Below are 144,179 nucleotides of genomic sequence, written 5' to 3'. Positions count from 1 at the left end.
TGATTAGTAAGTGGTTCTAATTTTATCTAACTGCATTTTATTGATTTTCAGATAGTTTTTTGAAGCTTAATCTTCAAGTGCTAAGCAAGTTGTTCATAAGATCATATTCCCAGTGATTCCACTGAAACCAATCCAGACAAAAATACTTTTATTTAACTTTGAACATTTTGGAAGGCTATTTCCACACTAAATTAGCAATCATTAAGATTTGTTGTAAAAATACAATGATTTTTGATCCATGCTGCTATTTGGAAACTCTTTATTTTACAAACTTGCCCATCAAAACTTAAGAACGGTTTTCAAAAATACTGTAGCTCAAACAAGATTTTTTGAATAGTTAATCTCTTAAAGTATTTTGTTTTGCTTGAATCTACACACCTGCCTAATGTTTGCTATGTAATAATTTTGTTTTCTTCTCTAGTGGCATAGACCTGATCCATTAAATGAAAATTATTAGACAGCATCCACTCTGTTAGAAATAGAGCAAAGAATTTTTGTACAAGTATTAATTTGGGACAAGAGTATGTATAGAAGTGCTAAAGCCAGAAACTAAAGTTCTTCAAAACCATAATCATATAGACACCTGATTTACTTACATACAGTGCTTTATAAATAGTTTTTAATAGAGATCCTATTGGTTTTCCTGTGTAAATTAATGGCAACATATCTGTTGATTTATGGAATTTCAGGATTAGATCTAAGTACTAAGGTAATTATAACAAAGACTTGCAGGCTTACAGTAAAACAAAGAAAATTCTAATCTGTTGATTGATACATTATGTCAAGTGTTTAACCAGCTTGCCTATTAATGGCTGTCAGCTAACAAACACCACTTTAATTAGTTTAATCAAGAACCTTATTCAGAGAAGTGATAGCTGAAATTGTCAAATGCTGTACAAGCTGAATATGCCAGAGTTCTCCTGGTCACCCAGAGGGTGAGTGAGGCCAGGCCAAGCAAATCTCTGCTGTATAAAGTATATTGTTATTTATTTGTTTGTTTGTTACCCCTCACACCTCATCCTCTCAGAGAATTGAACCTGGCACAACTTGCTCTTAAACTTTCCCATTAACTTCTTAATAGAAAAAATGTCCTACATCTGTATTGAACTGTCTTTTTGAATACCTCTTTGGAGAGGCAGACATGCTTCAGGTACCGGAGTGCTAAGGAATGATCAATTTTTGTACGATAGAAATGGTGTTTATGTGCATACACAGCAGTGTATGTGTGTAGGTAGGGCAGATATTTTCAGGGGGGCTACAGGAGAGATGGAAATGCATGTGCTGCAGTCCTGGCCTATTTAATGGTGCAGGAAGCAAGGAAGGAGGGATAATCTGTGCTTAAAACAATGTGACAGGGACAAAAGAGAATAACGTTTGGGATCACCAGTGCAGGATGAATTTCAGAAGCTTTTATCTTTGATGAAATGTTGCTTTAATTGTTTCTCTTTGAAATGTGTCTCATTTCTGATAGCTGTTTGTGAGGAGAAGTAGCAATGTTCAGCGCTTAATGCATTGGATGGAGAGATCTGGGATTTATCTGTCTCTGATTCCCTGTGTGATCTCCAGTTAATCATTTCCTCTCCCTGTCTCAGTTACCTTATCTGTAAAGTGGAGTTAATAATCCTTTCTATCACCCAGTGCAGAGTGAAGTTAGACAATTCAATTAATAGTTGTAAAACTAATTTAGCTGCTGGGGCAGAAAATGATAAAAAATGTAAGGAATTATTCATAAATGTGGTAAGCTATCACTGTACAAATCTGAGGAACAAATGTTCTGCTTCATATTTTTACCAAATTCTGCTAACTTACTTGCATCACCATTTGTCTTTCTCTTAGTTAACATATTTAAATTAATGTAAGCAAAATCTTTTCATATGGAGTATTATATTAGCTAACTGCTAATATCAATCAAGATTAAAGGTATGGGCCATATGCTACCTCAGTAGAACACCAGTGATTGTAAATGTGAAGTTGAGACCCACGGAGGTATTGGGTGAATTTGGCTTAGTCTTTGGTGTGGGTTTTTTTTTTTTTTTTAGCCAAATAAAATATTATCAGACAATGAACTACGAACAGTATTTCACACTGGTACTAATTCAGTATATTTTGATTTTCTATTGTAACAACCATACATCCTGAAGACTGTGAGAGACATTAATATAGCTTAAAGCTTTCTGTTTACTAGCTAGCTGTACAGGCTTCCATAGAAGTAAACAAAAATCCATAGTGACCTTAGATGATTGTTCCTCTACATGCAATTGTGTATATAGGAGGAAGGCTAAAAGCAAGTGCAGTGTTCTATTAGCTGCCTGGCTTCGATATGCATGTTGCAATAAACAGCAATAAGGGGTATACTTGTGGAAGTAGACCTGGTTGAAATTATAAGGCTTTACAAAAAGATTAAGATATTGCAGGGATGTGAGGGATCAGAACGAAGATTCATAGAACCACAGAATCATAGTGATTATATGAATATGCTGAGTTGGAAGAGACCCATTAGGATTATTGAGTCCAACTGCTGGCCCTTCGCAGGGCACTCCAAGAATAACACCATGCTGCTGACAGCATTGCCCAAACACTTCTTGAACTCTGTCAGGCTGGTGCTGTGAACACTTCCCTGGGGAGCTGCTCCAGTGCTCAGCCACCCTCTGGGTGAAGAACTTTTCCAGATATCCAACCTAAACCTCCCCTGACTCAGCTTTAGGCCACTCCCTCAGGTCCTGTCACTGGTCACAAGAGTGAAGAGATCTGTGTCTGCCCCTCCTCTTTTCCTTGTGAGGATGTTGAAGACCACAGGGAGGTCTCCCCTCAGTCTCCTCCAGGCTGAACAGACTAAGTAACCTCAGCCACTCCTTAAAAGGCTTCCCCTACAGACCCTTCACCATGGCTCTCCTTTGGACACTCTCTAACAGCTTTATATTGCGGTGCCCAAAAATAGCTCTTCCAAATGTTATTTGAAGAACAGATTGCAAAAGCTGTGATAAAATCCATTATTGAAACTCCCCCCCTTCCCCCCAAAAATGTATCAGTTATTATCTGTGATACTTCTCCTGAATATTATGCTGCTTCATGACATCAGCATCAACACCAGCGGTCCCTGTCCTTGTCTACCTCTCTGGTTCTACACTGGCGGTACATAAAGTGTCTCCTGATGGAGATGAGGATTGCTGGACCAGCTCCTCCTTGCTTTCAAGGCTGATTTCATATTAGCCCCAGGCTCAGCAAATGATACTTTGTAGGAATACAAAGTGAGATGCAGCCTCTCATGCATGAAACATTAACGGAAGTGGCCAAGATAAAAAAACTGCTATGACCAGATCTAAGACTTGAGTGTGCCTCCCACATTTCAAGCTGAAGATGAACTTGAGGCAAGAGCTTGAAGTCTCTGGTGAACGAGACTTGCATCATTCCTGAGCTTTGAGTGACATGGGCAGAAAGATCAGAGATCACGGGGGATGGCAGGGAAAGTCAAGCTGTTGCATATATCCAACACTTACAGTGTTAAGAGAAGGAAGCAGGGTAATATGTGTTCCTAGTATGCTGGTATGATGTTGGTTTTGTCTATAGCAAATGGCTAAAGAACATTTCAAGTACCTAATTCACTGTGCTAAGAGTGTTGTGCCCTGCAGGTCAGCAGATGACTGTGAAGCAAGGCAGAGATCAGCACAGTTGCCGTGGTCAGCTGATACTTTCTGTTATAGATATTTTTTCCTGTTATAGATTTTTTTCTCTTGTGTTACTTGTAGCTTTGCACATCCCCAGCGTTTGTGGCTGAAAAGGTCCATCTTGCATGGAAAAAAAAAAAAATCAGACAGTCAATTTTCCCTTCTTATAAGATTTGTATATTCTTATAAACTCACAGATTGCTCATGTTCAGTAGGGAAATTTGCATTTTGAAACTAAAAAATATGCAAATTCCACCTTCCTTAGGGTAGTCACATGTCTGACAGCTTCCAGGATTGCCAAGACTTCACAAGACCATCTTTGCAACCTAAGGACTCAGAGACAAAGCTGAACTTTCTTTATGTTGAGCTATACTTCGGAAGAGGTGAAGCTGAACTTGAAACTAATCCTGTCCTATGTGAAATCCATTGATACACACAATAAATAACAAAACACATGCAGTTCGGGCTTAAGAACACATGCAGTACTGAGAGCTGAGAATATTTTACTAGGGAAGTTGTAGAGTGACTGCAAGCTTGCCCTGTTCTTGTACAATTTCCCAAGCATGTATCCCATCAGTGGACAAAGATAGTGAGCCGGAAAAGCACAGCTGAATAGGAAAGTATGAACCAAAAAAACCCAACAGGACAATCAAGAGGCAAGTGGGAGGCTGGCAGTCTAACCATTACAAAAGTGGTGCAAACATGCCTGCAAATGTTTTTTCTTTAATTAAATAAATATTTCTTGACAAAACAGTATGTTCAGAAAATCTCCACTCAGTCCTATGAATAACATTCCAAGTCAGGATGATTTCTGAGCCTCTTCTCTCTACCCAGGGGCTTCTTTCTCTCAGATTGTTTCTGGTTAGTTGAGGCAGCTACTGCACCTTTGAGATAGACTTAGATACAGGAAGATTGAGGGTGGCTACATAAAAGCAGCTGCATTCCAGTATAATCATGCAAGTTGGGTTGGGGTGATGCCCTAGAAGTTCTGTACCAATAGAGACTATTCCATATAATGCTTATATGACCCAAAATACTGATTAAACTATAGGTTCTCCAAAATGCTGTGAGGTCTGGGGGATTTTTCACCCTTGAAAAAAACACTCTAAATAACACTCTGGTTTCCCATCTAAAAAGGTGCGTGATCACCCACTGAAGTATAAAAATAAAGTGCACATTTTCAAAGTCATAAAATAGAAGCATTTGGAACAGAAGTAATTAAAAAGACAGCCAGTACACTTCCTGTGAAGAAATTAATTTATATTGTTTGTATCATTGACCTGTCCTTACTGTTCCCCGTAATAGGAGCCAAATGCCAGATGCCTAATAGTGTTACTCTTTCTAGGTTGCCTCATCAGAAACAAATATTTCCCCACATGTTGTTTATTGTGGTTTGTTTTTTTTTTTAAGCAGGCTGATCTTTCTTCATAGCCAGAACTGACAGTTTCCAGTGGCTCTTTTATAGCTGATATACAGGTAGGGCTTTGGCAGAGCTTCATCTCTAACTTTGTGTGGCAACAGCAAGATGTCTCTGTCAGACCAAGTCATCCTAACCTCCTTGCATATTCCACTGAGAGGAAACAGAAACTTTCCAAGCATGGTCCAACTGTCTTGCTGTAATGATAATTAGATCTTCAGTGCTTAGACTGGAGTCCAGATGACTAGTTCAGATGAAGAAGTTTTCTGAGTTGAAAAAAAACACCCTCTATTGAAATTAAACTCTCCCTGTCCTTTGCTATTCAATAGGTTTTAGTATCGATGTGCTTCTAAGCATAAAAGCAAAGCTTTTAGAGAATTACAGCCGAGAGGAGAGGAGAGAGGAGAGGAGAGGAGAGGAGAGGAGAGGAGAGGAGAGGAGAGGAGAACTTGAGGGAAGTGATGAAAAGATAACAGGTTTCTTTGACTTATTAAAAGCAACTGCATTTCTTTAGAAATTATAATAATAAGGAATACATTTAGCTTCCAACACTTCCAAAGAAAAAAAGAAAATAGATACTTCTGAATAAACATATTTAAAGAATAGATGTAATGTCTTGCAATGTTGATGTTAGCCATGCTGTAACAAGAGAAAGAATGAGTGACAGCAGCTCATTACGGTGACATCCAGATCCAGATATTCTTAAAAGAATACTTGCAGAGTAAGTACTAGGTGAACTCAGAACACTAACAGAAAATATATATGAAATTATGCATTTCAGTGTATGAAAAATAAAGTATCATATGCTTCCCTGAGCATTATTTTCTATATCCAAAAAACCCATAATAAAGCAGGAAAATTGGCATCATTTTCTGAATATAATGGAAACTCTGAAATTGCTTCAAAAATTCATTAAATGAGACTTTAAATAATTGCTTTGACAAGTAAAGAAAAAAGTTGAAGTTACTTTTTTGGCATTTCTCTTTGGTACAGCTACTGTTTCCATTTCAATTAATGTCTGGAAAGTTGCAATTCCCTGCAATAATCTAATCTCAAAAAGGCACAATTTAACCTGGGACCAGAAAAACTATTAAGCATTATTATAAGCTATAAAAAAATGTCTGTGATATGAGGAATAAAATATTCTGTTCTGTGTGAAGTGAATGGTGAGCCCAGGTATACAAATTTAACAATGATTTGAGATTAATCTTCCTTTACATTTTTTTTTTGCTTTTGCCATATTCATTATCCAACCAAGATTTAAAGAGACCACTAAAATATTTAGATTAGTCAAAATTTCATAGCAATTTGTGACATAAATGTAAGTTGAAGATGTGCTTCAGATGCTTGGATTTTATCTCAGCTATCATGTCTTGATTATTCAGGTTCATTAATTAGTTGAATTACAGAAATGTCATTGAAGTCACCTTGTAAATGTCAAGCTGAATGTCAGCTGACAGCTGAAATGGTGGCATTACTGGAATGCTTCATATGAGGGTACTTTTTGTCACAATAAAAATGTTTTCTGTCCACTGAGACAGCTGTGACTCAATTGTACCTAATTTTACACATATAGAAGAACAGAAAGGATGGTTTCTGCTTTCGAAGGCTGTGGGGAAACAATTTCATGATCTCAGTATGAAAATCTATTGTAGAACCTCTTCAACATTTCAAGTTGCACACTTCAAAATAATGAATTCGTATGTTATTTAATATTATGTTGGTGACTTTTGATGAAATGAAATCAATAGGTTTATGTTCCAACCTCAGTGTTTCTTTTTATATATTAGTACAACCCCTAATTTGAGGATGAGGGGGTTAATTCCACCCTATTTATCTAATTGTCTACCCATGCTGAAACAAGCAGAGCAGCAGCACTGCACTTGACTGTAAAGTGGTGGAGTTTTTGATTCTGCTGGCACACTGGAAGGCTTTTGGACCATTGTGCAAATTACAGTATAATGCAATACTCTAGAAGAAATAATTATACCCAGCCTCTGTGAGCCAGAAATCACACACAAAAAATTTGAGCCTTTTAATTTGGTTACATATAATGTATAAAATGCAGTTCTTCCAAAGCTATTGGAGCCAGGGGGAGCAATATGATTATGGCTCTATTAATACATTTTTCCATTTAAAAACTGGGATCAGACCTGAACAGAACAAAAGGATGAGCTACAATTTCAATGCTAGAGACTGGTGTGTGGGATAATATGAAGGGAAAAACACAGCATATGAGTAACTGCTCAGTGCCTTTGCATGTCCTGAATATCTACTCCCTTAGCTGCCCTACAACAGCAATTTATACATTACAGGTATGACAGGTAATACTTAATCATTCCCCATTTTTGTCCCCCAAATCTTTAAAAAGGGTAAGAAATAATATTACTCTATGTGTGGTAGAGGAAGGTGGTCTTTGTGGTTCTTTTTACTATTCTTTTAAAATAAGACATGAAAAGCTACTTTGCTTTGTTATGGCCAAGGCAGATTCAGATTAGTTATATACCAATGTGGTTCTCATATTTTTTTTAGTATATTTTCTTTTGACAAAATTGTAGCCAGCACTGTAGCAGGTTCCTATATTGCAAAAGATGAAGGGTATATTCTCATTAATTTAGCAATATTGAGTTGCACCTTATTTAGCCATTAGTTGACTGTTGGCAAGCAAAGGATGCATCCAAGCCTCTGAAAGTGCAAAAAAGCAGTAAGTTTCAAAGGGTACCAATGGGACACAGAGGCAATGTGCCACACTGGCCTCTGAAATCAAAACTGCAGTATCATCACTGTGTGCATGATATTTGTAAGATGCCACTAATCTCAAAAGGCTGAAACTTCCATATAGTAACAACATTTTAATTACATGTGATTCTCAAAGTTAGTGAAACTACGGTGAAATATGTCTAAATTTCTATTCCTAAAACAAAAGAGTGGAAGAAACAGAACTTTGCACATCACAGGAGGTCTCAAGCAAATTTCAGGTTATTCCATTTAATTCTTACAGATGCTGAGCAATTAATCCACACCTTTAATCACAGTATAATGAAAGAGATACAGAGATAGAGAAATACAGTGTCTGTAGAGAAACAGAAGGGTCTTAAAAAAAATTTGTTGACTCTTTCTGCGTATCCAATGGCAAACAGAAAACCTCCAAGTTTACTGTTTGAGAAACAGTATGTTTACTGAAAGAGAACATGCTCCTAAAGATGGTGTTTCAGAAGTGTAGTGCTGATGATGGCTCCTGGCTATTGTGGCCAAAACACACCTCAGAGTATGCCTAAGGCTGTGATTACCTGATAAATTACCCTGCCTACCTCCTTGCTCTCTCTTGTGCTGGTGTTGGTACTCATCTGATCCACAGTGCACCAGCTCAGGGACTTACTCAAGCACAAAAAGTGCTGTTTTTGTGAACTGGATCTGCCCAGGCTGAGCCATGCAGCAGAAGGGGAGGGAAGGGGAACAGGGTGGGAGAGGTGAGGGGTGAAGTGTCGCTGAGTTGTAATGGAACTGCGTAAGTGAAAGACAAAAGATCAGTTAGTGATGTGTTTATACTGGTTGAGGTTAGAAGGGACCTCTGAAGGTCATCTGGTCTAACCTCTCTGCTCAAGCAGGGACACCAAAAGCCAGTTGCCCAGGAACACATCCAGAACGCTTCTGAATATTTACAAGAGGGAAGTTCTTTTTCAATTATGCCAAAAACAACGTTTTTTGTTTCATAATAAGTTTTCTAGGAGTAAAATTAATTCATGTGAAGGTGACAGATAGATGATATGTTGCTTCCCTGAAAGGAATGAGTACATGGCCAAATGGTTTTATGAGAAATGCTTTGAATAGCTGCAGAAATTTTCAGATTTGGGATTCGCAGAAGCTGGACTTCTCCTCACATGGAAATTTAAGAATTGAGTAGTCCAGTTTTAGCTTGGGAAAACTGTTCCCAAAGATCTAGATTTTAATCCAGACAACAATGCTTTGGAACCCCAAATCAAGTCCTTCTCTAACATCAACAATTGTCCCACTAGGTACAATTAGATCTGCTGCTGGTTTGGCAGAAATCAAGCCTAAGGGCTTGATGGCAACGTGACATCTCTCCTGGTAGTAGGGTAAGTGTTGGTGTTGGTGTCTCCACATGGGAATGAAGTGAGCGTTCTCTACAGAAAAAAGGGAGGGAATCAGAAGGGTGTTTTAAAATGGTCTTTGAAGGTTGTGTGTCATCCAGAGAGACATACAAAACAGATTCCAGCCTGAAAGGGGAAAACTTAACAGATTTTTAACAGAGCAAACCAAGCCATAAGTCGTAGACTGTTTAAGATTATTGTATTGTACAGTTGTCCATGGTGGCTGAAATTCAGAGATCTTAAAAAATTAAGAAATTGAACCATGTAAATCGTCTGATAAACAATGTAACTTTTTAGAATATTACTAAAAGGGTCGAGGATTAAAAGGCATTAGTAAACCTTTGGATCAGGTCTCGAAGGGTTTTGACAGTGGTGTGAAGAAAGAAACTTGAACTTAAGGTGTTTTTGTAGATGAACAATAAAGTCCTTCACTGGGTAAAGAGGATTGGGGTAGAGCAGTGGCTGTGGTGAGACCATCCCACATCCCAGGCTGAGGGGCCTCTGGGCAAGCATAAAGCACTGCCTCTTGGCAGGAGGCAAACAGGAGCAAGCAAGCACAGGATACCAGATTCACCCATATTGTCACAGACTGGCAAAGACTTGTGCCCTGCTTGCCAGAAGATACTGATTCATGCTCCTGACTTGTATGGCAAATTTATTCTAACCTCTCAATGTCTGTTTTCCCCATCTGCTAAGAAACAGTTAATTAAGAAATCAACTGTAATTTGTTCCATGTTTTAAAAAGCCAATATAATACATAAATAATACTAGTAACTTCCTTTGGGATACATTATAAACTTTTCCTAAGATAGCGACAGGTCTTATATGTCCTGTCAGCTAAATCTTCAGGTTTCTCTCAGCAGGCAAAATGTCCATTCTGGAAATATCCACAATGTTGGAGATTTCTCCCTATCAGGAAGCTAACAATGCCCAAACTGTTTGTTTCTAGCCTTAGAGATGGGAGGTGCACAGTTTCATTTAATTTCAGACATTAAGTCTGCCTGCTCCCTCTTTTTTCATTGCAGCAGCTTCCCATGCTGTGGTCACTTGCTATGCACTGAGACCCTGCTGTATCTGACTTCATGGTGGCTCAAGGGCTTACCTCCTTTTGGAATAGGCCCTTTCCTTTAAGCCATCAATTTTTATTTTCAAGGCAAAAATGGTTTTGCCAAGACCAGTGTAAGTAAACCCCAAGGCACCCAATGGATCTCAATGGATCTCATGCTTTGGGTAAAATTCTCCTCAATCAGAGTGATTTTCCTGAGTAAAAATCAAAAGAACCAGTCCTCAGATGCTGTTATTCACATTTTCTTCACTTTAGGTACCAGCTTGAAGTAGTTTTAGCATAAGATAGCTCTTTTTCAGGTAGTTCTTTTTATCAGAATGTTTTTCAAGTGCACTTCTGCTCAGGTGAGAAATGTGTAATCAGTGATACTTTCCTACTCCTCAGATCCCTCCTTTGTATATATTTGGTGAGATGACTCTTTACTGAAGTGGTTCTAATATTGTTACAGTGCTTCACTACCTTCTGCAGCCCAGAGCTCATCTTTCTGAAAGGACTTTGGGCATGACCAAAAGTCTTTACTGAGGTCCAGCCCAGTCAGTTCACCAGGTGAAGTCAACGGGGGCACCATTTATGCTGCTGAACTCTGAGAGTGAGAAATAAGTGGAGAAAAAGAGAAAAGGAATCTCCAAATGGAAGGCTGATTTTTGAGATTGATCATTGCTTTTAAGCTTGAAAAATTTTACCTGGACATCATTGAAAATATGCCTGCATGTTAATGGACAGTATTCAGGAATGAGATTTTAAATCTTAAAATTTTCTATTCATGTGAAACTCTTGTGAAATTTTCTATTCAGTTATGAAACTCTCCAGGACAGTCGTGACACCTTTAGAAACTGAAGCTTTTAACTGGTTCAGCCATCGACTTTAATCCCTTATGCTCATGTTATTTACATGGCTGTAAATTTCCACATATATTCTAAACTCATTTTATATTTAATGTATCTATCTGCTTTGTTAGACTGTAGCCTACAGTTGTTAAAGCGTTGTTATTGAAACACTTGGGAATAATCTCAGGGCTGCAGTGTAGAGAAATTACTTTCTCTGTAAGATTCATAGGAGAATATTTTTATCTTTTCAATGTTTACTATTGCTATATTCATAATTACTACTTAGGTATTACTGCTATTATTATCTAACTAGTGGTGTGGTATTTGGAAGAATGGTAGGAACTTAGTGTACAATTTCTGTGGGTACCAGCTGAGATACACTGAAGCTAGACAGGGAATACTGTCAGGGAAAGGTGCCTGTGGCACTCCTGCAAAGCAGGGAAGAGCTGACCCGTGTATCTCTCCCTGCATGGCACAGAGGGGCTCACATTCCCCCCTCCTGTTAGGGTTAACCACAGCACCGACAGCTCCTGGACCATACACTCTGCTCCCTGACATGCAAACACTGCCCTCTTCATAGAAACCAAATTAACATACAAAAGACTACATCTATTTTTTAATAGTTTCTCATCCAACAGATACTCTGACTTGGTTTTTTTCCTACTTTTCCTTAGAAATTGTTGGAAGCAACAATATTTCAGGCTTATTGGAATGCTTAGAGAAATACGTCTTTCTCCTTGAAAGATGTGTTTCAAACTAATACTACTTTCTGCAAGTGAACATAATGAAGGACAGAGCCAAGAGGAACCTAGTAACTGACAGAAAACATCCCAGTAATGGATAAGAAAGCAAATTAATAAAATACTGGTATGATAAGCCATACAAATTGTTTCTTTTCTCTGAGCAAAAGGGGAAACACAACTTGCTATCTGACAGTGGGTCACTTTGATGACATACTTCATGACACCTGCTGTCTGAGTAGAAGATATTTAATTTCATTTATAAGGTAATTCTTGTTTCAAAAGAACAGTCTCGTTCATAGTTTCTCTTCTACTTTTTTTTTTTTTTTTACTTATCTGATGCCTAAATTTCCAAAGTATTTTTCTTGTCACAAAGAGTGTACAGAAGAGGAAAGAAAACACCCACTGCTTTCTCCCTCCCTCTTCATTATATTATGTACTTGTGTCTCCTCCATTTCCCTTGTTTTTTTTTTTTTTTGAGCTCTTCACTGTAACAGTGTTTCTGACTTATGTATTTGTATGTATGTTTCTGCCTAGTTGTGCAAGCACAAAATTACAAGAAATAATATTTTCTTGTAATTTTGTAATGATGTTTTAACACTATTCTTTGGTACTCAGATAATGATCTTGAAAAATAGATTCTGCCCTCTACGGTTAGGGAAGAGCTGACTTGTTTGCTGTGTATAAGGATGGCTAAAGCCTCTCCTTTGCAATCTTCAGCAGCCAAAATAATACAGAAAAGGACACAAAAATATTAGATTACATAGTTATATTTACTGGTGTTTTTTCTCTGCTTTGGAAATAGAAGGGACTCCACAATCTGCCCCAGGTTTTCTTTCTTCCCCTTTCTTTCCCAGCAGGACCTGAACAGAAACCATGAGGTCTGCAAACAGTGAGTAAAATGGAAAAGGTTTCTTGCCCCATTATGAATATTTAAGCCTGTCTGATTTTTTTTTTTTTTTTTTTTGGACAATTTCTGTGAGTAAGTATTGGTTCTATAAGTGTCTGCAACAGTAAATGTAGTGCTGGTCCAGTGTCACCAATACCTTGATCCTGTCCTCAGCACAGCCTTTAGGCCTTGGAGCCTTTTCCTTCCATGGAGTGGGAGTTTAAAACATTTCTTACACTTGAGCTCAAACCAAACTATAGTTATTCAAGGAACTGAAAACCACACTGGAATATGTGAATATTTCATTTGTAGACAGCCTCTGTTTATCTTTGCTTCAAAGCAAAAACAAAGCTTCTTGGCTTCCTTGTTGTCTTCTTCAACACAGGATGGGAACTCTGCCTTACTTTCTGCAGGACTGTGCAGTACCTAACATCAAAGAGCTGCCATTTTCATCAGTATGAGAACTCCTGCAGTGCTGCACTTAACTCTGCAGTTTGCAAGTGTCTCAGCTACCCTTTCTGCTTGCCTTGCAGAGGAAATGTGGCTGCAGCTTCATCTCCAAATGCAGACACAGCGACAGCAAAAGAAAGCGGAGGGCCAAATTAGCTGTGGTTTGTGGTATTTCTTCTTCTGCTTCCATTTTCTGCCCTCTAATCCTCCCCACCTCACACATGTAAACCCATTTACTTTAGAGAGCAAGCTTTGGGCATATATATTTGATCATCTGTGATTTCAGTCCTCCCCCCACCCAACATCCCCCACCTCCACAATGAATCCATCACCAAGTCTACTTTAATCACAGATAAGACGCTGTCCTGGTACTAATCATTGTAGCTTCTTTGATTTTAAAGGAGCTATGCTCTTTTTTTTTGTTTTGTGAGAAAAGGAATTAGCTGGGGTTGAAGTATGTTCTGTGCTTAGAAAATACATTCTTTTTTGCTTATATTAACTCACATAGATAATTCTATACCCTCACTTCCCCTGTGCTATGTCAATTGTCATCCCACTCTGCTAGATTTTGCTCTCATGCAAAATAAATACAAACTGGATTCTTGAACATCAAAAGGAAAAAAAAAAGTAAGGAAGGTAGTTAAAAACAATACTCAGAATACACTCAGAACCAATTTTAAACTATTATTAATCTCATGCTTATATTGTGTCACTTTAAAATAAAACACAACTCATAGTATTTGGCCATATATTTACAATTTTTAAAACTTGCCCCCAGTGAAAAATGGGGCAAGTCTACTTTCATTTACTTCTCAAAACAATATCTGCAATGTAGATGGTGCTTGTCCTAGCCCTGGCCATATCTAGTTTCCCAGGTCCTCTACTACAGATTGGTAGTGATGTACATAATCAATTTGGAGCAAACAAACTGATTCAGCTCCTACCTACATGGCTCCTTTTTCATTATAGGACCACTGGCTTTCTCCAAAGCTGAATTTCTGGAAATTGTCATGCTCAGTGGAACTGAGAGAACCTAAAACCTATTAGCTCTGATAACAACCTGGGAGATGTGCTGCTGAAGACTGCTATGAAGTTTTCTATGACGTATAATGATCAAAGCTTTGTCTGCACACAGGTCTCAGTGCTTGAACAACACTGATTAATCTCATTCCTGCTAATTAATCTCACACCATGACTCTGGTTACTGACACCAAACCACACATGCAGACTGAGCATTGTCTTATCATTCCCCATGATCACCAGGAAGTGCCACCTCCACTGCTAAAGCTTACCAAGGAAGAAAGATTGGGCAAAGAGGCACCTCCTCAGCTCTAGAATAGCTGTAATGATTCTGTTCAGCGTGCTCTTTTAAACCAGAACAGGCAAAGCACTACAATATCTGAGGGTAGAATATGTCATACATGTACAAAGGTACTCTTACAGCGTAGCAACTTCTCCTAAGAACAGGAAATAACTTACCTTTGCTAGTAAATTGTTTAGTGTAAACAGTTGCAGTTACCTCTGCACCTGGATAACTATTTACATTAAACATTACACTTCTCATCCAATGACAAAACATTAGCAAAAAAGAAATGTGTAGGTCAGGCCTCATACATGTGTGCTTTCAAACACGTACAAGAGCAAAAAGTTTTAGTAAACTGAACAAAACCATTGCCATGGCCTCATGTAGAGCAGTGGTGGCCTTGTGGCTTGCAGCTGCACAGACCTTTCAAAGACGAGTCCAAGGACATTACTGTGCACTCAAACACCTTTCTCTTCTGGTCTACAGCATTTTGTGCAGTTTCTTGGAGATGTCACTAGAATCTCTTTTGATCTTGTGCCTAAGCAGCTCTTACAGCAGTCTTCCTTCTGGTCTCATGAGAAATCAGTTTGTTCTTCTCTGAAATTCTTTGAGTTTTATGTAGTAATTACCAAGTAGTTAGATGGACAAGCATATAATTTGTTTTCTTTCTGTTTGTATTCTGGTATTTACAAAGCTGATTTGTTTGCATTTATTTTATAAAAAAATATTCTAAATATCTTCTGGCATCACGGAAATTTTTTAAGTAATGGAAAGTGATTTAAGGTGATTAATATGTGTAGTTTTCATTTTCTTATAGAATACTTCTTGGAAAATGTGTATTTTTCATGTAAAGCAAAAGAATTTGAGACAAGATTGTTATCTAGGGTAAAAGTTTCTCTAGCAGAACCACATCACAATTTCCTGAAACCTAAATTTTGCAAGTTTCTTACATTAGTATAAAAAATTTCCATAAAAACAAAACCTGATAGATTTTAACCCTCTAATAGCATATATGGGTCCATTGCAGATTTTTTTTAATTGACTAAAATAATAATATATTACAAAGAAGCCACAAAGAAAGAAGGCAAACACACATCCGTCTTTGAGAAGGACAAGGAGAATTTGAGGCAGTACAGGCCACTCATTTGAGCTGCACTCCCTGGGAATGTTACATACTGAGTCTCCTACAAGCACTTCCAAGCACAGGAAAGATAAGAAGGTAATTGGGAACAGCCAGCACAGAATTATCAAGGGTAAATTATACCTGAACAACCCGATTGCCTTCTGTGATGAGATGACTTGCTCTGGGATGAAGGGAAGAGCAGTGAATGCTGGGTACTTTGATTCTAGCAAGGCCTTTGATATGGTTTCCCATTGCCTCCTTAGAGCCAAATTAGTGGCCTATGGATTCTGTAAGTGGATGATAGCTGGGGTAGAAAATCAGCTGGACCACCATGCTGAAAGAGTTGCAATCAACAATATGAAGCAGAACTGGTGACTGGTTGTACAAGTGGCATCCCTCAGGGATTCATAGTGGGCATAACACTGTTCAATATCTTTATTCATGACCTGGGTGGTGGGATGGAGTGCACTCTCAGCAAGTCTGTAGGCAACATGACACTGGAGGGAGCAGCCGTGGTTCAAAGAATCTGGGCAGACTGGACAATGATCTGAGAGAAACTCATGAAGTTCAAGGACAAATGAGCTCTGGGCTCTTGCTTCTGGGAGAGATTAAATAGGTTGCTACAACAACAATGTAGCCACTTGTCTGGAAAGCATTTATTGCCCTGCGTTCAGTACTTCTGAGGCTGTGTCTGAGGTGTCTTTTTGGGAGGACGCAGGACAAGAAAGGCATTGACATACTGGGGCAGGTGCAGTAGAAAGCCACCAGGACAGCTGGGATGCAGGACAAGAAAAAGAAAGGCATTGACATACTGGGGCAGTAGAAAGCCACCAGGACAGCTATGGAGCTGCATGATGTGCTTGTGAGAGCAGACTGAGACACCTGGGTGTGTTCAGCTGTGAGAAATTAAGGCAAAGAGAAGGTCCTACTGCTGGTTCCAAACACCTAATGGGAAGACAGAGAAGACAGAACCAGGCTCTTTGCTGAGGAGCCCAGTGACAGGACAAGCAGCAGCAGCCACAGGTTGGACCATTTAAAATTCTTACTAGATATACTGAAAAATGTTTCCCCTGTGCAGATGGCCAGATACTGGAAAGGTTGCAGGATCTGAACCTTCTTTGAAGATTTCAGAACTGGAATGGATCAAACTGATAGATGGTGCCATGGTGACCATGGGATTTCTTTCAAAGTTGGGCAGATGTTTACCTGTTACTTTGTTTAGATACTGTACAGATACTGTTTAGATACATGGGAGACGTGATTTTCACAAGGTCTACTGGAGCTTCAGAGTTTAGTTATTGTTGTCAGCACTCAGGGTCTTGGTATCTGAGGTTTTGAATGGAAGCATTCAAAATAAAAGGATGTTTCTGTAAACTGAGCTTTGAAAACTCTGTATCTTACTTTCCAGTGACTCAGGAGAATTTCCAGGGCTAACCTAATTGTTATCAGTGGAGCATTTCAAGGTCTCCAGCAGATGAATGCTAGAAAGTTCTAAAGCAGCACTGAAAGAAGGCACAAGCATAACCATTTCTTAAAACAAACCCTGCAGTTCCAGGGACAACTGTCCAAATTAGAATACGTGGGAACAACTGTAATTCTGTGACAGCTCTTCAGCTATTGTAGTTCCTGTGATTAACCACAGTAAGCACAAAATGCTAAAATGGCAGATGCTAAGGAACCTGTATTTCTGCACTATGAATTGAAAATTCTTGTGAAATTTTGAAAATTATAAATATAACAGCTAGGGGGAAATGGAACCTACAGTGTTTGGAGTTTTCTACAAAATCAGATAAACTCTGCACGAAGCATTTTTTATTAAAGGGTGTGCAATTAAACACTACATCTTATTTCTCAATCTATTATTCAGTTGTGTGTCCTTTCATGTTTTAAGGGTTATTAAAAGAAGATAGAGGAAGCTTAAAGTCTTTTCAATATGATAAAGAGCCTATTTGGAAAAAAAAAAAAAAAAGCTTATATTCTGGCATGAGAACAATAGATTATTCAAAATGACATTTATTACCTGATGTTGATCAAAACCCCTTTCAAGTTAAAGAGGAAACAAGAAAATGTATATACAGAATGTCCTTATTAAGCTTGTATTTGATGCCTTTTGTAAAATATCATTATTTTAATAGTGAAATCTAATAACTTTGAGGAATTTTCTGGGGGAAAAAAAGGTTTATATATTGTATATACTGTCCTCTAACCCCCTGGCTGGAGTAACAATGTACAGGAACAGTTCTGCAATTTCCCAGCTGATAAGACTTGATACCACAGGAGTTGAATCTCCAGAGAGACACTGGAAAATCTCAGTTACTCTAGAAAGCTGCACACAAACAACTCACAAGGTTGAACTGTAGGCCCTGCAAACCTAAAAAAGGGTTAAAAGACTTCTCTACAGAAAAAGGAAGAGGTTAGCCCTTAAAGAGCATATAAGCTGCAAAACCTGGCAGTTGTGGCTTGTTAAACTGCTGGGAGGTGGAACTGGCAGCTGTGCTGCCGAAGTGGGGAAGTCATAAAAGGGAAGCAGAGGGCCCCAGAGGGAGCAGGACAGTTGGGTTTTGCATTTCTCTGCCTTGGAGAATTGACTTTATTTGAATGAAAATGGACACTGCTACTGTGGGATGCTGATCGTGGGGACTCTTAGTTGGCTTATTTATGGAGAGCCAAACAAGGTAAAAATCAGCTGTCCTGGGTTCCGCTGTTTTTAGGGTTGTGACTACAGGAGCTGCACCTGGCTGTACTAATTTCCCAAGCCTAGACTGAAGTGGGATGCTATTTTTTTCACCCTTAAAAAAAACCCATCCAAACCAAAAAAAAGAAATCATCACTTATGTTAGTTGCCTGATCTCAAATTGGAGCTGATAATCTCTTTGCAGGGCTTCGGTTTTGTACTGTGCTTCCTGTTAAGGAACAAAAATAAACTGGTAGTGCTTAAAATGAAATGTCAGAATCCTTTTGGCTTAAGAAATTATTACGTTTGTTTTTGCAAATTAATTTTAACAAATTTGAATTTGAATTTTAAATTTTATTCCACAGACCACTTGGAATCTTCTGTAATACTGTGAAATTATGTGAATCCTATAGCTCTTAATGGCACATCTGAAAAGTACAGGCCATGCTTTCTGCCTGTAAACATATGTATCCAGTAATCATTCCCCCATATAGACTGACTTGTTCTTCTGAATATGGAGCAATTAAGGAGTCTGCAATTTTATTTATCCTTTTCTGTTTTATAAATGAAGGAAAGTATTTATCTAAAAATATTTGGTCTGGTCTTTTTGTATTTCCAAAAAAAATGGTAACGGTTAAGAATTTGACATCCTTGTAGGTTTTGTGCTCTTGTAGCACATTAACTGATTTCAGACATTATTTATTTTCATTGTGTCTTTAAGACATGTTCTTTTAAAAAAGTGGCAGCATTTCAGAACTACAGGGTAGATTTAAAGTAACCCAGCTTGGCTTGAAGTGACATGTGCCCAGACCAATTTATGGAGTAATGGAACAATTTATGAGTCTGCCTTAGCTGAAATTAGTTTCTATGGCAGTTGGCCCAGGGAAACTCTGTGAGCCTTCTGTTCTTTACAGCTGCAGAAAATAATTGTAAAGGGGAATATTACCTTTCAGTAGCTAGGCAAAGCCTCACAAACTATGTGATATCCCTGTCCTTCAAATTGGAGACCCTAACTCACCAGCGGAAATGCTTTGGGAGACCAGTGAGAGAAAAAGCAAGTGATTCATATACTTTTTCATACTGAAATAAAGTAACAAATGAGTTTTATGCTTAAACAATCGTGCTAAACAAAACTCTGTGACAAGCACCAAAAAGAGCACATAGGTTTTATAAGTAAGCTTGCTAAATCCTGGTTAATCCCTGGCCTTTTTTAAAATTGAAGGTGAGAGCTCATACTCCTGTTTTAGTTTATTCTAACAGTTGATGAAGTCAGTCAAGAACAGCCATTCATTAGCGCAGTCTTGCTAGTTTGTTTATGATACTTCTCTCTCCCTTGTTCACCAGCTTCCAGTTGGGAGTATCTTGCACCAAAAAATGGGACAAAGCAGGAATTTTAGTACTAACGGTAGAACTAATGGAGACAATGCAAAATAAATAGTTTACCCCGAGCCTACTTTTTTACATTTTACAAGCCTAGAGGCCCTTTCTTTTGGTCTCCATTGATGCTTCTACATACACACTGGTCTATTAAAGATAGTAAACTACTTCATGAGAAGCAGAGTACATTCTGTGCTTGCAAAAAGATCAGCTTAGTCCACTGGTGGCATCACACCTCTTTAATAAGGTTTCGAAGCAATGTGAATTTGTTCTGGTTGTGCACTTTTATTCAGTCCTTGCAGAGTGCAAAAGCTTTACATTCAGTTATCAAAAAATTGGACATTGTCTCAAACTGGATGAAGTCTCAAACACTAGTATATATTGAGGAGTGGATTTCTTTAAAGTTGAGTAGGAACTGCCAGTCAGGATTTGAAATGCGCAGTAACCAGAGAAATCATCTCCTCCTCCATTTTCCGAAGTGCTTTACATGGGAACGAGATCCTGACTAGATTTCTAAGATGCAGCTAAGGACTCACTGAAAATTCAAAAGAGGTTTTACTGTCACACCTTGGCCCTTCATTTTTTTGTTACTGTCATCACAACATTTAAGTTAATTTGTTCACTAGTTATCTGTGAAGTGAAACAAGCAGTGTTGCCTGCAATGCAGCATGAATGCAGTTGTTGAGATAGGTGTTCCAAGAGATAGAATTATAGAGTCATTTAGGTTGAAAAATACCTCTAAGAACCAGTCCAACTATTAACCTAGCACTCCCAAGTCCATTACGAAACCAGGTTCCTAATGGAGATGTCTCTCCACAGGCATTACAGGCAACATGGTAACAGGTTTAGTCCTAGCTCTGAAGTGTTTAAATACTGACCCCGAAGGTCTTTCATCTCCCATTTCTGCAGAGGCACCATGAATGCTGACTGCAACATATACTCCCAGTGTCATGCTATTAAAAAATCTGTTAATGCACTGAAATACAACTTCCACGTCATGACAAGCTATATGAATAAAACTTCCCTCACACCTGTACAAAACTGTCCCCAAGGCATAAGGGAACAAAGAAAAGAGCTGGATTGTGTGCTCACTCTCTCTGTAGAGAGCCTGTCTCCAAGACTTAGCTTACAGCAAGGATTAGGGTACAGTTAGAATTAGGGTTGAGGGAAAGACAGCCTGCTGCTTCAGTTGGAATGGGCTTACAAAGGAGCTTCAGAGAAAAACAGGGCAAAGAGAATTTGGAAGGGAAAGTGTTTTGGTGTGGGCATTGATGGGGTATCATAGTCTAAGGCTCACCCAGTGGTCATGGTTAGGGCTGAGAAAAAGAGAAAGCCTAGGGGAAAGCTAGACAGTTGGAAGAGGCTAGAAGAGGGCTCTCAAAGTGAAGGGTGGGCTGCAAAGAGAAATTGGCTTCAAGAACTTGTTCTGGGCAGTGGCTGAGGGTGATGTCTGAAGCTCAGCCTCTGAGATTAAAGTCTTGAGGCTTGAGAGGGGGAGCCACAATGAGCTTCTGCTGAAGTGGGAATGTGAAAGAATGGATAACTGGAAGTGTTAGCTACAGGGAGAATTTCATTCCCAGAAGTTTTCTGTTTGACCTAGCCCAAGGTAAATTTTAGCCCAAGACTGAGCCTTGGGTTGGGTTTATTGATATGGCTGAGATGGGTTGACCTTGGCTGGATATCAGGTGCCCATCAAGTTACGCTCTCACTCCCCTCCTCAACTGGACAGGGAGAGCCTCCTAGCCAGGTTCAATTTCACTGCCAATTTTATCTATCTTTTCCCTGCAGTGGGGGAATGGGTGCCTGTGGTCAGGCCATCACACACTGTCTTGCTGCTCCGTTCTCCTTCTTCCTCCCATGTTCCAATGTGAGGTCCCTCCTACAGGAGACAGTTCTCCATGAACTTCTCCAACAAGAGTCCTTCCCATAACTGCTTTAGCATGGGCCATTTCCGCAGGATGCAAGTCCTTCAGGAGGAGACTGCTCCAGTGTGGGTTGGCATCTTCTCACAGAAGCCACCCCTATAGCCTCCTGCACAACCAAAACCTTGCCATGCAAATCCAATAGAGGCTACAGTTAAAATTAGGGTTAAAAGAATGAGCTGCACTGAGAGTTGAGTAAGAAAGGAGGTGGGCTGCAAAGAGAACTTGGCTGGGAGACTATTTTGGCTTGGGAATTAAAAGGGGACTGACAGCATTTTATTATGTTTGCATCAGGATTAGAGTTAAGGCTGGGAGAAAGAGACAGCCTAGAATTTCAGCAAGAGGAGAGTTAGAGAAGGGCTTTTAAGGGGAAGTCTAAGTTCAAGGAACTTGGCAAGGCTGCCGGGTCTGAGGCCCAGCCTACTCTTATGGTTGAAGTTACATCTGAGGTTATTTTTGACAAGAGAGTGTAGCGCTGCAGTTAGAACAGGCCTAGCACACCTGGGGTGCAGGAAGAACTTTGTTGCAAGAACTTTTTGTTGTGACTGGTGCTCTGCAGTCCTGGTCTGAAGTCCACCATACAGCTTGTGTGAGAGTTAGGGCTGGTGCTAGGAGCCAAAGAGAGCCTAGAGCTGCAGATGGAGGGAAGATTGAGAGCAGCTGATAGTGAAAAGATTGGGCCACAGGGATAGGTTGCCTGCAAAAACTTGGTGGAAGCAATGGCTGAGGAGCCTGGTCCAAGGCTCAACATAACTTCTCGGTGTAGGGAGAGGTTTGAGGTTATGTTTAACAGAAGGAAGGAGAAAACAGCTGCAGCTGGCTCAGAGCTAGAAAGTGACTGTCCCAGGAAAGTCTAAGCTGCCAGAAGAACTTGGCAGCAAGAACTTCCTGGTGTGGGCATTGGCACCACATCCAAAGCCCAGCATATGGTTTGTTTGAGGCTTAAGGTTAGAGCTATGAGACACAGAGGACCTGGAGCTGCAGCTGGAATGGAGCTAGAAAGGAGATCTCAAAAAATAAAAGGTGTGGGGTAGAGCAAATGTGGCAGGGAGAATATTTTATTGGGGGCACTGGCTGGGGATCCTGGTCTAAAGATCTGTTTTAGTGTTAAGGTGGGCATGGTGGGTATTTGGACAGCTAGCCTGGAGCTGCAGGTGGAGGGAGCTTAAAAAGGGAACATGTCAAAGGAAAGGGTGGACTGTGAGAAGAATGTGGCTGTGACAATGTTTTGGTGTGGGCAATGGCTGGGGACCCTGCATTGTGACTCAGCATAAAATTACATTTTCCCTCAGGGTCAGTGCTAGAACTGGAGGAGAGAGAGCCCTGGAGCTCCAGCTGAAGGTGAGTTAAATGAAAGGGAAGTCTAGGCTGCAAGAAGTGGACTGTGAAAATTTTTACTGTGGGCACTAGCTAGAGGGCCTTAGCCTCTGTTCTATTTTAAGGGATAGGATTAAAATTGAGGGAAAGACATCCCAAGAGGAGCGTAGACTGCAAATGTAATCAAGTTTTGTCTCTTCAAGTGATCCATGAGTCCAGCTGCATCTGTATCGTGGATTCAGTGGAAAACCTGTGCCCACAGTGGTTCCTACAGGAAAGGCAAATACAGGCAACCATCTTTTTTTGTGGCATTTAAAACTGAAGAGGACAAATCTTTGCTTCAGACCTTGTCATGTAGATAGCCCAGGCCCTTGAATTTTTTTTAAAATTTTGCTGTAATTGTAATGGTCAACATCTTTTGTTCTTCTGATAAAACAACCTTCTTTAGTGAGAATTTATATCTGCAGGGAAAAGCTCTTTAGAATCTATGCCAAGATGACAAGAAAGTCTTCTGGAAAAAAGAGCAACTTCTTTCTTCAGCCTTCCCCATAAAAAAAAAAAAAAACCTACTAAAATGTTTGGTGTTTTTATTATTTATAAACCAAAATGCTTCACTATATGGATTTACTCTGGAAGGATGATGAAAGACACATATGTGGCAGATGTTAGTCATGTTGATGTGTGCAGCATTGCACAATGCTCAGATGTCATGTTCTAAGTTTAATGTAAGGGATAAAATGGGTACTGAACTCTTCCGAAAGTCTGACTTCAAACCTATATTTAGGCATCTAAGTGACCTGCTTTTATTCAAAGGTGCTGACGACTCAGCTGCTTCCATTGACTGCAGCAGAATATAAAGGATTTTTTTGTTGTTGAATCTATTTTCAAGAACAAAAATTACAGTTTAGTATCTCTGTAACTCCTAAGTAATTCTGCTGAAAAACAAAAGGGAAAAAAAGGACAGAAAATTAAATACATCTCTATTTTGTCCTACTCTCCATAAGATGAAGGCAAGGGATCATATAATAAATCCCAGTAATTGTTTCTATGCAGGAGGGAGATTAAACATTACTGCTTTGGATTCCAGCATAATAGATAACTTTGCTGTAGAGATTACAATGGCAAAAGAGAAATGGAGATGTGCAACACATTTTTAAATTTATGTAAGCCTGTGTTGGGGTCCCAGACTCATGTATTCACCTTAGTTGCCCTGAACAGCCACACCTGGGAACAAGTTCTGTCCAGGACCTCCACTTAAGCTCAGGTAGGGCACAGTTTAGGTCTGAGCTACGACCTATCTCCAGCTCTGTGTTCTGGTTATACCTTGGCCTCTCTCATTGGCAGCCTGCCTGCACCTCTGCTTCTGGCTCTGGATAGACCCTGTGCCTACATTGTGGCTTCCTGGATGGACCTGGTTCATCACTTCAGCTTCTCTGGGACTGCTGGTGTGATGTGTGCTCTTGCCAGCACCCTGCCCACTGAGTGTGGGCCTGTGCCGTGTCACGGAGGGCACTGGTTGCAGTGGGATGACCCTCACTTGCGGTTTGTCCGCCTCATGGAACCGCCCTGCTCTTGCTTCTCCCTAGGCATCTGGTCACCTTGCTGAAGCAATGAACAGCAAGATCTACAGCAGGCAGGTCAGTTTGTATTATTCAGAAGCTGATGTATGACTTCTTGTAAAGGCACCGGAGATGTATGTTACTGTGTTACCCGTGGGTACTGACCCCGAACAGTGACGGCAGATGTCATTGAGTTCCTCCTCATCATGCCGTGGAGCAAAGCGTATGTAGCGTTCGATATTTCTGAGCTGGGCAGATTGTGCCTTTGTTGGATGTCGCCTGTCACTGACCACATTCTCTGTGGCCATGGAGGCAATCAAGAGATATTCTGCTGGTGGTGTTACAGCATAGTGAGGTCACAGGGGTGCAATACTCTGGCAGGGGACCGAGCTTTCCGTATTTGCTGCATGCCCGCTGTAAGGAGTCGCTCTGCTCAGGAAGCCGAGCTGGGGCAGGAGCAGCTGGCAAAGCTCTGCCGCAGAGATCCCTCTCATTCCTACAGATCCCTTTACAGAGAGGGAACTGGAACCAGAGTAACACTCAAACTGTAGAAAGTTACGGTGTGAGCGACCAGCTAGCTAAAGAGTAGGGCGACGGGAGGTTTGGTTTCTCAGAGGACTGGCGACGGGCGCGAGGGCCGGAGGGCAGCGGACGAGAAGCATCGTGTCCCCGGGCGGGGCCGAGACAGCCCCTGCCTCCGCAGGCCCCTCTCCCTGAGGCGAGGGAGGCGCGGCTGCCCGCGGCCGCGCAGGCGCCGCGCGCGGGGAGCATGCGCAGTGGGACGGCAGAGCCGGCGCTCCGCGGGGGCCATTTCAGCCGCCAGGCCGGGATGCGCCCGGCGTCCCGCGGCTGCCCGCCCGCCGCCCGCTCGCCCGCGGGGCTGCGGCGCTGATCGCCCCTGCCCTTCTCGCCTGCCCGCCCACCGCTCTGCCCCACACCATCCCCTTCCACCTCTGCCGCCGGCAGCGCCATGGCGGCCCCCAGCAGCATCGTGCCCGTCATGGCGAGTAAAACCAAGACCAAGAAAAAGCACTTCGTGGCGCAAAAAGTGAAGTTGTTCCGGGCTAGCGACCCGCTGCTCAGCGTCCTCATGTGGGGGGTCAACCACTCGGTAAGCGCCGCCGTTCGACCCACACAAGCCCGCCCGCCTCGCTGGGGGCATCGCACCCGGGGGCTGCGGGGGCACGGGCGGGACCGGGGCAGGCAAGTGCCGCCGGGAGCCCCCGCCGGCTGTCGCCCCTCGCCCCGCGGGGCCGGGAGCGCGCTGCCGGGCGTGGGGTGTGCGGCGCGGAGCGGCTGCGGCGCCCTGCCCGGGCGCGGGTGATGCGCGGGGGCCGTGCGGGGTGCCTGCTGCGGTAGCCCGTGTCCGCCCTTTGGCCCCGCGGCTGCGCTCGGTGGCAGCGGGAGGGGACGGTGCTGCTAGCGGAGCCCGAGTAGCTCCGCTCCTGCCGCCGGCCGCGCGCGGGCGTCGCATGGATGTGCTGCAGTTGGGAAAAATCCCGGCTATCAGTGGGAACTGGCCAAGTTCGTCCCGTGTCCGTGCAGTTCGCTTCGGCAAGTGTCCGCTGCCGGTGTGTGCGGGGGAGGGGAAGAGGAAGGGCTTGGTGTGGTAAGGCGGCAGAACTGCACCATTTGCGAAGTGCTCCATCACCCTGCGGGGACGGGCGGCCCGAGCTCCGGGAGAACCCCCGGCCCAGCCCCCGCCGAGCGCTGGTCTGCGTTAAAATTAGGAGCCTGGTAAAGATGTCACATGGTTTGGGCATTACGAGGTTCAGGTCGCAGCTTTGCATCTTTAAATAGCCACCATGGCAGGTTAAAAGTGTAGAGCCCAAAGATTGCCAAAAATCGGGTATCAGGGTAGTTAAGCAAAGAGCGTATACCTTTCTGCTGGCGGAGCGAAGCCTGTACGCCTGTGTCGGGTTTGCATGGGTTACATCTGCTGCTGAGTAACGAGCCTGTAAGAATGTCAGTGTGCAATTTGAGATCAGACTACAAATTTTGAAACGGCCACATGAAACCGACAGAGCAGCCTGTAGTATTACTCATTATTCCTTTTGTTTCCTACATATCCATATCCCATGAGTTTTTTACCTCTGTGGATATTGCAGTAGTTTTTGCCCAAAGCCTGGAGTCTGTGCATCAAGACTGAGGTCTGTTAAACCTGTGTTAAACAACACAGTGCCTGAAGTGAGGATCATGGGGAAATGCTTTGGCTGTATGTACCAGACAGAGGAGAAGCTTCAGTGAAGTTGTATAGTCTGCTTAAGGTAGCACTGTGAGTCGGTAGGAAATGGTGACAAAGGATTTCAAGTTTTCTGTAGGTCAGTTGTGAGCAATGATGTCCTGAACTGATAAGACAGTAATTTATCTACAAAGCAGAAATATCTTTAATTGTGGAAGTGTGTGATATTCTGTTTGCCTGATTTGGGCTTATATAGACACATTTCTTCTGCTCAGTTTGTAGTGGCTAGTGTTACAGAAAATTCCCAAACAGGCCTCTTTAATGAAAGAAAGCACGCTGGTAATTACAGGGTGAGAGACTTGTACCGAATGGCAGCATGTGCTAGCTGTTCACTGTCTCCCTGAGGAGAGAGGGAGAGGATCACTGATGAAGGCAGAGATCTTCCTGTTGCAACAGCTCGTTGCTATGTGAGTTCACAGTGGAAATACCACTACTTTTAGAGGAAAGACCTCTTCACTACAAGTAATAACCAAGTGTATAGTGACAAATGCAGCACCGTGTGTGATCCTCACCATCCTGCAGTCATGTGCTGTAGTGTGCATAGCTGTTCCCAGTAGAAAATGTAATCAAGTGTGTTGGTTCATGCACAGAAGATGCGAAATTGTGAACTGAAATCCTCTCATTGGAGAGGCTCAAAAAAACAACACCAGCAACACCACAGGCTCAGAGAAAAGAGGCTTCACATTCACATGAAGGTGATGGTTGTAGGTGTGAATGTCTGTTGTGTTATGCAGATGGCATTCGCTTTCCTTACCCCACTGCAAAATGTAGTCATGAGTAATGCTTGGCGGCCCTGTGGAAGTGAAATCCCGCGGAATGAGAGAGCATGGAAAAAAAGTTAATTTGATGCGTCCAAATTAAACATCTCTTCTTGGCCAAGAATGCAGCACTGAAGTGTTGCAGGCTCCTCTGTTAGATGCTTTTCCTGTCATTTTGTAATGCTTCGTGTGGCAATGTCCAGCAAATGAAAATAAGTGTTCAGCATGGTTTAACTCTTATCACAAATAAGAGTTTCTCATGGGAGAAATACAAACAATGTGTGTGGATTAATTAAGAACAGGAATTAGGAATCCTTAGGTTTCTTAGCAGAATAAACAGAAATCCCTAAGCAAAGGCTAGACTAAGAACAGAGCATAGGTCATAGTTCATGATGGGAGTAATTAAACTTAGAACACAGTAATCATCTGAAAAATTATATTTAAGACTGCCTGTAGTGCCTCAGTTAATGAGACAATAGAAGTCTCGGAGTCTTACTGTCTTGGGGAATGGAGTATATGTATTGAAACAGTGAAGCTGAGGTGGAGTTCCTATCTCGCTGTCATTGCTGCATGTTTTTGAAGGAAACACTTGGTGAAGATAAAAAAGGACAAAGATTATTTTTTTCTGCATGTTTATTAGCTTTTTAATCTTGGGACTACACTTGATTGTTGAGTTTTGGAGGATTTTCAGAGTTTCAAATTGAATGTGAAGAAGTTAAGAAAAAAAAAAACCAACAAACTGTTGTCTTAACCCTTCTGTCCTGGAAGGAGACATGACTCTAAAGGGAAAACCTAAAAATTGGTGTCACAAAGCTGAGGGCTGACAGTAGAGGTGTGAATTCTTAATGGGGGAAAACAATTGCAGAAGCATGTCTGTTACCCAAGGTTCTTATCAATTACCCACACATTCAAGAAACGGTAAGCATATTGCTGTGGCTGTTTAGGTAGAAGAGAGATACCTAATGCAAAATCCTGCTTGGTAGTACAGTCAAATTCAGTAATAACTTCAAAGGGCATGTGAGAGGAGAATATACGAACATTACCCAGTGTCTTACGAAGCAAGAGAAAATGTGTTCACATTCAGAGCTGTAAATTAATTTCTCAGTGTTCTGACATATGCTGTAGAATGAAGCTTGCTGCGAAGTGAAAGGGAAAGCAACTGTGTCCCATTTTGTAGATCTGATTATACTACTGATGACTTGTAGCAGCAAAGACTAATTGTCAGTGCTTGGATCTTGCAGGCATCTGCATCATGAACAGTTGATTTTATCTTGGTCTTTTATCCTGTGTCAAAGATAATCTGCCTGTGCTACTGAAATAAATATTTAAGCTCAGTGGTTAGTATGACTTAAAGCTGTATTTTTAGCTAGTGCTATAATTGTATTTCATTTACAACTGATGTGGTAAATAACATCTATATTACCTCTATATTGTTGCTGCTGCGGGATTTCCAATAACAGCAGGAAGGAGGAGAGGGAAGAAAGGTGGCATGTAACTTGTTTTCTGTGCCTAAAATGAAAGCCACAGATTCAGTGTTTTCTGCATCCTATGATAATCATCCCAGGCACAATGATGCTGCACTCTCACTAGAATTGGTCGCCTGCTTCTGTTAGGAGCTTGTTAGGAAAGCTGGGAATTTATAGGTTTACGTCCTTCAAAACATCACCCTCAAAGATGGCAGAAAACTAATACAAGTGGGGTTTTTTTGTAACTAATTTTGAGGTAAAACAGACTGCTGAAGAGCTTGCCTACTGTGTCAACCATTAAAGTAAATGTATTTAGGAGAAGATCATGAATGCCTAATGAAGTTTTTGAGCATACTGTACAAGTTAAAAAAAACCCAAAACAACAACCAAAAAAAAAAACAACCCCCCCCCCCCCCCCCCCCCCCCCAGCCCCTGAAATCTGTAATCACCATCTGTTTCTTGGATGATTACAAGCTGATCCAAAAATTTAACAGTGCCTGACTTTTCAATGGCACTTGCTGCCTAATAAGCAAGTGTGGAGAAACAAGAATACATGGATAAAATTACCTTTTTTCCCCCCCCCAGCACTTTGTGGAATCAGGAGTGTACTTTCTGTGGCTAAAGAATTGAACACACAGTGAACTCCATGACCACCTTCAACTGCTCACATCCCTCTGTGAGCTTGATGCTACTGTTGCACTGTTCCTTGTATTCTTGTTTGATATTTTTTAACAGGAGTGGAACAACACCAGGACAGAACAATGAAAAGAGAGCTGTGGGTCTCCAGTCTGTCAGTGTACCTCTTGGATTCCTTCACCTTAGAGTTAGAAACTGGGTGGGGGGTGGGAAGCATGGCAAGTAAGTGCATCTTTCTTTCCCTCTCATGCAGTAACATATATTTGATCACATTAAGAATGCTTCTGTATCTGCAGAAAGCTGTGAAATGTCTGCTCTAGTCAGTTTTCACTTTGGGGGTTTTCTTAGCTAGTATACTGGTCTTACCTGTTACAAACTTTCATCCAGACAAATAGACAAGTAGCTCACTTATTAATACCTGTCCTTGTATTTTAACATGCCACTGGAGAGCTTGTTAGGTAAAGTGGAGCCTTGTGGTTTGGCATAAATCACTTTTCTTAGTCCTGACTTACCTAGCATCTCTCCTAGAACTTTGTCCTGACACATGGTACATGTAGGAAAATGACACTGAAAAAGTGTTACTGAATTGTTCTGTAGGAAGATGAAACCTAAATAAATTAAAACTAGGTGATGCCCTCTGGAATACAAACTCCATGTTTATGATTAGGTTTCATTAAAGAAAGGGTGAGATTGGTTGACCAAAACAAGCCCACAGCACTTAGTACTAATGGTGCCTTCAAAAGCTACAGGAATTGATAACTTCTGCGTCCATATTTTTAGTATAGTCTTAAATGATGATGTGACTGGTGGCACCCTGAGGATATGGAGCCATAATATTGACTCATGGCACTGGCTGTCAGTACAACAGGTTGGTTGGAAAACTGTCTTGGGGTGGGGAGGGCTACTCATCACTTGTCAGCTGTGTTCTTACTGTTTGTGTTTAATGCAAAACACCACTGCTGCAGTTGTGTTATAAGTGGCTTTTCAAAACTAAGGCAAAGTAAAACTAAAGGTATTAATCAAGATTTTAACAGTGAGTTTGGAAAAAAAAAACCATCTTTTGAATTGTTTAATGAAAGTGGTGTTAGACTGTTGGGAGAAGGCTCTTTCTAAGAAGCCGGAAGAAACAATGTATTAAAAAGCATTGATTACATCAGAGCAGATAATAAAGCAATTAAAACTATTTTAAAGTCGTCAGTTGGGCACTCAGCCCAGATGTTTGCATATAGAAGGAAGCAGAACAGGAAGAGCTGTTTATTGAAAACTTGTTTCTTTTTTGGATGTCAGGCTCTGTGTACTGCAGAAATTAATTTGATACTGCTTTTGCTTCAGAGTGGATGGACTAATAAAAATAAATAGTAAATATTATGGTTAGGTTAAGAGTAGTAAACATGCCTCCATGAAATACAAATGGAAGTGATATTTCATGTCCCTCTGTAAACTATTGAAAGGGACACATACAATAGCTTCTGTTGGGGATGGGAGTGGGAGAGCTATGAAAGAGCTCTGACAGCAGTTTCAAAACTACTTTCTGTAGTTTCTTCCAGTCTACAAGATAAGGTGCTGCAAAGGCTAGAGTAATTTTTTTTTTTCCTGTGGGTTTTTGAAACTGAATTTCATTAACCCCAGCAGCAAGGGCTGGACAATGTTCCATGAAGCAAATAGGCAGCATGAATTGGTTTTGTTGGCTCAACTTAATTGTCTTGAGTATCCTGCACCAGATGCCTTAAGAGTCTCTAGGGTATTATTTTTGAATTCCTTGCTCATTAAAGCAGACACTTGCATTATGCCCATTGGCAGGGCCTGGTAGATGTTTGTTTTTCTCCTGTAGTTTCAGGGTGGCAAACTTTGTTTACAATAACTGACTCACCCCATTATTCACTTCCTGTTCTACAATCCTGTTTTCTGTTCTTCCTTGAAAACATCTTGTGCCTTAGGGATCTGTACACTAGCTGTACATTGTGCAACCTCATGACAACTTTAGAGTAAGGTGAAACTACCCACTATTTACAGGTCTTCAGTGTATTCTTGCCAAAACTAAGCACTTGGGAGTTGTAGTCATTTTGGCTTATGGATATCTTGATTTGAGAGATTAGTCATCTTGGTTGTTAACAATGAGGTTTTAAAGGTTTGAAAGTAGCACATATTCATTTCCATACTCCAGTATGAATTTATTATTTTATGTTTACTTCCAAGGCATATTTCCAGGTGTTTCCATTTCTTTTACTTGGTACTTACTATGCAATATCTAACACAAATTCTGATTTCCTTTCCTCATTTTCACTGTTGGTAACTCATGTGTTTGCACTTAGCAAAATAGTTGAAGCAGTCTAAGAAATGGTTGCCTTGCTATGGATGGTAATGAATGACAAACCTTTTTAGTTTTCCTAATCTGCATCCTGGTGCGTGATGAAATGGGTTAGTTTTGAATTGTTGAAATAGTGACTTCTTGCATGTGTTTTGCTACGTGATCATCTGTCTTATGATCTTCCTGTTAAACCTCTATAATAAGTTAATTAGTTTTGTGTTGAGAGATTGCTTAATAAGGGTGTTGTGAAAATTGTTTGAAGTAACTGAATGCTGTAGTGATGGATCTCAAACTGAAAAGAAAACGTTAGCTTTAACTTCAAAGGATGGGTTTGAATAGTTTGCAGTAGAAGTACTTAATGGCCATAGACCTTTTAGAGTACTTTATTTTCATCAGGCTTGGTGAACAGCTACCTTGTGTACTGAAGCAAGGTAATTAGTCTAATCCAGCTCTTTTGTGTGCATTGTAAGTTCTCAAGACAATCCTAATATTCTTAACACAACTGTAAGTATATGCATGATCCTTTTAGATTGTAAGACAAAACTGAAAAAAAATCACATTTCCTTGTATGCCATTGTTAGAAAGCCTGTGGAGCTCCTTGGTGAGACTGAGACTTAAAGAACCACCTTTCAGCTGCTTGAGCTAGCTGGTTTAGTCTCACTTTTCCTCATCTCCTTCCTGATGTCTTAGTCATATGCTGTCTCACAACTCAGCTATACCTGTCTTTGCATTTTATCATTCTCTGCCATTATGGTCTTCCTGGTTAACAAGTTGAGCTGTATCTGTTTTCCTTATTAGTTATTGCTCAGCTTCGAAGGAATAATCCAGTAAAAATAATACATTTTGAGGAGTTTTTTAGATGGACCATAATTCATTGAAGTTCATGGTCCAGCTATGCAAACAGCTGTGCCAGCACAAAGAATGTGGAGTTGATGCAAAAACAGAAGAGACAGAGGACAATAACTTCCTTGTAAGGAATTGCCAGTTTAAGCCAGCCTAAGGTTAGACAAACTACAACCTCCATAATACTGAAGCTCACTAAAGCTGGGGCTGCTGGACTAGTTCCATTCTCTCTGGTACTGGTCTGATTCTATGGCAAGTTCATTTGGGGAGATACACTAACAGAAAAACAAATGCATAAAAGTGAATGGGGTAAGAGTTGTGTACTACAAAAGGCCATATTTGTAAGGGTCAGTCCCAGTTTAAAAGAGGAATTGCAAACACTGCAGGGAGCATAAAAGGAAGAGTCTGAGGTGTGTCTACTTAGAGGTGAGTTTTTATAGTAGCTTAAGGACAGTTGGAGGCACTTGTATAGCTGTAGAGTGGGCTTCAACCACTTCTCTCCTGTCTATAGCTCAGTTTCATGTGCAGTAACCTGTTAAACTAAAAGTAAGTTAAACTGTCGTCCACAGTAAAAAAACCCACTTGAGTAGAGAACTCTCACTGGATTCTGCACTTGTAATGAGGAGACCTTTCTCAACTGTTTTAGTCTCTTGAAATAATATGTGTTTTGGAAAAGACAAAACTGTCTATATGGCACCCATTGCCTTCTGATCATTTCTACAGTCTTGGTTTTTGGAACACAGTAAACCCTCTAACTTCATAACTTGCATATCCAGAGACTGAATGTCTTCAGAAAAGTTGTAATGGTTTCCTAGGGGCTGGAGTTCGAGGTTGCTTTTAGAGGTAACTGCCAACATCTGGAAGAACTTCTAAACAATAACAATTATTGTGAATCTTACCTTTGAAGTCTTCTGCATCCTATCAGGTATGTGGCTGTTGCAGTCACTGACTTTTTTGGGGTGGGGGTGGTGTGTGGTATTTTGGGGAGGGAGGAAAATACCCAACTTGGTTAGCCAAAGACCAGTTAAAAGAAAGTGGCTTACTAATAGTTTAACTGTACTGAACTGAAATTGAGAAATATCTGATGAACTTGTGGAGCCAAGCCTCAATAAACATGTTGTTCAGTGTTTTGTAGGCCCTTGCTAGGTCATGTGGGTAACAAAAGCATTTTTGGTACACCAGGTTATGATGTCAGTGTTGCTGGCTGTGCTTTTTATTCGTTCTATGTGCTTTTCTCTCTCAGAAATGTAAGTTTTCTGTAGTTAGTGTTTATTGGTGTTATGATGTGGTGTGACCCTTGTGGGTTGGGTTCTGGGTGATTATAACAAAACTTTCTAGAGGAGTTAAGAGAGAAATAGTTGTTAAAGTTTGTGGTTGTTGGGGCCCTTTACAATGTGCAAATCTCTTGTATTATGGTTTCCTGGAGCTGAGCAAAGTTGGAAGATTGACATAACAAAAGCAAGGTTGCTAATCTCTGAACTCCCAGCTTGGTCTTTCTGACTTTTTTGTATTTTGAGCTGAGCCTAAAGCTAGTTTTGGGAGACCAAGTTGCAAAATACCAAAAATTGAGAAAGCAGTTGAGTTGAGGAATGGGATATCTATTTTTATTTCTGGAAGAGGAAGGACTTAGCAACACATGCTGTCTCAGCTGGCTGTTCAAAAGAGCTGCTTTTCTCTCTGGAAAAGACAGCAGTCTCAGACAAGCTGACCATTCCAAACCTCCTCAGTCCATTCCAAACCTCCTCAGTCACTGCAAACTTGCAGGTAGAGGGCTTAGAAATGACTCACTCAAGCTGAAATGTGGTGTCAGATGCTTGACACCAGCTTCCTGTGCAGTGCCTTGGGGTTGATGCTAATTAGTGTGTCCCTGCTGCTCTCAGTGTGTGTTCCCCCTGCCCTTAGTAGCAGAGGAGAATTGAAATTTTCTCGTTTAATAATTCTTTTAGGTCTTAAGCAGAATTGTCAGATTAATGTGCTTTCAGTCTGACTCATGATTTGCTTTGCAGTGTGTGGTATGTTAACCAGCCTTCTCCTGTGATGACACAGTGGACAGGACCAAACAAGAAAAGCTTTCTGGATATTCCTCAGGCTTACAGAAGACAAGTGGTAAAAGTCATTTACAGAAACAAAACCTTAGTGCTTGTTAACAAACCTGTGTACCTGCTTGCAGGCGAAAAGCACTGCAACCCCTGATTTTGTAACCTCTTGCCCATTCTGTTCCTGATATAGCAGCTTTTCCAGCTGTTATTTTGGGCTTCAGCTGATTCAACAATGCTGCTTTCTCTTTCTACCTATAGCTGCAGGCAGTTGTGGCTGGTTATTTCATTTGAGTGAGCAATGTCCTTCAGGCTATGTTGGCTCAGGGATGTTAATAGGGTTCAGATGTCTGTGAGCTCGCAGAATCCTGCCCCCCCCCCCCCCCCCCATCACTCTTCTGCTTGTTCTGTTGCAGTACATCAAAGCAAAACAGTATTGAAATATTGCGTATTTTGGCTACTGCTAGTGCAGTGTGCCTTTTTCTTGGTGTGAGTGTGGTGGATTTCTCTTCTCCACAATCTTTTCCACCTGTTGAGGTTTTTTCCCCATGTTACCACAGTTGCCTGGTGTTGGTACTGGTGCTTTTAGTTCACTTTACTCTTCAGACATTATTTTTGTACTCAATGACCGTATCAGAGAAGTATATTGCAGGTTTCTCCTTGGAAGATGCCATTCCATAGGATATTTTTAGTATTCCTGTCTTGTTGAGGAAATGTCCCAGACTTTTAATATTAAAAGTCAAGTTTTTCATTTTCCGGTGAATGACTTGCTGAGGTTCCTGGCTGAACGTGACTTGCTTCACAATAAAAAGTGAAGCACCTAAGAAGTTACTGGAAGAGCCTGGAAGTAGTGGTTGCTCCTGCATGATGTGCTGGTCACCTGAAAGATGAAGATTTATTGGGTTCTCATGCGTGATGACTCTATTACAATGGGCTGCTTCTTGCTCACTACGGAGCAATGTGCCTGAGGTCTTCTTCACCCCATTATAAATGCCCTTCAAAATGTAGAGACTCTTTCCTGAAAAGCCATGATTCTAACTGTTGTACAGGAGAATGTGTGTAATGATTGGTTGTTTGGGGAGTGTGTTTGTATTGCTGAAGTTGCTAAGCCATCCTTATAGTATTTGACATGTAAAAAATGCTTGTTTTATCCATGTGCCTTAAGACTTAGTAGTGTCATGAAGACATTGTTTGATTTTTGTCACAAGAGAGAATATTGTTATTGTGGCAGCACAATGCTGAAAAGTTCAGAAATGAAAAACAGATGAGGGATAGAAATAGGTCTAGCTGGCAGACAGTAATTCATGCTGTTACTATGAGCATATGATTATCTCAATAGCAAGGCTAAAATTCACTTTAAAACTGCATTCACAGTTTAAGAGGTCCTGTGGCTTTTTTTATTTACAAGGTGAAATTGATTTAAACCATCATATTTTAATGGGTGTAACTTTATGTAGTTGAGTTGGCCAAGATGTCAGGTGGAAATGGACACAAGGGCATAGACATCTGTGTATTCAGGTGGTGGAAAGTAACACCTGAAGTAACTGGCTTGGTTTAGTTGTGTTGCCATGGGACCCCTTTTGAATTGAAGGCATAATCCAGGAGATCTGTGTCATATATAAGCACACAACTGAGATTTCAGGATTGCTTGTTTTTCAGTCAGACTTGTATTCTGACCAATAGTGACCTTTTGATAAGCAAAACTGAAAGGAACCTGAATAGTCTGTGTCTTGGTGATAGTCTTGAAATATATATATAGCCTATTCAAAAAAAGGAATTAAAAATTGGGGGAGTTTGAAATGTTCTATGGACATTTGACTTGCTGGTGAAGTGCTTCGAAATGAGATAATTTGGGACATACTGATTTCTGACATGGGAAGCACTGTATTTAAATAATAAAAAAAACCTAGGCCTTCATTAAAGGAAGAACATAGATTTGGTTGTGTGGACTTCTCAAGATCAAGCTGTATAGCTACTTGTAAAGACAAGTAGTTTTGCTGTAAAGGTTTCCCTGATTTTTGTCACCTGCTGTTGCAAACAGACTCAAATAGTGGTGTGAGCTGGCATGGATCATTTGGATGATGAAATTTAATACTATGGCTTCAAGTAGGTGGAAGAAACAACTGAGATCCAAGATAGTAAAGCATGATCCTTGAGCTACATTTTCTCTACTACTTACTTACCTTTGCTTCACTAGCTAGCAAGTCTGAGCTCAGAATTGGTTTGTCAGGATCGTGCTTGCTATGTTTTTCCCCTTACTTGAATATAAGTTTTTCACAGAAGTTACTGTGTCACCTCCCATGCCAGGTAGCTCTGCTGAGGGATACAAAGACTCATCTTTCTGGGTACTGTGGAGTGTACCACACTTTCGATGCATCCTGCTTTTCCATACCATGCAATATGGACTAATAGTAGTTGTCTAGGTAGTTGTGGTTTTCTCTCTCCTCAAGTGAGAAATACTCCTCGTGTATGTCACTTACTTGAAATACAATTCTGTTGGCTGTAACCATATAGGGTACTTAGTTTATGGAAATTATCTCTCAGTTGTTGAAGTTTGTTTTGTCCAGGAATGCTAAACTTTGTTACAGCATAGTTGTTGATGTAGTTGTGCCATACAGCAATCTCTACAATTTGTGCTAGACTTTTTGACCACTCTTTTAAAAAATGCAGTTTTATTTGAGTTTTTAGATATATCTGATGTCTCAGAGCTTGAAGCAGGGTGGATAAAAGGGACCAGACATACCAGGAGTGAAAATGCTCAGCTTTTGGACTCTTTGAACATAAAATAAACAGTGTGCAGTGAGTCACATCACTGCCGCTAAATAACTGAGGGGAGCTTGCAAGTTTTAATTATGTTCTATGGACTGTCCAAAGGACTGGTATTGTTGAGTTTTACTGTATCTTCCAGGACAGATAAGCTGATTTCCTGCCTAATTAGTTTATTGCTTTCTGAAATGTTTCCTAAAGCTTTGAGATCCTGTGCATTTACATGTATTTGCATAAGTAATACACAAAGGAAAGTGCTCAGGGGAATCTGACTGGGGCTTCTGGTGGAGTTGGCAGTGCTCACTGTTGCACAAGGTAGCTGTTTCACAGCTCCCCCAGTGAGGAGACAGCTTTGCAGCCACCTTGGAGGGGCATGGTAAATGGAACAGTGATAGAAGTGCAGCCAAACAAATCCAGCCTGCAGCTCTGCCTTTGGGCCAGTCAGGCTGGCACAGGTCATGGGCAGGTCGTTGAAATCTGCTCTTAAAGCATCCAGGGTGACTGATCAGAGAGAGGTGCCCAGGCTGTGAATGTCTTAAGTTTTGGAATGGATATTGCCACCAAAAATTAGAATTAATTAAAAAATCGTGCATGATTACTTCAAAGCCAAGTTAAGCTAACACCAATGGAAACTCCACAACAGTGTTAGTCATCTTCAATTATCCAGGCTATGACTGCAAAATTGTTGCATGACTATTATAGATATAAAATACATCCTGTGTTAGTGTAAACATCTTCTATATGTGACACTTTCCTTGTCACTTAGCTCCAGCAGTATGAAACCAAAGACATTTAATCATGTTAATTTTCCATGGTGATTTACTAATGAACTATTTGAATTATTTATTGGCTTCCCCTGCCTCCCTCCCCGTGCCCCCCCCCCCCCAGGTGTACTTAAGGTCAGGAAGTATGAAATAACTTAACCTGACACCGGTTATACTGCAGTGTAGTACCTTCATTCCTAAAGATTTCCAAAGCTCTAAAGCTGGCATTGTACCTTCACTCTCCACATGTGGAAGAGGAACGGTGTTTTGCAGACTAGAGGGGAATTTTGTTTGGGGATTTACATGGTTTTCAGTTGTCTTTCTCTGATTTGTGGCCAAGTTGTTATATAAAAGCATGGCTTCATCGTGAGTGTGGGCCTCCCTAAAACCTGTCCTCTCCACGGGTGGGCTCAGCTGCTAGCAGTGTGTGTGTCTGGTCAGCTGGGTCAGCTGCTTGCCTGCTGAAAACTAACACTGTGTCAAGGCAGGCAGGGGAGAGCAGAAAGGACAGGAATGGGATGCAAGCACTGCTGGGAGCAGTGGGCAGGAGAGCACGCTGGGAGTTGAGCTGTGTGATGCCGTGCTGCAGGGATAAGGCTAAGCCTTGATCTATGCCAGCTGTGAACTGGCATAGTTCACGTAGTTCTTTTTTGGGACTCTGTTGGTTTCTCTTCCTGCATGGAGGGTAGTGATTTTGAAACTTGGAAGGTTGTAATGGTGATCCTCAAGAGGAGGAGCAATAGATGAGAAAGTGAAATCTGTCAGCTGCTGCTTGAAGTTACTGCTCCTATAGGTTTCACCAGCAGCCTTATTCTAATAAGCCTCTTTATTCTTGAGCTTGTTGTCCTCTAACAGATACCAAGTCTCTTAACACTTAATCAATTTTGTGCTTTCTGTGTCAAGAAAAGAAGCAGTAAAATCTGATAACTTTGATATTGCCATTTTCAATATCAGTGTTTTAGGGGAGATGTTTTTAGATGTATATACAACAAATGCTAGGCAACTGAAATGCAAAGGAAATGAAAGCGTAGTCTCTGGTATGTGATTCTGTAAAAATCCCTTTGGAATACAGGTAGACCATATCCATGGTAGCTTTTGGTATCTTGGAAGTGCTTCTGCTTGTCCCAGTAGGAGATACTGACACCAGTTTTAGTGTATAGCTGAACCTAAAAATGAATGTGTTGGACTTAGTCCATCATGAAGACAGTTTTCTGTCTTTAATGTTGTGGGTTTTGGAGTAAGTGATAAGGAAACTTGAACGAACCGTTCTCCTGCTTCTTTGCCAAGAAATGGGAAAGTCATTCTACTTCTTTCGGTTAGTGCTCTGATGAGACTCGTTCCTGGCATTATATGAGACTATTGAATATCTTCACAGAATCTATATCCTTTTTCCATGCCTAGAGTCTCTTCCCTTCTATTTTTGAATGTACATCACTTACACCTCCATTGCTATGTCCCCTTCCAGTTTAGGGTTGTGTCTCTAGTAAATCATTCCTCTGAGAAACAATTTATGCTTACTCTGAGTAACAATTTCCCAGACAGGTAAAGCTGTATTAATTAGCTTGCTTGCATCTATATGTCTTTAGGGACTCTGACTCTATGCTCCTAGTAGGAGTCTTGGAAGTGATAGCTTGTGGTTCATTTTCAGGTGTTGCTTTGCTTTTACTTTCTTTCAGCAACAGTTGTTGTTGGTTTGGTCCTATTTCCCACTCCCCCCCCGCCCCATATTGTACCTTTGGTACCTTTGGCCAAATGGTTTTCTAGAGAGGAGAAAATATTTATAAGAAATAGAGTACTTAGTTTCTGGTGAGATCTGACAAGTACTGCAGTCACTGGAAAAGGGACAGGCAGAGCTGCCTGGTGGGATGCAGGATCAATGAGTCTGTCCCCTTGTGATGGGAGCAAACTGTTGGCTTTTGTATCCTGCATTCCAGTTTTAACTTCACATATTGGGGACACATGTAGACTCTCACAGCAGTCCTACTCCATAGGTGCCTTGGGCAAGCAGGTATAATATCTACATGGGCAAAAAATTAAGAGAACTCTAATTGAAATGACATATGTTTGTGCAATCACTGTGCACTGCCATATGTTTTACATGATCCATCCAATAGTTAACTGGCTTACTAAAAAAGACCTTCAGCATCTGCTGTTGGTCCAACATACCATTTAAATTTGCCTTTGTTCAGAGACTGACATGTCCTCTCTCTACTGCTTCAATCAGAGACATGCTTCAGATTCAAGTGCTTTCTCTCCTGAGTGACCTATTTGTATTTTCTCATGTGGTCTTTCTATTAGGCTGTCCCAGCAGTATGAATTGCAGCAGAGCAGCAGTGCTACCTGTGGCTTAAGGTACAGGGATAAATAACTGTGATCAAGCCCTTCTCAGCCGTGTCTGTGCCTTCAATAAAAGGAAGCTGAGTTCCTACTGCTTAGTTTATGCTGGCTCTAGTATTTGTCTGATGATCCAGTAAATCAATTCAGCTTGCTAAAAGACCAGAGACTAATCTGGCAAAAAGTCTGTGTTTTGGGCTTTTAGTTTGTTCTCATTTTTACTGGGTTCATAGGCTGAATCAGCTTGCTTTCTGGTTGAAGGGGTTGTTGGTAGAAAGGGGGAAAGGAGGCAGGACTATTCCCACTTGCCAAGCGGCAAATAATGTAATTCAGCTTAGCTGGGAAGCAAAAGGCTGGAAAAACCACAGCCTGAGTTGGTCTTGCTGCTGGCTACTGTCTGGGTAGGTCACCAGCTGAGCTCAACAAAAGGCACGTTGAATGCCAGGGGGTGGGAGGCTGGATCTGGCTGACAAGCTGGGTCACTCTGCTGTGGAGCTACACTGGAGAAGGCAATGAGCAAAGTTAGCGCTCTAGTGCTGCACTGTATTGTACAAGAGTCTTCTGAGTTTGAAAGAGTTCTTCTGACAGTGACTGTTTTCCCTTTCTTATGCTGTTAGGCTTCCATGCATCAAAACTGATACCTGGCAGTACTTGCACTGATGTGCTTTCAAGAGCAGCTTCTAGTCTGTGTGATTTGTAATGCACATACTTTGTGCAAATATTCTAGCTCTTCCTTTAATGATGGCAGGTCTTGGTGTGGGCTTGAGGAATTCACAGTTGAGTTGACTCCACATACAACATGTGCATCAAATACTTCCAGAGTATTCTGGACCTGCAACTGAACAAGTATGTGTTTGTGGGGTGTTTTCTGCTTTCCTTTCTGTCACTGTTTCTGCAAGAGCTTTTAGTCATCACTACCTGCTTTGTTTTTTGTCTGTTTTCATATCTGGATGTTCTGGTATCTTATCTAAGTAAAATACTGTATCATATGAATGTCTCTAAAGAGATTTGTGACTGCATGGCGGATGTTCTTAGGAGATATATTCACCAGATTTATTGGATTGTGGCCAAACTGACCTCTCATTTTGGTATTAAAGACTTTCAGGTATTGTGATTAGTTTTAACGCTTCCTCCTCCTTTCAGGATTCTCTGCACAACACTATTGTAAGAGCTATGTATTAGTGCATGCCATGACTAATGAGCAGTACACTTGAATGAAGCTTTGGAGACAAGCATTCTGATGCCTGTCTCTAACATATTTGTAGACAGCTCTGGTAAATGCTCAAAAGCCTTCATTTTTTGTCTCAATAGATTAAATGTCATACTTGAATTCAAATCTTAGATGCTACTTATTGTTTGTTGATGTTAGGTGTCTCTAGTGCCTTTTCTACAGTTCATTTGCAAAATGTATCAAACGGAGTTGCAATTTAGGTGGCATTAAGTACGTCTGACTGTGTACATCTGTAGCATGCAAGTGTACTGGTGGTGAGGTAGACAGCTACTTTTTATATGTGCCACAAAAGAAAATTGTAAATACTGCACCAAGAGTGGAGAATGGCATATTCAAGTAAATCCTTGTAATTTCAGGGGACTTAAAACACAATCAGTGGTCTTGGCAGATGGCCAAGGGCACAAGCGGCTTCTGGAACTCTTCCAGCTGTTAATGGAGTGTGGGTTCTGATTAAATTTACTGTGGCCACTGAGTCTTGGTCTGCTTGTCTCTCTATGTGTTAATGTACGCTTTTCTAACAATTAATATTTAATTTTAAAATCTGTTTTAATACTCAAAAGCAGCTTTACAGTATCCTCATGACATAGGTCTCTCCTTTATGTTAAGCACAATGAAGACTGAAACACCAGCAGCATGAGAGAAGCCCTACCATAAAAAACTAGCTGTTGTAAAAGCCTTGAAATATTTGTGCTGGCAGCCTTGCAGCTTCCCAAGGAACATTGCTGCATTAGTTATGTGAAATCCATTCTATAGTTGACATAATTAACTGATTACAAAAAATAAAATCTAATATAGCAGAATTGTGGCATGGTCAATGGGGTCTTTGACAAGACTTCAGGGTGGTAGTTTGGACATGAGCCTGCTGGATTGGCTGCTTTTCCATTTTACTATAGCTGAAAATGTTGCAAAGAAATGGACTCGTAGGGCAATCCCTTGTACTTCCAGATACATCAGTGAAAGGAAGAATATATTAAAGTAAGACGACTTTAGGATGAGGTTATTCTTTTAATTTGGAAGAAATGGGAAGTATCGTAAACTTAAATCCCAAAGAGTAAATTCCTAAGAATTGCCAGGCTCATGCCAAAGGCAAGTTCTGCAAAAGCACTCCTGTTAAAAGGCTACAGATGCTTTTTACATCAATACCACCAATAGTTTGAGACAAGGGGAAAGCAGATTACTGTAGCATTTGTATGGTGTGATCCTACAGAGTAGGTGGCTATATATTGGATTAGTTCAGCCGTCTACATAGAAATATGTTAGTTTTTTTTTTTACCTTATGAATTTTTCATGTCAAGGTGTCAATCTAATTGAAGTCAGCAGTAAAAGGTGAAGTAATACATTTCATGGAAAATATCTTAATGCAAGAACATAACTGCGTTACAGTCTACAAAAATAAATGGCTATGCTTCAATAAAATTATTTATAAGAATTGTTGATGAGGAACTTTCAAGGAAGACTATATCTGTAAGAGAAGTCACCCATTTGAATTACTTGAGAAACTGTTTAGGTTCTTGATTAAGTGATTTTTCTTGCTAATTAATAATATATCATACTACTGTGATGTAACTGCAGTGGTGCCAGATAAGTTTTAGTATATTTGAAATGCCTTTTTATACCTTCAGTTGTGTTAAATTCTGTAATATTTGCAATGTTTTAGGGTGCCATTGCATGTGATATAGAGGTATATGAATTTTAAATAACTTTCTGGTTATGAAAAAAAAATTGATTTATTGCTGCATTTCTTTCTCCAGTCTTACTTTTGTTACTTATGCTGGTTAGCTTGCAAATTGTTGAAAGTGAACAGAGGAAAGTCTGTGTAGCAAGGCTTCAGAGCTCCTTACACTTCCCAGAATTTGATGAGACTCTGGCAATATTTAACTGTGTGACATCTTTAAGCAAGACTCCTTTGTCTTCACTATACTTTTTTTCATGCTGAAGAGGTGAACCAAGACTCTGTAGTGAGGGGAGGCATTATATGCAGGGTAGTACCTTGCTTCTTACAAAAATGGGAATGTTTATTGTGTAGAAGAGCTAGAAAAAATTATTTTGAGACTAAGGGTAAATCTAAGGGAGGTGAAACTAGGAAGATATGTTTTATCCCTCACTGAAAAAATGTAGCTAATTGACTTGTTAGTTGCTATGATGTGGTGAGCATTAGATACACCTCTTTCAGTGTGTTCTAAACCAAGTGTTCTACTCTGAAGGAATACTGAATATTGGGAAGTGAAATGTGACTGTCAGTTGGATGTAAAATATGCCAAGTACTGAAGTGTTGTTTTAAACACTGAGGTTTTAGAGAAAGATGGAAGAAATAATATTTCTGAACCTGCACCTTGTCTTGTGAGTAGATCAAGGTCCTGCCTTTGCAGTCTTGAACTATAAGGTAAACTGTTTTGAAATGCATTACTCTCATTCTGAGCACCATTATTCTGGAAACTGATGAGAACTGATTCTATAGCTAAAGCAAATTTAATGTTGTGGTGTAAATTATAGCTATTCATATCTCTTTTCTATAAGAAGTGATGCACAGTCTGCAGTCTGTGGGTGGGAAAATGAACAAAATCAAGTCTGAATAATACTGTTCAGTCTTTGTAGATCTTGCAGACTTTTAACTGTTGTTGTTTGGCGCAAATTTGGTTTTATAATTTGAATGTAACATTAGAGGTGCATATTAATTACTTATGTGGAAACTGGATTTATTCCAGTGCTATATTGTGGATTAAGAGAGTAAGTTGGTGAGCAAATAAAGTTCAGCTACCGCTTGGTGTTGTAAACCAAACAAAAACCAATCTGGCAGAGATCTAGGAGAGTCATAAATCTAACTTTATCAGATCCATGCTTCTGTGGGTATGGGTTTGGTTTTTTTTTTTTATTTTGTATTGTCCTTCCTGCCCTGGTTTGGTTTTGGCTTTTTAAGGCTGTTGGAGCCTAACCTGAGTCAATGGAAGTGTCTGCTTTTGTAACGTGCAGACCACATGTGATATGGCCCAGCTGTTCTTATTACACACTTATCACCACACAGCATGTTTCAAACAAATGGTAGGTGAGAACAGACTAATTTGCATTTTTAAAGGAAGACTTAAGTCATTCTAGTCTTTTGTACACCATCAAATACATGTATCAAAGTCCATCTCATTCAAAGAGATGGTAAAAAAATAGGAAAAAAAAACCTTAAAAGGAAAGTAACCAGACAGCTCTTAAAATCTCGATCCCTTAAGGTTATCTAGAGCACAGTGAAGCAGGTGTAGGTACAGTATAATGATGGACTGTGAAACAGAGTGCCAGTGTGTGCCATCTAGCAGATTTATAGGAGAGCAGAAGAAACTTGGGTAGCATGGAGACAGCTGCCTTCAAAACAAACAAACATAAGAGCAGAAGCAATGTTCAAATGTGTTAAAATCATGAATCCAGTAATCTAATGTAGAAATGCACTGAGAAGTTTGTGGTTAACAAAAGGCATCAAAACTGATAATTGATACTTTCTTCTTACAGATCAGAGGGGTTCCACTGCCTGCAGGACTTGAGGATGAGGATTTAAACAAAGCATATATAGTAGTTACAGCTTTTGCAGGGAAATAAATTACTTGTGTCTTTGTTCAGTGGGGAGGAAACAGAAAGTTTCAGTTTTGGAACTTTTCTTCGTGAGGGATTGCTCAGCTGGTGGGTGTAACAAGGTGGAGGCCGGAGACGAGTTTGTTGATGTAGCTGATAGCACTATCAGCAACAAAGTACAAGGACAGGGTGGTATTCACTCTGATTCTAAATACTGAGATGAAATAGCAGAATGCTGATGTGTAAGTTCTTGTATAAATCTATTGTGTAGCCAGTGCTATAGAGATAGCAGGTGGGGTGCCAAAATTTAGGTAAGGGAGACTGTAGCACTTGTAAGGCTCTGGTGGAAATGTCTGACACAGTTCAGTTAATGGTGTTATTTAAGCAGCTATCCGCTACTTGTGTCCTTGTCTCTGTCTTCTCCCTTACAGTCAATGTGCCTTTTGTAAGGAAACCTGTCTTCCAACTTCATGGAGGCTGATGGGGGGGTGGTCATTAACCAGTGGATAAAAGTGATTTAGGTGTCTCTAGTTTCTAAGTGAATTTTGAAAGGGTCACTCACTAGCTTTAAAGGGAGTTAATAGGCCATAGCATAAGAAGGGATGGTCTTTGTGCTGATAAATAATTCCTTAATTTGTAAAGAAAATAACGTGGAAATAAATGCTTGGCTGTATCAGCAAATTGCTGTAGGAATATGAGACTTTGCTAAATTACCTAAAAGCCCTGGTGACCAGTGGGGAAGAAAGCTTGCTGCTGGTAGCAAATTAATTGGGATAGGTAGGGTGAGGTACAGCTGAAAAGAATCGCAGAAAAAAGTAGTATGGCTGAATTTCCAGTGCTGTTGTTTGTCAGGAGAACAGGTAGCTGCATTGAAGAGAACAGCCCCACTTTTACATGTAGTGATGGATGCTAAACTGGCCATAACTGTGCAGGAGCAAGGTCTTAGTACTGTTATTATTTAGTAGGTGTCAAACAAGCAATTGTCCTTACCAGAAGAGGAATACAGAGTAAAGTAGAAAAGGTTGCTGTGTTACTGTGTAAATCCAGTTGGTAAATCAGCATTTAGAATACTTTGTATCATCTCCTGCTAAAAGGTATAGTAGAGCTTAAAGGTCAGTTGAGGGCGTGAAGGATGATGAAAAATACAGAACAGCTTTGGTGTAGATACTTGTCTAAGCATCAAGAGTTGTCAGGAAGGATATTTGAAGTCTCAAAAGTTATGAGTTAAAGTGAGGACTTTGCAGGAAGCGATTTCTACCTTTTTCCATGAAAGATGTAGAAGTTGGGTTCAAAACCACCAAGTGGTTCTTCATTGAGCAAATTTAAGACATTAGAAGATAAAACCTAACAATCTTTCTTTCATCTTTGAGCACAAATTGTGATGTACAATAGACTTGCTGTCTACATTGTAGGAGAAGGACTGAATTTTAAACTGTCAAGGTCATAGATGTCTGCTTTGTCAATGACAAGGTATTGCTGCTCCTCCAGTTCAAAAATAATGTGTATTTTCTATGCTCTTTCTTAACATAGCACACTAGAAACTTAACTGGATTCTAATGATTCTACTGTAGTGAATTTGAAACCAATCCAAAATAATGCTGCCTTTGTTTTTAATGTTTATTTTGCTTACTGTAAAGCCTTTCTTAGCTGTCTAGTTGCATTTTGGTTATGTGTTTCATATTTGTTATTAAAATCCAAAGAAAAAGACTACTGTTTGAGAAGTGTTGTGATTTGTAGTTGCTTGTGCAAGTTTACATGGGAATGCTCTTCTGATCAAGCCTAATGTTCTCTTCCTCAGTTTAAGCTGTAGGTGTTCAATGAATTTTATGTTAGACACTATACAAAAAGCTCATAACTGGGAGCAAGGTAGCTGATAATCAAAACCTGTGTTTAGTCTTTGCTTCACCATCTACTCCTGGTGCTTTCAGTTGCACATCTGAATAATTGAACAGATGACCCTTCTAAAGGGACAGATGGAGGGAAAGCTCTGCTGAAGAGTTCATTATAAGAAGTAAATCTTGCCCTTGTCCTCAACACACCATATCCGCTAAAATTAAAGATTGCTTCATTAAAGATTGCTTTCTTTATTTAAATCATGTAGCTGGCAGCTTGGTTAAATAGCTTTTTTCAACACAGGATTTTTCAGTTGATGTGTTTCAAAACTTCACCTCACTGCTGCATCATGCAGGAGCAGCAGTGCCAGCCTCCTTGACCACTGGCTTCCTTTGGCATATATGTATTTGTGCTGTGTTAGTTTCACCAAGTACCATTTTTTGTAAAGATAACTAAAATCTGGTCTTGCATGGAGCGATATCATTATTTTCTGTTGAAATATAAGAATATTTTAATTTTTCGTACAGCTTTTAGGAGATGAATAAAATACAAAATTATGAGAAGTGACCTTTTATCAAAGTCTGAGGTGCCGCTTGTTCTGTTTGAGTTTTAATGAAAAAATGTAATGATGAAGTGAAAGAAAGGAACTACAATGAGTGGTCAGAGGTGAAAACTATGCAATCTCTTTACAGTGTCTAACAAGAACAGTAAAATTGCTTTGATGTTTTTACTTTGGCTTTAACAGGATCTAAGCAGTTACTAACGTGACTTTATGACAAAACATCAAAGCATTAAAGGAAATCAATTAATGACTACTTACCTACTTCTCTACATGATGTGTAGTTAAAGGTTTTCTGTTCAGTGTCCTCTTTTTAATTTGATAGGGGTTTTTTTATTGTTCAGATGAATATTGTAATAAAAAAAGGCTTTCATATGACAACATGAAATTTAAATGCCTTGCGTTCATTATGTTCTGGTGGACTTGTAGTTTCTGGATAGTTTGTGATCAGATTCACTTGCCCACTTAGAAAGCAGATCTCATGTGTTCTCTAAGATTATAATTTAAATTGCTTAGACTGAGCTTACAGGAAAAGATGACTTGAAAAAATTAGTAATTAATATAGCTGAAAGTTAGACATAATTTGATATAAAACCTCTTAAGTCTTGTTGATATGACTGTATGCAGTCTTGGTTATAAATAAGCTTCCATGTATTCTCAATAGCCTGTCAATCTAATTGTTGTGCCTGATAGAGGGTAAAAATGTACTTAAGTTTTTCTCTGTGTGATATCATCTCCCTTTTTTGTGCTTCTCACTTATTTTATTTGGAATTTGAACAGGTGAATCTGCAAGCTCCTCAGCATCAGGCTTTGGGGATGTGGACAGCATTGGTTCTGTTCCCTGATGAAAAGCATCACAATGTGTTATTGAAACATGCAAAACTGTTCCATTTCATGGTCCTGAAAAAAATACTGTCTGCATTGTTGGCCTGTAATCTGTAGTTTGATTTAAAGATTGATTATTTAGAGTGTGTTTTAGAGTCATTTGAGGATATTTAGTGTGTCTTAGGGTCATCAGAGTCTCATCCTTTTGTCTTGGACCTTAATGAATATTCCAAGGCAGTTCTGGTTGTACCTTTGCCTGACACAGGTCTGATGTGTTATACCTGATAATGTTTCTGCTCTTTGATGTAAATTGCTGTAAGGCTTCAAAGTATATAAAAACTTGGACTACAGTTCTAACTCCTGTAGTTTACTTATGTGTTGATGCATCTTGTTAGATCCAGTAACATTAAATCTTTATAATCATTTCCACATGTAGAAGGTTGTTTTATTTTCTGTTTGCCTCTATCTCTTGCATCTATGCAGAAAGAAAGAAAGAAAAAGAAGGTAGGGTAGTCTTTAAAAATAGAGGTCTGGTCTCAGATTCTAGGAATACCTTTAGAAGCTGTTAAACTCGTAAAAATCCATAAGGTTAACAATATCTGGTAGAAGTGGTACCGGCTCTGTTTTTCTGGTTAGGGACTCCTGTCTTGGCAAAGTTGGTCCAGTCATTACTATCATCCCTGAAAAGTGTATTGAACTTCTGTGTTTGTTCTTCCCTCAATGCAGCAGGATTAAGTCAATCTAGTGCACATTTATTTATCATAATCAAGAGAAGGGAGTAATTTGTGTGTATGGTCTCATCTGATGACTTCTCTAGAAGGAAGAAGGAGCACAAACTGAACTTTATTTAACAGTGCTGGATTGAGTAGAATACACTCACTGGGTGGTGGCTAAAGCACATGGGAGAATATACTGCAAGACTGATTCCCCAGCAGAACTGACCTCAATATGGAGCAAGTATTTTTGTACTAAGGAAAAATGTTGAGCTTAAATGTGTAAATGTGTTTTAGTTTAAGAAAAAAGAAGGCTGTTCTTGCATTCTTCGGGATTCCATGTATGTCTTCAGCTATTAGTTACTGATAACTGTGTGCAGGGGCCAGAGGGGATGTGGAGAAATACACCTGTTTCAAACTGTTGTGTGCTGAAAACATCTGTTGCAGTGAGTGAGAGAAGTCAAATAAGTCCTATATTTAATCACACCACAAATTTTTAGAAAAAACTTCAAAACTAAGTTCCTGATACTAAAGCAAGTTATGTTCCTGTCTTTTGAGTCCCTGACACAAGTAGAAAGACACGTGCAATTACAATGTTTAAGCCTGATGTTATGTCTGCAAATCCTTTCAGAAATGTTTTGATAAGTATCAAAATTGAGATTTTGTTGAATTACTACTTCGCTGTAACGTTTTGCAGACAGAATTCATCAGTAACAGCTGTCAGTGCCCCCCCAAAATGAAAAATAACTCTGCCCTGTCTAGAGGGGAAAAGCAAACAATAGAAACATCAAAAATAAAAGGAAAATTAAGAGATTTGTAATGTCTTGAAACTTTCTTAAAGTGCACAGGGTCAGAACCAGGTGAGCTGAGGTGCTGATGTAAAGGAGAACCTCTTCTCTCCATGCCACAGACGTGTCAGCAGTGTGCCCATTCCATTTTGCAGATGGATGAAGCACTCATATGGTTTCTTTCAGTTTTTAGAGAGTGCATTAAATATATTTATAAACATCTAGATTCCGGTGTTCATAATGTTGGGATTTTAAACATATGTCATGAGAAAATACATTAAAAGGTCTCGTCTAATCCACCCAGCAGAATGGTTGGGCCGCTCTTTTTAAAGGAGACAAGCAATAAACCACCCACTGCTGCTGTTCTCCTGCCTTTCATTTCCTCCTCCCCCTTTTTACAAAAAAAACCCCAACTGTCCCCAATACCATAGTTCTAAAGGGTGATTTGGAGAAATCTGATACCAGATGAAGCTGGAGAGCAGATGAGATGGGACTTTTTTTTTCTTCCTGACATGCTTTCCTCTAAAACTACAACACAGTAGTGTTATTTTGAGGGTCAGAATAAATCCTGCTATATCCAGCTGATTATTGAATGCACCAGGCAAAGATGGGCTCAGGCTTTTTCCTTGTGGAGAGACTGAGTTGTAAAAGATAAAGGATGCTGTTTGAAAATTAAAATGCTGGTTTTTAAATAAGTGCTCCTTCAAAACTTAGAAGGAGATTGTCCCAGGGTGTAAATCCAGTTCATGTCTCTACTACCTACAAAGCAGTGTCAACTGGTTACCACTGTCTGGAAAATATGAAATGGGAAAAAACTACGAAAATTAAAACTCATTCAGTGATTGTTTTTAGCTTCAAACTTCTGTGGGTTATATACACGGGCTTCTTTCTGCAAGCATGTGGACTAGACATTTTAACTTGCTCTTATATAAAAACAGCCAGCAATGATCCTAGAAATGGGAACTTTCTGATAATATTTTTATGAATTAGCAGGAGTTACTAACTTCAAACTAATGTTGTTGCACCATAACATTCAGTAGTAATGGTTTTTTGTATGTAACTGGAGCAAGTAAGGATTTTATTTATAGTATATGAAGCTACTATGTTTTTTTTCTTTAGATCTTTGGAGTAGTAAACACATTTTTTTCTTGCTGGGAAAGAAAAGACTATCTTACTTTTTGAAGATAGTAACCCTTTTAACCTCTTGTAACTGTACCATTTAGATACCTATCAAGAGATGAATTCACAAAACCAATGGTAGGGCTAACTGCTCATGGTAAAACAACAGTGGAATAAACTGCAGCAAACAATGGTTTTTGGTTTGCCCTGGATCTGCCATGGGTGTGTTTTGGCACAAGGTGTATGTTCACTTGGTTGCCAGCTCTCCCGGGTCTTCTTCCTAGCAGTGGTCACCATCAGCTTTAAAGTGTAGCAGTGGAGTCTGAGCTTTTAATATTAATGTTCTTGAACATATAAATAATCTCATAAAATAATTTTTGAGTAGGAGAAGGAAGAGTGTGGTAAGAGCATAAATATGGCTTTTTTTCTCTTGCATTTATAGTCTTATTTGACATGCATTGACTGTTACGGGAGATAAATACGGTAAGAACTGAAATGACAGAAAAATAGTGATTCCTCTGAGAAGGTGTACCATGGCTTCCCAGTGGGACAACCCATGGTTTGACTGAGGCACAGTAGAAAAGCACTGTTACAAAATCAGACATCTAAAGCTTTATGTAGTTTACAGTTAAATCAATAAGACTAACTGATCCTAATGGAGTTCTGATTCTCACTCTGTCCATTTGCTGATGGCTTTGGGGACACAAGGGACTTGATTCTCCTCCCAACTCAATGTAAAAATTATTTCTGGCACTCCCTTCTCATCCCAGGTCTGACTCTGCTGCCAAATGGATTATCAGCAGCTTTGTCTGGACACAGCATTTGGACTCAAAAGCAAAGTGTGGTTTGGGTGTGTGTTGGCTTTAATTAAAGCAGAGATGTGAAGGTACATCCCCTGTGGCTCCCTTCTCCCTTGGAGAGGTGGGCTCTCCTTAAGCCTAGTGCTCACCAGATCTCCCCACCTAGGCACAGGAATTTGTTCTAGCACTTCAGGAGGTGAAAGGTACAGTTGAAGAATAACAATAATAAAAAAGAGCTGTTGTCTAGGGGTTTAAAAATAACTTTATGAGGCGGTGCCAATGAAGGCATCACCTTAATGCCTTTGCACCAATAAGTTACTCAGGCAGTCATCTCTTACACAGTATGGTCAAAGCTACATTTTAAAGAGGGTTTTTTTGTGTTTAATTGGTTCAATAGGCAACAGTGTCAGTCTTTTTCTAAAGCTGAAAGTAGTAGTGCCAGTAGTGCTACAGTAGTTGAAATTTTGAAGTATTGTATGTTTTTTGTTTGTTTTTTTGGTTTTTTTTCAGAGTTTAAAGATCAGAATGCTCAACTGGAATAAAAGCTCATATACAGCAAGTACCTTGATTCAAACTTCAGACTGCTAAAATTAGCTTTGTCTGGCAGTGGGCTATATGTAGGTGTTAAAAGGGGTTTTTATTTAAACTTATTTAGCTTCGTAATTTAAAATTTCAAGATTTTTCTTTTCTTGCTCCACATGTGAATAAAACTGAGGTATAAGAGAGTGAAATATGCTGCCTCCAAGGTCTTGAAAAAAAGTGATTAAAAGTAACCAGGTTGGGTAGAAAAGCACAGACAACTTGTAAAAAGCAGCTTTGCTAACAGGTTAAGACTGTTCAGGCAGTTATCATGAGCTGGTTTCCATTTTAAAGCTATTTTTCAGTAAGCTATAAAAATTCTGAATTAAAAAGCTACTTTATGACAAACAATTATCAACTGCTGTTTTCTAATGTTCTAAAAAGCCAAGGACATCTTTACTTTTTCTATGTTCTACAAATTTACATGTGTGCTTGCACATACCTTACTACTCAGCAAAACATAAAAAAATATAATTAATACAGTGCAAAGTGTATGTAGTCACTGGTAAATGAAAATAATAGTTAAAGCTCAAGCATTAAGATGAATATGTATTATATAAATCAAGAGGGTTTTGGTGTTGGTGATGCATCCCTTCATGTTATGCCCATTCTATTTTATGTAACAGTAGTCTTCTGTTCTGAAACAAGCTTTTCCTTTGACCTCTTACTGTTTTATTACTGAACAACAAGCTTCAAGGCTACTCGTGGTTAGTTGTGACATCCCAACCATGTTTTTCAGCTTGAAATAGTGCTAATATACGATTGGGCATTTGCGTGCAGAGTCAAAATGAGAAAGAACAAGATGTGTTGTGTTTTCTGTGTCTTTTTCTATAGCAAAACTGGACCACAGAAAACCCTGAAGATGTCTTAGGAACTTAATCCTTTGAGCGTACGTAGGCATGAACTCTGGTGGTCATTTGAAAAAATTGTGGGATTGAAGTTCTGGAAAAGAGACATTAAGATTGATCCAAATGCAGTATGAATAGAAGTGTGCATAGTAAGGGTCTTAGAAAACTGCAGAAAAAAGGGTTAAAAATGTGGCCCGTGTTGATAACCAAGGTCACTATTCCTAGCTATAAAATGTGAGGAATGTGCTGGTTTTGTCAAGACCAAAAGGCTACAAAGAAGGCCCTGAGGATGCTGCATCCTAGTACCAGGAGAACAGTTATGAAGGAGCAGCGTGCCCCATGTGCTCTCCATTCGTCTTAACTGGGAAGGAAAACCTGATAATGGGCAGACAACCTGCCCTAATGCTCACTGAGACTGAAGTTTGTGATTTTGAGACAAAGGACTACCTGATGTTAATCAGTGACTCTTAAAGAGCACAGGAAAAAAAAGGCCTAAAATTATTTTCATTATCACCTGTTGGGGACCCTAAACATTTCAGGAGGACAGGACTAGTTGTTTTCCTTCTGCCAAAACTTGTGGTGGAAACAACATCTTTGTACTTTGGATTGTGTGGATGTGAGAGCGAGTGACATCTGAAAGTGCGAACGTGTAAAATCAACTTGCTTTTTTTTCCTTTTATTTTATCCTTCCTGTAGTCCTGTACTGGGCTGCATGATGTGAATTCCCCTGCAGTAGCTTTCTGGAAGATAAATATTTAACTTGCTGCTGTTTTACTTTACTATTTTTGACCTCTGAAGTTGTTAGGGAGCTTTAAGTTTGTTAAAAATGGGTTGAAAGATCCCTGGACTTGGAGAAGCAATGCAATATCAGGTATCTTTACTTACAATCCAGCTTTCTGCAGGGAGGTAGGTAAATATACAGGAGGTTAGCTAAGAACTCTGTAACCTTTATTATACAAAAAAAGGAAATAATCTTAAATTTGGGATTCCTTGTCATGCTGATAGTATTTACCATAGAGAAGTAGCACCTGCTCTGCCATCCTTATTTAGGAATGGACTATCCTAGTGCTCCTGGTGAAAGGAGCATTTGTCTTGACAGCACTTCTGACGAAAAACTCTGAGGATAAGACTGCAGTTAAGAGCACTGAAGTTGTTGCCCGAGCATGTTTGCTCTAAAAGATTTCTGGAGAACAATTTGCAGTAAAACATTGGAGGGCTCTGTGAGTTCTTGAAGTGGTTGGTGTCCTTCTGCCCTCATAGTTACAGCATTACATGAGGCTGCTGAAAGCAATGAGGAATGCCAAGGGGCATCACAGAGATATGCCACATGTACTGGCATGTGAAGCTACCACATTAAACTGTGAACTAATTAAAGTGGATACAGGAACTTGCGAAACCTCCAACTCCAGAGGAAAAAAAATGCTCTGACTTGCAGAGGAGAAGAGATGGCTCTTGATAGACAGTGAGCAAACACTATCTGTGGATCTGCATTTGCAAGACACTCTGGCCAAATGTGAGGGCAGGGAGAAAGGAAAGCTGCACCTCATTCTAGGTGAAAGCAAAGACTTAGGAGTGTTCAATACTTTTGTGAAACCAAAGATATTCCTATTACTATGTAAGTATGTCAAGATGGTTTATGAATGTAGCTAATTATTAATGGTTGATGAACATAGAGAATTCTTACTGCTTATCACCACCATGACAGAGCAATGAGAAGAAAAAGGTAATCCAAAATTCTCAAACAAGACTGTCAGCCATTGTTCTCTACAACCCAGTGAAAGTTTTACTTTTTGTTTCCTCATATTAATAATGCATTTTTACTAAAAAGTCTGAAAGACACAGGGCTGGTTTATCAACCTGCATCCCTCAGTTGAAGGAGAATTCCCACTCTTGCAATGGTTACCAGTTCCAGGTGTTTGGTCTGCAGGTGAAGCAGGTTTGTGCTTGTGCTGCAGGACTGCTGCAGCTCAGGTCCCATGCTGCTGCTCAAGCCAGAGTTTAGCCACTCAGTCTCAGGGAAGGATCTGGTACAAACTGCTTAGTCTGGGCTGGGTCTGGTATCTTCACTTGCCATCAGCTGTACATCTTAATCCACAAGCATTAGAACCCACAAAGGTGTTTCTGAATAGAAATTTTACATCTTGACACCAGCAGCACAGTCTCTCTTACTTTATTAGCCAAGTTTTACTGCAAGTTCTTGTCCCTGCAGGGTAGTTCTTATGATGGCATCTGACTCCAAACTGACAAGACTGGATTGTGGGGCTGGGGGTGTTCTCTGTCAGTAGAAAAAGTCAGACTGTAGTATGGCTCTACTAAGGATTATAATCACTTTACTCTGGGATTTGCCATTTTGAACTGGAGGATTACAGTTCTGTATAGTTGCCATTCAAACATTTCAATCTGATTTTGTTACTGACTGTTCATAATGCATGCCTTTGAGCTATTAAAAGGAATTTGATCTTCACATTTTTCTTACTATTTCAATTAAAATACTATTGCTAGACTTTTAAATGCATCATAAATAGCAGCTGTAACAACTTTATAATGCCTCTCTTTTTAAATGCTTTTTGCTTTTTGCAAAAACATCTTTTTTGTGACAGGAAAATTAGAAAAAATACAGCTTACAGAGCAACACTAAAATATTTTCACATATAAATTAGTCTAGATCTTTCAGTTGCCTCCATATTGACTGAGAAAAGAGCAAAAACTGGCCAAGCCTGGCAGTGTTTATGCAGCCTCAGAGCACTGTGTGGCAATTAATGACACCATGTTCCTCCCGAGATGGGAATGGCTAGTACAGATCCTCCTACAATGAAAAAAACATCCTTGCATAAAGAGGCAATTGATGATTTAATGAAATAAATCAAACTGACAGTTTCCATTGAAGTCTCATTTTAAATCCTAAATATTGTGGCCCCAGAGGAAGCAATAGTGAGCCAGCTGTAGCATAACCTTTATCACTAAGTTATTTGGTTTTTAGAATATAGTGCTATGTTCACAAGTTTCTCTGGGAACTTAAAAACATAGGGAATATGAAATTCAGAGTTAAATAACTTGTAGAGACTTGAAGTCTGATGGAAATTGAATGAAATATCAGTTACTGCTTGCTCGGAGAATTGGATACTGTCTTCAGGATAACATGTTTTTGAAGTAAATAGCAGGTGCTCCTGTAGTAGGAGTTGATGCAACAGTGACAACGTGCAGGGGATTTCAGTGGAAGATTCCAGGTTTGTGCTACAGGGGATCTCACTCGCTCCTTGCTTCTTCAAACACCTCCAGAAAGAAAAGAATGAGCTGTTATCAGCCGAGGAACTTGCTGTCAAGACTTTGCTTAATCAAATAATCTTTACTCATATGATGTACCCTAGTGAGCAGGTCAGATTGCTGTCTTAGTAATGGGTTGCATTTATGCTGTCTATCCTAAATATGTTATGATTTTTAAAAAGCAATTAAGGGAATGTTAATTGCTCTGTTATCTGATTGTGACTACTTCTGAATTAGAAAAATTATAAGGTGCTTTTTAATTGTTTTTTTAAGCATCTTGGAGATACAGATTGGTTAGTGAGCACCTAAGAAAAATTGCTGCCTAGCTCCCTTGTGCTAGAAACAGCACTCAATTTCCACTTTTACTGTTTCTTTAGGGTTTTAAAAACATTAGTTAAGTAAGTGGCATGTCTCAGTAATGATGTTATTTTTGCTGCTTTCTCCTTACTTATGAAGTTTTGTCAGTGAAGCATTTAATAGTTTTTCTTTTTGTGTGAAATCAGGGGGAAAAAAATCAGTATGTTCATCTCTTTTTTCTGAAGTTTTGCTGCCAGAAAATAGTGCATGTCAAAAAAGAGGGCATAAATGACGAAGGATATCATTCCCATTACCAACACTGGATGTTTTAGGAGTGAATTTGCTTTCTGGAGATGAAACTCACTCAGTAGTGGTAGTCTCTGTTTCAGCAGGAGGTGTTCATTGGTTGAGAGTCGATTACTTACACCTTCCCCACATTTTAAGATACAGCTGAGATAACGTGGTATTTATAATTCACTGCAGCTAATTAGACCTGAGGAGTTTCTAGCCTCTTGGTTTCTTGTTGCTACTGCTACTCTTCGGTACACTTGTATCGCAGTCTGTAAAAGTTGGTTTCTTCATATGATACAAATAACCAGTAAAGAGATTTCTTTAGTTTCTGGTTGCAGAATGTAAATGGAGATTCTAATGACAAAAGGAATACTGGAGCATGTGGATGCTGCTATAAGCTGCTCCTGAGCTATAAACTTTCAAAGAAAAATAGGCAAGGTTCCTGTAACATTCTGCATTTTTCCATGGAAGTGTTTGGAATGTGTGATGGTTTCATGAAGCACCAGAGCAAACAAAATAGACCTCTGTTTTTATAGGCAGAAGGATGTATCAAAATTAACAAATTCAGTAGTATCAATGAAAAAATTGTACACAAGCACCATCATCTTCCTAAGAAAAGTTATTCCTGTGGTGTTATCTTTCTCTTTTAAATTACATGCACCCTTGTCAGAGAAGCATCTACAGCTGATCTGACAACAAGTGGTTAGCAATTAAATGGATCCTTTGATTTCTGCCGTGCTGTCAGCTGATGATAGTTGGCTTGAAACAGAACAGAGATTCTTGTAGTACTGTGTGATCTCTACAGCTCAGGATTGTGCAGAAGGGAAGAAGAATACTTCTTTTTATTCTGGCGTCGTACAGTAGCTGATCAGAGTGGCATAGTCTGCTTCTCTTAGCCTATGCTCATCTCTGATGCTTTAAAAAATAGTCACTGCATCCTTAAGGTAATTTCTGGATACTGTCACTGTCCTTGTCATGATTCACTTTCTTGTTGTATCGAGACAAGCTGTAAGACAGTGGCAAGGCAGGTGGCAGTGGTCCTGGTCCTGACTGTTCCAAAATAATTCCAGCAGTTTGCAGTGCTCGGTGGTGTGGGAGTTTATCTCCCAAAACTGACCTCATCCACAGCCTCACAGGAACTGCACAGGCCCTGCATTTTCCTTGTCGTTGCTACTGTAGGAGGAAAGGGAATCTTGTCTGTAGTCAGCCTAGTGGTTTGGAAAGCAGTGCTTTCTCCTCTGAAATAAAAACAGATCAGTCAGACCAATAGCCCGTAACAGGAATGGCAACTGCTGCCCTGAGCTGTTGTGCTCGCTGGGAACTCTACCAAAGAGGAGGGACTGGGGAGAGCTCTGCAAAGCCTGGTATACCAAACTGCAGTGGTGATGGGCTTCAGGAAGGAATAAAGGAATTTCCTCCCTGTAGAAGAAATGATTCATGTAATGAACAGTCAGCTTCTTACGTTTGGTGTGTCTAATTTCCTTACCAAACAAAGTGTGTGAGGGAGTTATAGAAGCTCTCTTTATTATATTTAACACTTACTTGGTAAGACGGGACAGAAACCAGATCTGCAGTATTTTGTTACATTGCCTGCTCAAAATTTTGTCAACTGCACTTCAAAATCAATGTATTAAAATGTATAAGATGCAGATTTTCTGGGTGTTTGGTTTCCTGTTTATCAGGCACTGGTTTGAAAGTGTGCACTGAGTAAAATATAGCCAGAGTACAGACCTGCACTGCTTCTCTAATCCTAACCTCTGCAAGGACAGAGGAAGAGTGGTTTGTGGTGTGACTTTACTATTCCTATTTCAGATATATCTTTGTTGCTTTGGAGTCTTTGGGATAATTAGCAAGGCTTGGAATTTTTTTCCTTTTTATGGAAAAGTCCTTAAACCTTTAGTTCAATCAGAGTACGTGTTTTGCTGCAGCACCGTGTAGTTCTCAAAAAGTACCATAGGGATGTGTAGAAGTCAGGAGTTGGCAGTGTGTGCCAGTGTGCTCCAGTAGACTTGCACAAGTGAGCTTGTTATCTTCTCTGGCAATTCTGGGGAAAATATGCTGGTCTTTTTATTAATGCTAGCTTATTCATTGATCTTAAGGTAATGTAATGTGATTTGTATACATAAGAAACCCTTGTTGAAAAGTCAAAACAAGACTGAATTAAGTGAGACTAGGAGGACTTGTTAGAATAGTCCACTCTAAAGTTCTTACATCTGTACTGATAAATATTTATCATGAGAACAAAATTGTGGTGTAGTTTCAAGTGCTTGAGTTGGAGGAGTGTTACTGGTTTTTTAATGCGCTAAAATAATGAAATAACAATAGTTGAAGGCAGGCTCAATGCTTCTGTTTCTGTCCTAGTTCTTTTTGCTTTGAGGTTTAACCATCAGTGTAAATTGCATCCAACTCCGAGACCTCTCCTTGCTTGGTTAGGGACTTGTAATGCTGTTACAGATACTCAGAGTGGTGTTACTTGGACTCATCTGTTGCTACTGCAGGAGCAGCACAGAGTTCTGTGCTTCCCAGAAGTGCAAGCTTTATAGCTTCAGGGATGGGTTTTGTGGCCTGGGTGAGGCTCTAAGTGGGCAGGGTTTCACTGTTGTGCAGGTGGGGCCTATTTAAATATATACCAGTGTGGGTTCCTATTGCCCCTGTGTAGACCTAGGTAAAACTTCAGGTCTGATAAGGTTGAAATTACTTTCATGTATGTTCTCAGCTTTACTGCTTGCTTCCTTAAGTGCTGCTGGAGGAAACTTGAAAAATTTGCCTTGTGTTTCCAAATTTTAAAGATGTGCTTTGGATTGATCTATTGGATCTGAACCACCTGTGGGGCTTTCATTGCATATTTATGTTTTCAAGTTGGGGTACGGTGTTTTTAAACCTATTTTTAAACTTCCAGAAAGATGAGTGCTGTAATCAAATACATAATTTCTCATGAGAATCCCTGATTTCATTGTTTTTTTTCAGGGAAATAGTGGTAGCTTACTACAGGGGAGTGCAGTTTCACACTGTTTGGTGTTAAAGCTGTCTCCAAACAGGCAGTAAGACATAACAGTTCAAAAAAATGTGATTTTCTTAATACTAATAATTTATTATGGCTGTATGTATGTAGTACAGTGGGAGTTACTACATGAGTCAATATCAACCAACAAATATGGTGGCTCATAAGGATTTTTGTCATTCAAGTAAGCAGAAATTATCTAAAGCAGTAAAGTAAAAATCAAATGAACCATAGACTCCATGTGAGCACTAAATACCCCTATTTAAGCAGGCTATAGGTTACTATGAACACCATTTTTTATTGGTGGCTTGAATGGTTTTTTTGTGGAGTTTTTTTTATCATTGAAAAGCATCTCTGGATTTCTTGGTTAACTGAAAATACCTTGGAATAATCAGATGCTAGAAACTACTGCTAGCTTAGCAATATAGAATAACATGAGAACAATTAGTTTTGTTAATTCAGTCTTTGAAAGCTTGGAAAGCTCAGAAGACTCCTGGAGCTTCAGAATATATGCTGTCATTTGCTTATTTATATCTGTGGTCCAGCAATTCAGACTGCCACAGTCATGTCCCATTGATCTCCTGGCAATGTCCTTTTCAGTCTGAGGCAAGACACCAGTTGCTTAGATCCAGTTGATAACTTGACACAAATGAACAGAAGGACTGTCATGGGGTCGTGCTGGGCACTGCTCAGGATGAAATACTGTACAACAGGATAATATTTTGCTTAATTTGCTGCTTGCCATCGTGCTGTGTCAGCCCATCCCGCTGTCTCACACTGGCTGTGGCACTGATGTGGTGCAGTGATGATCCATCTCAGCCAGTTAACCACTGCAGGGAGAAAGAGGAATCCCAGCAGCTGTTCCTGTGGCTCTGCAAGGGGAGAGGCACGGGGGTGGGATGCACTAGGGTGTCAGGCTCTTTGTAGCTCTCCACCAAAAAACTGCTTTGACATTAGGATTTGTATGAAAAGTGGTTTTCAGGAAAACAGGAAATACCATTTTGAGGGCTTTTTGCCATTTCTTCTTACTGATGCTTTACAATTTTTGTTGTTCAGCTTATAGAAAAGCAGTTAAATTTAATTCAGGAAGCAGCTGACTTAGCTGTTTGACTGACTTAGCTCTTCCTTGCAATAACAAGATCTGGGTCAGAAAAGACTGGAACAAGAATAACACTGATGAACTTGCAGTGCTTTACTTACAGTGCAGAATTACCATTTTACCCATATTATTGTTCTTTTGTTTCCCTTCCAAATCACTGTGTATGAAAGGCCAGGTAACCGTCTGTTGGTCTTATTTTAGAAACATGCACAACTACAAAAATGGTTGGGCAGGTGATGTGCCCAGAACAACTTGTAATTCCAAAAATAGCTGGTTTAGGTTGAGCATCATGCTGATACCTTGAGAGTTGCCTGGGTTCTCTTCTTTGTTTCTTCCTTCCTACCAGAGTTTCTTTCTCCATTTAGGAGAGAGATTCCTTCTACACAGCCCTTGGCTTTTCTTCCTCTTAACCTGTCAGTATCAGTGGGTATTTCCAAAAAGTTTTCTAGTTCCAATTCTGCAGCCTAGCCCTCATTCTCTTGGATATAGGGAAGACAGACACTGAGTGTGTGATTCACCTTTTTTTTCAGTAGTTTTAGGAGGCCGCTCCACAGACATGATTGTAGATGATTTTGATCCACAGCCTTTGGGATAAAAAGTCAAGCAGCAGCTTCTAACATGTTTGTGCATAATGTTTGGTGTCAGGAGACGCCAGTCTGCTATGTACTGGCTGAGACACGGCTGTGGTTATGTCAAAGTCAGAAACACTGAAGGTCTCTTTAGCACTGCTTATCTGTCTAAACACTTAAAACTCCAGTCAAAGGCACTTCAGATGTCTTGTCTTTAAGGCATCTGTCCTACCTTGGAGGTTCCATACAGTATTAGTTTGTCTTGAAACTGAATATTGCCATCAGCATTCATTCTGTCATGCAAACAATGGTGGGGGTTTTTCCCCTCTTCTAGGTAAAATAATTGTTTTGTTCTTTCTGTTTTAAAGGCTCTGGCTTGTTTTATCACGAATTCAATGTCTTGGTGTGGCATTTCAGAGAGAAAGGAAGGCTACCCACAAAAAACCTGCTGTGAAACTAGTTTAATCTGTTATGAGGGTTTTTGTTTTGGTGGTTTTTTTCTTTTTTGATTACTGATGATTTAGCAGAAAACAAAGATATTATTTTGGAGGAGGCTCTGACATTGACTTATGAAAGACACCATTGAGATGAGTCTCTGTTCCTGAGTGCTGAAAGCGTTTGCAAGGAATCTTGTGACTGCAAACTTTTATGCACTTTCCATAATAACTGCTCACTTGACTTGATTATGTCTGCAGCCACAGATTTGTCACACCTGGTCTAAGGCTTCTTGTAAAGCACAGTTTGAGGGAGGGGGAGAAGGAAATCGAGATGCTTGAATTTAAATGTTGCTTTACCCAAAGGCAGAGATTTTCACTGGAGCTGTAACACTGGGAAGTGAACGGCTACTGTGAACTGAGTATCCCCCTGGGATTATTCTGGTCCTCTCAAAAAGCAACTCGATCCTGTAATCAGTTAATTATTTGTGTTGCATGTAGAAACTGTATTTATGACTTTTATTGTTGTTGCAGTCTTCCTTTCTGACCAGGCAGATTACTGCTTCTGGAGGTTGAGCATGTTTTGGTTTTTCCAGAAAAAGAAAAAGTGGATATTTTTAGCACAAGCTTTCCAGGGTGCTGTACGTCACCACATTGCTAAATAGCTCCTCACCAATGTGGCAGCAGGTTTTTCCCTCTGTGCTCTTGGGATAAAGGTGTGTTGCTTTTTGTAAGAGCTGGTCTACGATCTGTCAGTTCTTTCCTGAAGTATAGTTAAGCACCTCCAGTTCATTAACCATTTCTCAATGCTTTGGCTGTAACTAAATGTCGTTATTTGGGTAATGACTGATGAGAGCATAATTTGTCCTTGAATTGCAACACTCTTGCTTTTTAGTAACTTAGATTTCCTAACTAAAAATCTCACAAAATCAAAGTTGATGTGATTATAGGTTAAATAGTACACCCAGGATTTTATATTTAAAGTGTTTAGGAGTCTTTCTACAGTTGAAAGTATGGGCAAATTGGTGCATGAAATAGAAAGATTCCACATGGAAATTACGTATGCTAATGGTTATATACTAATCAAAAAATTAGACTCACTCCACATGAGGTGGAAAGTCTGGCATGGTTAAGATTTCAGAAAAGAGTAAATAATTTTTGGTGGTATAAAGGTGTTTTCTAGTTGCTCTTTCTAGTCTAGGATTATTTTAACTAATGACTTCCTCTTTTTTTCCCCCTTTTCCTACCTGTACTTTTATGAAAACACAGTTAATAATCTGTGGCTAATTGCAAAATACAACTTAGAAACATCATAAAAATATTCAGGAAGCATAATATACTTATTTAAAAAGAGAACAGATCTCAAACTAGTTACAGTGTGAATGATGGATAATTCAGACTTGGAGCCAGAAAAATATTTTCTGTCAATAACACTGCATATTTCATGTTGAAATGTGTTGACAAGACACATGCTTATTTAAAAGTCTCATCAAATCAAGTTTAAAAAACCAAAACTAAGGCTTTGTATTTTTTTTCTTCCCTCCTTCTCTTCCCCCTCCTCAGCCTGCGGTGAGCATTACTGGTAGTTCAGAGCACTTACAGAGGTCTGGTTCTTGCAAAAAGAGCAGCTCCTCACAGGCCTTCTGCTTGTTGTGTGTGTGCTTTGGGCTTTTTCTCCTAGCACCTTTGCATGTCCCCTTGGCTGTTTGCTGGTGTTTATATTCTCTGTGAGGTAAAATGTATTTTGCATGAAAGTCAACAGTCTTTATCCTTGGTCTCCGAAAGTTGTTCATACTGTATAATAGTTCCCAGTAAGTAGGTGCTTTGCAAATATTTGAATAGCAGAGCAGCAAAGGAATGATAAATGAAATCAATCCTCCATGCGTCTGCAGTAGCAGATGTCTAGAGCTGAACTAGTCACCCTCGACTCCATTGGGAATTAAAGCACCTCTTTCTCTGCACTAAGGTCATGATATCTTATTTCCTGTTTTAAATACTTGACCATAGCAAGATCATTCTGGACCCAGTTTGTTGTTGACTAGGTCACCATCATGATAAGGCCCAGCTGCACTTAGCAACTTGTGCTTCATCTCTTGTTATTTCCATTGTCAGTTGAATTCTGCTTAATTAATACTTGCAGAATTAATTACTTACAACTTAAAAGAGTGCACTGAATCTTTAAGCAGCCTACAGTTAAATCCTTCAATCAATCTAATTTCTATCTGAGGAAGAACAAAGTTTTTGAAGGAGGGTAGAGGAAGAAAGTGAAGCAAGTGAGAAATTATGTAGGTGTTTGCTGTATTTCCTGTATATCAAGAGTAACTGTTAAAAGATGATTTTGGTTGGATGGGATGAAGAAGAGGGGAGGTTAAGAGGCTGTTAACAACTTGGTATGAGCACATGAGGTCCTCTTGGTCACTGCATAGCTGTGAGCTGGTAACAGGCTCTGGTAGGCTGGATCTTGGATTTGATTTACATTTGTGCATGGGAAGTGTGTCATAGCAACTGAATCAGCAACCAATCTGACAGGTAAGTAGATGCTAGTGAAGTGTCTTGGGGGTTGTTTTGGGAGCAGAATGTTTGTTTGGGTTTTTTTTAGTAAAAGCACACAACTAAATTACTTTGGAAGTGCCTACACCTCAGCTAGTGAAAACCAGATTTGCTTTTGGCTTTGCTGCTTGCCCAAAGGCATTAATGTAAGCAGAGCACTTAAGCATACTGTTAAAAAGCACTTTGTGGCCAAATTCAGCCTGTTATTCAAATACATTAGTAGCACAAGGAATGAAAGCAATCTGTAATTCTTATTAAGGTAAAAAGCAAGTTGCATAAACTTCTTTATTGAAACAATTTATTTAATGTTTTGAATATTATTTTTCTCTTTATTGCTTGAAATGCTTTCCATATACTTTTAAAGTGTTAACAATGAAGTGGATGTTTTAAGGATAAATTATACTTGTATTCTCCCCTAGGTTCTATAAAACAACAAATTTGCAGTAATTTGTGACCTCAGGAACATCTTCCCTTTAAACACCTTCTTCTCAAAGAATCTACTATGAAAAAAATTGAAGTGACTAATTGTATAAAGATGGGATACGTGCTGTTAAAGAGCCATATAAGCATTTCAATAATTTTACTACAAATGCATTTCTTATCTCTGAGTGGAGCCTTAAGTCCTCTGGATGTTTTGCTTCCCCCAGAGCACTCGTTAAAATAGAGCTGAAATGTCTGGTGTGTGAGATGGTGTCAGGAACTGAAAGAGGGGTTATTGCAGTGATACTGGTTTTAAAAATTGTTCCTGTTTTCTTCAAAAAAAAAAAAAAAGTAGCTGGTGACCGTTTGTGAGTTAGCACTTCTGAAAGGGAAATAGGACAATAGTTGTTTTCATATTGCATTCTCTCCAGCATTTATCAGGAGATTCTTTAAATAGCAAAATCCATACTTTCTGAAGTTAAAGTAGTTCCTGTTTTATGTCACTGACCTTTTATTACTTTTAGGCTGTAAGATCCATATATATTACAGAAAACATGGCTTGTGTACTACCAATACCCAGTAGTAAACTCATCATTTAATGCTAACTTATGTCGATAGTGGATTTTTATTTTGACTGCAATTTAGAGACATTTCAACAACAATTAATGCTACCTCAGTTTGAAAGCTCTGACTTAAACCATATCTGCAGAGTTTAATTTTTCATGTTCAAACCTCAATTAGAAACATTGTTGAGCTAATTCTTGGAAGCACAGACTTTCCAAAATGGAACATGAGTCAGTGGGGGGTGTTTCTGTTGTGCTCTCCTGAAAACCAGATGAAAAGTACTCTAAAGTGAGCACCAAAAATCCATGTCAGGATGCAAAAGACCCAGGTACACCAGCCATCCTTTCAAAGGGAGTTGGTTTCTGTCAATCATAGCTGGTAGACAAGAGCTGTTTTGTGTTTTCAATTTGTTTGTGAAACTGCCCTCCTTCCAAAACAGCTTGTACCGATGTCTCCGGCTCCCGTGAGGTGAAGTAAACTATGCTGGCAGAGGTGCAATTTTCTGCTGGCATAAATTAGGTCTATTTTGTGGTTTACGAGTGAAACTGTCAAGTGCAGAGCTAGCTATAACTGCATTACAACCTGAATAAAACTTAATTTCCAGATGGTAAACCAAAATGGAATATGAGAATACAGTATTCTGTATATATGCTTCGTGTGTACTAACACTTCAAAAGAAGTAACTCACATGCCTTCCTGGTTAGTACTAGTCCTTAATTCCACCTTACTGTTGAGGAAATTGGGCTGCTTTCCTCGTGGGGTTCATCTGAGCTAGTTGTATTCTTTGACATGTTTTGTTTCATTAAGACAACACTGAGAAACAAAACCTCTGTTTCTTCAGAGAGATAAATTACCTTGATTGTTTGTGAATACCTATAAATTGATTCCTATGGAGCCCATTTGCCCTGCAGGTGATTCTCAGGAGCTGTGTTGGAGGAAATGGAGGACCTTTTCTCTTAGGCAGTGGGAAGGCATGCACAAAATACTTGTGCTTGCTTTTAGGTCTTTCAGTCCTGGGTCGGGTAAGCACAACCACTGTGTGGTTAGAGAGATCACAGTACGACAGCATCTGTTTATCCATCATTCAGTATTTGAAAAGATTAGTACAAGGCTATTCTTAGCATTGGCAGATAGATGGTATGTTATTTTAGAATGTGTATTTATTTCGTGTTTTCTTTAATCGTATCTGTGTTAGTATTTGAGGTCACTTGAACTAGCCAGGCTGCATGAGTCATTTTTATCCCACTGAATTTACACATTGTAGTCAAAAACATTATTTTGCCTTTTTTTTTTTTTTATTCTTTTTCTGGTATTTTTTTTCCCCTGGATTATGACCTTATAAAAACATATTCCTCATGTTGTGCCAAGTACAGCTCTGAAAATTGGCTTTACTTGATCTGTCTTGCCTTCTGGGCTTATCTACTGCTAGACAGTAGAGGTGGGAGGGAGACAATCCAGGGAGCCTGAAGACAGGAAGATGTCCTTACAGTGCTGGCAGCCTTCCTGTGTTTGAAGCCTGCAAAGATGTCTTCAGTCTAAGGGAAACAGAGACGAGAATTGGAACGATAATCTTCCTAGCCAAAATTAAAGCAGAGCTTTTGGCTTCACTGCTGTTTGAATTCAAGTTCTAGAGTTTGTGGCATGAAGTTTGTTGGCTGATAAAGATTTTATTGACATAACTGCTTCTGCAAGCCTAGGCAGAGATAGTGTGTATCACTATTTGTTGTTTCCAACTTTAAAAAGAAATATTTAACACTGTTTGTAGAACTTCACAATCATTAGAGTAAATGGAGTTTTTTTCCAATATCTGGCTGTCCAAAAAGGATATGTTTGTCTTGCATTTGACAAATATGCAAAGTTTTTTACAAGTCTTTTTATATTGAGACAGTAAATTTACCTGGGAAAGATGTGTAAATATTGAAAACTTATCATACAGACTTGAATTAAAGAAGAACAATATTTTAAGACAAAAAGAAACCTTTTTTCTTTTAAATGATGTATACTTTTTCAGTCTTGTTGATACTTAGGCATGGCAGTTCTTAGCCAAAAACTGAGATTTACTCAATTTTCTTGATGACTGCTTAGCAATTGTACATTTTCTTGCTGTGAAGAGATGAAATTCTGTCTACTTGGGCATTAGATAAATCTCATCCATTCAGGTTCCAAAAGGTAGCATGAGACAAAAACATGTCAAACAAGGCTCTGCTTAAGTGACACTGAGGCAGCAGACTGTAGAGAATTCTAAGGCAGAAGTTTAAATTAAGCATAAATTGATAAGCAGCTGATTGGTATTGATATGTAACTGATTTTAATTCTGTTTTGTATTTGTATTTAATGAAGTCAGTACCATCTAAGTAGGAAGGTCCACTGAATGCCAGTCTCCTCCAAAGATTCTTGACAGTGGGCTGGCAGGCAAGAGTTTGTTTTTTAAGAGAGATCCTTTTTTAAATCCCTTTTGTCAAGCTCCATCTGATAAATTGCAAAGCGATGCACTAAACCAGCATTCTTTTTCCTAAGTTAAATAAAGCAGCCTTAAATATGCTGGGTACACAAACTGGAAAATGAGTTAATCAAACCAAGTTTTATACTTGACACTGTAATATTTTTTTAAACAAAGGAAGTATTATCTGAAGACTCTAATCAGTTTAACTCACAAACATGCTTTAAGATTTCAAAACTAGATCTCATCTTCCATAACATTTTTTAATTAGGGGACCAGAAAAGGAAAACAAGTCTTTTTTTTGCTTTTTTTGAGTTCCAATTGGTTTCTCAACTCTGAATGACCTATCTGTTCAACTTTGTTAGCAGAAGTGAAGAAAATACTGTCTGCACCTGAAAAACAAGTTTGTTACCCAAAGTTAGTTTTGCAGTTCAGCAAACTCAGGGTTTTTTAAGTACTTAAATGTTGGCAGCAAAATCAAATGTCAAAATAGGTTTATGTGCAGGAGGTTCAGTCATTAGTTCTGGTTACTGTTATTTTTCATTTTGTCATATGTTGTACAAGGTATTGAAGTTAAAATTTCATTTAACTTTTAAAGTACATTTTTGGATTAATTTTTCTCACTTTGTAATAATCACATCTCAGACTGCAAGCAGTGTTTCCATCTTGAGGGGCTTTAGCTCATAGTCCAAACACTTTAAGGTAAGGAATTGCAGAAGGAAACATTTCTCTGCTGCCTCCACTTCCCTGCAGCCTCGCAGTGAGCAGGTTTGGCAAGTCATCCAAATGAACAGAAATCCTTTCTTGGCAGGTTTAGCTTGGGTTCTAGCTCTGCTTTGTCGCGCAACTGACCACACACCCAGGCATGTCAGAAGGGGAAAAATCTTGGTGCAAAAGCAGAAAAAAAAATGGGGCAGATCTGAAGCGTTACTTTTGCGACAATGGTGGCAACGCTGACTTGTCTGAACCGTAGGCCTTTGTACGTTTTTCTGAGAACTCCTGTGGCTCACTGAGCCTGTTTTCTTCTCAAAAGCTTTCTTGTAACTAGACAGAGGTGTTTCTTCTAGATTTCCTGTGAAGTGCCCCAGTATTAACTATGCATTTTCAGTCAAATCTGTGCAAAATCAAACATTTTTGTACAATTTGTACAAAATCAACATTGTATTTGTTTCCATAAATAATGGTGGGGCATCAAATACCAGAAATAAAAGCCTGAGCTTACAAGCTTGAAGCAGATCGTTTTAATCCATCCTGGGTTTTGTATGTTACCTGATGGATTAAAAGTGAAAAGCAGAATCCTTAACTTGCTGCATGTGAACTTCCCTCTGGCTCCTTATGGTTTGGAGGGCCAACACATCACACCTGACCCTGCAGCCTCTTCACTTTTCTGTTGTTGTAGAAATCAGTGTCTGTGTTGTCATTAGTGCATATTAATGTTACTTCTCATTTTATGAGGTGTTTTACGAAGTTTGGCAGCTTGTGGTCTCAGTCGTGAGAGAAATGGCAGTGGCTCTTACTGTGAGTTTCTCTTTCAAAAAAAAAAAATTCAAGTGTGTTTTTCAGATCTTTAAATGAAAACTAAGGGCAGTATTTCCATTTTAACACTGTTTTTCAGAAAATATTTCTTAGACTGAAAATGGGAAAATGAGTATGTGTGCACAGAGGAACGTGGAGGGCATGAGGGTGCGCATTCCAGATGGCCTGTGCTGGTGCAGTGATGCAAAGCAGCTGTGGGTTGAGCTAACTGGCCCTTGTGCTGTGCAGACAGCCTGCTCCTGCCTCTGGTCCCAGAAATATTGCTTGGTTTGATACCGTGTGGCTTCAGCTCTTCAAAACGCAGTGTTGTGCTCACTGTGGGTGCATTATTCAGAACTCTTGATTTTGGGTTTTTTGTGGTGTGTTTTTTTTTTTTTTTTTTTTTTTAATTTGCATTTGAGAATTTGTTGTGTTCAGATTAGCATTAATGGGTGAAAATGCATGTTGGCAGCTCAGGGCTTTTTGTTAAAATTATTTGTGTGTATATGTAAAATATGTATGTATGTATATGAAATTCTTGCTTAAGGAATAAATTAAATCATTAAATGTTTTTAATTTTGTTTTTCACATATGGAAATAATCAAAAAGCTAGATTTTCTTTCTCATACTATTCATTAACAATACATAACCTGAGTCAAATGTCAGTGGTGAGAGAGAGTTTCTGTGGGGTGGTTCTGCTCTCTGAGTCGTGGAAATGTGATTCCTGGGTTTGGGAGAGGAAATGAGTGGCAGCTGATCAAATACTGTCACCAACCACCTCCTCACGGGAAATGCTTTTTGACTGGATTTGGAGCAGTGTTACCGTGGCTAGCATGATAGAAACTTCTGCAGAAAACTTTGTGTCATTACAGTTTGGTTTTGTCTTCACAGTGATGTTGAAGTGATGTTTTGTTGTTGTTGTGCTTGCTGAATGACGAAGTTTGGTAATTTCTGTTTGATCTTTCAGAGGCACTGTGGTACTGGGGCATGTTGAGATTAACAGCACTAAAACCACTGGGGTTGCTTTTTATTTATGGGCTGTAAAAAGTATAAATAGAAAGCGGATTTATGTCATCTTTGCGTATTGAACGTGTCCTATTGTCCCCTTAAGCTTATGGAAATCCTCTGGTAGCAAAATTCTGACCTGTAAACAGAGGAAAAATGTTGCACAATTATATTATGTTGCTTTTAACAAATTGTATTTTATTTCATATCAAGGGATAAAGAAGATGCTTACCTTGAGTTGTATAATTATCTCAACACCCAATTTAATTGAACTAGGAGGGTGACAGGACTTGGGAGACAATGAGCCCCTGGTGGCTCTGCTGCACCCTCCCCTTACACCCCTCTTCTGCAGGGCTGGGAAGGCTTTCTGGGGTTTTGAAATAATGTGCAGTAATTTAAATAATTGGCCTTCAGCAAAATGAACATTACAGCTGTTATATCTGGGCAGTTAATATCTCATAAGTAATGAAATTTTGTATGTAATATTACACTAATTAATGAAATTAATGAAATTTTGTGTGTAATATTACTGCCAAAATAAATTGAGATTCCGTGAGGAAAAAGGATATCCTGAGCAGTAGCAAAACCCAGCTCATTATAACCATGCCTGGATACTGGTCTCTCCCAAACACTGAAGGGGCAGCATGTCAACTCATTGCTTTAGTAGCCAGAAGCTGCAGAGTATACATCCAAACAAGTGTGAATTTTAATGTCTGTGAGAAGGAGAGACTAATGCATATTTAGAAGCTATATACAGGAGAAGTCAGTCACCATGAGGTGGACAGGAAAGTGCTAAAACAACCTTTAAACCACCCCAGATGTCTGTTCTGAGCTTGCTACTCAGCTTGGGCTCTCTTTGAGTTTCCTTGGGACTTTAAGGCCTTTCATGTCTTCTTCCAGATGTCATGGTGTCTTGACCAGCAAGAGGTTCTGCTATTGCTCTGAGAGCATTTTCTGAAATGAAGCCCATACAATGGCTTCATGCAGCAAAAACTGTCTGGGTAGCATCCTGTTATGAAGAAGTGTTTGAGATCCCTTAAAAAATCATTAGCAAGGGTATCAGCAAAAGCCAGATTTAATATTAAGTGACAGCATGACAAAGTTCATTGGCAAGAATCACTCTACTACTTACAGGACAGTTAAGGGACAGCAAGGAAAAACAAGCAACAGCAAAACCAAACAAAATCCAGGCAATCAAAACAGAAATGAACTGTGAACTGTCTAGGGATGTGTGTGTTAAGGGCAGTGAGGGTGAGATAAAAAGGAGCATGGCCTAAAACAGCATTTAACAGCACTTAAACTTAACAGTACTTTATTTATACCTTTTACCTTAAACCAAATAATTTAATGAAGGAACAACACTTAGTTTATACCTAACTTAACTTACACCTTAAACTTAATTTATGGCTTAATCATGACAATTTAACGGAGGAATAACACTTACTAGCATTTAACCTGACTTTATTACTTTGAAGTTATACTTGGCAACTCGGCGAAAGAACAACACTTGGCAGTATTTAGGTAAGGTTAACTCATATGTCACAAGCTTACTTACAGGCCTATCTTGCTTCAATATCCAAGGTATTTAAACATCTAAGAAGGCAGCATTTTTCTCAAATTTGCTGTAGCATATGCACACAGACATAGAGTCAGTGCAGCCAAGGCACCTGTGAAAAATTCCCCTTGGAGGTCAGTGAAAGGCTCACTTCAAATGCCCTGCATCTCCTCATGGGTGGAGGGTTGAGCCTCAAGGAGTGGGGTTGCAAGTCCAGGACTTGTTCAACGATCCTCGAAGGCTGGCAAACCATGAGGGTTCTGTGGCTCTGAGAGGCCCCAGTCCAAGGGAGGTCACTGGTCACAGCCCAGAAGAGCTCAAAGGACTCATTTTGGACCACTGTTTATAGGGTTGCAAGAGAATGGGCTTTAGTCATAAGTGTTTCATCCTGGCCACAGTTTGGGTCTGCACTTTCTTTGGAAGTGTAAGAACAGTTGCCTTATGCCATTCAGGCAAGAATTTTTCCAAGGCTATTCATAAGGGAAACAGGAGCTTGTTAGCCATTCCTGGGAGCAGATAGTCTTTCTGATAAGCTCAGGAGGAGCTGAGCTCGGGTGCTGTTTCAAGGCTGAGACCTAATGAGTGTTTCTCAGATCGCAGTGCAGTCTGAAAAGGGTATGGAGGGGAATGCGCCACCACAAATCCTGATAGAACCTGGAAAGCTGATAACCTTTACAGGTGACTACAGACCTGTTAGCTCAACCTCAGGTGTTACACTACTTTGAAGTAAAAGACTTTATGGCAAATGCAAGAGGAATACAAGATGCATCAGAAAGGTGAATGGAAGGGTTTCTCTAAACAAAGGAAATGCAATTCTTACTCATTGGACCTCTAGGACAATATTTTGCATGGTGCTTACATGTAAAGTTATTACTTCTCCTGAAGGATAGGAGAGTTAGATTGAGGCCAAAAAAGGTTCATTTAGCTGCAGGCTAAGACATGCTGGCAGAGCAAGTTCTGTCCCTTGTGCTCTCCAATTACTCTGTTGGTCCGTGTTACTGAGAGCAACTGCTGCACTTCTTTATAGAGAAATACAGGTAGTGTGACCTTCATGTACTTCCAGTGTCACTCTTGGTCAGTTAATTAACTTTTTAGATTTATATAATGCAAATAGCATTGCTGCTGTTTGCAGAAAATTTGCCTCACAGCTCCAGCCTTCACCTAATGCATAGTCAGAAATGGCCACAAGGAATCATATTTTGATGTCATCTTTTCACAAGTCAACAGTTTTCTAAATAATAACATATTTATGAGGTTGGAATATATGAGAGCACATTAAACCCCCTTCACAACTGGTCTTCTTTAGTAAAATTGCTACTACTACTACTACTACTACTAATAACAATAATAATAATAATGTGAAGTGCATTACACTGGTGTAAAAATAGGCCAAAAATTGGCTTTTCTACATTTGTTTCAACTTGTGAAAATTAATGAGGCCCATCTGATGCCTTAAATTGTTGCTTCATGGCATTTGTTCTGCATACTTCGCAGGTTGTTTTTCTTAGGCAGGATGCTCTTAAAGCCTTTCTCTTCATTAAGCAGCTGAGTGTTATTGGCAAAATGGTTCCGTAGGTTTCTTTTCCAATTTTACTTCGCCTTTCTGTGTTGAAGTTTTTTCTATTGATTTTCATTTTTCAGTTATAGCATTCAGGTAAGGCTACAGCATCTCCTTGTTTGTTCAGCTGCATACTGGAATTTTAGGTTTAATTTCATTAACTCATTTTTCCAATTCAGAAATATTATACTTGTAAAATATAATCTTGAAAGCTGTTATGAGATGAGCATTATTTAATAGACTCCTTTAGGTTTGTTTTCTGGTTGGTTGGCAAGTTTGTTTTTTCTCTAAATCTTAGTAACATGATTCATTGAATATAAGTATAATTTTATTTCATTGTTTTCTTCCTGGTTGAATTCTTCTAGAATCTACAATAAATACATAGTTTAGAGACTTCGCTGAACATCTGTCTGTGAGTTGTATGTTTTACTGTGTATATAGAATTGAACTTGTCTTCTTCAAACCTTTCCCTATGTCACAGTAAATCCCTGGTGCCTCCTACCATCTTCCTCTTTTTAGTCATTCTTTTGTGAAGCTTTTAGGATGAAGCCAAGTGAGCTAAAAGTTTATCTGTTGCCAGATAAGCATTTTGTTTTTTAATTAGAAAAATAGAGACCAGATGGCTATCAGACCTTGTGACAAGTGTATTTTGAATTGCTATTCCAAATAATAATTGAGGATGCCCGTTGATATGAAAGATTGTCAAAGTGCACCAACCTTCCAGCACAAATTTAAGTTTCAAGAGGACAACGTGATATTTTTGCTTAAAAAATAAAATGTTCTTTTATCAGATTTGTGGCAAGCTAATAGCTTGCAAATTGTTGTCTGAGCTGTGTCCCTTGTCTTGGTGTCTTCTTAACAATTGCATTTGCAAACAAGGATGAGCTCATGTCTAAAGTGTGCCACACAACTCATCCAAATACGAAGAGCTTACAGTCCTTTACAGTTTTCTTTTGGACAGAGATAGGACTTTATTTTTGTATGCCATTTGCTACTAGAAGTGTTTGTCAAAAACTCTACTAGAAGTAGCTTGTCAAAAATCACTATAAACAAGTCATATTTCTATTATTCTATTTCCCATTTCATTAATGGGCATCAATGTATTTGTACATATTATGGCATTTGACCTAGCTTTTAGGAGAATGAGGGATTATCATGACAGACATTATATCTGAGCTGCTTAATTTATTTTTGGCCTTTGATTATTTGGCAAATTACAAAGTGTCAGTTTTTGCACTCATTGAAATGTGTAAGGAGATTCATGGGAACTTTAACCAAATCTGTAGAAATGTGACTTAATGCTTGTCTGACAGTATGCAGCAGCTGGTCTGGATATTCTAGACTGTGCAAGTGTCCAAGAGACTTGAAAGACTTAAAAGCTTGCAATCAAAACAGTTGGGAAGGAAATGCAATTTAAATGCTTTTTTTATAGGTTCTTTAAACCCTTCATTCCAAACTCTCTGAACAGGAGTGATAACCAAGCTATAAAACCCTTTGTCTAGATTTTTGGACCCCGATACTACAAATTTAAAAACAGACATGAATGGCTTTTGGAAACCATTTCTTTGCTCTGTTTTAGGACTATGTTTGGACAATATCCTGTCCAGAGCTTTCTTGAGTATGTCAATATATCCTGTTTTCCACATGGATGCATGTACTACAGACCTTGGTTGCCCAAACAGATCCTTTTCCTGTGGAAAACAGCAGCCAAGAAGTCTCACAAAAATATCTGGGGTCTGCTGTGAAATTTGTTTTGGTTTGGTTTTTAATTCAGATGCAGACAGTAAGACTTGACAAAGGTCTTGCTACTCTTTTTGATAAAATGTGGTAGCTGTTATTGAGGTGTTCATTTCTTAGTATTGCTAAATATGGTTTATATTTAATACTTTTGCAGATTATTTCAGATATTCTGTGGTTAGTACTTTAGGAAAAGTAGATGTTAAGGCAATTTGGAATACTCTTGGTTCAGTTTGGCCAACTTTTCTAGTAGTAAATTACTGAATTTTATTGAAAGCCAGAAATCTAATGACAGGCAACACCTGAACTGTAAAAACACAAAGCTGCTCTGGTAATTACTGGTAGATGTTTTGAGACATGTAAAATTTAGATTCTTTTATGTAGCTGCCTGTTACCTGGCAGCAAGGTAGTTTTAAGTTTGTTTGATTTTGGGGGATTTTTTTTTGGTTTTTTGTTTTTTGGTTTTTTTCCATTCATATACTTTAAACTGCAATGATTCCAAAGACTCAGAAAAAGTTAAATGCTTTACACTCTGTTTTTCTTAGTCATATAATTGCATTAATTTTGGGACTTGATTCTGAATAGGTAACTGGATATTCCTTTTGTAGAAGTCTTCTATGCCCTTTAAAGTCTAACAGATTGCAAAATTAAAAAAAAAAAAAACTTGGATAATTTTTACCTTGTAGGGTAGCGGGGGAGTAGGGGAAAGAGATGAATTTTTGTGAGATTGAAATAATGAAAACCTCATTTAAAACATATTAAGGAGTATTTTGCTGAACTGATTTATTTCTCTACAGCAGAACTTAACCTTTTATTTCTCTTGCAAAAATGGGTTTGAGTGTAATTTAAACTGTCAAATGACATTTATCAAATGATGGTTTTGCCCTGTAACAGGCAAATGTCTTCCACAAAATTGATTAGCTGCTGACCTCATCCACCCTTTTCAGACCCTTCAAGGTAGATTTCAAAGAGTTGTAAAATAATCACTTTGCTTTCAGTTTATGCTTCAGCACAAGGCGTTTACTGTCCTGGTAGCAATACCACAGTGTGTTCCCCATCTGGGAAGGAGAGGATGTAAATGCCTGCCTATAGCTCTGCCTGTCAGCACTCGGCCTGGTGCTTTAACCTAAACCTCTACTCCGTACAAAACAGGAACAGCTTTGGAAAGGGCTTTTTACAGGACAATAGAGTGAATGAGTTGAAGAAACTTTGTCTTGTAGGTACCTACTCTAGTGATCAGGAAGATGCTCTGTTAGGTAAGACCTGCAGAGTGTTCAGTGTCGAGAAGGTGCTAGAAGACCCGAAATGTAAAATTTTATACTCCAAAGAGTTTCCTCTGTTGTGTTCTTGTTCTACAGCCCCATTTTGTAAGACCAATCAACCAGAAGCCCATAGGCTTGCTTTGATAAGCATTAACCTACCAGTAAATGAATTAACTGTGCTGTTGAGGAAGTCTGTGGCCTGTTCGAAATGGTAACTTTGTATCTGCACCAAAAAAATGGTTTGATATTTTTTCTCTTCAGATTTCTGTGCAAGTTTCTTTGCCAAAGTAGAAGCTGTGATGCAGAAAGTAAAACCCTGAACATAAAAAGCTCAGTACTGCTGGTGGTGTTGAAAGTTCAGTTCTATTTTTACATCCCAATAATTTCTTTCTCCTGAAGTCTCTATCACTCCCACTTCTTCCAAAATCAGTGTTTAAAAATACACAAGTTTGTGAAAAATGAGCTTGACTTTCTCCTAGAGTAACAAACCAGTTGTAACTTGTTTGCCTCAACGTATCAGACTGCTGTGAATTAGCTTTAAGTACAGAAAGAGCTGGGAGATAAACAGCTGCAAAGAAGTAGCACTTCCACAACTTCTGCCACATCCAGCATCAGGAGCAGCAGGGATTTTCCTGTGTGTGTAACTGCCAAGAGCTGTAACTGCAATTGAGATGTTTTATCAGGCTGTTCGGTGTGAAAACACCTCATTCCTCCATAGTTTCAGCAAGTCTGGCAGGCTGATATGTTAAAATAAAAGGAAACAGTATATATGCTGTATACTAAAGCTGCGACATTAAATTAAAACAAAAAAAATCATAGAGTATGAAGACTTTAAATAGGAAGAGAGTTTCAAAAGAAATCAGGCATTGCTAAGTAGTCTGAGTGTGATTTGTGGTCTTCTTAGGATTAAATTTTGGACATTGTGCATGGCTTTATTGGGTTTTTAATGGGGTTTTTTTGGTTGCTTGGTTGCTTGATTTGGGTTTTTAAATGAGTAATATCAGCTGTAATGTGTTACACAGGTTTCTTGCTGTAGCATTGTAGCAATAGACATCAGCTTGTATCTGTTGGAAAACAGGATTATTGTTCTCACTCTTCTAGCTAAACATGCAATATATGCTGTAAATTGCCTTTATTATATGCAGTTTAAATATCTCATTGTCTGCTTTCCATACAAGCAATTTATTGCTGTTTATGTTCTGACAGAATGAAAACTAATGCTTAATTATGCATTGCCCTAGTAATGTGGTGTTTAGGGTGAATGTATCTGAATTAAATAAGGGCCATTAATAATGCCTAACAATTTATGATATAGTCATTGCTTGATTTCAAATCATATAAATTAGAGAAGCTTATTTGAAATGTCACCAATATAAGATGGCTTTGTGGGAACACCTCTCTGTGTGCTAATTTCAAAATCATTACCAGCTGAGTCTTACTATTTATTCAATGTCCAGTAGGCTTTTATTATTCCCTTATTTGCAGTTTAATTACAACCTCTGTTATCCTGACAGTGTGAATTCAATGCTAAACCTGCAGGAGCAAAATGAGTTGCAATCAGTTGTTTTTTGCTTGAAAACTTCTTTTTGCTTTGATCCTCTCTCACCTCCCATGGCCAAGCCACCACTCTAAGCCACAATTTTTTATATGCATCTTTAAAGGGGCAATGCCAGTCTAAGGCTTTCAACATTCTTCTGTCCTAAAGCTTGGAAGTTATCCAGAGATGTTTCCAAGTCACATAACCACCTGTGTTTATGCTAATATCACAAAAGATACTGAATGAATTACTTAAAGGGAGGTTTCTGGGTTACTTGTTAATATCATGTGTGCATGAATTTACAAATATTATGAACACATATGAGATATTTATACATAATATATATAGTTACTATGCAACTAAAATTTTAGTCATTCATATTTAAAGCAATACATTCTCTAAGGCTATTTTATGGGATATTAATTCCTCAAAGATACAGCAAGCATTGTCCATTTCAAAAAAGACAAACTGCAGCAAAATTTTGCATTGGCAACAATAATTCAAGGCAATTAAAGGATGTAGGTTGCAGGACTAAAAGAATTTTCCTTTTCAATGTTATGCACATGCATTTATTATAGTGATGCTGTACATGTGGATTCTCTGAAGTAATTGCAGTTAAATGAATGTTTGATCCTGAACCCTCAGTCCTCTGACCAGTGAGCTCTTTTTGCTTAATTTATGCTTTGCAATTATCTCTTGTTTATCTCAGTTTCTTGGGAAATTGTTTCTTGCTTATGATTTTATTGCATTCAAAAGCACTCCTTAGAGGAAAATGGATATTTCTTATGTAATTATTACAGCGATTGTTACAGTTTCTAGTGTAATTTGGAATACTGAACTTTCATCCTCACACACACATCTCATTTGCTATTCCTAAGGGAACTAGCTGTATTTAATGGGTAACCTGAAGAGATGGACATAATACTTGTCAAAGGTATCACATGCATCTTAACACATTTTCTCTTGTGCTTAACTTTCAAAGACAGAAAAAGAAGCAAAATATTCATTTGAGATAAGTTGGAAGACTCAAAATGTTTTCATTTCATATTTAGTGTCTTTCAGATGTGGCTGCTTCTTCAAACAGTGGTGGCAAAGTAGAGAATTGATCCCTCTGACCTTTCCCTTTTCTTTTAGTTTTTCAAGAGCTGTTTGGGGGGGGCGGGGGTGTTTAAGATATTGTTCCTTCTCCCTCCCCCACACAGTGTGGTTCCAGTTTCCACCAAGATCTAATGACATGGGTGTTCCATTCACTCTTGTGCACATTTTCCAGTCAGGCCTCATCAAATCTGTCCAAAAATGTCCTATTGCAGAGAGAACCAGACCTTATACTTGAAAGGTTTAAATTAATTAATGGTCTGTGCTGCTGGGATATGCTATTACTCAGCTGGTGTGCTATACAAAAGGTCACTTCTACTGTGTGCTCATCACCTACTTTTTTATTTTCCTACTCTACTAGAGAGGAATTCCCAAAAATATTAGAGAAACTACTTTTACTTACCTCAGATTTGGATGAATCTTTAAAAAAAGCAACCAACCAAAAACACCAACAAAAAATCCCAAAAACAAAACAAAAAGCACCCTCAATTAATTCAAAAATTCATCCCTCCTGAAAAGAACAAAACCATCAAACCTGATTGGGGAATGGGGAAAGTATGCATTTACATCTTGTAGCGAACTTCTTAGAAAACATATTTTGGAATTTTTTTCTTAAAATCAAAGAATCCCCAAAGTATGCACATACAAAGGCTTTTTCATTCTACTGTGTAGGTAATGCTTGTAGGGCCTACAGGCACAAGTAAAACTGTGCCATTACATAGCACCACTTTAAATATCCACAGCATGAAAGCTAATTTATAGATGTGTGCAGAGAAATTTCATATCAGCAAATTAAGAAAGCAAGTACACATAAGAATCTGTTCAATGCAGTTTTGCAAGCAAACTTTGTTGTAGATAGGTGAGCATGTGAGTTCAGCATTTTTTACACTATTCAGCAGAAGGTGTTCTTGTGATCATTTTTGTCTGTAATATATACATATGCATGTACATTTCTGCTAATCTTCATTCGAGTGTGAATTTTGTTGTATGATCTGGCAATCTGAAAGAGATGGTAATTCTGTAAAACAAATTCAGAATTTCATATCTCTGTGTAATATATCTACTTGTCCCTAGTTTTATTTGTACAGCAGCTACACTGGTTCTGCAGGCTCATGAGCTGCCTTGTGACTTCAGGGTGAGATTGATGTACAGCAGTATCAACTTCAGTAAAGAGCGTGTATGTTGGATGTAGTGATTTTTCAATCAGCGTTTTGTTATTTTATGTTGTATTTAATGAGGTGTCATCATGATTTATTAGGCTTGTACAGCTGTGTTTTCAAAAATTTATTGGAGGTTCTTCTTTCTCTCCCTTCGGAGTGGGAAAAGAGCATTCTCCCTACAGCACCAAGGAGTGGAGCACTTTGAGCTCATCCCCAACGTCTTTCTCTTTCCTTTCTCTGCTCTGCTTCGAGCTGCCATGCTTCTATTAATAACTTTTCAGGTCTTTCCAAAGAAGCATTCTTTGCACTTTTCATGTGGGTTGCAAGATCTGAATGACAAAAATGAGACATAGCGGGGAACATTACTGGGCTTTAAAGTATTGAAAGGTAAGGAGACCGCCTGACCTTCCTGCCAGAAGGAAGATTTCTTTCTTCTGCTTAAGAGCTAGAGGACTCTTCAATCTTCTCCTGTGTTGTTTAACTTCAGCTCTTTTAAAGGTCATGCTTGCAGGGAGTGCTTTTTTTTTTCCTCCAGTATTTTTAACCTATAGCTGCTTCAGTGGAGGTTTCTCCAAAAGCCTCTCTTGAGCAGAGTAGCATTTACAGGCAATTAATATCTTCCTAGTTGGAAAACACTGGTGGATAAGCAGTGCTAGTGAGCAGAGGAGCACTCCTGTGTTGCTACCTCCAGCCCCAGTGTACGTTCCCATTCTTATAGAGTGGGACTTCCCTCTAAACCCTGTAGAAAACTTCTGGGGAAAAAATGTGCTCTGTATGAGCAAAAAGATTTGACTGGTTAAATTGAAATGCGTGAGCAGGGTGTAGGGTGCCATAAAAACATGGATAAAACATATGTCATGGGTATTTGGTGACTGTTGTTGTAATGGGTATCTCATTCCCGATTTGGAAGGACCATTGCAAGCTTAACAGTTCTGTCTTGTATTTATTATGTTCTAGTTAAGTAAAGGTAGACTAATACATGCAGTTCTTAAAACATGCCTTCAAACTAGGTCATGGTGAAGTTGTCTACATTTTATAATAGATGTGTGGTCAGAAGTAAATTACAAATAAAAGTGGAAAAATCCTAATCTGATGAATACTGACAATGCTAATTCCAAAGCTTGAAAGAGTAGGTGGTCCACATAAATGTAAGAAAATAAGGAAAACCTTACGACTTACGTACACCTCTATTTCTAAGCAAAAAATTATCTATTTATGGTTTGTCCAATGTGAGCAATCAAAGAAATGCATGAATATTGTCACTTACAAAAACGCAGAGTTTTCCACTACTGTTAGAAATAGACTTCTGCTTATTTGAACTGAAACTAGGTACATTCACATGCATGCAAAATTTCACTTTGTTTTCTACAAACAGTTCAAGACACAGGCATACAAGATTTCTTAAGCTGCAGGGGTAAATAGTCATTGGAAATAAAGAAGTTGAATTATCGTTGGAAAGCATGGCTTGACTGGCAAAACAAGAACAATGTGTTGGTATAGGAAAGCATTTTGCTGGCATTGTCAGTGACTGTCCATAAAAAGTACACTCCAGGTGTGCTTTAAAGCACTTCTTTATTTCTGAAACAAGTCTAAATATGGAATGCTGTTTCTTCTCTTCCAGAGTGTCACTCTTGAGATTGCTTTTGATCTGGAAAGAATAACACTGCTTTCACATTCTTCCATTACCTGCATTCTCTCCTGGGATATATACACAGGAAAAGTAGACTTTCGGGATTAAGGCATATATGTAGCATCTTTGCAAAGACTAAATATATTCTGTTTTCTCTAGATCAATGAACTGAGCCATGTTCAAATCCCTGTTATGTTGATGCCAGATGATTTCAAAGCATACTCAAAGATAAAGGTGGACAATCACCTTTTCAACAAGTAAGTACAAGTAACAATTTTGCGTAGAAGTGGATAGCAGTAGTGATATTTTTATGAAGTACTATGAACTCTGTTATTTTTCAGTGCATGGAACTGAAGTTTTGATGATTAAGTTAATCCTGAGATAAACATAACCGTCTGTGCTGTTCTAAAAAGCAGCAGCAAAGGCTGCTGGGTAGAATTTTTTCCTCCATATGGTTTATTATTGACTTATGAGTGTATTTGATACTGAAGGTGATTCTTTTTTGCTGTGATTATTTATGGCTGATAGAGGCATTTATTTGTGTATTTCTAAAAATATAACTTTATGTGCTCTTTATTAAGTGTTGTATTTGAATAAGAATGAGAATCTAAAGTCTATATCAAATGTAAATAATGTTCAGCTTTTTATTTTCCATGATACAAAATCATACCCATCATATAGGAGTTTCAAAAGCATTATGGTAATTTCATGTAATACCTATTGTCTCTTAAAAATAAAATGCCCCATGAGCAGTATGTACAGACATACAAAACTATTAATAGTGGTTTGTGTATAACCTGAATTTTATTCAAGAATCTATGTAGAAAAGAAAAATTCTGCTATTTTGGGTCTTCAGCTCTGTGACAAAGGTAAAAATAATTTTTCTGTTGTATAAGTCTAAAATGAACACTAGGATATTAAAACTAGTTTTGTGTTGAATGAGTCAAATTTTCTTTAAGTTTTGGCACTGTTAGTACTTTTTGATGGCACAGATGGTATAGTAATTCTTGTATAGTCCAATCTAAGATTTCACCTTTGAAGTAAGTTTAGGGCAGTGGGAAAGCTTTCTTTTCTTCTTTTGAATCCATATTTCAAAATTGTGAAAATACAGTTTGTGTTCATTTTCGTCATTGTTGTAGTTCCTTAGCTACAGCATAATGATGTTGTAGTAAGCTAATAAACATTCATTAAACATTGTGAAGAAAAACAAGATAACCCAATCTCAGTGAAAAAAATAAAGCATTAGAAGAGAAATTGTAAGAGGATTGTTACCCTGAGCTTTCTATGAACAGCTTTGAGACAAAATTCTCGAGTTGCTTATTATATATGCACAGTAGCTAAGTTGAATTGGTTTTATCTTCTTTCAGAGAAAACATGCCAAGTCATTTCAAATTTAAAGAATATTGTCCAATGGTTTTCCGCAATTTAAGAGAGAGATTTGGAATTGATGATCAAGACTTTCAGGTAAGTTCACTTTGAAAAAGCCTAGACTGATGGAAATGCACATTTCTGTTAAACATTTCGGCCTGCCCCAGCTTCCCTCTGGTTCCTGCCCTTGTGCCATCTTTAGTCCTCTGTGTTTCTCATTGGAGTGCCTCCATATAAGCCACATTTACTGAAGCTGCAGGGTAATACTTCTTGCTATGAGGAGGAAAAATAGTGTCTGGACACTTCTGGCAAGAGATTCTGTATTCAGCTGAGTTGCTTAGATAACAGTTGCTTCAGTGTTCTGTCTGTATGAGATGTGGTTTCTGAAATGACCACAGCCTTTTTTTTTTCTTTTTTCCCCTCATGCTTTTTTTGGTTACAGGAGAGTGACCTATGGCCTGCCAGCTTCATCCTGCTTCATCATGTTTCATTTTCCTGTTGTTAAGAGGATCTGGAAACAAATTGCTTGTGTAAAGTAGATATAGCAAACCAAGAAATTGCTCTGGATTTGGCAGGGTTGTTCCATGCAGTCAGAGTTTCTTTCTGCCTTTGCAAAAGAAAGTCCCTGAGCTCTGCTTCAGCCTGATTTGCCAGTTCTCACTGACAGTTCCCTTTTCCGTTAGCTGTTCCTAATACACAGCATTTCAGTCACAGGGATAATGCCTTCTGCAGTCACACTGCAAGATGTCCTGCCCTAAAGAATGCTGGCTGTGTCATCCAGTACTGCTTCCTCTCATACTTTTTTTGCGTTTTTAACTATTTTGATATGAGCTGCAGTTGTGTTTATAATGTCACTAAGATAAAGAGAATCTTTAAGAAATGGTTTGAAGTAGCTAAACAAATGGTACAAAATGCATTTGTACAACAACACTTCCATTCTTGCCAATGGACTAAACGGAATGTTGCAGCCAAAATCTGTATCTGAGTCCTTCAACAATTCTTTTGCCCCTTTCAAGATCAAACAATGTGTTAGAAATTTATAGGCGGGCTAAAATGTGCAGGGGTGTAGACAGAGATTGTTATGAATCTCAGTATGCAGCCACTGTAACCTTGCTAAGACACTTTGCCAGTCAGTGGAGAAGAGGATGTTGGTTTATTTTGGAGCTGTCATGATCATGTTCCATGATTTTTCATTATCCTGTTTATGAAGAACTGTTTAAAAGGAAATGCATTGAGACTGAGGCCAGCAGTTTAAACAGATGCATCAAATGGCATTCCTGGTTCAGTTCTGCTGTTGGACCAAGCAGGATCCTATTGCATGGGAAGCTACTTGATCCCTGTGTATGAAGATTTCATTTTTCTTGACAAAGAGGAAGACGTGATTGCTCTTGAAATTGTGCTGTCAATTCATGTTTGCTGTCTTTAGAACATGGGCTTTTGACATTACTGGACAGTGGAAGGTAGAGTTCAGTGACTGTTAGAAGACTTGAGATGCTGTAGTGAGTTAAAACTGGCAGACTTGGCATAATCAAAAATGCTGCATTCGACACCACTGTGAAATGCTTCCATCTGCACTGCTGTTCTGCAGCAGAAATTCCTGTTGTAACTATGTTATACTGCTGTTTGGATTTATTAATGATAACAATGATAAAACAACATTAAGTAACTGTCACTGGATAAATTGTCCATATTTTCAGATTAAAACCAAAAGTACTTCTTTGTATCTGTGTGTTTTGGTAATGTAACCAATCAACAACCCAAAACAAGAACATGTAACTACATCCTGGTTTTTGATACAACAAAATTATGTATTACAAAAAACTCATGGTTTTTAGTATTTAAAGCATATTTACTGAAAAATGGAAAATAGTTAATTTTAACCTGAGGGAAGACAATGTCCACCTTCACTATTGCTTTTTTCCTCAGCCCAAGCAATTTATCAGTCTGAATTCTTTTTCTACTTGACTAATCTGACTAAAAAGAAAATAAATTAAATGCTTAAATTATTAATGTATTTTGAACTCACTTTGAAAATTAAATTATTTTTGCAGAATTGAGCATAAAGAAAATTTGTCTCCTCACATGTAAGATAGGAATTATCCCTATTAAAAGTAGAAGTTGCTTTCATTTTAATTTTAGTCTCAGTGACTTAAAAAGGGAATCTAATACATACTTTTTTCAGATAACCTTTGTCTTCAAGGAAGTTATTCCAATTATTATTGGTTAAAATTATTGTCTTGTACTCAGAATCATACCTGAAACTGAAAAATTATTTGCAGTGTAAAAGTAAGGGGAAGCTTATGGAAGGAATATCAAGTTGCTTTCTCTGATAGTTTTTCTTATATAGTGATTTTCAGGAAGGGAGTCCTAGTCAACTGTGAACAATGTCATTCCCATTATTGAGCCAGAAAGGATTGGTTTAGATAAATAAACCAATTACCTTGTTCATTAGTCAGACACATCAGTCACAGTCTCAATGAACATTCATTTTAAATGCCTTTGTTTTCAGAATGTTCTGCTGATATCCTTGATGAGTTGTTCCAGAGGGCAAATAGTCTTTCCTTATGAGTAAGCACTAAAAAACCAAAACCTACCTCATGAAAAAAACCTGGTAGCATATGCTCTAAGTAGTGGGCTATACTAATTTTAATTGTTTACATTGTGTTTCTCATTTTGTAGTAATTTTGTGGACTGTTTAACAAATAGGCAGTTCACATGTGGAATAATTAATATATGGAACTTGTCTTACAGAGATCTCCTTATGTCTCTGAAGAGAGATTTAAATCTCACGAAGTACATGGCTTTTTCCTACAAGTAGTCTGGACTTAGGAGTCAGAGCAATTCCTTAAATTGTGTATGGCTCATGCCTTACAGGAAGCCATTCCTAGTAATGGCAATTACAGTTCCTGGAATGAACTCCCCTCCTTGACATGACACAAACCAACTCCCTTCTTTGAGATGTTTTTGGTAATCTGTCCTGCATCTGTCTATATTTCATAGCTAGTTGGACATCTCCAAGAGACATTTAGTACTGAACTGGGATTGAAGTTTCATGGACATGCATGTGCAGTTGCTAATACAGTGTAGCTTGTTTGTGCTTCATGCTTTATAATGGACAGCAGTGTAGAAAATATAGTATGAAGTTAGTGAAACCTTGAGTTTCATTCAAAGATTGCCTGTACAAATGTGTTATGATAAATGAGGTCCTTAATATAGGTTCTTTGAACCTAGATTTGAATATAGAAACTTTGTTCTAATATTAAAAAAATTCTACAACAGTTACTGCATTAAATTAAAAACTGGTCTGGCTGTTTTTTCTTAAAAGAAGGAACACAACTGATGATCAGTCAGTATGAATCCAGATTGCATTTGAATGATGGAAAAACTTTAAAACCATTTTAACCACTTACAAAGACTATGAATTATCAAAGGGAAAGAGACTATTGTTTTGTACTGTTGGATGTTACAAGTACATATGGATCGCTGATTGAAGATTACTATTTCATGTGTCAAAGTAATTCCAAAAGCCAGGGCGTTAAGTAATGACAGATTTTGCCTTGATAGGGTAAATTATGTATTTTTGTTAGTGTTTTCTTGTTTAATTGAAAAAGAATCCTAATATTCACGGGAGAATACTTGAGAGCCTTAACTGGTTCTAGTAGAAAAGAAAAAAATTTATTAGAAAACAGATATTGTAAAGTCCCTCACTAAGCACTAAATTAATTTTAATTTCTGCATTCCCCCTCAGCTTTAGACACTGTAAAGGTTATTCTACAGAAAGATTTCTGCCCCCTCTACCAAGCTCCCAACCCCGTTTCCCCCCCATCCAGTTAATGGGATAGCTGTTTTCCTTTGGGATTGCTTCTCAAGTCAGTTGACATACTTTGTTACCTTAGAAAATCCAAGAGTAGAGTTCTGTTAGAAGAATTACAGGTTAGCTTCTGTAAACTGAAAAATTATGAGATATTATCAGGCAGACAGCTCACCTAACAACCCCCAAAAATCTGTAGAAAAATGGATCTACTACCGTTACAAATGCTTCTGCTGCTGTTGCTCTGGGAAGGGAAACTTTTTTTTACTATGCTGCAACACATCTGTTCTTGCTTAAAGTTATTGCTGAATCCTACATCTGGATTCTGCCAGGCAACAGAGGAAGACTGGGTTCTTGCCCAGTAAAGTACAATTGCGCATACCCGAGGGCACCGATGTCGCAGTGCACCTAATGAGCCTTCTGCTGGGGATGAGGGAGAGCACAACTGACTTCCCTACTCGCTCTAGTGGGAGACAGGCTCAGATCTGACTTCTCCTGTCTGTAGGAGCAGTTTGTAGAGATTCTCTGTACAGGACAAAAAATTCGTAAAGAACTTTTAGCAGCTGGTTCTGTAAGTTCCTTTTAATTTACCTGTGCTTGATATTTCTCTAAGCACTTTTCCATATAAAAGTTTGTAATGTAAAATAATTAAGAATTCCTGCTTTTAAGCAATTTCCCTAATAACAAACCATATGAACCTGTATCTTTAACTTCTTCTGATAAGGCTGTTAAGGAGACTTTTCAGTATCTCCCAGACCTTTCTATGTAGAAGGATTTGTAGCATCAAGAAAACAATGCAAATTCTAGGCTTGTTTTTTAGATGTTGGCCTGCAATATAATTTTCTTTTGAGGTATCTAAACTTCAGATCATCAAAATTCTTATCTCTAAATATTTTTGTTCATTTTACATGACTTATCCAGTCTTAAGACATCATCTTAAGAACTTTAAAAGTACTTTGCAATCTAAGATGGTATCTTTCTTCAGACAAACAAATATTAATCAGTGCTCTCAGCTGGTGCTTCTACACTAAAATTCATGCTTTTATTCCTTGGCCCTTGGTTTGGGAAAGAACAAGCACCTCCAGCATCAAACTACAGACAGCAAGGTCAGCAGTAGCTATGTTAGAAGTTGGAGCTTATTCCTAAGACAATATCTTCAATTAATTCCATAAAGTGCATTAAAAATCATCAAAGCAAGAACTGTCTTGTACAGAAAATACCAGTACTAGTCATTTTATTTTAGCATGATAAGTGTGTCAGTGCCTGAAATGTTCCTGGGCTTGTCTGTCAGATGAGGTTCCTGTAGCAGAGTATACAGTTTGTGGATCCCAAATGGACATTGACACCAAGACATTCAGAACTGCTGACATCTTGTTTGATGTGAGTATAGGCAGTGGTGGTAGTAAAGTGTTGAACCAGCTGTAGTAACAAAACCTCTGCTGTTTGTAGTCTTCCCAGCACATAAAAAATGAAGTTTTCAATCTAAACCTAATGTTCTTAGATTTAGTACCCTAAGTGTCAACCCAAATAATAATTTAGTGATGGTGGGAGTTAACCTTAGTACATATGGCAACAGAAATTCTAACTTATGGTTTCTTCCAGTTTTCCCTAGAAAACATTTAATTTGCCTTGCTTTTGGCTGTTCCTTGCTTATACTGTTATTCAAACTGGGCATTCAAACTGGAAAATAGTAATTTAGCATATGCTGGCAACATCAAAAGAGCAAACTGATAAGTACTCCCGAGTTCTTGCAGATATTGAAAGGAAGGCATTAAGCCAACCTTTGCAGGGCTAAAGGGAAAAGGTTCCCAGAAAAAGAGCCACAGCTCTTCCCAAAGCAAGTGCATGCCTTAAGTTGACAGCTCCAAATCCAGATCTATGGTCTCAATAGGATAACTTGTTTTAGGAAAGACCCTCATGTTTTATTCATTAACTCTTATTCAACGAAGCCAAGGAACCCATCACCTTTCTCCTGGAAGGATGGCTCAGTACAAAAAAGAAATTCATGCTTCTCTGTCAAAGTTTTTCCTATCTTTTTCCATAGTAATCACTCCCTTTTTATAAATGTTCATAGGTGTTTGGAGTGTGTGCATCCACATCTTAAGATCATAGAAGGAGCTCTATACTTCTGATGGGTGCAGCACAGGACCAGTGGTATCCTGTTTTCATCTTTTGGGGATCCCATGGCATTCACCATAGGCCTTTAGAGAGTCATGCTTATGAGCTGACAAGAAATCATCATGCAAAATTGTCCATATATCTGGCAAAGGCAGGGGAGGTTACACCCCTGAACGTGCTTGTAGCATGTTACTGGTAGGTCAGGTATGCTTTTCTCCATGTCAGACTCCTTGCAGACCTTCTGGTGTTAGAGATCAGTGTTGCCTGGTCATACTTCTGCAGCAGGGTTTCCAGATAAGCACCTGCTTAATTGCAAGAATAGTGTCACCATACAAAATAGACCCAAAAGTCATCCCTACCTGTCCCTGTATGACCACCCAGATATCTCTGGGTTTGGTGCTTCTGTTTTTTTTTTTTTAAAAAAAACCCAGTGCTTTACCTTTCTTCTCTCTAAAAGTCACTGACAAAACATTGTATTGAAAATCATCTCAGGAGTAGTATACTTGTTTAAAATTACAGCAAATAACCTTGGAGCATCTGTGTCAGTTGTATGACACTGTCTTTCTGATGTCCTCCTTAATCAGTAATCCTGATCTAATTTCCATATTCGTGATTCCTGAAGTCTTGTAAAAAAAAAAAAAAAGAAAAAAAAGGTTGGGGGATGCTCCAGGTTTGTCTTGTTGGGAAGCTGTGCCTGGGCCAGAGAGCAGCACCGTGACTTCTGCTGCAGGAGAACAGCCAGACTGTGTGTACATCATCCTCCAACAGCCATGAGCCACTGTCAGGCCTTTCCACTGACCTATGATTTCAGTCATCACAGAGCATCATCTGTGCACTTGTTTTTGCCTATTTGTTCATTCAAAGCTTGCCCAGAGGCACTCTTAAATAGTCTGGGATGTGATCTGATTTGTCTTTAGGGTGCGTTCAGCTTGTAAAGCTCATTTTAGTTTTCCACAGCTTTTGGATGAGATCACAGCAGCAGAAACCCTTGTTTGCCTTTGTCCAGACGTCATGAAATGGGGAAGATTTAAATCAATGGGAAGCTGTTAAGCCAGTCAGTTTGAAAGATTACTGTTCTTCTAAAGCTCTCTATGCTTTACCACCAGCATTTTTCTATTGCCCTTTTTCTCTTTCTTAGGAAAAGGTCTGACTCAATGGCAATTTTTATTAGGATCCCTTTTTAAATTAGTTACACAGAGTATTTGTATTACATCCAACACATAGTTCATGTGTTCAAAGTTTCTAAAATACGATCTTGTCTGCTAAAGTAGCAGTTAGAAAACAATGACATTTACATTAGGCGTGCGAGAGATTAGAATGAGCTAATTAAATTGACCTTTAAATCTCTCCACCCTCTTGGAGTCTGGGGCTAATCCTTGGCCTCCCACTGTGGAGATAAAAATTCATGCTGTGAACATTTTAAGCAAAGTGGGCAGAGAAGAAGAGCCTCACCAGCAGTTTGTCTTTGAAGAGGGGAGCAGTGCTTTGCCAGTTATAAATATAGCTTGCAGTTAAGATGTGAGATGGGGGACAAGTTCTTCCTGTACTTCAGTGGCTTTGCTCCGTGTGTTTTCTTCACAAAAATAGTTTCAGTTAGATAAAATAGCTCCAAACAAGCTTAACTTGTTATTCTTAGAAATAATCAAAGCCTCTCTGGAAGTTAGCTTTGTTTTTTTTATATCTACTATTGGTATAACTAACATATCATTATTGTTATTTAATTACAGTAACTTTTTTTATTGACCAATGTGTAAGGTAAAAATTTCCAAAGGATAAAGCATTAGATAGTCTTTAGCTGGCTTCTAAGGACTCTTGAGAATGGTTCTTACAAACTATTTGCTGTGATATTTTGTGTCTTGGATTTTTAAAACGCTAATTATTGCAGAGCTTTATAATAATAAACCAAAAATATATAAATAATGGATAATTAAATAACAGTCAACATTTAATTGTCAACAAACAATTGACATTTCACATAGTGAAATCTTGCAGAGGACACAAAATCCATTCAAGTGTTGAAGCAGAATAAAGTCAAAGATTTTGAACAAAACCCACTTTGATCACCTGGCATTCTGAACCTGTCCAAATGAGATCCTGTTCATATGGTGAGATGAATACTTACGTGATTAAAAAATGAGTGTAGAACTACAGAGAAGAGGCTTCGTTCAGGGAGGTGGTAGCTCTGAGAAGGAACAAGAGGTCAAAGAAGACAAGAATTCAGCACTAGGGGGACCTTCACACTAGGAGTAACTGCCCCCCCGGGTAGATAAATTAGAAGGTATAAAAAGATCTGGAAGAGTTCTAACTTCTTTTTGACATCTGTTTGTTTTATACCTGAAGCTATACTATATATAGTTTTCATGCTAGTAGTCTTTGAAAAAGGAAGTTGAAATTTGGATGAAAAAATACCAGAAAAGTGTCAAAGGAATTTAAGGACATAGAGAATGCCATTTGGTTGGGAGTGACAGAGTCTGGCCTGCTGCACTTGCAAAAATTGGAGTTAAGAAGTAGGTAGTATGTGAGTATCTTTGCAGAAAGAGAATACTAGGTACTTCAGGAATTAAATAAATATGAATTACCAGAGAAGGAAATAATTAAAATTCAGAATTAAACTCACCTTTCCAGCAACACAAATGGCTAAATACTAGGAAAACTGTTGTGGTGGATCTTGGTCTTTTGAAGATTAAAAAAATGAAGACTGCCTTTCTAGAATGTAGCTAATCCATAAGTAGAGATTGGAGTTCAGTTTAGGAAGTGCTGGGTGAAATGAAATAGCTTCTGATGAAAGCAGTTCTGTTGGATTCTAGTTTATGAAATTTTGTTGAAATCTCTAGAAGCAGCTCCTGTGAATGTCAAAGAATCCTGGATCAGGTCCTAAAAGCACCTATGGAAAAGAACCTTTTTCCTTACCTGATAGGTATTTGTTGTAAGAAATAAAACTGTGCAGATTGCTGAGAGTGTGGGAAAGACGAGAGTGAGTCTATAGTGAAATTAAACAACCTTTCAGGTAATTTGCTAGAGAATATGCTGTTCTTGCGTGAGATGATGACATGTAATGTAGGTGTGCTGAATAACTTTTTTTCCTCAAGAACTCTCTGGGAAGTTAAGTACTGGTAAATAGTTTAGCTCTCAGTAATTTATATGTGAAACTTTTTTTTAATTACTTTTATTATTTTATCAGAAATTAGTTCTGTGGGACAAATTCTTTGTGATTATTAGCTTCTCAGCACTGAAGATGAAATTAATATTTCTCGTTGTCTGCTAGTCAGTGCAGTATGGGTGATTTTTTTTTTTTAATATTCATTTATGTGAGGGCACTTAAGCTTCCAGACAGTGACTGGTCAGAGGGAAACTGTTTGGGAAAGAGGGGACAGTATGGAGAAATTTATCTAGTAGAGGTATCTGTGAGCTTGGCATGTTAAATGTGTCTTCAGTTGTATAAGTAATTACACAAGTAATTTAGTGTAGTCTTTAAATGACCTCATGAAAGTATTCACACTTTAAAAGTACAAAACCTTCTCTTTCTCCTGAGACCAAAAAACCAGCAGGCACAAGATTAAAACTTCACAAATGAGAAGTGAATGGGGAATTGGCACACCCGGAGCAGGAGACTTGCAGTGAGTTGCTAAGTGAAGCTGTTAAGTGGAACAGGGTATGCTTGGCTGACAGATGTTTTAATTGTGCCAGAGATCCAAGGCACACTGTGGAAGAGTTGGAGAAGGCTGGGAAATTCTGAAGGGTACAGGGCAGTCTGACCCTTAATTCTTTGAATTTTGAGCTCACTAATGCTATTGTATAAGCAGCTGATTTTTATTAACTTAATGGGACTAATACCTCCAACTTTGTACAGCTGGAGACATGCTCTGCTGGCTCCTGGCACAGCAGGGAGGAGCTGTGTCCTAGCAGTAAGTGATGGTACAAGGGTTGTTACAGCATCAAACCTTGGCAGATTAAGAGTTGGGCATTTTTTTGTCTCCATCTGAAGGATATCCTCCCTGTTCTGGCTTTGTAGCTCATAGATCTGTCTGTGCTAAGTGAGGAGTGGCTCATTTCCCATCTGTTCATATTCCACTTAGACTTCCCCTAATTAAGAAGCAGAGCCAGAGGGAATTCAATCTGGCATTTGCCATGATCCCTCTCTCTGTATCTCCTTTCCCCCTCCCTTAACCCCATTTATATTTTCCTTTTGGAAAAGGGAGATGCTTATGTTTCATTATTTATTTCCTCCCTAGTCCACTTAGAGATACCTCACTTAAGAAGGAGATTTTTCTGCCAGGGACCCCAGTGGGTCTCTCTTAACTGAATTTCCTGCTGGATTCAAGCAGAGGAAAAGGCCTACAACTGGTCTCTTCAGACAGGTTCAAAAAGCTTTGCTTCCAAGGAATTTGTGCACAGATGTCTACAGTACAACTTATCTTTCTTACTTTTCATACAAGTCATCACTTTAAATTTATCTGTGTGTTCTGGCAAAAGCTGTCTGGATCTCAGAAGCTACCATTTATATCTCAAAACTACATTCAACAATAAGAGAAGAGTCTATGCAATGTGACCAAAAGCTGTCTGAGTAACAGGACAAGTCAAATAAATGTGTATTTTTAGTTTGTCTAATGAGCACAACTGCATACCTTTCTTATTATTGTCTGCTTTAAGATAAAGTTCTTAAAAACTTGACTTTAAAACTTTGAAAAGACAACCCCAGAGTAAGTTAAACTTGTTAACTTATCTGGATATGTCTAAAGTCTAACATAAAAGTGAAATTTGATACCACATATGGTGTTTCTGGTATTTCTTACTAGTTAGAGATTTTCTAATGTTTGTGCTTCAAAGTGGCTTAAGTGCAGGACCTTCTTGGCCATTTAATGTCTTAACTTGCAAAAGAAACATTTTCTAATGAAGAATCTCTTCAATTCCACAACATCTACTATTAACTTAGTTAATATTAGTTTTGTTTGTGTTGTGTTAATGTTTGTAGTGTTAATGTTAGTATTTGGCTAAATGAGAGGCCTGAACAGTCTGAGTCCAACAGGTAAGTTAGCTTCACCTACATCAGAAGGGAAAAATCATAGTGGATTTAAAAAACCATATAGTTTCCTCTTTGAAGACACTAAAATCTCCTCGTTTGATCCTTTCAGTGAAGCTGTTTCTTGATCTCACTTGTTAATGATGATTTGCCAGTGAAGCCAATTCTTGTTATCTCTCTACTTAAAGATGGGTTACCATCACCAAGCAACAGTAGATGTGTTTTACTGAAGACTAATTTCTACCTATAAACAAGTATAACTAGTGTAGTTGAGAAATGGGGTATTTTGCAAGGTACCTGGAAGGTTTACTTGAGAAGGAATTTGAACTTTTCTCTATTCACAGAAGGGAGAATTAACCATTGCAAATAAAATCATCTACTGACAAAACTCAACTATGTATTTATCAACACAAGAAAGTGGCAATTACTAGTAATCTGCACAATATGATATAATTAGATTTATTTTTTCTGCTTTTTAAACCACACTTATTTAACAAACTTGGGCAAGTATCAAAAGAAAACACAGAAAATAATGTCTCCTATGTTCCATGTGCTTTTAAAGTTCAAAGTAACTACATTCTGTACCTGAAAAGTGCGTTGTATTGAAAGAGCTATGACAAGAGTGGGGAGTTAGTAAAAATAAAGTCTCAAAGACTTTAATTTAATTAAAGGTTTAAGTAGAGGTTGTTTTTTATTTAAACATGTTTAATGTTTAAACATTTCCTCTTAATTTATTAGTAGCGTCAAAGTATTGTAGCGAGGGCACTTGGGTTATCTGTGCATGTATGGAAAGATGCTGCTTAGCATAAAGTTGGTTGGTTTATTCTGACAAATTAATATGCATGTGGTAAAATGATAGCTATGTGCATTCTTAATTAATCCTGATATAGATAACTACTAATAAAATAACCATCTACTAAAAAATAAATGCATCACTATTTGTAACCCATTAAAATATTAATAAAAAGTGCAGCTAAATAATTATCCAGAGATGTATTTTCTTGTTAGCAACATTTTTGGTATGATAGTTGTATTTGCAAATTGATTTTCATCATAGTTAGCAATCAGGCAGAATAAATTTTCATTAGTGGAAGAAAAAGCTACTGCTGGAAAAACAGGGATCTCTTTAGGTGAAGGCAATTTCTGGCCATTTCCTCTTGTCCTTGTGCTTATTACCTGGAGAAGAGACTGACTCCCACCGGTTTGCACCCTCCTTTCAGGCAGTTGTAGAGAGTGATAAGGTCACCCCTGAGCCTCCTCTTCTCCAGGAGAAAGATGGCACGCAAGAGGATCTGCTCCATGACCTTCCCTGGCACCAAGGTCAGACTGACAGACCCTGGATCTTCCTTCTGGGTCTTCTTGTAGATGGGCATCACATTTTCTAACATCCAGTCAACTAAGCATCTCCTTTATACCAAGGCCTGTATTTCACTCAAATATGAAAATCTTTCCATGAAAATACACCTTAAGAGTACTTGAAACTTTGAGTTCATGTACTTTACATTTTCCTTCTCCTGCTTCTGATGTTCAGGGGCCAACTAGCCAATACCCTCTTTTGCAGCTTTTTATAGCTAAACAACTTAAGTCTCCTGCCAGGTTAATTGCTTTCAACTTTTATATTATATGGATTACAGGCTGAAGACTAGAGATCTGGGGGAAAAATACATTCTGAATACTGTGGTTACTGCTTTATTGCAATAGTTAACCTCAGAATAATGTACCCTTTTCTGCTGGGAATAATAACAAGTAATTACTCAGTAGCCTTTATTATTACTAACTGAATTATAGCTGAATAACTTAGCAGTAGTTTAATTCATTATGTACACTAATGGTTACCCATGCATTCACTTCTTTTTACAATTAAAAATAATTATTACATTACATCATATTTTCAATTTGTGATGAAGGCAACTGAATTTGTACTTCTTTTTTAATTTTAACTTCTATTGTCAGCTCTTCATCTTGAACTATTAAATATAGGCCTGGAAACAAAACCAATTTCTGACTGTAGAGCACAAAGGGCTTCTACCCAAATTCAATTTGAAAATTAGTGGAGTAGTGGTATCAAGTGTAGCATTAAGAAAAATTAATCAGTTTATAATACTTGTTTGCTTGAATAGACTTCAGTACATTAAAACTTTTCAGTGATGGAGTGGTGGGAAATCAATTTCAACAGAAAAAAATCTGAAAACAGGCAAATAATACTCTGTAATACTTGAATTCTCTGCTATCTTCAAAACTGTGTGAGGTGATGGTGTATCAGCACTTACATTTGTTAAAATTGACTGTCCAAAAGCCAGCATCAAGAAGGAACTGCAGTGTCTGCAGTGATGTCCCTAAAGCTCTCTTCTGATTAGTCTAGAAAAAATGTTGATTTATAAACCTTAAAGAAGCACCCACATCCTTTCATTCATTACTGAGTGGAGAGGATAATAGAGAAAGATGTCACTTTTTATCATAGACATCAGTAATTATTCTGGTTCATTGTACAAGCCTAGAAATATATAGAAAGAAGGGTAAAAGATTTATTTCTCCTACATGTCATAATTAAGGTTTTCATTCTAATAAGCCCTTGCAGAGCTGTGCACTTTTTGGTGATTTACTGTTATTCCTGCTACTCCTGAGTATTTCTGTTGAACTTAGTAACCTTGTGGGAAAACGGTTTTATTTCACATTAAATTGATTTCAGAAAGCACCCCACAGTTGGGATAAATTAAACAATGCTTGAAGCCCTATTGAAATCAATGGATCTCCAAAATACAGAGACGTAATTGTATGTGTTCAAGTGTCTTCTTAAACTCGGGGCTATAGTTACCGTAATTTCTTGGTTGAGGTTATTATTATTACTTCATAATAATTACTGACCAGGGGTTGAATCTGCATGTCCTGCTCCTTCTGAAAATCTCCAAATAAAACATAGATCCTGCAAAAACAAGATTGTGTGGGTTTGGTACCTGAATGTGGTAGATGTAGTGTATTAGTAATTACTCTCTCAGAGCATCATCGTTCTTCTGGTGCAAATCCATTTTGTGACTTAGTTCACAGTGCCTTACCACATCACACAAACATTCATTCTGTGACTCTTGGAGCTGAACTTCTGCTGTTCAGGAATATTCAATGTTTGCATTTATATATAAAAATTTAATTTAAATTGTCTTTGAATGTGAAATGGCTTTTCACATAGCAGGAAGAACATTATACTCTGTGAATGTGGAAAGAAGGGAGGTATATTTCCATTTAACAAGAGCTGTTTGTGCAGCATGGTACAATGAGGAAGGATAGCAGGAGCTGGGGTTTTCTGCTATAAGTAGAGATATACCAGATGGTTACTGCAAGTTTGTTTCATAAACATATAAACATAGAAGTGTTCCAGTAGTCTATCATTAACTTGTTTAACCTTTTCAGAGTATGTTCATATTTATGGAAATACACAGGGGGTCCAAAACATCATTGTTTTCTCATGGCTGTGTTGCTGCTGTTACTACTTTTTTTTGTGCAATTCAAGTGTATAACAATTGGCATAAGTTGTTATTGGTAAAGAAGGATGTTTCCAGGCAAAAAAGAAGTTGTTATACTTAGTCTATTTTTTTTCTTGGTTTTGTTTTTGTAAGTGTAAAGAATTCTAACCTAAATACTACTTATTCTCTGAGAAAAGCAGAAGGCTTCTCTTGCTTCTGTTGAAGCACCAGTAATTTTAAACTTCACTCTAAAAATAGTCCTTAGTCTCTCTTCTAAATGCTATACAGTCATCAACTAATTTTCTCCTCTTGAGACAGTATGGAGGTAGGCTTATTCTATGAAAGGAGGTATTGTACAAATTATTTGCTTAACTCTGTGGTATAGCTCTGGTACTAGAACTCAGAAATGTAACTGTGATCTTGGTTATGTAGCAGATCACACTGTCTCAAGAGCAAATACCGCTAATGTTAAAGTGAAACTATAACTATGGATGAATCATGTCTTTATAATTATTGTGGTGTAATGCAGTGTTCCTTCTGGATTTTTAATTACTCTGTTTTCTTCCCCAAAGCTGATAATATGTGTGTATCAATGTCCAATAAATTCTCATTAAATGTTGAGGATGAATTTTGAACCACTGATGAGCAATACCTTCCTTCTCAAACATGCTTTTCTTCTCAGAATATTTTTGAAGTGTTTTCTCAAGATAATGTAGTCTGTGAATACATGCTTTTCAGAATTCAGCTTGGTGCAGATGTATTGAAAAATATTTTAAAATAACTGTAAATTGTTTATGTGTGCTCTAAATAAAAGTTACATACTTTTGTCTGACTTGATGCTTTTTTTGTTTTAAATCAATTGACAGAATTCATTGACAAGAAGTGCACCCCTTGCCAATGATTCCCAAGCACGCAGTGGTGCCCGCTTTCATACGTCTTACGACAAAAGATATATCATCAAAACTATAACAAGTGAAGATGTAGCAGAAATGCACAACATACTCAAGAAATACCATCAGGTAATAAATGAACTCTGCCAAGGTGTGAGATGTCTTCTTAAATATTATAATGCCAATCTTTTTTAGAGGCTTAAAAGTTTCAAATTCATAATTATGGAAAAAGTCACTTCAGACTTTTTCCCTTTTGCATCAGCAATTTACTGTATGTCTGTAATTCACAAGGATGGACTTTTCTAAATGTCTGCACTTAGTATTTCATAAAAAAGAAATGTCTATGTGATAGTGGTGACTTGGAGGCTATGAGGTCCTTTGCCGTACTAAAAAGGTGGTCTTTCTTTTGGCTGGTGGACTCCCAGGCTTGAAGGTATTATTTTATTCTTGGCTTGCTTGCAGATGTCTGTGTACATGTGTATGAGTGCTGCATGTGACCTTCTCTTGCTGATTTGGTTAGTGAATATTCTGTGTTTCACAACAGATTTCAAAGATTAAAATTGTATAAGAAATTAAAAATTGGATGTCAATAATGTAAAAATTCTACTATTAAAAAAATTGGTTTTGGTAATGTGAATTTTCATACACAACTGTAAAGTTAAAAGTGAACAGCAGAGATCCCTCAAACCAGCCTTGATAGCTGCCATACTGTGCTGGTGCATAGTTTGTGTGGCTGGCACAGAGGGGAGCAGTACCTGGGAATTACAAAAGGCTTTAATAAAATCAGTGCTAGTTTTCTTAGCCCTACGTCTCTTTGAATAAGTTCTAAAGCTACAGAAGTCAGAAAAGCCTCTAGAAATCACCTAAAATATGGTACACAATAGGAAGGGGTTTTTGTCCCTCTTTCCATCTTCCTTCTCCTTTCTGTGGGTTGGAACTCCAGGTAAAGAATTAAGGATATTTGGGGTTGGGCTTTTTTATTGTTGTTTAGGTGGTTGATTTGTTGCTGTGTGATGTTCTTGTTTGTAGTACGTTTTGGTTTTTTTTTTTTTTTGTATTTACTTGTTTGTAGTACTTTTTTTTTTAATTTTTTTTTTTGTATTTACTACTTTTAATACTTTTTTTTACTTTATTTACTATTTTAATACTTTTGTATTTACTTTTGTAAAACCGGTTTTAACTTCTGAGGTGGGAAGCCAAAGCATTCTTTCAGGATACTTGGAACTGAAGATATTGCCAGCCATTTTTGTAAACCTCAAAGGGAGATCTCTGCAGGCTTCCAAGTCCAGAGTAACTTGGGAAGCCTTCAGGATGTTAGATATGAACTCTCTTCTCTCCTCCTGTGGTGTTCCTCTGTTTAAATAACACGTAGGACCATTGTGTGTTTGTTTTAATGTGAATAAATATTACTATCAGAAAATTTCTTATGACATTCCCCTAATGACAATTTTACCACTAAAAATTTTAAACCTAATTTAAATCTAATTGTATTTTGGGGCCTATTTTTATGTGAGTTTTCCAATTTACTATGTTAGTTTTCATCTGAAAGGGTTTGATCTGTGAAACTGTACAGCAGAATTAAAGCTGTAGTCTGTTTCATATTTGGCATTAGAAACTAGTATTAATGATACAGATTTTGAGATTTAATCCAGCTGTAAAGTCATTTTGCTTTTCAAAACAGTAATCTTTCAAGAGTATCAATGAAGACTGTGCTAACATTAATGAATTTAATAATTTTGAACCTTTTTCATTAATGCTTTCTGACATCAGGGTTCATATTAGGCTAGGTTACAGGGAATAATGATCTGAAATTTATCTCTACCAGGCACCTAATTTCACTTTATACTGGAAAATCTTTCATGTAAAATAGCTCTCACTGATGCCTCCAAGAGATTCATAAAGATACAAGTTGTATTTCTTTTTGTCTCAGAACTTGAAAGCACTGTACAAAACTAAATACAGAAGCACTCAAGTACAAAAACAGTTTAATAATTGAATTTTTTTATTTCAATAAATTAATTTCAGTGTCTTCAGCAATGTACTGAACAAGATCTAAATTAAATCCACTGGCTCTAATGACAGCTGACGCCATGTCCTCTGTGCTGCTGCTGGAAGTTGAATGCTTGGGATTGCTAGATACAGCAGCTTGTCCTCCCATTTGTCTAGACATTTTTCAGGCATGCAAAGCTTATCTTCACTTCCTTCTCAAAGTCTAGCAAACCCATTGTCCTGGTGGAAAGGTATTATTATTCCCTTGACCAAGTTGTCCCACTCAGATTGGCCTTAGCCAAATTGTCCCACACAGTTTGGCCTTCTGCTAGCTAACAGTGCAATGCCAGATGCATCCGCTGGCACTTGAGCTCATTAATGGTCCCTACTGTGGTTTTGATTTGGGCCAGCTTATTGTCACCCAAATAATTCTGGGCAAGAATAAAGGTGTTAATTAAGATGAGTTAATATTCCTACTTAGGAGTTTGAATGTAAGCATCATTTTTTTTAAGAGGGGAGGTTAATAACTTAGATGTGAGTTATTCCATTCCAGCTGGAGCTGATGCCTGAGGATGCTCCAAGACCTGTCTGTTTCACTGGTGTGGATGCAACTTTATGGTTCTGTAGGATGGCACAGTTGCAGTAGCATAAGACTTTTCAGATGCTGTCCTGGTACTCTTGTAGAAATCTTTGTCAATAAAACAAGTTCTCGTGAGTTCAGTTTTATTTTGGCATACTCTCTTCTGCCAATAGAGGAATTGTCAAGTTCCCTCTATTGATTTTCATGCCTTACTGTTCAGTATCTTTCTTGATTGTTAATAATGGTGCACTAGAGTGTCAAATATGGGATTTTTAGGGAGAGGTCTGCTTGTTAGCTTTTCTCCAATTTCAGTTCTCTGATTGTCAGCAGCACTCCCCACTTGTGAAAATTCCTGGCTGAGCTGTGTTTCACAACTCGAGTGTGATTGGGAATGGTTTGGAACTTCTAGTGGCACACCCGTGCAGCATACCCTGTGCCAGTCTGCCCTGAGAGCAGAGCTGTATTTGAAAGGTTCAGCCTTCTGAGAAAGGGAGTGTGTACACCCAGTTAGGTAGTACAGGGATCATCCTGGAAAGGACAACCTTTTTCAGGTGCATGAAGTCTAGGGATGTGGTTGGTGTGAATTTTAGGCTTTTTCTCCCTTGTTTCCTCAAAGGAGTTGAAGTTAGATCATCTGTCCATTAAGAACTGTGTCTTGTAAGCCATTACCTTGCACCCTCTTTCAAGTGCCCAAGAAGGTAGTAATTATCTTCCATTACTTCTGACATAAGTATGAGTGAAATTCATGCCATTTATGACAGAAAGTCTCTTTCAGTTTTTGTTTTTTCCCCTCTGCAAATTCATTCCATGTTCCTTTCCCTGTTTGAAACTCTGAATTAGTTTCATTTAAACCATAATATTTACTCACCTGTTTCCTTTGTAAGGCTAATAGCATAAGGCTGATAGAATCATTCTAGACCTTGAAAGCACCTCTGTCTTTGCTTAGGGACCAAACAAGCCTTATCAAATATTTTCCAAGACTGCTTGAACTGCTTAACAATAAATACCAGAGGAGACATCTATCTTGAAACCAAGAATGCTGGAGATGGAGCCATCACAAGGCAGAAGTGTGAGACTCCTTGTGTCCTTCATTCACCAGAACAGTTTTGATCTTGGCATTTGCAAAAAAGCTGTTGTTTTCTTTGCACCTTTTTGGTTGTTCCCAGAGCTACAAATGAGGCATCTGGGAGTTTGTGTGGTTGGCAGAGAAATATAGCACAGCAGCTTTTGCCATGAACCTCCAAAATCTGATTCCAAGTATTGGTTATCTTTTTGGGAAGTCACCAAAGGGTTAGATGCAGACATGTACACTGACACTGGCAGGTAGAAATGAAGGTTATTTTGTTATGGACATCATGGAAATGTATAGTTCACAAGCCCATGCAGTTCTTTTAGTCCTTTCTCTCTCCATCTGTCTGAAGGTGCAATAACCTGTCTGTTCTTTGGAGCTCAGAGGAACTGAGGGTGTAATTACACAGTTCAGTATATGTCGGAGTTTACAAAAGGAGCGGGAATAGTTCATAGCCTGTAGACACTTGTAAGTTTAAAAATCCCAAATCTAGATTGGTGTTTTTAAATCATCAAAGATGATCTGATCAAAGATAAATTCCAAACTCAGGGCTACATGCTAGAAATGTGTAAATAACTGAAAGTGAACTGGGCTTGAAGGAATGTTAGGAGAAGTTATAGAAACAACATATATATATGTGTATATATAGTGACTCCAACTTAAAATTGTTGAATTGTAAATAATCTTGACAATTGTAAATTATACTTGCTATCCAAAATCATGAGTTTTCAAAAATCGTGGGCTTCCAAAATCATTTACTCTATGATGCCTTTTTTTAAGTGGCAGTCAGGCCCAGAACCTCAGACAGATGGTGAACACTTCAGTCTAAACACTGACACTTTCTGTCAACTCATCAGATGAGTCTGACACTTTTAGTATTGAGTAGAAACACTAGAGATAATTATTTTAGTTTCTAAAGTTAAAAGGAAAAAAAAAAACCAAAACACTGAGCAAAACAAGCTATTAAGCAAACAGGAGGAATTATACTTTTCACTGTGTTTAAAGCAGCAAAGCATCCTGTGTTTTATGACAAGACTATTAAAGGCCATCATGCGTGGATCAGCCTTCTATCTATGTTTGAAAGACAAAATGGCCTAGAGGTAGGTTTTGAAGTGTTAGGGTAAATACAGATATATGGCATGCTAGATTCTTATGCTGTGACTAACCATTCTAGTCAGTTTCTAACTACTGTAATAGTTTTTGGTACGTAGCTTGAAATACTGCTTTTAGTCACATTTATTGATAATTTGCAATCAGTTTGGACTGCTTGTATTATTGGTATAGTGTCAGTTACGACTAGAACTCTTCTCACCACTCTTCAGTGTTACTCAGCTGAATGTCATTTACTTGTCAAATGCAGTAGAACCATTGATATGCTCAAATGGGTCAGACTTTCAAGTATTAGACTGTTGTATGGGCACATAGATGTAGTTGGACCATTTAAAATTGTGCAAGTTAATCAAGCATGTTTATTTTAAATAGTATTTGAGAGCAAAATCAAATATTCGTTGTAAATACCTCCAAATCTAGTGCAATCGTGTTTTAAACCTCGGCTCCTCACCCCAAGAACACAGACCAGAAAAATGGATTTAAACCCTACTGCTACCTTTAGCATTGTTAAGGAAGAGTTCAGCATAGTCATCTGTGATAAGTGTGTTGTCAGAATTTCACCCTGTGTTTAAGGAATGGGTAATACCCTACTTCCTCCTAAAGGAAAACTTTCTATTTCATCATATATTCAAGTTATGTTTCTATTTTTTTATTGTCCTGTGCAAAAAAGCTTATGAATTTATATAAAATATGTATTGTAGATATTACTGTATTTGTAAATATTTTCTGAAGTGAAAATGTTATTTTCAAGGTCAGAAATCAGTAACAGTTGAGTAAAATTCTGAAGGCAGATTTTATAGTATCTGAAATGTCAGAATCAAGACATTCTGCCCTTTCCAGTGATATTAACTTGCTTTAAATCTTAAATTGGTGTAAAAGAGGAGTCCTTTGCTGTTTGAGAACAGATGATAGGCAAGTTAGAAATTTTTAAAAATAAAATAAAGCAATTTTAGTGTCTCTTTTAAACAATTTCTTTCTTTTTCATTAAAATTACTTCAGAAGGGATGACTTCTCATTGCTGACACCCAAGTAACTTCAGTAAAGAAAAGAGAAGCCATCTCAAAGCAGGTGAACAGGACAGAATTGTTAGCATACAAACCTTCCAGCATAAAGCTCCTAAAAGGGATCTGAGCAGGTCCCTTTCAGGTTTTCTGTAGGCAGCTGTCCCTGCTGCAGGCACAGCTCTCTTCCCTGCACAGGTAATTGTATGCAGAACTGACACCTATTGCACTGCCTGTTTGTCTCCCTGGCAACCAGCAGACATAGTGGATGGTGGTAAAGGAGAGGGACTGCCCATTCACCAGACACAGCAAACAGTGGAGTCATGGGGAAGTGAAGGGGAAGAAAGGAAAGAATAGAATGAGCAAAAAAGACAAAATGACAGACATAAACAGACAGAAATAAAAGACAATAAAAAAGCAGGAAAATACTACCTTAGCTGCTGGAGGGGAAAATATAAGAAAGAAACAGGAAAGCAAATTAAAGGGAAGAAAATATAGGCAATAAAGTGAACATGGGAGAAATTGCACCAGTAACAGGGTTCAGGGCTACACAGAAATCAAGGAACAGTAACAGATTTTGTGTGGAACGTAAGAGAAAAATTGAAATCATAAATAGATAAATATTGAAATAGAGAAACATTATAGTAGGCTAAAAACAATTTTGTCAAAGAATTGATGACAACATAGGCTGGAGAATAGCTCAGAAAAGAAAGTGGGGACTGGGTGCCTAGGAATTTGCACTGGTGTAGATGGGCTTGTCAAGCTGTTAGGTGGCTGAATCAGAGATACATTAAAGTTTGTGTCATCCTCCCTCCACATCAGTAGTTGCACAGGCTAGTAGTGGCTTCCTCCCAGCCCCCATCTCTGCTTTTGCTGCATGAGTTTCATTCATATATCACAAAAAAAGGGAAAAGGTAAAGCAAGACTTTAATGTTATTTAAACACAAACGTGAATGAAGAATGTAGTGATGACCCTGACTCTGTATGTCCTCAGATAGTAAGAAGTGAAGATTTCTGGGAGGTTTGCAAAGAAATGCAGTGAAAAAAGCCTTTCAGCAGTTCTGTGTGAGAATCCAGAGGCAGCACAGAACACAGCTTCTGCCCTGTGCTAAGATAACCGGCTTGTAAAGCAACTTTGATCTGAAAAACAGGAGAGGCAGAAGAAGGAGACATGAGAATGTATGTGTTCTCATCCAAACAGTCTGTGTTTCACCTGCATCCAGCTGACCCACGCTTCCTATGGAAGAGGTGATCCTAAAAATGGGAGACTCACTAGGGTGCGTGTCAGATGGAATTGCAGAGGGCTGATATGCAAAGGGGCCACGCAGACTAGAATTGTAACAAAAATAAACCACATTCAAAGTCCTCCCTGAAAGACATTTCATAGGTAAATAACTGCACAAAATGGCTGAATGATCTTGGCTGCACCGGCTCTGTTGAGGCCTGGATTTCACCAGGCAGGTGTTTTCTGTTGGTTTTTTTATATATAAGTTATTGATGTTGTGCACAGTACTTTTCAAAAGAGATCAATCCACAGAGTGAGTCAGTTGTAGCAATATGAGGTGTGATGCTCCTGGTAACAGATCTGCAGCCTAGATAATCATGTGTGCTGGTAACATTGAGATTACACTGCACTTAGAAGTAAAAATAACTGGCCATGTCTGAAACAATGTACAGTGTAAGGCTCTGAATCACAAGGCTTGTATATAAAAACCTGTATATTTATTGATTACTTATTTAAATGTAATTGCTTTATTACATGGCTTATTTGAAGAAAACAGTTTTATATGCCTTGAAAATCTGTAACTCTGTGATGTATGGTGTAATTTGGCTAATTAATCCTTGCAATGTATCACATAAGTACCCAATGCACAATATTCTGTGAAATTACTAGGGTACGAGAAAATGGCAATAAATGGAATATTTATAACTCTGAACAAGTTCTCAGTCTTTTTTGGGAAGAGTGATTCCACATATCAGTGCTTGTGCACAAAATACAAATGCTTGTACACAAAATTAGTGAAGGATATTTCTGACTGCAGACAAGAGGATATAAAAGAACAAGTTGAGCACAAAAATTACTATCAATGTCTAGGCCTGCACAATGCCTAAAATAGTTTTAAATAATTATGTGACTTGCTATTCAGTTTCTTTAGTGGAAGTATCCTGGTGAACGTATAGACTTATCACATAATTCTGCTTGAATTATCAAATACTTGTCTTAATCATGATACCAAAATGTGTGAAAATAATATATAAAGGGGTAACAGAGAATGAGCATGTTGTGTATTTCTGAATTAATATTTATCAAATAGGGCTGTGAGAAATAGAAATGCTGACTTTTCACATTGAACGAAGACAGATATAATTCAGGATTTAATCTGCACCGATGTCAAATCATTCCACAGATGATCTCGAAGTGGAGATGGAGAAATGGTAGAAACAGAAATTTTATTCTGTGTTTTTCCAAAAAGAGCCAAAAGTAGTATAACTTCTTTGCCAATAAATGGTATGCATTATCTTACCTTTTTATGTATCTGATAGCTTACTAGCATTGCCATAGGGAAGCAAGAAACTAATTAAATCGGTAAAGTTTTATTCTTACTAAGCAATCTTGAAGCTGTATTTATGCAAAAATTAATGAGAAAATAGTCTCATAAAGAATTTCTTACTAATTTTCAACTTGAAGCATGGGGTTCAAGGGAGTTCAGAAATTTCCTTATTTGAAATGTGCTGCACAGCTGATAAAACCTGTCAATATGTGGATGTTACTTTACTATGTCAATAATAATATTGTCCTCGTGCTGTGCACAAACATGAAAATTGTCAACGAAAAAAAAATGGGGTGTTTATTACAACACTCATTTAAAAAAATATTTTGTTGCTGCATATAAAGACTTGTAAATGTATTAGCTGAGTATTACAGTTTTATTTAGCAAGTCTGCTTAGTAGAATTGTTTTAATGTTCTTTTTAGAAAAAAATTAAAGGAGTGAAGGTCTTTTTCTTTCACTGAAATTTAGCAGTCCTGTTAAGCATGTACTGGCTTATTTTCTAGGCTCACTTTTTTTCCAGCTGTGAGTGAGAAACTTCAGGAAATCATTCCTAAAAAGCACCTTGAGGTGACTAAATTGCTACTTCCTTTATATCAAGATGGACAAATTGAAAATCTGCCAACCACAGTCACCAGTGCAAGTCCTGCTGGACTCCCACCCAAACAGATGACACGTTTTGCCTCCTCTGTGATGCAGATATGGGGGATTGATAGTTGCAAAGGTAGGAAGTTCTAGACCAACCTTGTAGATGCTGAAAGCAAGTGGCATTCCTCCCTCTTTCCTTTGTCTCCCCATCAGGATAAGAAATACTGTCATAGGAAACACTGAACTAATTTCAGAGGCTTTTCTTTCAATTGCAATGGCATGAGTGTCCACAGCAGCAAATAGGAAACAACTGTGCAGTACTTGGTCTGCTTTGAGAGGATCTCTTAGAAGTCTGGGAGAGTACAGCCATGTCCCTTTTTATCAAGAGGAGCAATATTAGCAGAGCTTCTCATGTCTTGTGTTCCATGCTGGTAACACTACCCTTTCAGAAGTCTTTGCACACTAAGATAATGAAACAGTGCTGGCAAATGGCAAACCCCAACCTACAAACAGGACTGAAGCAACTCTCACTAGTGGCCTTTTTCTCCTCATTACATAGTACAAAGCAGTTTGGGAGGGGCTTGTATACTGCCAACCAAATAATTTATTTTATGATGTTACAGTGGGTATGGTGCTCATGCTCTGGTAATGGCATTACCATTTTACGGATGGGTACACTTGGGACCAGAAAGGTTAAAACTGGAGTGTTAGCAGTAGCTAGGGTTGAAGAGACTGTTTGAGTGTCAGTACTGTGGCAGTCACAGCTGAGAGGAAGGGCAGGGGGTTACTAGTGTGTTCTCAAGATGCCTAGCTGGCATTCCTTCACATGACACAAACTCTCTGTATGATTTCAGGTAGAGGTTCTGCATCTCAGATCCTATGTGGAAAATTGGAGCAATAGTATTTATTTTAATTCAAATTCTGTAGTTAAAAGCTGTAAGATGTAATGGCTGTCTGTTAAATGAGTTGAGTAGCTAGAAATTCTGTGACACTAAATTCTTGTTGGAAGCTAGATTAATTTTCATCTTGTAGAACGTAATGATCTTAAAGTAGAAGTCATTTAATAAATGTTTCTATAGGAACAACCCTTCTTACTTTCTATAAAGTTTTAAAAAAGTATTTCATATTAACCTTTAGAAGATATGCCAAGTACTTAACGTATATTAAAAAATAGTCCATGTATTTTTGCTAGTATGGATTAGTACTCTTATGATTGGATCTTTAAAAGAAACGATGGTCAAAATAGGCTGTGTATCCTGCAATGTGTTGTAACAGTTTTGTGATGTTAACAGCCCTATGACTCTGAAAATCCTCCAAACTGAAAACTTCAACTTAAAACTTCAATATTTTTTAAATACAGAAATCCTCTCAGGTGCAAACTGATCGATCTTTGTGCACTGCTCATGACTGTCCTTGCTTTTGTGGTCTTTTACTGCCAAACTTCTATTTGTGTTTTGAGGCATACAATCATACTCCTTTCCTAAGATTCTGATTTGTATTCACTGAGTCTCTGCAGCACCTTAAGATAATTTGGCTATTCATAGACAGCTGGAACTTAGAAGTGCTTTGCTGTGAAATGGCACAACTACATTGTGACTTAGTTCTGTGCTTCAGGGCTTGAACCTCCAGTACTGCTCCAGGGCAGGCAGAAAGCAGAGTTGCAGCCCAGAATGTGCCAGCAAGATTTAACAGGGCTCATGAGTCAGTCAAAATTGGGTTCAACTGACAGTTAACAATTTCTATGTTTGTTGTTCATTTCCTTTGTTTCCTGGTGGGCAGAATTGTTTTCAGGGGTCTTAAGTCAGTTTTTTGTTTTGCCAATTAAAAGGTCTGTCTGTGATATGTGCAGATTCCAGTATAAAGTTAGTGAGAAGAATTCCTTACAATTAGCAGAGGAGGCCAAAATTGCAAAATCTCCAAGGTTTCAAGAGCTTTGTTCCAGTATTTGTTACCAAGTACTACCTGCCTTTGTGAAACAGTTGAAATGGCTTATTCAGTTAACTTGTTTTAAATTCTTTTAAAATTGTGTTTCTAATAATTGGGTCACTGGCACAAAGGAGCAGCAGCTTCAGTGTGCAATTAAGGTTTAAAAGCTGACTGTTGGTTAGATTTCATGTTTCCTCTTTGGGCCTTGGGTTTTTACATTTTCTCCAAGTTCCTGTTTGAGACTTGGTACTAACAGAAAGAGGAAGGCTGGTGAGTCCTTTCTGGTTTGCATCATAGTGCCTTAACTTTTCCTTGGTTCCACAAAATATGTAAATGAATGTTTCTGAGTAGGATTAATATAGTATGGGCATTTTTATTCTGGGAATAAAAATTCATCCTTCAATAGTTCTCATCATCAGTATGTGTCTGCTTTTTGTGCTTCCTCCAGGAGTCTTTCTAATAGAACAATTACTTGTAAGGCAAGTGATTAGGAAAAAAAAAGACAGGTTGCAGGTGGCAAATTTTTTCAAGGTTAATAGCCCATTTGTAATGGAATATGGTGACCTTAAGGAAAGATAAGGATTCATAAATAAAAAAAAAGGGAATTTGCACTTCATTGCTCAGCTCTATTGACCCCAAAATGCAAGCACCAATAGGAACTAACAGGAAGTTGGTGATAATAAATAATACCCCTTGCTGGTGACAGCACCATGAGTGTTCATCATAAGAAACAAACACTGACAGTGGAGAAACGTGCAATTTAAATATGGTCTGGGACAACACAGTATGGGTTACAGAAGTGTGATGTTAAGAAAAATACTTGGGTTTTGACATAACTACCAAATATATGCTGTCTGCTTAGGTTTGCTTTTTGTGTTAACACAAAAGTTAAAAGGTCTGTCCAATGGAGTCTCCTCTTTCTAGGAGATTGTCTGTGGAAGTCGAGAGTTATAAATTAAGCAGTTTATGATTTTAATTTTTAAACACTGGCCTAAAAGCAGAATAACTTCCTCATGAGGGGGTTTGTTTTTGGTAATTTTTTTGAAGGTTTGTCACCACACACATTCAGAAAAAAAAATTATTGTTTCTTGGTATTTTATATCTAAAATCTAAATATATATTTATGTAATATGTCAATCCTAATTTCTGGTTTTTCTTTTCATTCTGCAGTTTATTGTGGAGTGTCATGGGAATACACTTCTTCCCCAGTTTTTGGGCATGTACCGGCTTACTGTTGATGGAGTTGAAGTATATATGGTTGTTACAAGAAATGTGTTCAGCCATCGTTTATCTGTTTATAGAAAATATGATTTAAAGGTGAGAAATACCTGCTGATTAAATAACTGACAAAGTAGCTGAAAATCTTTACTATAAATGTTAGATTATGCTGATGCTTGAATATTGCTCAGAATTTTAATTAATTTAAAATTATGTTATGCAAGAGCCAGCATAACTTATTTCATTCTACTCCTGGGTTTAGCAAAACTACAGGGTGGTTTTATAGACATTATAGAAACTTATCTGTTCTGTGCATTTTTAAGAGCAGCAATTTAGCCAGGTATGTTTGCTAAATGTTGCTAGTAGTTAAAGGTAAAACCCATCACACTAGTACAATAGTAATTCTGCTTCTTATAGGTTTTTATCAACATTATGGAAAGCCACAGTTGATTCTGCAGAGGGCATTTATAAAACAACTAAATAGCATCATTTCAATAAATGCTGCTAATAAAGTACACCTCTATGGCAAGAGCTTAATAATTTATCCAATGTTTTAAAAATAATTCAAGTGAAAAGGAAAAGAGTCTTTGAAAAACCAAAACATCTGCTTTTATCATAAAATCTGTTTCAGTTTTGTTTCAGAAGCTTTATCTGCTCATTGTAATTTTGACAGTAGTTAATATACAGGACTTACAACAAATACCCAAAATGTAGTCTTAGTCTTTCTACCCAAGGGATGGTATTTTAATTTCCTCTATAAAGGATCCCCTTAGAAACCTACTTCTTTCTAATACATTTAATTTCTATGTGCTGAACCGCTAAGTGCATCTGCAAGCTTGCTTTAAGGTGTTCATTTATCATTCTGTATTAGGAGATTTGTAATGCTATGTAGTGCACCATCCTTTCCTACTGTCAAGTCTCCTTAGCAATTGCTCAGATAGTTGACTGAACCTGATTTATAAGAACTGATTTCCAGATTGTCAACAATTTACTCTCTGATATTCAGTATTATTGGCAGCAGTTGCAGAGAAATTTTGGGCTTTTTTAATTTAAGAGAACTGTGATTTAGAGCATCATAATGTACAGATGTGTTAAAAATGACATGAAAGCACAACAGAAAGAAACAGTAATTATATACACTATATTCTTAACATTGGTGTCAACAACTCTTTATTTTATTTACCTCTGTGAGTGCTTCTGTAGCCTATTCAGTTTGTCCAGCTGGACAGCATTGCTTTAACTTCTCATGCAATTCAAGTTTAACATCAATACCATGTTCCTCAAAACAAACTCCTTCACTGAACAGATTTATAGTGACACTGAATTTATTTATAAATTACTTTTTCTTTATATTCTTTGCTGTGTCATCTGCAGTTGTAGATACAGAGTCCTTTTTTATTACTGAATATTTTTGACACCACCTTAGACCTCACTTTATAGCACAAGTCTCTACGTCTGTAGATACAAGAAAAACAGACCACAAATCAGCCTAGGATTTTAAGGGTATTTTTTTGGCCATGGATGCGTTTTGTTAAAATGCCATTTCAATGTCATTTTTTTACCAAATGTCAAATTTGACATCCTCCCTAATTTTGACAATTGTGAATCTTCTTTCTTTTCCTTCAGGTTGGTGTTCAGTTGATCTTTTTTCTGCCCTAATAATCTGTTGGAGCACAGAATATTATATAAAAGGTGTCTCCTTTTATATAATATTTCAGAGTAAACTGAAATGTTGGGCTTTTACCAGGCTTTATTATCAGTTAAGAATAATTCAATGAAATCTCTGCTTCTAGGCCATACATAATAACTAAGAGATACTGTCCTATATATCTTTTCTCTCCATCACTTCTGAGTTTTCTAAGTTTCTTTCCATAAACAGAATAAAACAAGCTGTAAAAGGGTGTGGTTGGGGATCCTCACATTCTTTAAACTAGTAGGACTCCACTCCAGCACTTCTTTACACAATGCACACCCTTTAACAAAGAGCAGAGCTAATTTACCCATCTTTCAATGTCCAGTCACCATATTTGTAGTTACTATTTCCTGCAGTGCTGTTATGTGATAAACACATGCTGGGTATTTAAAGGTGTGGTCCTGCTCCAAGAGATTTTTAAGGAAATATATACGGTCTTTTTTTTTGTCAGCTCCAGATTATTCAGAAAGCACCATATTGCTCACTAGTTTTAATCTAAAAACTAAATTTAAAAAGAAAATCCAAAATGTCTTTGGCAAGCACTGTAAATCTTGTGAATCCACAGTTGGTCTCTTCTCTTCTTTTAACTCCATGTTGCTGTGAGATGCATTGTTCTTGTTTGTACTTTACGATCTTTTAAATACTTTTTGTGTTTATATTGTGTGACATCCTTTTCAAATGTGTGTTACAAATGTCCAGACAGTTATACAGAATAAGCTAGTCCATACCCATACAGCTAAATTGGCACACCAAAAAAAAAAAAGAAAGATGAGAAGTCTGCCAAGCAAACTGGACTTCCAGCATGATACACTCAAAATGAGGATGAGAGATGAGGGAAAGCTCCAAGAATTAGAGGGACAATAGAAGTAGAGCATTTGAGGATTTAATCCATCTTTCTTCTCTCATGAAGCATCTTCTTCACATGATTGCAGCAGTTCAGCAGTCCTAGACATTCTACCTACTGTATTACCTTTCTTTAAACATTTCTCAAGTTCAAAAGGATACAGTTCATCCTCTTTTTGACATGTTATAACATTTTCAAATTAGTTTCTGACATATGCACGTTTTTAGATCCATTTTTTCTGTTTCAGGGCTCTACTGTGGCTCGAGAAGCCAGTGACAAAGAAAAGGTATGGTGCATTTCTGTTTCTTTTTCAATTAATTAACCTTTTAGCCAGACTCAGAACAAACATAACCACTGCTGTTCTGACCCTTTCCTTTTTTTCTGCCATATTCTTCCCTCTTGAGTCCTACCTTATCCCTCCTTTATCTGTCCTCTATTTCCTGCAGACCTTTGAATATTGGTTTGCAAAAGTGTTGTAATTTCAGAGGTAAGTGAGCCAATCCTCTACCTCCTCCTTTTCCTTTTCTCTTCTCTTCATTTCTTCAGGGCCTGCCCTGTGCTAGGAAAACATCATAACTTTGTTCCTTTCTCTCCTGCTTCATCTTCTTTCTCTTCCTATTTAATATTGAGATTTATGAATACCCCATGTAGTTAATGGAATTATGTGATGGGACACATTTCTAAACTGAGTGCAAGGATGAGCCAAACCCTGAATTATGAGAACCCTTGGGTATGTAAAGTTCATACAAATGAGCAAGAGACTGACAGACTTAGATGTACGTATAGCTGTAATGAAAGACAGTCTCCCTCAAATTCTGGGCTGAAACTTGGATCTAAACAGAAATAGATTGCTTTATTTTTCTTCACCTCCAACTTCAGTTCTTTTGGGAAATTCACTGTTCTCAGTTTTTCTTTGTGGTTTTAGCAAAATAGCCAGATGGCATTTTAGGAGAGGTTTCTCTGGAGATTCTACAGATAATTGGAAGTGTTACATAGTCTCCGTCATCTGAGACTTCTTAGATCTCAAATTTGGGCAAGGTCTAACAACCCATGGCCCTTGTTTTCTTAATTTGTCCAAGCCCATTCCTCCTGAATTAGCATGAGCTCATTCAAGAGTTCACTTAAGAGACTTCATTTTCTGTTTTCCTCAAATTCCATTCAGATCATTTGTTTTTCTCCTAAGCAGTAGTTGTACCATACCTGCCTCTCTGAGTCTTCTACAGTTCACACAACTGCACTAAAGGAGTAAGGGGCATGCAGTAGCTGTCAGTTCTCACTGCATGAAAAACTCTGTGCCAGGTTTTTCCACCTTTCCTAAGGCATGATGGAACACTTTAAATTCTTCTTAGCATTAGGCAATACCACAGCCTCACCTGTGAGCTGCAGTTACCACTGCCAGCAATAGCTCTCTTCTGCTGTACCAGGCCCTCAAGATCATGTCTTGAATGGTCTCCTTTCTTTCTTTTGTCATCTGTTTTTGTTCTTGTTTAGTGGCAACTGTAGTGTTTTTGATGTGCAGGGAGTAACCCTTCAGTGTCTTACAAACAATACCTAATGTCATTGAAAACCTCTGCTGTACTATTAAAATAATCTGATAGAAAGGATGAGGACAAATTATTTGGATGGGACTGCTTCAGGTTACAACATTAATGCTTGGACTAGTAACATAAAATTTAAAAATATTATGTATAGTCAGCTATACAGGAGCTGATACTATACAGATGTTTAGCAAAGTAGTTTTGAGCAATTTTATGAATATGTCTTGTAATAATAAATAGATTAATAATAGTACATGTATATTGTAGTTAATACATTGAGTGAGAACTTTGAAGAAACAGCGCCTTAATTTTGCTCCTCTGTAAGTTCATGGCAGAATTACTATTGAACTTGTTTATAGATAAATTGAAACAAATTTGTGTAGTTTTATATAACTGCATAAAACAATTATTCTGTACATTTAATGTTAAATCATGACTTCCATAAGGCAGATAAGAAAAATTCTTACCAACTTCACATCTAGAACTTCCCTTTGATTTTAAGTACTCCTCTGAAAATAATGCATAAAAGCCTCATCCCCCTAATTCTTATTCTGCTATTTTAATGGTGTGATTTCTTGGGGATGGAACTGCACAAAGGCTATTGATGTTGTAAGCACACAGTCTGAGGCTTTCGAAGCAGCTTTCTGTCACTCGTCATTCCCCTCAAACCCCAGTGCAGTGCACCAGGGATGTGACAAGCTTGCATTCAGAAAAAATATTTCTAAGAAAGGAAATTATTGGGTAGCCTTCTACATTCATACAGGGAACATCATTTTACACTTTGAGACTCTTAGGGATTCAAACAAGGGAAAATTAGTATTTTGCTTATTACGTGGGTTTTATAAGTTTTAGAGTCTGCTGTTTGATTTGAAAGGGCCAGAATACATTTTGCTTGTGCATTGCAGATGTTCAGAAGATTTGTCATCACTATGATCTGAATCTCCTGCAGCAGGCATGACAACAGATTTACTCACTAGGACTGCTCAAATCTAACACACAGCTTTTAGGTTTAGATAAAAAGGGTGTTATATATTTATATGAATAGACAAGGAAAGTTTGGTTCTGAAACTCTGAGCAGTGCTAAAGAGCTTCTGTCATGAGAGGTATCTCTGCACATGTGCCACTGATTCCAGGGCCTGAGGACTCTGTTGATCTGAATATGTAGATGATCCATTATTCCTGAGTGGCAAGTGGAGCCCTGTAGCATGGTTTTTTACTTCCATTTTCTCTTAAATCGATGTCGGTGTTTCAGACCTTTTGTTGTCATCTGTGGGAATCTCAAATCAATCTTAAGATTTGAAAACAATTGAAAAGATTTGACTTGAAGGGGATGGGGGGGGAGTGTTTTAGCAAATTCTCTAAAGAGATTTTGGCATCTCCTGTCGTAGAAGAAATTGCCCATGAGGATTAAACAAAACCAGACAATCTAAAAACCTGAGCTGGTGTAGTAAATTATTAGCTAATTTTTAGCCAGATGCAAACTAAATCATCAATTTATTAATATTATCTTGAAATGACATTAATATTAATAAATTTCAATTAATGTAAGTATAATTACTTATTATAACTGTATGGCTATTCACATGTGACAGTAATAAAGGAAGTTTTTGGTACTGAAATGTATGGCTAAATTGTCTGGCAATGGCTAGTTTTTAAATGGGCTTTTAAGTAATTCATATGGAGTTTCAAATGACAACAGTCAAGTAATCAAATGGTTTTCAGAATATCAACTGTAATATGTTTACTTATCTTAAAGCTACAGAAGTCAGAAAACAGAAGAGCAAGTCTTTCAGTCACATTCTAATGCAGACTGTAAATTTTAGATAAATTACTTTGTAAAGGCAAATTTGGTGACATTTCTGTTCTTGAATCTTCTTCCTATCAAACTAAAAGTTATTTACTCAGTTAATAAAGAAGAGACAAATATGCAAAAATATTTATTTGATAAGAAATCTGAGAAAATAGTACAATTCTTCTTCAGTTTAATAGTATAAAAGAGGTATTACTATTCCAACATTTTTCAAAATCAGTTTTTTAGGATGAAAAGTTGCCTGATTAAGAGTGGTACTTTTCCATCCTGTTTGCAATTTACCTCCTGTTTGACTGTCTTCAGCTGTTTAATATCCTAACATATGCATGAGCAGGTCCAAAACTGTCATTTCAATGTTTTGTGATAATCAGTGCAGAAACAAGCACCAATCCCTTAAATTTCACCTTAACACACAACACATTTCATTTGTGTTACAAATGATACTTTTAATAATAAAGACATCACTTTCTTGGCAACATGTATCATAACATACACTTACAGATGCCTTGGATTTTAAAAGAACAGTATGTTTCAACAGTTGTCAAATTCTGACAGCTGCTCCTTTTTACTTTTTGGACTTTACTACTCTTTTAAAAATTTTATTATTTTAACAGTGGGCATTTTCTATTCATTCTTGGGACAGTTTTGCCCTCTCAAGTGAAATGAGGGTAATGCAGAAATCCCCTGGCAGTCTAGCTGCTCACAATTATGCCATACTTGCAGTACAACATCAAATTAGCAGTAACAGCTGAGTCTACTTGTACTGATACCTAAGTACAAGTATCTAAGAATCTAAGCTCTTGCTTCTGAGTGAGCAGTTCAGAAATAAATTTGAAGAAGAAAAAGAAATCCTAACTGAACTGGTGCCCACCACATTTCATCTTTCTCAAGCAATTTCAGAGATTATCACGTTTTTAAATCAATCTAAAACTGGTTGCATTGCCACCTCTGTAGTATGTGTTGTTTCATAAATCACCATTCATAAGTACAGTAAAATTCTAGTCAATACAATTGAATAAAGGATTTTCTATTCAAGTTTCTTTTGGGAAAAAGATTGCCATAGTTGACAGCTATGTTACATCTTAATTAAATTGTATGCAAAGTACATAGCTATGATAATTAGATTGGAAGTTGTCACTAGATGTTAGCTTTGTGTTTAACTTTATATATTACAGCATATAGTAATTAACTGATTTCTGAGAGGAAAGTATAACCTAAGGAAGAAGGGCTTTAGTAGAGGAGTCTAGCAACAAGATCCCTCAGTCTTGACTCAGTTTTATTTTCACTTTTGGTGTCACTATGTAAAACCTTATTCGTGGTAGATCATTCCGAAATCTGAGCTATTTTTTCCTGCTATTTTAGAATTACTGATTTCAGAACATTTTTGTACTTATCTCTTATTAGTGATTTCAGTCTGCTTCATGTGCTGATCTCACACGAGAGACTTGTGAAGTGTCTGACACTTATCTGTGGAATAAATCTAAACATTGCAATGTACAGAGATTATAGCTTTCAAAACATCACACTCCAAAGATAGGGAGAGACATTCAGGGTTTTGATTTCAGCATTTAGCCTTCTCATGACACCAACCCCATTACAGTTTTTCAAAATAAATCACTAGTTTGCCTTTGTTTGGTTTGAGGGGTGGGGGGTGTTTTGTTTCATTTTTGTTTAGAAGTCTGCTTTCCATATGTTAAAAGAATTTTAAAAATAACAGGGGAATTTTGTTTTGCATTTTATATGTTTGTTGCAAGTTCATTTTGCAGCAGGAAGACATTAATGCTAGGGATAATTCTGGATGCATTTCTGGAGCATTGAAAAGACAGTTTCTATTTTGGTACATTCTTGAGTACTTAACCCTTCTACAGCATCCTGCACAATTCTTTTTCTTCCTACAGAAAATGCTTGTTGAACTGGCTAAAGTCATTCCAGTGTTTCCCCTCAAACACTATTTTGGGGTTACAGCTCTATTTCCATTGCCTTTTACAGGCAATTGCCATTACCTGTGATGTCAAGTTGAGCTGCAGACCCTTTGTATAGGAAGGCCTGGCTAGGGCATGGCAATCTGTACAACAAAAGTTTGGACCCAGCTCACAGAACTATGGGAGGCAAGAAACTGCATAATTCTAAAGGAAGTTATTCTTCCCTCTTGTAGATTTGGTTACTCCAGAGTTTTGATTCAATTCAAAATCCCCTGTTCCAAATTATTGCAAACTATATTTAGTATTATAGCCTTTTTTCCCCCAAACACTGCCTTCCATATATGCTGATGAGTCCAGTACTTAAGAAAATTAAGGTGTATGTGGGCCGTTTGCTGTTTAAAAAGTCCAGGGTGTGGACCTTCACTCTTGGCAGATGTTTTACATAATTTTCAAAAGTTATAAGTTGTAAGCCAAATTTTTCCATGATTAGCTGCGTGAATAATGTGGCTTGTGGCTAGTTCCAGAGAAAAAAAATAAGGCTGCTATGCAGCATTTCTCCTAAAACCTTGTCGTTGTTAGATAAGAAATTGCTGCCAAGTCATGAGGACAATTAGTCTATTTTCCTTTTTCCATCACTTATTTGGAAACTTACCTGACCTACAGCTATTTTAGCAATCTGCTTCCAAAATACCAGCATTAATGTTAGCTATGACCATTATTTTTGATGTCATGATGCATACAAAATCTCTTTGGGGGAAACAAAATTGCTAATATTAATTTCAATTTATTAGGATAGGATGCTGAATTGAGATGTCCTAAGAAATGTAAAAAATCTGTTACCATGTTCATCTAGAAATAAAACTTCACCTGTCTCTTACATTCCTAGGGGTTTTTTTTAACTCAAAACAGTATCAGCTCTTACACTATACTTTTATTTTGAATGAGGCTTTACATATTCTGTCATCTTAGTTACTAAGAAATCTTTATTGATTTTTCAGCCTTTCAAAGACATTGAAATCTTCCTGCCATTAAAATTCTCTGTGACCATGGCAAACTTTGGAATGCAAACCTGAAATGTGCTGATAACATGCTTTTTTTTAATAGATAGATATTTTATATTTATAAAATCTGGTATGCCTTTCTTGCATCTTTAAGTAGTAGATTAAAAACAGTGGAGGTGGTTCAGAAAGAAAATCTATTATTAATTTAGTGGAAGTAGTTAGATGCTCATCTCCTGTGCAGCTCTTAAAATATTTAGTTCTTTAATGACAGTAATATGTTCATTATAATGAATTACATTCTAGGAGAATCATTTTCCAACAAGGATTTTGCTTCATTGGAAATATTTGAGACATCATAAAAAATTAACCATGTCAATTATTTCATTAAAGCAAAGCCTCAATTTTTTTCATTCAGGTAATGTTCTAAACTGCCACAATGTGATTCTATTTGTGTTTATTTCAGCATGTAAGAAATGAACATAGTGGGATTTTTCAGCATGAATGAGTGTGTTATTAATTCAGCATAACTACAAGAGCCCCTCCTAGTTAAATATTTCATAGGTTTTGATTCTTAAATTCACAAATCAATTTTAAGACAAATTTCAGTTCAAGTACTACTAGAATCACTTCTGCTGGTGGCTGTCATTAGTAATATGTGGGACTGCAGCAGTATCCTAGGACTATTCAGTTTCAAATGAATAGGGAGAATAATATTGCCTAGTACACCAAAAAAAAAGGAGGGGGGGGTTGTCTAGTAATACCTAGAAAGAGGGAAGAGAATAGGCTGGGAGGCATCATGCAAATAATGTAGTGAGGGCAACCACTGGCACAGAGCATTTTAGCTTCAGTTGCTTGGATGGGACCCACTGCTTTTATTTTGTCCTTTTTCTTCGGTTGCTTTAGAACTGGCTTTTAACTTACGTGGTTCTACACTTGCCAAGTCTTTACAGGTATGGGTGTTTGGGTAAATAAAAATTACCTCAGATAAATATTGTCAGAGGAACCTGCATACAAGGCAGTGAGGAGTTTGGCTTTTTGGGAACGCTGACTCACTGCCCAGAACGTCCTTGGGAGTGCCCCTTGGGTCTTGTGATGACAGGCAAGAGCTGCAGCAGTGTCAGCTTTGCTGGCTCACTTCTATTAACAATAGTGTAGAGACAAGGTTAAAGTGAAGTATGGCACTTGCACAACTGGCTTACCAGCCCTAGCATCTTCCAAAGAAGACACTGCTTGTAATTCTAGTTTATTTTGACCACCGTAGGACTGTTCTCAGTGGCGAGGCAGCTTCCCCTCAGCCCCGCCGGTGTCACTGGGGCTGTGCTCTGCGGGAAGCCTGCGGCAGAGCCTAGAGGCAAACAAGCATCTCAGCATCTTAACCACAAGCACATCCTCCCTCTGTGCTCACCCTCCAGCTTTAAACAGCAATAGTGGGGGGGGGTTTCTGTGTCAATGGGTTTGTTTCACTTTAACCTCTGCCTAATTTAATCAATAACTTGGATAAACTAGGTGGAAAAATAACCTGGGGAATTTTTTTTAAGTGATTTTGGGCTAAAAATGAAGGAAGCTTGGTTTCCTGCATTCTTTTCATTATTGCTTCATCTTAAGTTATTTCATCCAAATCTCTTCTCCATTCTTAAGCATCCCACGCACTGGATTCCATCCTCCAGTGTTGGCAGCGTCCCTGGATCCACAGTCCTGCCTCTGCAGAATTAGCCCTGTCCGTGGGATACTCTGCTCAATTGAGTATGGTAATCTCTACAGCTGTTAGCCTGGAGTGCTTATCTGATATTACCCCTGCTCATTTTTGTCCTAAACTTCTTACTGAGTAGGCCAGAAAGAAAATCAGTGTGTACTTTGCAGTCATATTGTGGTAAACAATTCATTGTGAGCTTCAAAAAGTGTCCAGCATTGTTTTTAAGTAAAGCAGGAGAGCGCTGCTGAGAGACTCCTCCTTGGAAGTGGAGTCTGGGACAGATGAATGGTTATAGCTCCATCTCAGCGGCTTGGGTGTTTGTTTTCTTCTTTTTTTTTTAACTATAAATAGAGGATTGCTATTAGACGGTATGTTAGTGTATCAGAATGTTCTAGATGCAAGACAATAATAATTCAGAGCAGCCAAACTAGGACCTTTTTTTTTTTCAAACTTCATAGGTATCGGGATGCCATGGATTTAATAATGGATTTGTAACTATTACAATGTTACTAATTTCTCTTATTGGAAGAAAATGATTGCTTTTCTAAACAAAAGTAGCACTGTGGGATATCAAGCAATTCACAAATTCCAGGTCCAAAAAAATTAATTTGGACACTTGGGGAACTGAGTATTTTGGCCACCTCAGTGCACATAGTCCAACAGCAAAAAGAACTTTTGGCCATTGTGAAGATCTATAAGGGCCTCTCGGATTCTGCTGTGGTGCTCACATTTTAATGCTGTGCTTTCTAAGATATACGTATTGGAGTAGAGGAAAGAAACTCTCAGGTTCTTTGCCTTGCTGTGTCATAGGAAGAAAATAAACTTTATGAAAAATACCATCTCCAGTAAGATTGTAGGCAATGTCTGACTGGTTAAACTTATGGAGAACATTCCTGTAGGCTGATGTTAGCTGCCATTTATTCCTAGCAGAAGGACTTTCAGATTAAGGGGAAATTATTTTATTCACGGTACTCACTAGTTCTTGGCCATTGACAGTTCATAGGAATTGCAGCACTGGTTGTTCTGTAACTTTTTCTTTGTAAAGAAAACCTGTTCTTCCATATTATTGATTAAAGGTGGGGCAGGGAGAAAGGCTGTTCATTGCTCTTAATAGGCCAATTTTTTAAAAGCTCTGATTGCAGGAGTTAGTATTACTTCTAACTTGATTGACCAAATGTCCTGAAGGAACTGCTCTTTTGTTTGTCAGCTTGCTGGGGCTTTTTAAGTAAACTTCCTGTCACTGTCCATTAAAAACAGAGCCCATTTGAGGTGTTGCAAATCACTTCATGAGGGAACTGAAGATGAAGTAATCAAGTTGCTCCAACATCAAGAATATTTAATTACATATTGAAGAGGCAGTGGTCTTCTCTGGCATTTGCTACTTTTAAGCAGAATTTCATAATTCAATATTCATTTGATGCTTTCCAATGATTATTTGGTATTAGGCACTTTTGAATATTCACAGTAGTTGTGCAAAATGCAATCCTGTCTAACTTCCTCTGTAAGATCTGATGCAGGCCCTTTCTTATGAGGAATAGATTGTTTTAACTTCACTTACTGCCAGTCGATTTGACAAATGACATCTTGGAAGAAGCTCAGTGCAAATCAGTGTTCAATGGAAATCTGGTATTGAGAGGAGATTTTGTCCTAGCTGCATTTGCTGCCCATTTCACACACACCTTCTAGGCCATTCCAGGAGGGGTAAGATGAGCAAAGAGCTCTGTGGGTGCAGTTATGGAGATCTGTGTGCCATGGAGGAGAGGCACCTCGGGGGTGCCCACAGGGCCAGCAGCTTCACCACACTCCTCTTTACAATCCTACTCTTATAAGAATTTTGGTTTGTTTTAGGCCAAAGACCTGCCGACATTCAAAGACAATGATTTTATTAATGATGGCCAAAAGATTCATATTGATGAGAATAACAAAAAGATGTTCCTTGAGAAACTCAAAAAGGATGTTGAGGTAAGAATGTGCCTGTTCAGTTACATGTGATTGAAATGTGTGGCAAATTATGGATATCCCAGGAAATCATACCTGTAATTAATTAATAAAAAGCTCTTGTTTATAAAACTGTAAACACTGACTGTTTTAAATGAAACACAATTTAAACTTTCAGGAGTTGATCACTGCTTTGCTGATGTGATAAATGGCTTGCTGCCATAGCTGGTTGCCATGCATTGTTCCTGCCTTGATGATGTGATGTTAAAATGATGGTACTGCTTAGTACTTAAATGCTTTACAAGCCTAGTGCTTCCAAATGCCCCCGAGAGAGAGGTGAGTATTGTTAGTTGTATTTTTCAGGTGGAGGTCCACCAGGGCTAAGGCCAAATACAGGCTGTAGTCCATAACAGAGGAGGAGTATCTCCCCTGCTCACAGCTGTGCATGCCCTTTTTGTTTCATATTAGTAATCCAGTTTTAAATCATTCCAAGTGTCACAACAGTAGAATGCTTCAGTAATCTAAACAGCAATTGGATTCTCATTAGCTTAATGTTGTCTTTCATATAAATTTGTATTTTACTTGGCTGAGTGTAGTAAATTCATGAAAGAAAAGTGTTAATGTATGATTTTAATTAAATATTTTTACTGATTTTGTTCATATCATAAATATCAGACTAATTTGTTCACACAACTTGCCTTTAGTTTGCATAATTTAAAATATCTTTCCTAAACACAGTATTTTGAAGCTTCATACTCAAAAACTAAAATCTGTTTTCAAGTAAAAAGGCAGATTTGGAAGAGACTTGATAGCAAAATGTGTCTGTGACTTAATAAGACTTTCAGCTATTTATATCAAAAGAGCTCTGTGAATTGGCTTTCCAAATTCTTCAAATTTTATCTCATTAGTTGTACAAAACAAAATATTGTTACTTTAGAATTTACCCAATAATTTGCTTCTGAGGAAATATAATTTCCCATCATAGTAACAATGGGAAATTTATGGTGGTGAGGATGATAAAAACATAAATATTTAGTGAAATATCAGTGTGTGTTTATTTTATATTTAAAATATTGTGCTCTACTGATGTCACAGCTCTAGAGATAAGTTTATTTGGGTTAAAATTTTGTGGTCTTTTAACATATACTGCTGTTGCTGACTGCTGCTTTTACAGCAAGTAGGTTGCAGATATTATCTTAAGTGTGTGGAAGGAATGTGGAAGATACTTTCTTACCCCAAAAAGTAGATTGTGTATGATCTATATCATTTACCAGACTGGGACTATAATGGCAGATTCCAGATTATGACTTGAGAGGCTGGTTTTATGGGTTTGAAGTTTATACAGAGAAATGTTTAATATCCATGTAAACCACTAGTGTGAGGTGATCTGGCTCCTTATTTTGACAATGGCAAGCTATTCTTTAACCTTGTTTTTCTTTTGTTGGTTCTTTTTGCCCTTATTAGATGACTGATAGACACACTTTGTAACCAGTGTGTAAAAGCTCACATTTCACTACAATGAAGAGAAATGCACAACACTTGGTATATGATTATCTCATCAGACAGTATTTATAGTTAAACGTATCATGGAGTACTATTCTCAGCTATATAGCTTTATATCTGTTCTTGTTTTTCATTAAGATTTGTTTCCATATTTCTCTTCTAATCTATATCTATGTCCCCTTCCTATGTTCAAACACAAGTTATTACTGCTGTTTTGATGTCCCCTTGTCTGTTTTCCCATCTCCTTACTCCATTGCAGGTGTCCTGAGAAAAACTACATATTTTTCCCATTTTAAATCAGTTGGTTTTTTTTCCTTGTGCTGATCTCCCTAAGTCTTTTTGTTGTTAGCAGCAGCAAATTTTTTTCCAAGAGCCATTCTCTTCTAATTTGTAGCTCACTGGTTTTTTTCCCAAGAGTCCATTCTCTTTCATACTGTTCTGTGTTATTATTGGTAGATTTTTTTTTCCCTGTATTTACCAAGTAGTGAATAATATGCCTGGAGTTCTTCTGCCCCATTGCCTTAGGCCAGTCTCATTTGTTTGTATTGTATATTGTTGTGCATCATCTCATCAAACTTAGATCTCTTCCAGTCTTGTGAGAATCTATTGTTTTATTATATTGAAATGAATTATACTGAAATCTTTAAAAAACAGTTTCTTGTTCTTCTTAAAACCTCCTCTCAATCTCACAATATTTCTTCTAGCACTTGAATCTACAGTTATCTCCAGCTCATCTCTTTTCTCAGAATCAGATTTTGACAAACTGGAGTTTCTCATTACCTAGTATTTTATCTTTTTCATCACCATCACTCTTTCTCTGCCAGAGTCTAGCTCAAGTGCCTTCTTCCCTGGTTTGCTCTAACTTCCTTTTTATAACCACTTAGAGTTTATAAAAATCGAAGCTTTTTATTTTCAGCCACTTTCTCTGCATACCACAAGCATGGGCTTCACAAGTTTGAAATCACAGTACTGCTTTTAAGCTGCAGCACTGCTCTGTCCTGCCTGTCCTTTGCCCCCTTGAGCTGTTTACCCCATTTTCCTGTTTTTATACCTTTCTTATTTCCATCCTCCTCTTTCTGCCTAATGCTGTTCTCCTGAACTAAAATAACTCTTTGTTTGTACATAGAGTGTATTTATCTTTCAATTTCCTAAAATCTCCCATCCTTATTCTTTATTCAAAAACCACTCTTTCGTTCACGTACATGTTTTGCTTTCATGGTGTAAATCACGAGCCTGTCACTGTGAAGAGAATCCAACATCATTTCATGTCTTCAGGGTGTGAAACTTCACAGCTTTCCACTGCAAGAATATTTGGACATTTTTTCATGATTCTTTAGTAAGACATAAAAGGATTGAGAGGGTGGGTTCCACTCCAGATCATAGCACCTGATAGCACAGAGGCTGCTCTGGACACTGAGCAGTGACAGAGCAGTCTCCACCTCAAGTGCTGTGTGTGGTTTTGGGCACCACAACATAAGGAAGTTGTCCAAAGGAGGGCAGAGAGGATGATGCCACAGCACCAAGCCTGACAGAGTTCAAGAAGCATTTGGTCAATATTCTCAGGCACGTGGTGTGACTCTTGGGGATGTTTCTGTACAGCAGGGCCAAGAGTTGCACTTGATGATCCTTGGGGGTCACTTCCAACCCAGGCTATTCTATGAATCTAATTTAACTGAAACATGAGTCAGGAGTAACAGTTGTCAGCTTGCAAACACACTGTCTTCACTACTCACAGATTTTTTTCCTGGAGGCTTTTGGAAGAGTGGGCTACAGAATAAGATTCAAGTAATTTGTGTGCTGCTAATACATTTTAGTAAAATCAGGTACCTCTTTGATAGCTTTATCACTTAATCTTCCCTTTTGCTCTCTCTCAGATGTGCCTTAGAAGTTTTTTTCAGTTGGTGGCACCTTTTTGTAAGTGGAGCTTATGTTTTTCAGCAATATTGATAGACTGCTTATTATCGCTTTCTAGTTCCTTGCTCAGTTAAAACTCATGGACTACAGCTTGCTGGTTGGAATTCATGATGTTGAAAGAGCTGAACAGGAAGAAATAGAGTGTGAAGAGAATGATGGAGAAGAGGAAGGTGAAAGTGATGGGACCCACCCTATTGGAACCCCTCCAGACAGTCCAGGAAATACACTGAACAGCTCACTGCCTTTGGCTCCAGGGGAATTTGATCCAGCTATTGATGTTTATGGAATAAAATCCCATGAAAGTAAGCAGTAAGAAATATTTTTATGTTAAGGTGGTTTGATCCTTGCATCAGAATTCTAAAGTCCTCAGAATGATGTAAAGGCAATGCAAACTGAATGACAGAAGTTCACTGTGTGGAAAAGGAAATTAACTCTTTGGTGGCAGCAGAAAGGAGAAGATTTCTATAATGCTTAGCTGTTCTGGTTCACCGGTTCTTCAGCAGTTAATTCATGGGGTTTTCGTTCCTTTCAGGAAGTCTAGTAACTGTAATTGGTCTTTTCTGGCAGATAACACAGTCTAAAAAGAATGAGAAAAGCAGTGTTCCAAGTTATATTTCAGTTTTTTTGGTTGCTTTTTGAAAATTTGTGCAGTCATACCCAATTTCTGTGTTGCAGCTAAGAAAGCCATCATAAGGAATGTGTAAGAAGCCTGAAACTGAGTTGAATGTTAGTGTGTAAAATTAAGTATAACTGGGTACCTGTGGCTGTTCAATACAGGAAAGTTACCTTTTCTTTTTGTCTATAAGCATTGACATGCATAAATGCATGGTTTTATTCATTAAAAAAATATGATCTTAAGCTGCACCAGAGGAAGTTTAGGTTAGATGTCAGGAAAATATTCTTCACTGAAAGCATTATTGGGCACCAGAATTGTCTGCCCAGGTTCATGGTGGAGTCACTATCCATATACATGTTTAAAAAAAGACTGGATGTGGCACTCAGTGCCTTGTTTTAGTTGATGAGGAGGTGTCAGGTCACAGGTTGGACTTGATGATCTCAAAGGTCTTTTCCAGCCTAGTTCATTCTGTAATTCTCATTGTTGACACAGAAACATTACCTTTCATATATAATTTCATAGTTTTTCCACAAAGATGAAACCCACATTGCCTTAACTGAGCAATAATTTCTATTTCTGTATGCTAGTTTTTTATTTTACACCCGTTTAGGGGATTTTGCATTATATATGAGTGCAGTTAAACTCTGAATTAAGGACAGCTTGAGCTTGTGGTTTTTGCACATCTTGATTATGACTGACATTGACCTGTCTTAGCTGCTGATTGAGATGTACCAAGTCTTCTTTGATAGAAGGAGTACTCGTTGTTAAGATGTTTCAGAAGTCCTTCTTACTGCCCTGTTTGCTGTTGGCAGATGCTCCCAGGAAGGAGGTGTACTTCATGGCCATTATTGACATTCTTACTCATTATGATGCAAAAAAGAAAGCTGCCCATGCTGCAAAGACAGTAAAGCATGGGGTAAGTATCTGGGTTGGTTTCTTCCTCTTACTCCATTTATATTCATGCATTTTTGTTTAGTGCCATGATACTGGACAGTTCAGTAAAGCTAGGGACAGGGGAAATAAATCCTACATTACATACTGAGAATGGAACTCCTTTTTCAGCTGTGTGCACAGCTTTCTCACCCACAAAGAGCTCTAGTGAGATGCTTTTTAAGACTTTGTCCTAAATTTGTGAGATGCACCTTGTTCTTGTAAACAAAGCTGTTCACCACTCTATGAAAGCTGTCATGAATCTAATTTCAGATGCAGGGCCCTAATGATGGTTTCATTGTTGGGTACAGCCTGCTGAAAGTTACTTCTTCAGCATATAACGTGGCTCACTCTAGAAGACTTCTTCAGAAAAAAAAGTACAATTTACAAAATCAGGCATAAAAATATCGTTTACGTATTAAATACTCAGAGACTGTTCAGTGAAGGCTTCTGCTTGACTGCCCTTATTTAATTTTGACTGAAATTGCTGCTTAGCAGCAGACACCAAAGAGCCATGGTGAAACAGCCCAGTCTTCCAGATTTATGATTTATGTCTACTATTATCACTCCTGTGGTGATTTAACATTCAAATTTCATAAACTTCTTAAAAAGAGCATATTCATTCATGAGGCTTAAATCCCTCCTGTGTCTAAGTATCTAAAGGGTCAGGGCATTGTGAGAAATTTCAGGCAAAGGGCTCTGGGCTTTTTAGTTACAGTAGAGAATGATATGACCTGCAAAGGGCTGTGGGAGGTATTTTTTGTCTCTCTAAAGCAATGCACTCATTATTCTCTGCTTTCTGGGCAGCTGAAAGTTGATGCAGAACATATGCAGCCATTATCTGGCAATTATTATTGAACTTTGAAAGCAGCAGACTTTAAAAACTCACACTTCTGGCTTAAATAACAGATAGAAATATGTTGTGAGTAACAGCTATGATTATTGGAGCTGATAGTGATTAGAACTTATTACAGAACATTACTTTCATACATTCATTTTGTTTATTTCTCTGTCTCCATCCTGAGCCACAAGAGACTGAAGTTCATTCATTAATTGCATGCATGCAACTTGCCTCTTTTCTAAAACAGGAAAAATATAAATAAAAATGTGGGTAAGGCTTTGAAAAACTCAAGTAAAAATATTAATGAAATCATGACTTCATTGAAATAACAATTGTATGGCTTATTCAGTGAGTCCAGATTTAAATGCATAAACATGGAAAAGGTGTTACTCTTGCCATGTATTTCAAACCAGGCTACGTAGCATTCAGATAACAATACATGTTGCACAACTGTTGACATGCCAAATGTAAGTATGGGAATTCAGTCTTTCCTGTATGAAGGCACTGCTGCTCTAGAGACCAGAATCTGCTGGTGAATCAGTGGGTAGCGTGGCTAATGTGCTGTAAAAATTCATACAGAAGACTGAAGTACAATGAAAGTAAAGAGAAGCATGGAAAGTAAAAAGAAAATTTTTCTGAAATGGAAGATAGCTGCCACAGGGGTGAGTACTGATTATCAGTGTCCTCCTGTGAAGCCTAAAAAGGCACCAGTAAGATTCTGCTTGCGGGCCACAATTTACAGTTTGTGTTTCTAGTCTCTGGTTCTGAAAACTGCACATGAAATTTATTAACATCCTCAATGACAAAAGCATCAAATAAAACACTGGTTCTTCCTTCTTTCTTCTCTTGTCCCAATTCTCTGTATAGGCTGGTGCAGAAATTTCAACTGTTAATCCAGAACAGTATTCAAAGCGCTTCTTGGACTTTATTGCCAACATCTTGACGTAACCTATCATGTTACATAGGACAGACACAAGACCTGGGGACAGCAGCAGTGGCTACAAGTGTAGGGAAAAAAAGGAACTCAGAGAAGCACTCATCTTACAGAAAGCAACCCCTTTGTTTACATCTGCTGGCAAAGATGACTGAAGTGGGGTGGAGTACTCGCTTTAACAGCTGCCTGATATTCCCAGCATAGTTCTAGCTATTTCTGACTCTTTTGTGTGTGCAAAAAAAAAAAAAATTTAAAATAATTTAAATAAATAGAACAGCTTACTCAGAGTGCACTGTGACAGTAATACTCTGATGCTACCAGCTGAAATGGAATAAATGAACAAAGAGGTGTGGGGTGGGGGTGGGGAAGAGTAAATGCATGTTAAATTTACAATATTGATATCAAATTGTAAACTGTGGATCAGTTTATATTTTGAAAAAAGATACATGACAGTATTCTTCATGATGATGATGGTGATAATAATGAAGACCTTACTGCGAATGTTACACTTACACCCTGCGCACTGGCACTCCTTAAAAACACAGCTGCAACAGCCCTTGGTGCCGGAGGCTTTTCCCATTTGGTTCCTAGCAGTTGGGTTTTTCCTTTTCTTTCCTCCCTCTCCCTTTTTTTGTCTTCTTTTTCAGCACATTGCATCAGGAAGTTCAGCCTCTCAGACATCTGAGAGCTGGCATCTCTTACCTTACAAAGAGCTAACATAATTCATGCTATGTGTACATTTTTGCTATAGTAAACTTACGTTAAGGGAAAACTTTGCTTATTTCTCTTTGTTACCTGAAGTTTTCATTTGTTTTATATTCTTGCAATATAGGAACTAATAATGTTACAAGTGTAAAAGTAGCTTATCTGAAGAAGCGCATAGTTTTGGGCAATAGTTGCTTCATCTTCTACCCATCCTGAAAAATGTGCACACTGATAGAAATTCCATTCCCTTGTCATTGACTGGGAATTTGAAGTTTAAATGCTTATGTTGTACTGTTGAAATAGCAGTATTTTATTATAGATTATCCCTTGAAAAATGAACCCTGAATTTTACTGTTTACATTATTTGGAAAGCAGGGATATTTCTGAATTTCAGAGCCGTGTACAATATAAGATTTTGAGTTTACATGTAAAGTTATTTTGCAGTACAAATGAAGTAATGTTTGTCATCTTCCAAGAGGTAATGTGCAGTAGTGTACTAAAGTGAATGTCTCGCTCACCTCCATGATAGACTCTTTTACAATAAAATGCGAAAGGATATTTTGGAGGGATTTTTCCCAAGGTTGTCTTTCAGCAACAAAATGACCTGTCCTACCATTGACTCAGTTTTGATTGTATAGTACATTGCCTGAAACTGTGCTGATCATGTTTAACTTGTTTAAAATTTTTTAACAACATTGTATTCCTTCTCCTCTTGTATTTTTCCCTGAAAGACTCCATGCTTGAAAGAGACAAATTTACATATGCTTAAAAGTTTATCTACTTATACACTGTGCTAAAGCTGTGCCTTTAAAATTTCTTTATTGAAATTGTTAGATTTTGTAGGCAACATAAGAGAAGTCAAACCTCCCTCTCATTGTTTCTAACTGGGATCAGGAGTGCCAGCATGCCTTCTCCATAACCAATGTCAGTGCTGCTCAGCCTGCAACTGTGCATAACCCGTGTTGTGGTTCACTGCAGAGGAGCCCCTGCAACAGCAACCCCTTAATGACACTTCCAGTGGCCAAAGGCAATACTATCCCTGTTGCTGTGTACTAATTTTTCTTCCTTTCCCCGACCTTTCCCACAGGGTTTTTTTGTTACGTTTGACTTAGTGATGTCTGCAGCACTGTAATGTATGTGTATACTTTTGTATTGTATGTATTTAAATAAGTTGGTACTGTGGCTTGATTTTTTTTTTGTCCTCTCCCTAAACACCCTGGTTGTCTGCGTTCTCACCCAAGTTTCGTTTTCTGAAGCTTCTGAAGGTATGAGGCCACAGGGAGACCCTGGAGTAAAAATAAGGTACTCAGAGTACATATTTAATTGCGGCCAACGAGTGTACATTTTAGCCCATTTTAGACATTTATAGCAAAGCATTCTTTTTGTCTGTGTAGCATTTTTGTCACTCACTCTTGTCGATAAACTGTTTATTTGGACAGGGCAAGGAAGACTCATTATTGTGTATGTTAGTGCTTAGATTACACTCCAAACATGAGCAAGGCTTTATAAAATAAAGCACTTTGATGACTCACTAGGTAAATCCTTTGTTCTTGTGTTTCACCTGTGGTTTTGATTGCTTACAGATGAATTTTGGATATTAAATGCCTGTATCACAAAGGAAAAAAAGTAAGACAAAATTTAAACTTGAGATTTTTCACTAGATTTTAACATGCTTCTATGCTTACTTTAAGGGGCTTGAATCATTTAGTCTCTGGGGTTTTGGGCTGAGACTGGCTCTGAGAGCGAATACTGAGGTTTGTAATTGGCAAATCTGTGGAGTAAATCCTAGTATTAATAACAAAACAGCAAGATCATCCACAATAGTTAATTGATAGAAGGATCGGCAGAACTTTTCTAGCTGTGATCTTATGCTAAACCAATTTTTCAAGTATTTGGGAATAAGTCCAGACTTTCATGGGAAGGGGGGAGGGATTTTTATTCCAGAATTTCAAGACTTTGATTGTCAGGGCTTTCAGCCTGTGGTACCCATTGTGGGCAAATGGCAGAAAAGTGTCTTTTTGTCTTTGTTCTGACTTAACTTTTAATTCTTTCATTACATTTATCACTTTCTGTTTTTTTCAGTTTATTGCACAGATGTAGCAAAACAATATTTTCAGCAGTATTACATGTAAAATACATGACTGAATTCATGATAAAGTAGATGTACCCCAAAGACAAGGTGGCTGAAGAGCTATTTTATTAAAAGTAGGTGAAATGATAGAGACTGGAGAGATTCACTTTCTTAATTACTCACTTAATGATGTCTCTAGTAATCTAAGGTTGCACTTCACACAGCTGCTCCAGCTGCTGAGAGTTCAGTGTGACCATGGTGCTCAAGGAATGCTGCTCAGATTATGTGGACCATTAGCCACGGTGGGCAGCAAGCAGCTGCAGGACCCTGTCTTTAGCAGAAGTGTGTACATGGCAATGTGTAAGAAAAGGTTATCTTTCCTGAAGGCAGTGATGATATTCCATGTAGGAGATCCAGCTGGCTCGTCAATGCAAGGACTGCAACAAAATAAATAATTAAATTTAAAATTCTTGGAAACAATAATTTTCTATGTCAACTATATAACCTAAACGTGTAATCTGAATTTCCAGCTCCCTCCCTTGTGCACAATTCTTTTCCAAAGTAATACTAGTTAGCAAGTCCCTGCATGAAGTGGGACCATTGCATTCTGATGCAAAGCCTGCCTTTATCCACTGTCTGCTCTCTATATGTGCTGTCCCTTTGGTTTCTCTCAAACTCATACAGTTAATGGGGGAAAAAATATAAAAATAGAGAGCAGTTAACTTAAAGGAGAAATCTGTTTCACCTCTGTCTGTCCTGATTTCTCTGTGGCAGGAATTGTTTCTGGCAATCAGCATATCCCTTACAATGCCAAGTGACAAAGGCCTTGTGTGTGAGGTGAAATCATTAACAATTGCTTTATTAAAACTGTTAAAACACAGGTCTGGAGAGGAGTTGAAGAGGTAATTATAATCTGTCCCAGAGCAGTTGAGCTGTAAATAAACATTGGTGAAAATAGGGTTAATCTTTTCCAGGGAGCTATTTCCATGTCTGCCCTGTGCTATCTCTTCCCATGCCTCGCTAGCTCTATCATTACAAAGAATTTTTTTTCTAAAATCTTACCTGACTACATTACTATGCTTTAAGCTCATTAATATTTGTTCTATCTACAGTGGACTCTAAGAACAGTTTATTCTCTTCTTCTTCCAGTTTCTCTTAATGTGATCCTGCTTCTATGTACTGAACAATGTAAATATTAGCTTTTGCACATTTTAAATTGAATATTCCCTCTCTTATTTAACAAAATTATTAGAATGGTTTGAGCAAGGCAGAATGGCCTATTCAATTTTCTGTAATGCCTAATTTAAAAAAAAAAAAAGTTAAAATGGTGCTTCTTGAATTTCTGTTTTGAGAATTTCATAGCCATTCATTTACCATCTACTAAAAAAAATTGTCATAATTGCTGTGTGCACCAAGTGCAGTTTCAAAATGAGCACAGCTAATCTTTGGCTGTAGTTGTTGCTGTAACTGCAATAAAATACTGCTTTTCCCTTTTCCCAAACTAAACAATATTGCAATCTTAGCTTTTCTCATCACACTCCCTTTCCACAGCTTCCTGTCTGATCTCTGTTAGTGATAGTCAAAATAAAATAATTATTTGGCCATAAGTATTAAGATACAAAAAATACTTATTACAAGGTGGCAGAAATTCATTCTTACCCAGCACTCTGAATATTTGTAGGCATTTTAGTTATTGCCCAATATGCTTTGAGTGCATAAAAAGCTTCTACTTTATTTCAACTCAATCTGATTCATTCATAGTGACTCATTTTATTTAGCAATGTGTGTCCTATTGGAATAAATGGTGTTTGTGTAAGAACCTTGTGTTTTGAAGAGGTTTAGCACTTCCACACAAGCCTGGAAGGTAATTTAACTCATTACATTTCTGGTATTTCACCTTGCCCAAGGCCAAAACACTTTCTTTTCCATTTTATGTATTTTTAAGTGGATGCATAAAGCCATTTTGTTACAAGAATATCTCAGTCACTCTAATGTTTAGAGTGCATGTGTTCTACGAAGGCAGAGGGAAGGGCTAGCTCCAGTGGCTGGGCTGACAACAATTCTGGTTTGTCTTCCATCACCTGAGGATAACAGGGTCACATTTGATTCTGTTTAAGAGAAAATCCTGTGTTCCCAGGATGTGCCTGTTTATCCCAGCACCTTGGATTTGAGTGATACAAAAGAATCCTTTCTGCCAAATAGGTCTGATTAATTAGTGCCTACTTCAACCAGGCATGTTATGCTAAATTGAACTTTACATTCTGGGTCAGGTCCCTATCTTCTTTCACACTGTGGAACTGCATAACAAAACCAAGTAAGTCTTAGATAGAAATTTATTTGTACATGAGCTGCGCCAAAGACTTTGTATTTAAGATATTAAAATATCAAATTATACTGTGCAATGATGATCATCTGTTCATAAGGGTAGACTGGAAAGAATCTGCTTGTGGTTAAGCAGTGATATGCATGCTCACCTGCTTAGTACTGCTCTGCTGCTTCAGTCAGCAAAGATCTGTGTGGCAGGAATTGCAGTGTTTGATCTGATCACGCTGTGAACATTGCTCTGGAGCAGAAGTTTGCAAGTCGTGTTTCACATGCCACAGGCTGCAGCATCTCTGTGCTGGGCTGCTCTTTCACCCAGGATGCAGGAGAGTGGGGTGGCACTGAGTCAGCTGAAGGAGAGAAAGCTGAGTGCATTTGTGGCCTTGAAACTGGACCCAGCAGTACAATGATGCTTTTGGAGGTCCTGGTCTGGAGGGAGAAAAACGTGTTTTCTGTACAATGCGGTGACTGGTCACAGCCAGCACGGCTTCATTAGAGGAAAGTGCTGCTCATCAAACCTGATTTCCTCTTGTGCAAGGTAACCCATGGGGTTGATCCAGGGGAGCGGTTGATGTAACGAGATTTTTGGATTTCAGTAAAGCTTTCAGTGCTGTCTCTCACAGTGTCCTTCTGCACAAGATGTCCAGCTCACAGCTGGATAAACACATCATGTGATGGGTGAGCAGCCGGCTCACGGGTCAGGCACAAAGGGTTACAGAGAATGGAGTGACATCAGACTGGGGACCTGTCACTGGGGTTCCATAGATTGCAGTAACAAGGGTTTGGGATAAGGGGAGAGCACAAACCAAAAAACCTTTTCTGAAGTGACAAGGAAGAGACAGTACTGAGCCTAGTGAAGAAATAAAGCTCAAAATAAGAAACAAAATGCAAAGAAGCAGCACTGGGGTTGGTCTTATCTGCTTCTGCTCTGGGGTCAGGAAGGACAGTCCCTTATGAGAGCAGAGAAAAATCTCAGACCATAAAGATTATGATGCAAAAGGAAAGGCCTAAATTACTGTGTTGACAACACCATAAAAGCATTTTAACAATAATTACCTTCTCACCCGAAATAATGGTAACAGTGCTATGGTGTAAGATTGGAAATAGAGCAGTAGAGCAAATCAGAGAGAACTGATCAGCCAAGAGAGCAGATGACAGCAACCCTAAAAAAAACCTGGACCCACAGCATATTTAAAAGCAATGCAGTAAAAGGTTCAAGGAAATATCCCTGTTAATCATAATTAAACTGCTGGACTTGGGTCATACGGTAGTATGCTGATAAAGAGAAGTCTGAGCAGGAAGATGGCTACATGGAACATTTATATCATCAAAATAAGCTCTTTCTGTGACCCAAACCAGTCTGTGCAAAGGCTTTGTTTGGATGGGATGTTCTTTGGACAGAAACATTTCCTTGTTCCCTGTGTAGCCTGTATCTCCCCCCGTTTTAACTCAGCCTCTCCATCAGACACAGTCCCACAAACACTTGGTGGCTTCCTTCAGAGTCCCGAGTTGTCTGGCCCAACACAATTGTTTTCATGGGCACGTTTGGGCAAGGGAGAGCTGACAGAGGAGAGGAGCAGTCTTCAGATGAGAAGATGGGTTTGAAAAGACTGTCATTCTCTTAAGGTCCACTGGGAAGCAGCCCTTCCTTTTCAGGTATTGGGAGTTAGCTTTGAACCCTCAGTTCAGCCTTTAATGTGGCAAAGAAGGCTCTAACTTGCCTGCTTGGGGAAGGTTCATCATGTGTCTCATCAATTCATTGGATGATGCTGCAGTGGAAGAGCAGATCACAGCTCATACTCTAGAAGTCACCTAGGCTGATATATACATAGCAATTGAAGGCTCATGCTTTCGATGTATTATTCAGGTTATTCACAGGTTATTCTGAAAAATTAGAATGCAAATGTTTTATTTTAAAATGTTTTCCCAAAATGGGGTTCTGTACTTAAAAACGTCCAGAGTAGAGCTGCTGGTGAACAGGGCTCATTACCCAGACCCTCTCCAAAGGCACAGTGGACCACTGAGCAACTGTACATTTACTACCAAGATTATTACTCAAACAGCATTTGTTGGATTCTTGACAAACACGGCTTCACAGAAGAGAAAGAATTTACAGAGCTGTTGTTACTAATCAAATTCCATTACATGCCCAAACTAAAAAAAAAGCTTTTTCAAACAAAGAAACAAAGCAGGTTGCACCCTAGTAAGGACAAGTATACATTCATAATTTAGAGCAAGAGGGTGGGAAACATTACACAGTGAACCGTGGCTGACCACAGATACCCAGAAGGTGAAGGCTGAAGATGATCTTCAAACAGCCAAGCTTTATGCTGTTAAATGCTTTATAGATCAAAATTATCAGCTTGAATTAATCCATGCTTTATAGGCAGACAGTGTGAAAAATGCAGCTGGGACATAATAGGATCAGAGGAAGCGAAGTCAGGGAGTAAATGAGTTGCACAAGCTGTGAGTAGAACAGAAGCCCTGCTGTGACCCTGCTCAGAGAGCTGTGCTTGCTGGGCCTCGTGGGCACCAGGGCAGTGGAGCTTTTGCAAGGCAGCCACAGCCCACCTAAGTACAGAGGCTGTGTCTGGGAGAAAGGAGTGGCTGAAAGAAAGTCCGTGTACTCAAGCTGGCGACGTTTCCAAGCATACCTTTTGTCATGGCGTGGGGCAACTAAAGAAGGGAGATTGCATAAGAGAGCTAAGGGACTTGCCAGCTCCTAGAAACATAATGTCACAGCCCAGCATAACCACAGGGCTACATTTCACAGTTTCTCCTGAAGATAAAAGGTGAAAAAGTTCAGATAGTTCAAAGAAACCAGGCAAGGATCACATACTGACATATTTCCAAACATTTTCAGGATTTTTTGACCAATGTTTGCGTTTAGGTCTTTCATATAATACAGATATTGCCATGAAGTCTCAACTAGGAAATAAGTTTTAGATGTTAACAAACTGTTTCTAATTCTAATTGTTGCTTTTTTCTAAACAAAGTAATTTTAAACAGACATTCTATGTGGCTTAATGTGGTTTTTAAGCAAGCTGCTCACAAAAACTTCTTTAGCCACTTCTTGTTTATTCCACAAATCAAAATGTTACCTTCGGACTAATTCACAGCCTGGAGTGCACTGCTCTGGTTTTTAATCAGAATAATAGAAAATGGTCTCATCAACTTCTTTTGCACTGCCCCCTGTGCAGTCACAATCAGGCCTGGCTTTAGCTATGAGTTTCCTGTAGCAAAGATTTACCATGGTAAGAAGCAATTGTACTATTTCTGAAGTTCACTCTGCCAAGCACATGTTATTCCTTCAAATTATTCACTTTGGAACACGTTCAACACATCAAAAGAAATCCAGAGGCATTTGAAATATTTTCTAACTTACAAATAACTTGAGTTGGAAATTATAACTTGATCCAAAGCCCAGGAAAAACTCCATCTAAATTCAATAGTGATTGAACCAGGTTCTTCAAGCATAACCTTTTCATCATCCATGACTCACACTAATTAGTCCCTGTGAAACTAAAAGGTGTTGCTGTTTTAACTGTGCCAGTATAAACTTGTATTTCCAGTCTTTCTTACCATGGATCTAGATACATCTTGGTAAAAGTACTTAATGTTGTTAGCCCGTACCCCAGGATCTCCTTATGGTGCTGGTTGGAGTTATTCTGCTTTGTGCCAGCATAAGCCATATGATGGCTCTTGTACTAAAAGCTTTACAGCATAACTGCAGCTTTAAAAGGAGAGTCAAACTTCTCACCAAAAGGTTTACTGAGTATAACTATATTAAGTATAATGACTTAGCAGGACAGATGTTTGAGCAGACCTTCTCCTGAACAGAATCTTCAGTCCCATTTGCCCAATGTTCTTGTAGTACTTAACAGCCAGCTCAAACATCCTTTCAACTGTCAAATAAATTCCCACAGACCAGATGAGAGCAGAACAAATCCAGCTCCAGCACACACACAGAGTATGTGCTCGTTTTCCTACAGTGTAATTAGTACCATGCAGCTTCTCTGTGCAACAGGAGAGCTCTCTGCCCTAACCAAGGGAAGGGAAAGCAAGCTTGCACTGTCTGTGTTAGTCCTTCTCAATTCCAAAAGATACTTAAATACATAATTTAAAACACAAGCATGACCATTTCAACTCTAAGTTGACTGAAATGGTGTAGTAAGATGATGCTCTTCAGCTTCAGTTGCTACAAAATCTTCCATGAGGAGTAAGTCGTGACAGAAGCTTGGTTTACAGCCAGACACAAAAGCCTTAATGAAATAAAAACATGGAAGCAATATGTCTTTCACAAATATATCATATTAACTGATTTTTCTCAAAACCTTTTCAATGCCACTCATTCTTGATTGAGAAAGAAATACCACGAAATCAACTCAAAATTGTTTTATTGGAAAACAACATTGGAGAGCAATTTGAGTCCTAACAATGCACATCAGTTTGCACCACTAAAGAACATATTCCTTTGATAAGCATCTTATCTGTGGTGTAGACCTTTGTCAAAGAACTCCTCCTGCAAGTTCCAAAACTGCAAGATACAGAAGAACCTGCCCAGATGTTCTGCTGACTTTCCTTCTGTCTTGCTCTGGTAAAGATGGAAAGAGTATCAGCAGACTAATAATTACAGTTACATTTATGAAAATAATTTGGAACAAGAGTCTCAACAATTATAAGCATCACACTGTTTCACTCACCAAGTTTCATCATGCAAATGAACAAAGAAGTTGGGATGGGAGCAGAAGAGAAATGAAGGGTGACAGCTGTTAATGTACTTGGATGTCACACACCAGTGGATGTTGTTAAAGAGCAGAATGGTGTCAATTCCCATTTTTGCAGCTATGGCACACCCCTTTATTCATGCAACACATGATACACAATTATCCGGCAGAGGTCACGGAAGTCAGCTATCCCTTTCATCTCATTCACATCAATTAGAAAAATATGCCAAGGTTCATTGAGACTGATTTTTTTTTTACTTTTTTTTTTTACTTTTTATGGCAGTTAAGGGACTGATCCTTGATTCTAGAAGTTCATAGCCTACTATCATGTCCTCGGGGTGAGGGTGGAGGCAGGAAGAAATACGCAGCTGTTCTGGTAAAGAAGTGAAAAAAATAGATACCTTTGGTGTGTGTGCCAAGGAAAGGTTATTAAAGATGCCCTGGAAGTCATTCTAGAGAGAAGCAATAAGGGCAAAGAAAAATGATGTTCATGGCCTGACTTGATTTTAAGGCAGCAATTTCACCACCCACGGTCAGCTGTTTGCAGGGTGGAAGCACCAATTGTGCTTGTTCTGGGACAGCTACCAGCTATTGTGCCCAGAAAATCCATCTGCAGCAATGGTATTAGCTGTGAGTGCATATTTCCCCACGTGGGGACATTCCTGCTGCCCTCTGCCTTTTGTTTGGGCTTTAACCTTGTGACCAGTGCAAATCTGTCTGCACAGATGCAACACACAGGAGCAGCTGGAAGCTGTTGTGCAGCAGGAAAACTGTGACATCTTTGCTGTGACATGGTGGGATGGCTCACACGACTGAAGCGCTGCAGTGGATGGGTATAAACTCCTCAGGATGGGTATGCAAGGAAGGAGAGAAGGTGGGGAAGCCCTGTACATTAGGGGCAGTTCTTATTGTGTGCAGTTTAGTGATGGTACCAGTGGGATTGAATCTTTATGGTTGAGAGCCTGGCAGATACCATGATGGGAGTCTGTTACAGTCCTCCCAGCCAGGATGAGGATACAGATGAAAAATTCCATAATCAACTGGGAGAAGTCCTGCAATTGCTAGTCATGGTTCTCCTGGAGTACTTCTACTTAAAATGTGGGAGCTGGTCTCTATTCCCAAGTAACAGGACAAGAAGAAATGTGCTGAAGTTGCAGTTGGGGAGATTTAAGTATTGGCTAATAGGAAGAGAATCTTCACCAAGGTTTATCAAGCACTGGAATGGGCTGCCCAGTGGTGGAGTCCTGTTACAACGCCCTACAGAAGGTGAGGGCAACCCAGGTTCTTGTTATTCCATCCTGTGGGGCAGGCTAGAGTGGAGCAACACGAAAGGCTTGGTGTTGGTGAGCACGCACATGTAGGCTTTATTGTAGAACAACCTGGTTGCAAAGGATGGCAGGTATGCAGCCATTTTGGTTATTATTATCTGCAGGAACAGAACAACATAAAAGCATTGCAATATGAAAGTACAACAACATCATCCAAGGATATGCACAAGGGAAAAGAAAGGACAAGAGCATGAAGCACAAAACAAAGAGAGAGAAGGGACCAGAGTGAAGATCTCACCACCCACAGGCCCTGCAACAAGATTTCATAGTCTTGGTCACAGACTGGATCCATCAGGTGGAGGAGAAAGTCCCGAAGAAGTGGTGGGGAAAGCTCTCTAAGGAGCACCACCTATTGGGTTTATATCCGCTCAGGAGCACCCAGGGACCTCCCCTGGGACAGGGAGATTGATGCAATAGTGTTGATCGTGGGACACTTGGGAGCCCTTAACACCTTCTAAGACAGCCCAGCTGCCCATCACATCAGCATTGAGTCGATTGTGGCCCATCAGCAGAGACCCACAGCCTCAGGGCACAGCCAGGGTCCCTGCTTCCCCGGGGAGGAAGGGGTAGCCCCAAACCCAGTGCTTTGTGCAGGGGAGGAAAGTTTAGCGTGGTGAGAGGCACATCCATCTCCACAGGATCCTCTCCTGTCTCACAGCCCTTCATTCTTCCACTCTGCCTTACCAGATCAGAGGTTTGGCCATTACACACCCAAAAGCTCACCTCTGTGTGAGCAAAGCGCCCTTACACACTCCACAAGTGGGGGAATGTTTTGAGCCATTATCGCTTGGCAGTTCAGTCTTTCAGAACTCCCCTCCCCGGAGGTGTTTAGGTGACACACGGAGGTGGCACTTAGGGACGGTTTAGTGGTGGACTTAGCACTGCTGGGTTAATGTCTGCACTCAATGGTATAAAAGGTCTTTTCCAACCTAAAGAATTCTATGATTAGAAGATTTTCTTCATTTTTTTGTTAGAAGCCCTTCCTCAAATCCCATCCTGTCCTGTGCTGAGCAGCTTTCCTTAGCTGATTCTCCAAGATGCTTTTTGTGCAATATGTGTATTTCTACATATACGGCAACATTCCGGATATACATAAGCAATTGGAGGACTGCATGGGATCCAAGTATTTCTTTGGCATGTAAGTTGTAGTGTAATGTTCAAAACCATAAATACACAGGTGCAGAAAAGTGAACAACTTTGGATCTATAAAGTTAACAATTTCTAGTTAACAATACGAGCTTCCTTCTTATATTGTTAGACTTGACTGTAGAACAGAGTCCCTGAATGAAAACATGCTGCATTAGATCTTCCTGTGCCATTTTAGGTTATCACCTCATCAAGAGAGAAATCCTCTTAAAATTAAAAATAGCCTCCAGCTTCAAGACTAGGCAGAAAAATTATTCCCAATGAGATTAAAAAAACCAAATCCATTCTTCAGCTGATTCATTGAAAGAGGCAAAGCACACTTTGCTTTCTTGGATGCATACCTGTACTTGTTTCCCTGAAATGCTTCATCTCCAGGAACTCCACATTCTCCACTCCATCGCTGCCTCATATGCAGCTTATGGGAAGACAGTGCAAAGCCATTAGGAAAGAAGCCCCACTTTTTAATTTTTTTCCTGGCCTTACACGGCCCTCTTAAAGGAACAGCAAACCTAAGACAAGGCTGAAGTCTCCCTGACTTTCAGAAGGCACTGACCAGCCCTACAGCAATCTGTGCTGGACTGCCTTAGCCCACGTTTTCCCAAACAAGGCCACTTTTCCAGCTACTTGTCATTTGGAAAAGAAATGCATTTCCTGAAGATTTGTCCAGGTCAGCTGTGATAGGGCCAGGGGTGATGGCTTGAATTTAAAGAGGGGACTTTTAGATTAGGAGTAAAAAATCAGCGAGGGAGGTGAACACGCCATCTATAGAAGCTGAGGGTGCCCCATCCCTGGCAATGTTCAAAGCCAGGCCAGAGGGGACTCTGAGCAGCCTGGGCTAGTGAAAGGTGGCTGGCCCATGACAGCGGGGTTGGACTGGCTGGTCCTCCCAGGCCAAGGCACCTGTGACTCTGGCTGCACGTTCACACACCATAGGTCTGACACTGCCTGGAAGCTCCAGATCTGCCATTAACAGCCTGCACAATTGATTCACACATTCACAGTCAGCCCAAAACACTTCCCGAGTGCTAAATTTATTGCACATTTACAGTGGATCCAACACTTCCCAGAAGCTTCAGGCTCATGCACAGGCTGAGCAGAGTAGAAGTGTAGCAGCTTGTGTCTGGAGCAGCCCGGCACACGGGGGATTGGGGTGGCACAGCAGCCTTCCCTCCGTGGGGTAAATGAACGCGGCGCGGCCGCTGCATCACTGCTGGTGCCGGACCGGAGAGGCACGAGGACACTAATGGAAAAAACCCTCTTCCACAGTCTAATATGAACAAATCTAAGAAGAACTCCTCCCTCCACTCCCCTAAATGCTGTACAGGAAGGTGCATCGACTGAAATCGCTTACCACTTGCAGCTGCAGTTTGACTTCAAGCAGCAAGGAATCACAGAATCTGCTGGGTTGGAAGGGACCCATCAGGATCATCGAGTCCAGCTCCTGGCTCTGCACAGAACCATCCCAAGAGTGCCCCTTGTGCTGCAGAGCAGTGTCCAAAAGCTTCTTGAACTCTGTTAGCCTTGGTGCTGTGACCACTGCCCTGGGGACCCTGTTCTAGTGCCCAGCCTCCCTCCAGTGGAAG

At 38.6% G+C, this 144,179-nt stretch overlaps 1 protein-coding gene across 1 annotated transcript; it reads left to right on the top strand.

Annotated features, from left to right (window-relative positions):
* The first annotated feature begins 25,236 nt into the window (after positions 1-25,236).
* On the top strand, positions 25,237-132,542 carry PIP4K2A (phosphatidylinositol-5-phosphate 4-kinase type 2 alpha). The gene is made up of 10 exons (XM_041408661.1): positions 25,237-25,552; positions 82,584-82,681; positions 83,792-83,888; positions 99,066-99,218; positions 111,073-111,219; positions 113,905-113,943; positions 123,470-123,583; positions 127,035-127,278; positions 128,405-128,508; positions 130,231-132,542. The coding sequence occupies exons 1-10, from the start codon at positions 25,412-25,414 to the stop codon at positions 130,309-130,311; spliced, it is 1,218 nt and encodes a 405-aa protein (XP_041264595.1). The 5' UTR covers positions 25,237-25,411; the 3' UTR covers positions 130,312-132,542.
* Positions 132,543-144,179: the final 11,637 nt, after the last annotated feature.

Source organism: Onychostruthus taczanowskii, unplaced genomic scaffold (assembly GCF_017590055.1).
Source record: "Onychostruthus taczanowskii isolate IOZ18803 unplaced genomic scaffold, ASM1759005v1 scaffold3, whole genome shotgun sequence".
Lineage (NCBI taxonomy): Eukaryota > Metazoa > Chordata > Aves > Passeriformes > Passeridae > Onychostruthus > Onychostruthus taczanowskii.
Note: the sequence above shows the minus strand (reverse complement) of the source record. Positions and strands in the feature narration are given on the sequence as shown.

Excerpts from the sequence above, each read along its gene's own strand:
- PIP4K2A (XM_041408661.1), top strand. The coding sequence starts at position 25,412 with ATGGCGGCCCCCAGCAGCATCGTGCCCGTCATGGCGAGTAAAACCAAG. Across the intron at positions 111,220-113,904 it reads ATAGAAAATATGATTTAAAG|GGCTCTACTGTGGCTCGAGA; the intron begins GTGAGAAATACC and ends TTTCTGTTTCAG. Across the intron at positions 113,944-123,469 it reads AAGCCAGTGACAAAGAAAAG|GCCAAAGACCTGCCGACATT; the intron begins GTATGGTGCATT and ends GGTTTGTTTTAG.